This window comes from Natrix helvetica, assembly GCF_964273705.1.
Source record: "Natrix helvetica genome assembly, chromosome: 7".
NCBI lineage: Eukaryota > Metazoa > Chordata > Lepidosauria > Squamata > Natricidae > Natrix > Natrix helvetica.
Window position 1 is genome coordinate 78,118,213 of NC_138558.1, and position 138,618 is coordinate 78,256,830.

The 138,618-nt window shown below is 50.6% G+C and overlaps 5 protein-coding genes across 13 annotated transcripts; 2 read left to right on the forward strand and 3 right to left on the reverse strand.

Moving 5' to 3' along the window:
- Positions 1-6,673: 6,673 nt before the first annotated feature.
- On the reverse strand, positions 6,674-25,506 carry TRMT44 (tRNA methyltransferase 44 homolog). The gene is made up of 11 exons (XM_081959057.1): positions 25,046-25,506; positions 23,850-23,967; positions 17,543-17,759; positions 15,032-15,100; positions 13,412-13,519; positions 12,062-12,133; positions 11,385-11,485; positions 9,804-9,987; positions 9,281-9,641; positions 8,513-8,629; positions 6,674-6,946 (listed from the first exon to the last, which is right to left on the reverse strand). The coding sequence occupies exons 1-11, from the start codon at positions 25,371-25,373 to the stop codon at positions 6,693-6,695; spliced, it is 1,929 nt and encodes a 642-aa protein (XP_081815183.1). The 5' UTR covers positions 25,374-25,506; the 3' UTR covers positions 6,674-6,692.
- Positions 24,342-46,109, forward strand: ACOX3 (acyl-CoA oxidase 3, pristanoyl). 2 transcript variants are annotated; one of them, XM_081959055.1, is made up of 18 exons: positions 24,342-25,032; positions 26,709-26,899; positions 28,993-29,226; positions 32,088-32,162; positions 33,205-33,294; positions 34,558-34,701; positions 36,027-36,115; positions 37,516-37,612; positions 38,030-38,212; positions 38,630-38,752; positions 39,753-39,873; positions 40,874-40,996; positions 41,168-41,281; positions 42,197-42,312; positions 42,458-42,632; positions 43,255-43,322; positions 44,654-44,740; positions 44,913-46,109. In XM_081959055.1, the coding sequence occupies exons 1-18, from the start codon at positions 24,975-24,977 to the stop codon at positions 45,030-45,032; spliced, it is 2,208 nt and encodes a 735-aa protein (XP_081815181.1). In that variant the 5' UTR covers positions 24,342-24,974; the 3' UTR covers positions 45,033-46,109. The 2 variants fall into 2 exon arrangements, with proteins under 2 accessions (XP_081815181.1, XP_081815182.1); XM_081959056.1 differs by lacking the exon at positions 24,342-25,032 and adding an exon at positions 25,443-25,584.
- Positions 46,110-46,934: 825 nt separating this feature from the next.
- SH3TC1 (SH3 domain and tetratricopeptide repeats 1) lies at positions 46,935-72,024 on the reverse strand. Its single transcript, XM_081959054.1, has 17 exons — positions 71,682-72,024; positions 67,163-67,480; positions 65,309-65,436; positions 64,222-64,327; positions 62,901-63,041; positions 61,844-61,982; positions 61,630-61,703; positions 60,687-60,891; positions 60,184-60,326; positions 59,408-59,449; positions 56,733-58,415; positions 56,179-56,359; positions 54,270-54,420; positions 53,091-53,213; positions 52,816-52,966; positions 49,049-49,245; positions 46,935-47,455 (listed from the first exon to the last, which is right to left on the reverse strand). The coding sequence occupies exons 1-17, from the start codon at positions 71,917-71,919 to the stop codon at positions 47,219-47,221; spliced, it is 4,257 nt and encodes a 1,418-aa protein (XP_081815180.1). The 5' UTR covers positions 71,920-72,024; the 3' UTR covers positions 46,935-47,218.
- A 2,683-nt stretch (positions 72,025-74,707) lies between these two features.
- ABLIM2 (actin binding LIM protein family member 2) lies at positions 74,708-118,409 on the forward strand. Of its 7 annotated transcripts, none has more exons than XM_081959058.1 (21): positions 74,708-74,952; positions 80,712-80,855; positions 84,096-84,279; positions 86,289-86,392; positions 87,449-87,575; positions 88,232-88,325; positions 91,371-91,458; positions 92,720-92,778; positions 94,832-94,915; positions 100,147-100,293; positions 100,940-101,060; positions 105,017-105,115; positions 106,854-106,955; positions 107,894-107,974; positions 111,231-111,280; positions 112,749-112,893; positions 113,586-113,644; positions 114,375-114,423; positions 115,587-115,653; positions 115,769-115,849; positions 118,115-118,409. In XM_081959058.1, the coding sequence occupies exons 1-20, from the start codon at positions 74,934-74,936 to the stop codon at positions 115,812-115,814; spliced, it is 1,869 nt and encodes a 622-aa protein (XP_081815184.1). In that variant the 5' UTR covers positions 74,708-74,933; the 3' UTR covers positions 115,815-115,849; positions 118,115-118,409. The 7 variants fall into 7 exon arrangements, with proteins under 7 accessions (XP_081815184.1, XP_081815185.1, XP_081815186.1 ...); XM_081959059.1 differs by having other exon boundaries at positions 107,894-107,947; XM_081959060.1 differs by lacking the exon at positions 107,894-107,974.
- Positions 118,410-121,826: 3,417 nt separating this feature from the next.
- LOC309395432 (solute carrier family 2, facilitated glucose transporter member 3-like) lies at positions 121,827-137,775 on the reverse strand. 2 transcript variants are annotated; one of them, XM_081959676.1, is made up of 10 exons: positions 137,641-137,775; positions 133,331-133,429; positions 129,757-129,917; positions 128,541-128,781; positions 128,071-128,233; positions 126,591-126,778; positions 126,076-126,180; positions 125,497-125,598; positions 124,537-124,740; positions 121,827-123,999 (listed from the first exon to the last, which is right to left on the reverse strand). In XM_081959676.1, the coding sequence occupies exons 1-10, from the start codon at positions 137,671-137,673 to the stop codon at positions 123,784-123,786; spliced, it is 1,512 nt and encodes a 503-aa protein (XP_081815802.1). In that variant the 5' UTR covers positions 137,674-137,775; the 3' UTR covers positions 121,827-123,783. The 2 variants fall into 2 exon arrangements, with proteins under 2 accessions (XP_081815802.1, XP_081815803.1); XM_081959677.1 differs by having other exon boundaries at positions 133,331-133,426; positions 137,641-137,768.
- Between the last annotated feature and the right edge of the window lie 843 nt (positions 137,776-138,618).

Here is a 138,618-nt window from a genome sequence, read left to right on the forward strand (position 1 = left end):
AAATTAGTGCCACAAAATACAGCAGAAAAACAAAATGTTTCTCCAACAAGAATACATAAATCAGCCTTAACAGCTTGGGATGCTTAAAAGACAGCAAGGTTAGGGTTACTTGTCAGAGGCCTCTCCCCTTCACACTGTTCAACGTGAACTATGGCAACTGAAAAAGGTGTCTTATGGCCAGTCATCGCACTTATGACCATCACAGCATCCCCCACAGTCACGGGGTCAAAGTGCTTGGCAACTGAAAAAGATGTGTTTGCCATTGTTGCAGCACTTGTGAGCTTCCAACAAAGCCGAAGTGCAGGAAGGCGATTCACTTAACTGGAGGGATTCACCAACACTGCGAAGGAGGTCATAAAAACAGAAGTGTTTCACTTAGCAACTGCCTTGCTTAGCCATGGAAATTCTGGTCACAACTGTGGTCCCAAGTCAAGGATTATCTGTACTAAGACCTAAGCGTCTGGCACGAGGGACCCTGGCTTGCTTTCTTGCAGATGTTTCCTTGCCAAAACTGGGTAACACCCTCTCTGGCACTGATGACGTTACCTGTTGTTGGAAGAAACGTCCTTCCAGATGTTGGGTGAAGAAGAAGGAAAGAGAGGCAGAGATGCTGGAAGTCCCTGGTTTTATGCCCTCTCTGGCCTTTGATCTTGACCTTGCATTCTGATTGGCTGCCACACTCCCATGGGGGCCATGCAGGGGCAACTCTGTTGGCTGTGAGTCCAGGTTTGGTTGAGCATCGCTTCTTCACAGGTGCCCTGTGGTGAGATGGGTCAAGGGCTAATACTATCATGCCTTAATCCCATCACCCTGGAGCTGAAGGGGGAAGATCTTTGTTATGTTGAATAGACTGGTTCAGGCCTTTTAATGGCCCATTGACAAAGGAGGGGGCTGTTAAGAGTGAGTCTGTTTCCTGCCTAAAAACATGTTTCTCCATTTCTGATCCAGGGAAATATAATATTCTGCCTTTTTTCAATATTTCCCAGTAGATCCCATTCCTCCCAGGAGAGGGCCGGGTGCCGACTTCCTACACCAGTTTGGGTTATGAAGCGTCTACAAGAAACCACCGGGCTGAGAGAGGGCCAAGGACTCCACAGATCACCCCTGAGTTGGAAATATTTTCCTTTATCGATACCCCAGGCTCCCCCCCCCCATAGAAATATCCTCCGCAGAGCTACTCCTCTGGTCCCTTTAAGGGGGGCTCCTGTAATGCTCAAGGCTTTAAGAGGGAACGTCCCTCCTTTGGAGTAAACCTGGATGGGTTTCTCTGTAGATCAATGACCTGGTCCAACTGGAGATTTAAAGGGGCAAGGTTCCCATTCTGCCATCCTGATCCCCCCTCCTGCATGGCTGGAGAATTAGCTCCAGCTAAGCACCTTGAAACGCTACTCATCCCTTCCCCAACAGCCAAGTCCCCTCTGTTTCTGGATAAAAATGATTTAGGACATGTTTGTGCCTGCAGCGCTTGGGGGAGAAAGTCACCAGCTTCATTTTAAGAATTGCTGAGCCAGCCAGAATAGGTCCATAAATAAGGAGGCGTTTAGCACTTCTGGCATCCTGGCAAACTCCACGGAGCCCAGATGCCCAGCTCAAAGCCACGGCTCCATCCGTCTCAGCTCTGATCCTTTATCATCCACTCATTCATTTGTGCACGTAGCCTTTCATTTATTTATGATGTTCACATGGGCTCAGCAGCAGCTTCCAAAAGCTTAAAACAAACCCCATTTCATTAGCTTGGTTCCTTCCCATGAGAATGAAGGTGAATCTCACGAGGGATTCCTTCAAGCTCTTTGTTTTTTAATCTTTTGTGTGTATGAATAGTTTCACCTGCAGTTGTTGGGGTTTTTTTAACATGTCCATGGACAATTTCACTGCCCACTTTTTAATTGGAAAATTAAATTCTATGCCTAGAAGGCTAAGCGTAAAAAAGGAACCAGCATTGGAGGTGAATTGTTATTTTATGAGCCATTTTGTGAGGCTCCCACACCAAAATTAGTTGAGGTGGAAATTCAGTGAATGTAGAAAAAGCTAGTGAGAGTCTTTACAGGTCCTCGACTTACAACAGTTTGTTTAGTGACGTTTGAAGTTACAATGGCACTGAAAATAGTGACTTATGACCATTTTTCACACCGTTGCAGCATCCCCATGGTCATGTGATACTTGGCAACTGACCCATATTTATGACGGTCGCAGTGTCCCAGGGTCCTCCTTTGTGACCCTCTGACAAGCAAAGTCAATGGAGAAGCCAGATTCATTTAACAACCAGATTACTCGCTTAACAACTGCAGTGATCCACTTAAGAAATGTGGCAAGAAAAGTCGTAAAATGGGGCAAAACACAACAAACTTCTCACTTAGCAACATAAATTTTGGGCTCAGTTGTGGTCATATGTTGAGGACTACCTACCTAATCTAGTTTGATTGGTTGTGAGCAGCTGCCATCACCTAGAGAGAAGCTCAGTGAAGAGGGACTCTGCCACATTCCAACATCACCCAATAGAATCCTGGTTCTGGGGACAACGGCCAGGCTCCATGTTCAAAAATACAACTTCACCAGGCAAATACATGGAGGCAATAGCCCTTTACACACACAATATGCATATGAATGCATGTATGTATGTATGTATGTATGTATGTATGTATGTATGTATGTATATAATCGCCCACTGACATGGCCCCAAAACTGAGGAGATGTGGGATTTGTTGCATCCCTCTTAAGGTTTTGAAAAGCCTGAAAGCAATGAAGGCATATACGTATTGAAAATGTACAGGTGGTAGTCCTCATTTAATAATTGCAACTGGAACCACACAATTAATTTACAGGAAGCATCAGCTGACTTCTGCCGGTGGCTCTGCTGTAGTCATTAAGTGAATCACCATGGATCCTTAAGCAGGTGGCTTCCCCATTGACTCTGCTTCTGCGAAATCAGCTGAGGGGGGGGGAGCAAAGCCAGTGGGGATCAGATGGCCGTGGGGTGGACCGGCCGGTGCCACCGTGGGCTGGGCACCAAGTGCCAAGGGCGATCGGATGAGGGCAGGGATGCTGCCATAATCACAACTTTGCAGACCGGACAGAAGCCAACTTTTCCAGCACTGTTGTAGCTCTGAACGGTTGCTGAACGAGACAACCTGCTTTGTAGTAGGAATCCCTTCCCACAAAAAATATCTTCCAATTCATGGTTAGTTTACAATGCAGCAGCAATAGGCCACCAGCAACCCTCCATCCATCTCTTACCACCTTTGCTAAAAACTGACAACTCGGTTTCCTGACCCTTTGCGGCAGGAACCGCATCAAAATGTGGTTTTAAAAATGCATAATAAAATTTTAAAAAGAAAAACTAGCAGTTCATTACTGTGTGGGAAATGTTACAGGGGCAAAGAAAATAATGCCACTGTTAATATAGTTTGTATTTAATGTGTGAATTACCTTTTAAAACTCTGAACGTTGTAAATGTTGGTTTAGATTTGTTTATTATACCTTTTAGCTCAAAACAAGCATTTTAAGACACTTCAGTAAGAATAACTTGCAAATCCCTGATATGTAAGCCTCCAGGTACATATCTGGGTCAGAAGTTATTCGTTTCAAATTTTTATCATAATTATTCAATGCATTTTATATCAGTTAGCTTTGGCACAAAGGGGCTTAACAGAAGAATACATTAAAAAGTTGCACACAAAAGAAAAAAAGAAAAGACGCAAAGAAGCATTCCTTAAGCCAAGCGGAAAGCCAAGTTTCCTTCTGCTAGTATTAAAACTTTCAAAGAAACGCCGCGTAGACAGAATTTTTAAAAAACCTAAATACCTGCTCTCCAGTATCCAGTGCAGCCACGCTAGTTCCCGGCGGCTACCACTAGGGGTCAGGCGCGGACGCTCTGGGATGCAGCACGGAGATTCGACGGCGGCGCGCAGGAACCGGAAGCGAAGGGAAGGTTTTCCGGTTCCGATGCCGCTTCCCTTTGCAGGGACTCAGTTCTTGGTCGTCCAGGAAGTTAAAAAAAACAACAACTAAGCAACGAAGGCGCCCATATCCCCCCCCCCCCCCAAAAGCTGACTTTGCTAAAGAGAAGGCTATTGGGACCAGAAATAAAAAGCTATGTAAAAGGGGCCTTTCAAGGACTAACTCCTCTAAACTAATCAAATTCAAGATTTAGATTCATTGTTTGTGGAAAGAGATGCAGTCCTCCAAGAAAAAGATGGATCTTCTTCCGTTATATGGCAAAGTTCAAGAAACCAGCCATCTAACTTTGATTTTTAGGATTAATTCGTTATGCAGCGACCTTGTAACTTTCAACTGTGATAAGAAAAAAATTAAGGCATTCATGTATGAATCTCTCTTGAGACCCGTGAAAACTGCAACGGCAGTTAAAATATACATAAGCTGAATTACACCCCCCCCAAAAAAAAACCAAAAAACCTCAAAGCAAACCCACACCCCCTACCCGCACTGATGATGTTACCTAGTTTGGGTCATGAAATGTCTGCAAGAAACCTTCCAAGCTTAGAGAGCAACAGGGACACTTCATTTTAACCCTGAGCTACAAATATTCTCCTTTATTGGTGCTCTGCTTAACTGATTTCCCTGTCTGAAGAATTAGCATTCATCCAGCCACACAGTGGTTTGCACCAATCTACAAAGCAGATTTTAGATTTGTTTTTCCTCGCCTTTAACATGCCCTCTCAAGTGTAGCCGTAGTAGAGAAACCATACTGGCTTGTCAACGTTCCTAGGCAGGGAAAACCTGATCAGTCATCCATGCTGTAGTTCTGTCCTGATTCGGTTGCTTCAAACACTTATAAATCAACTGGTTTCATAAGTTGCTTGGCACTCAAGTTATGAGTGCAATGTATTTGTACCATACATATTTAGAACTCTACTGGTTACCTATTTGTTTCTGAGTACTTAAAAGTGCTAATCTTGATACTCCTATGTACTCCTATGCCAAAGTACCTTCTCTGAAATATGATCTACTGATACTCGATGCCTTCTCCCTTTGAGATGAGATAGAAATTGCTATAACCTAGTTATTAAATATCATGTTAACAAGGCTTATCAGTGTTATTGGACACATTGTCTGCAAACCAACATTCACAAGGATTCAAATCTATTAATGAAAAAGTAGGAATCTTTGTATCTTAGCCAAGCTTCGCTGGGGTGTCCGATATCTCACTGACATAATAGCAGTGTTCCAATATATGAGGAGCTGCCACAAAGAAGAGGGGTTCATCCTAAGGTTTTTTAAGAAGAGACTGGCCGGCCACTTGTCTGAAAGGGTCTTGTGCTTGAGCAGGGGGTTGACTAAATGACTGTTATTCTGTTTCTGTTTATTTCTGTTTCTTTTTAAACATATTTGCTCCCCACTCATTTATCAACCGTTTGAGAATCAAATAATAGAATAACAGAGTTGGAAGGGACCTTGGAAGTCTAGTCTAACCTCCTGCTCAGGCAGGAAACCCTTTACCATTTCAGACAAATAATTATCCAATCTCTTCTTAAAAACTTCCAGTGTTGGAGCATTCATAACTTCTGGAGGCAAGTTGTTCCACTGATTAATTGTGGAACAATTTTAATATGATAGCCTGTATTGTCACTTTTTTCTGTAAACACCCTGGCACACATAAAAAAAAAATTCCAATGCCTGGTCTCAAAAGAAAATATATACAAACACACATACGCACATGAATACGAGTGCATATATTAATAAAATCCATTTGGAATACATAATCTAGTAAAGTCATTAGCGTTCCACCTCTTGGGTTCAGATGGTCCCAAACTGGGCTCATTCACAAGCTCACCCCTTAATTTAATTATGTATGTGTATTTTTAAATTCTAAAGGCTTCCCTCCCACCTATGGGCTGGATGACCCAATCCTATTTTGGGCTGAGCCCCTTTTCCCCTCTCCAAATCAGAAAGAGCCAGGTGGGCATCTTTTTCCATATAACAGATTTGCCTGAGTTGAAAGCTGGTTCCCTTTAATAGAATTGGCTAGGTGGGAAAGTTGCTATCAAAAACTCTCCCAATTTTGGGCTTTCCATACACTAATATGTCTCCCATCTTTCTCCTAGGGATCACCCTTCCAAGGATGATCTGGGAATCTTCTGGTTAGATCTTGCTTTGAATTCTTAGTTGTAGCTCTGGCTTTATCTTCTTTTAACTTCTTCCATCCCACATTCTTTGTGCTACTTTATTTCCTAATTTTTTTCTACTGTTAAAAGTATTTTAGCAGTTCGACCTGTGGTTATAACAATAAATGTAACTAACCAATTTGCTATGTGGTCCAAACTGGGTTCAGAAAAGTCACGGTGCAGAGACAGTCTTGGTGTTCTCTGAGCTGGGTGGTTTTCTTGCAGACGTTTCACGACCCAACAAAGCAACATCATCAGTGCTAGTCACCTAGTTTGAGTCATAAAACGTCTGCAAGAGAACAAGGCCCTCCAGGACTTGCAATTTAGCTCCACGGACGGACTTGGTCCAAAAATGTTCTGAGGAATGAACTTTTTTAGTGAAAGGGGGCATCCATACACTCCCATTCCTCAGGCTGACATTTTAATGCACAAATGGATTATCCGTTATGAAGAAGATGGCTCGGCTAAGCAACCCCAAAGGCCGCTCAACGTTTAGCCTGTGCTGTTCCTTTTGCCCCAGGCCTAGGAACAAGGAAGCTGCCATGCGCAAGTGAAGAGGCAACTGTTTATTTAGCAAAGTTGAACTAGCAGCTCTTTGTTGCCTGCCGCGATTTGTCTTCTTTGGTTCAGCTCGGCGGTTCCGTGGGCGTAAGGGCAGGAGGCCGAGGGCAAAGGGCAGCCTTGAGGGTGATGCCGGTCAAACCAGCAGAGCCGAGTTTTGGTGGCTTCAGAAGGGAGCCGGGCTCTGGTCTTCCGGCCCCTGGACTGCTTCCTGGGCCTCTCCTCTTCCCTCCAGTCGCGGATGCGAACTTTCCCGTGTTGGACTGAGGGGAGGAATCACATCGACAGACCAATTAGTGCCAACAGGTAAAGCCCACACGCCCCCTCCCCCTCCAATCTCACTGAAGCATGCATGCAATGCACCCGTGCGCAAACTGAAGAGTGCGATCCTTTCTCCCACGGAAACAGTTTTTCCCACGGATATGAAACAGAACTCAAGTGCTGGGGGGGGGGGGGGACTAGCTTTGGGGGATAACGACATCAACAGGCAGTTCCAGGAGGGTGGGGGGCCAGATTAAGCAGGCCAGATTAAGCAGCTGGCATTTCGTCAGGCTGGACAGACGGTTCCTGTCCCTGAAGAATCGTCAGTACAGGAAGTCCTTGAGTTACGAGAGGTTTTTTAACGTCCATTCAAAGTTATGAGGGCCTTGCTCCCCTCCCCTCAAGTCACGTGATCACATTTTGGGCGCTTGGTATCTGGCTCAACTTTACAACTGGTCCCCAGGTGCCCTACAGCCACCCCAGTGCCACTTTCCATCTTCTTTGCCTGTTTCCACAGACGTTCAGCTGGGAAACCGGCAGGGAAGATGGCGAACGGAGGGGAGGGGAAAAATATTGGTGCGGGCTGCCAAAATCCCGAAGGATTCCTCCTCTGGGCACCGAAACCCTTCAGCAGGCGGCTCTTCGGCTCCTTCCACTTAGCAATCCGGAAAACCGCTTAACGACTGCGACAGGGAGGGCCGGGATTGCGGTAGTTGAGCAAAGGCAGCCATGTGGGCAGTCGTGCTTGACCAACGCTTCACTCAACGTCTTAATTCTGCTTGTAAGTCGAGGACTACCTGTAGAGCAAGATCATCTCCCCCAGGGCTCTCTCTCTAGGAGGCCGTCCTGCTGTCAGGGAGCCTCTCCCAGCCACTCTGCCCTCAGAGGACGCTTCACACGCGTCTATCCGGAAGTCTTGACCCAAATAAACCTTCAGTCAGGTTCTCCCTACATAATAAAATGGGTTGGGTTTCACAATCCTCTTCTTCCCGCGAACGTGAACGTAATAGCGGAGCTGGAAGGGACCTTGGAGGTCTTCTAGTCCAGCTCCCTAACGCTGCAGATAAAATTTGGTCTGAATTTCGAAACTTTTGTGGTGATGGTGGCAATTACCGTTGCTACTCCTAATAACAAACACGCTTTGAGAAGACAATGGAGTTACTTGCAACATTAAAAACAGAAAAAGTAATAGAGAGTAAACGGTACAACCAATAAATTAAATTGAAATACATTAGAAATCCCGAAGCAGACACTTGACATCCCAAACTATCTGTCAAACTGATGGGGATGATTAGCAAAGAAATCTTAACCTGAGGCTAAGACAGAAGCGTCAATGGACGTGCCGGGAGGAAATATCGCCTGGAGTGGAAATTCCACGAAGGAAGAGGGCCCTTTCTTCTAGACACCCCGCCCCCCAACTGCCCTTGACCTGGAGGAAACATCTGGAGATCCTCCCAGGATAACCACGCCCCCAAGCAGAGGCCTAAAGGAAGAGACACTCTTCTGCCCCGGACAGTCCACACCAAAAGTCTCTGAAGCTCAGCCCAGAAAGAGAACGGCCTTCTTACCTTTAAATACCTGGTAATTATTTCTAAGCAAGGTCTGTAGGCCTCCATATTCCTTCTTCAGAGTTTTCAAAGTCTCCTTCTCTAAATGCCCGGCAATTTCACTCAAGGGAAGACTCTCTGCAGAAAACAAGGTTTGTATAACACTGTTAATTCTTTGGGGGCTTCTGGGAATTCATGTCCTTTGGAACATTCCTCTTTCTCTCTTTCTCTCTCTTCTTCCCTCCTTCCTCTCTTCCTTCCCTCCTCCCCCCCCCCCCTCTCTCTCTGTACATGTTCAATTGGCATCCTTCAGTCTCAAAAGACTATGGTATAAGTGCTCTGGAAAAAGGTCCTAAAGCAGCATCTGGTGTGGCTAAAAAGGCCAATTCAAGAGGATCCATGTAAGTGTAAGTGAAATCACATCCCCTTCCTTTCCCGAAGGCCCTTTTTAAAAGAAAAGAAAAAAAGTCTGTACCAAAAAGGTTGCTTTTCCCCCCTTGTGTCACGTGCTCTGCTTTACAAGCCTTCAGACCGATATTATCATTATCTTTTTATGCTGTAAAGCACCAACACAGATATTATTTTTTTGTTACTTGTGAGACCTGAATTCTAGATAAAACTCTTGTGCCACTGTAGAATTGTTGAAAAAGGTAGGATGCCTGTCGCTAATTACAGCACGGCGGATTTGACCTGCTTATTCCACTTCTCCTCCGGCCTAATCCTCCCAGTGCCACCTAGAGATTTCGGGAGCTTAGTTGGCATGGTTAGGATAGGGAGCCCGACTCTCACCTCCGCTGTTCCAGGGGCTGGAAGGTCCGTGGAGGCTCCGTCCCGTCTCGCTTAACAACAGGTGGGCTACCTTCAGAGCCACCTGGTCTACAAAGGCATGCGGGAGGGTGGTGCAGTTTCTTACTTGTTCTTTGCCCCGAGGCAGAAACCCAGAGGGCCCATCTCTCCCCCGAGAGGCCTCCAGGCACAGCAGCTGACCGGCGCCCGAGGGGCTCTGCTCCCGATGCAAGGGACAGGCTTTCTCCGGGGGGCCCATTAGGTGGCAAGGCTGCCTTTCCCTGATGAAGGCCCTTCTCTCGGCCTCCAGGGCCGGATCGCCTCGTGCCGCCGGGGAAGTTCTAGACATTCCGATTAAACAGACCTAGAACAAAGAGGAATCCTGTGGTTGAGAACCTAAGCGGCTCTCCTGGGATCCCCGTGCAGGGCGCTCCGAATTGCCAAGGCCTGACGTGGGGCGGAGGCTTTGGGAAACTCCCTGTGTGCAGCTCGAGTGCAGGAAGAGCCGCGAGAGCAGGCGCTTTACCCTTTTGGTGGAAGGAATCCTGAGGCAATCTTCCTCTACGTGAAAGCCGCACACACTGCCGACTTCCGTGACGAAATCCAGATACTCTCTGTACTGGCTCTTCTGGCTCTGCCGCCGGTTGTATTTCCCATAGAAGTCGAAAAAGCAGCAGGGCAGCAGAAAATAGCGACAAGAATGGGAAGATCTGCAGCAGGGAGGCAAAAACGAAGCCAGGCGTTGCGGAAGGCTCCCGAAGGCTCCTGGGACTCGCATGACGTGTCCGTCTGTCTGTCAGAGGTCGAGTGTATATTCAGCGCAGATATTTGCTGGGAGGAGGGAGGAGCCAAATAGGCCTACTTTAGGGGGTCAACAACATCTTAACAGCTTGCTAAATACCTGATGGGATGTCTGGTCAAAATGCACCTCTGCAGTTGGATGAAGGCTTCCGAATGCTGACTGCTCAACACAACTGCTAGATATTGTGAGTCAGATTCCCAAAAGGAATGGATATTTTACCCCTTAACAGAGGAGTCCCCAAACCCTTGGGCTGTGGCCTAGTACCGGCCCGCGGCCTGTTTGGAACCGGGCCGCAGAAGTGTCGGCTGAGCTCCATCTGTATGAGTGGCAGGCATGGGGAGACTGCCACTTGAGCAAATGGAGATGCATGCATGCACACACGCTTTCCCTCCGCTCATGTGGAAGCATCACATTTCACACACACACACACACACACACAAACACGCAGATCCTCAAAGCCAGAAAGGTCGGGGTGCTCTGACTTAATAAGCGGGGCACTGCAACTGCATTGGCTGCCCTGCAAACTTTGGGAACTGCTACAGACCCTGTGAAAAAAATTAGAGACTAAGAGTGCTATGAATCAGGGGTGAAATCCTCCCGGTTCGGCCTGGTTCAGCCCAACTGGTAGGGATGATTGTCTCTGGTTCTGCGCACCGGTAGTTTAAAAAAAAAAAAGCTTCCAAGGATCGCTGGAAGGAGTTGCACCATCACAGGAAGCTTTCCTTCCCCTCCCCCTTGCTTTTTAAAGCATTTTCTTTCCTGCTGGTTTGGGCGAAAAAAAATGCTTTAAAAAGTGGGGAAAGTTGGCCACACCCACCCAGTCACATGACTCCCCCACCAAGCCACGGCCACAAAACCAGTGGGCAAAAAAAATTGAGGTTGCCACTGCTATGAATGCAAAAAATTGGGAAACTCTGCTTTAGAAGTAGTTTAGAATTCATGCTGACTTTACCAATTTCCACTTTCTGGAGGTTTGTCCCAACCAATGTAGAATTTTGTCCCGTCAATTGTGCCCCCACTCTTTGCAGGAGCTCAGATACTGGCTGGCCTCCAGTTCCAACGGCTTCCGAAGCAAAACTTCCCTTCACCCTCCTTCTTTCGTTCATTCGCTCACTTCCTCTTTCAATTTTTCTGAGATTCTTTGTATCCCTTTCACTAAATACAAAACGGATTAACTGAAAGACGTTTGTTCTCAATGTAAATGGGTTTTCAACCTGCCCCTATTTTGAGCTTCTCAGTGTTAACGCAGCAGCTGCCAAGAGAGTTAAGTGGAGGAGGGCTCAGACGGTTCCGCTTGGCGAGTACCTGGCTGCCATGACGGGGATCCAGGGTGTCAGCTCATCGGAATGATTTCCAATTAACCAGTCAACCTCCGGATAAAGGTCGTCTGGGTTAATGGCACTTTCCTAATAATAATAAAAAGAGAGAAGGCGGCAACTTAATAGAACATGCCAAGGGCTGGAAGTAATTTTCTACCATCATCTATCAGTACAGGCAATCCTCAACTTACGACCTCAAAAATTGAGCCCAAAACTTCTGTTGCTAAGCGAGATCATGATGAAGTGAATTTTGGCCTCTTTTACGATCTCTCTTGCCACAGTTAAGCAAATCGCAGCAGTTGTTAAATTATAGTAACATCGTTTTTAAGTGGCCCCCCGGCTTCCCCCTTGGCTTGGCTTGTCATAATGTTCACAAAACGGATCGAATGACCCAGGGGCACTGTGACCGCCATAAGTATGAATCACTTGCCAAGCGTCTGAATTTTGATCACATGGCCCTGGGGAGAGCATAGCAACTGTCGTAAGTGTGAAAAATGGTCACAAGTCACTTTTTTCACTGCCTTTCAAGCAGTCACTAATTGAACTGTTGTAAGAGGAGGACCGCCTGCATTCCAGCTTAAAAGTCGTTTTGCAGAGCGTGATGGCAGAAGAAGCCACCGGAGCAGAAGCCGTGGGTGAAACAGGCCCATATTTCAACCCTACCTCCAAGAAGGTCTGTGGGCCGTACATGTCCCATATCTTCCTCCTTCGGACATCCATTCCTTTTCCCGGGTGCTGGAAGAGCCCACAGAGGAAGCTTTGTTAGGGGAGCAGCCTTTCCCACGACCTACATTTAAGGCAAACATTCTTTTCTTCTCACAGGTGATTAAAAAAAAACCCCACCAAGCCATTCTGGAAAGAGGCGGCAACCTGTGGATCAGGGGCTCAACCCTTCTGCTCCCTTGCGGGCCGGACCGGTGCCCGAATCCCCCAAACCAGTTAGCCTCAGGGGTTCAGTTCAAAAGGAAGGAAAGAGGAGGATGAAAAGCAAAAGGTTTGGGCGTGAAATTTCAAGGTGTTACAGAGCTTGCAGGACCATCAGTTGGAGGCTGCAAGGGCTACAAGGCTGTTGGGAGTTTTGCTGTTTTTGTGTAAGTAGCTAAAATTCTTACTTCACAATTTTAAAAACAAAAATGCTACTTGGGAGACCCAATGCTGAATAGAGTTCAGCTGAGTAAGCAGATTAAATGCTTACTTACTTACTGGGGCTTATTTATTTATTTAGAAAATTCATATGGTTCTCAACTCTCTCCAACAGTACCTGAACAAACCTATTTTCCCTTCTGTACTAACAGGGTTAAATGTTAACAGCAATATAATAAAAGGAAGCAATAATGCAAAACAGCAACAACAACAACAACAAAATACTAAGGAAGAAACAAAATGGCTAAAGGATAAAACCTGAACATCGCAGGGCAGGGCAGAGGGTCTAAGTTGGCCTAGATCTCCTCGTAGGTTTTCATACCTTATTTCTGAAACATTAACAGGGTGGGTTCAGTCTGATCTTGTGTGTTTGTGTGTGTGTGTGTGGGGGGGGGGGGGTTATTGCACAAGAGGGCCGCAACAGAGGCTAGGAATCTTTTACCCTATGTGGTGGGAGTGCTCGAAAGCTAAGGCCTTTTGGCACCAGATAAGAATGTGATTGGAAGAGATGTTAAATCAAAGGATAGAGTTGGGGCCAGAAGTATTTCTATTAGGGATTACAAAAGAAAAAAAAATTAAGGGGTTTTAAGGGTGAGGATCAGCACCTTAAGCTGCAGCTGTTCAGCAGTGGCCCAGCAGCTGCCCATCAAAGTTATGACGTCAGTGTTTCTCAACCTCGGCTACCTTAAGAGGTGTGGACTTCAGCAGCCAGGATTTGTGGCAAAGGTTGAGAAGCGCCTCTGCCCTCAGCCGGGGAAACCCAAGTTAGCTGGAGAGGTCTGGCAGGGGCCGCAGCCACGGGGGACCAACTGACTGTGGGGAAGAGTCAGAGAAAAACGCGATTTGACCAATACTGTCCAAATGACTTACCCCCTCGTTACTTAAAATGTGAACCAGGAGTCCATTTCCACAGCCAAGGTCCACAAAGGACTGCTTCTGGGACAGGCCCCGCCGAGCTCTCTCGTCTTCCCAGAGGATCTAGCAAGGCAAGACGGCCCTTCAGAGACACCAAACAGCCACCCGCAAGGAGGACTCCTCCTTGGAAACTGGGAAAGGGCGAACGGATACAGAGGCAAAGCTAGGCTACCTTAGTCCCAATGGAGAGGGATTTACTCATGGCCGCTAACATGAAATTTCCTTTAAACCGTTGCCAACCCTTAGCCACACCCAAAAATTTATTTATTCCTTATTTTTATAAATAACAGGAGGCAGCAAACATAGCTAACCCTCCTCCTGTTTTCCCTACAAGAACAATTCTGTGAGGTGCGTTAGGCTGAGAAAGTGTGAGTGGTGCGAAGACACCCAAGCCAGCTTTCATGCCTAAGGAAGGACTAGAACTCACAGACTCCTGGTTTCTAGCCTCGTGCCTTGACCACTGGACCAAACCAATTGCCACCTTTAGTTTGCCTCTCTTTACTGGGGAAGTAAAGCCGTCCAGTTTCTGAACTAGGCAAAACTGTCCTACTCAGGCAGCCTCTAGAGGCCGCTGGAGAGCAAGAGACCATTTTCTGCTCTCTTGGCTCCCTCTAATGGTCTTCTGTGCTTTTGCAACCCAGATGTGGGAGCCATCCAAAGATTTATGATTTCATGACATACAATCAAAGTGGGGCTTTTGGATTCTGTGTCATTTTAAACTTTTGCAGCCTGTTCCACAGCCCTTTCATTCCGATAATTCTGCCTTGCTGCAGTTTAAAATCTTGTAGGAAGAGGTTGGTGTTAATCTTAGGTTGACAAAAAAAAAAACATGAATGTGGCAGCACTTTTTCCAGCCAACATAATTTATTAAAAGGCATAGAGCTGATCATTTATTTAATTTGCTGATTAGCATTGCCTTCAGATATGTGCAATCTGGTTCTCCAGCTGAGCTGGCGTTACTGTTTGGATGCAACATGCAAAATCACATTAACCAACCAAATGATTTTCTGGGAGAACTTATTGTAACCAACGTTTCATCTACCCATCTAATCATTCTGAAAGGGTCTGGAAAAAAAAGCCTTCAATTTGGCACTTAGTATTATTCGTTTGTGGCATCGATGTTCATGTTCAACTTTGGGCCACACCCAGTTGGGCCTTAAGCAGCTATAGCTTCCTGGTGCCATGAAAGAAAGATGGACCCATGATGGACAGAGGCCTTCCTGACAGCCACTTCTACAAAGGTGGACAAGATCAAGAAAATAACCCATCTTGGAACCTTCCTTTCCATGGCTCTCCACACTAGAGTTGGTACCCCACATCTTTTTCATGAAGAATAAACAAACAAAATTCTCAAACACAGCCCTCAGGCATTCCTTGCAAACAAACATATAATCTCCGAACTGAAATTATTAACGGAATTGTGCTCAAAATGTAACTTGCATATCCAATTTAAAGGGTTAAACTTTCACATTCAAAAAAATCTATCCTTTATCATCCCATTTGAGGAAGTTTATTATTTTGGAGTAATTTATACTTTCAGACTAAACTTTTAATTAGTTTTTAAACACCACCTACCAGCAGATAAGTAGCTATAGCAACATCCTCATATACAAATTTTTCAGGATCTGTTACTTCGGGCCAAACCTGGAGATAAATAAGATGCAGGTTCAAATGATCAACTATAAAGGTTATTCAACGTAAAAGGTTATTTCAAATACCCAGCAGATCCAGCAGATGCCTACCTAAGGCCTCTTCTTCAGGCCCCCCCAGACAGACACTGCAGCCGGTTGGGGAGCCTCTGTAAAGAGGCCGAGAGCCCTTCAGTCAGCTCTCCCTGCCGATGCAACCCCCCCACAGAACACATTCCTAGTACCAGGCCAGTCTCCCTCCGTGCCCTTTCCCTTGCAGGGCTGAGCGGATTCAGACGTTGCTTCGGAGGCATAAAAACCCAACCACGAGGATGTTGCTTTCTGCCCGCCGTCAAGGTAACGCATGGCCAATGTTACTTCAACAGGCGCCACTATCCTCCTTAACAGACATACAAGACACGGGAGGGGCCGGAGCTCTGCCAGCGGGGGGAGATGGGGCGACATCAAGAAAGCTCAGATCACAAAAATGAGTAAGAAAAGTCACCTGATATAAACTGATCGAAATTACCAATTGAATTTACCACACTGACCATATGTTACTACTTAATATTGAATTTTATGCAAATGTATACTATGAGTTTGGAGGGGGGGTGCACCTACCGCATTTCGCAACTGCCAAAATTTGTAACCTTTCCCTTACCTTTTCCCTTTGTAATACCAAAAAACCAATAAAACTTTGTTTTAAAAAAAAAAACAGGCGCCTGGTATTTATCCTGGTGATAAATACCACTAACTATCCATTTTCTCTGGGTATCGTTTTCTTCCTCGCCCTCCAAAACTGGGTGAAGTTGTCATGGGCCATCGTGGGGCTGCCGCTTCAGCTGGCACCAAGTGTACCAGCAGCACGGCCAGTTATGTGAACCCCTAGATCAGTGCACTTTTCACCTCTGCTCCGTGAGGTTACACTAGTTACCATCCGGCTTCCGGCTCCAATTCAAAGTGCTGGCAATGGCCTCTAAAGAACCAACGTGGCATGAGGCCCGGTTCCGAATCACATCGACCTGCCCATCAGGAAGAGTACGCTGTGGGTCCTCTACAGCCGATGGGTCCCAGGAAGAGAGGCCTTCCTGCTGTGGCAGCCGCTCTTTGGCACATCATTTGCCCAAGGTCAGACTGCTCCCAGCCCTGCTGGTCTTCAGGAAGGGCCTGAAAACGGGACACTGCCTTCAGGCCTGGGGGTAGAACTACCACATTATATTATGAGGGAATGACCGTTCTCCTGGAAATGTATGCTTTATGGTTTCACTGCTTTTCCATCCTTTCCTTCGTGATGTGTTTTACTCTTTGTGTCCAGAGTGACATATATTAGAGGGACAGCTATATAGGTTTACCAAATAAATAAACAAGGACACCACTCAACTTTTAAGCTGATTCTTACAAAAGCAGCAGAATGTTAAACGGGGAAACCAGAACCTGTGACAAACCCAAAGGCCTACTTTCCTCCCACGTTTGCACCAACAGCTCCACACGCTTCTTCGCCTACTTTTCTTCTAACGTGACTTATCTACCCGCAACACCCTCCAGATTTCACAGGTTGTGGTACAAATGGGGGCAAGCGTTGTACACAGGACACAGGTTTGGCATCAGGACTCAAATGTGGCAAAGTAAAGTAGCGGCCAAGCATTTCCGCCTTCCGGGACCCTTCTGTAACAGGGCTCAAACTGCTATCTTGGGGGGGGGGGGGGGGGGAATATCAAACTTCCCCAACTCAACCAAGTGAGACTGCTGAACTTACATAAAGATTCCAGGCAATCTATGTAGGTCTCAACAAACCCAACAGGTTTTTAACCTATTACAATTGTTAAGTGATAAAACATATTGGAATCTGACTGGTGTTTAATTCGCATCTGCATAACCAACCTGCAATTACACTCCTCCATCAATCTAGGCACGGCGTAGACCTGATGAAGTAAGATGCGGCTCATGAATGCTTAATAACATCTGCTAATCCGAAAAGTTGCAACCAGGTCCCCCGAGATTTCCCAAACTCAGGCGTGGCTCTGAGAATCACGGGAAGAGTTTTAGGCGTGATGCATTGCAAGCAGATTAAGGGCCAACACAGCTAAGCACTCTCTCCAGCTGGCAGTGATGAATTCTCACACATATAAGCCGACCTCAAGCTTTTCAATCGTAATTCATGCTTTCCTCAGAAAGAACCGGATTCCAGCTTCCCTCCCCCCCCCCCCTTCCCTCCCTCTGGAGTTTTAGGAGGCTGAATTCTCCACACATTTTCCCCTTGACCTCGGATGAAGACTGGAATCAGGCCGAGAAACCTCCTCTGCCCCAAGGCCCAAGCATCCTCCTTCCTTCGATTTCCTTGTTCAATTATGAACAAAACTTACGCTTTTCATTTAAGACAGAGACAAATAAACACTTTTCTGCATGAACGTTAAGTTCAAAAATGTCAAAGCAGAAAGCATCCAGAGGCTCCACTTACTTTGACCATCTCTTTGTACTTTTCCTTTAAATCTTGATAAACCTGGCTGTATCTAGCGACAGAAACGAGAGAGAGCGTACTCTTAAATTCATTTTTTGGGACCTCGGTAGACCATTTCACCAGTTTAGAAATCAATTCACTTCCAAGCCACTCTGCTTTAGGATACACAACTCCATCGGGAACATATTTTTCTGGATTCAGGAGCACTGACACAGTCCTACAAACAGACAAATGAAGTTAAAGATCAGAATCAATCAGTAGTGGAGCGCTTTGATTTCACTGTGCCTCTGGCCAATCAAGCAAGGTTTCAGTTTTAGTTTACACTGGCATGTAGCCTTAAAATTTCCACCTTGAGGGTCGGGGGATTTCTGGCGCCGAATATCCTGGCACCCTGCCCGGCTCCAAGCTGGCCCGTTGGGTCGGCCGGGCAGCCGGACAGGAGGAAGATAGCGCGCCAGTCGGCGCGGCATGGCGGCTGACGTTTTAAGCCAGCATGGCGGCTGGCGTTTTTTGAGTCGGGGCGGCAGAGCAACGGAGCGCCAGCGCCAGCGGAGCAGCGCAGCGGTAAAGACTTGAGCGGAGGGGGCGGAGAAGGCTGGAGGAGGTGGAGGACGGCGGCGGTGGTCTGTGTGACTGTGTGACTGGGTGGATTTTGGCCTGAGACATTTAGAAAGATGGTGGCAACCCAGGAGAGCCGTGCGGCCCAAATTACGATCTATGGATCGCTGAGCTCCAAACTGGCCGGCGATTGTGCTTTTAGACCGGCGAGAGGGCCATGGGAAGGAGTGCAAGGCCCGAGGGGGGCCCGAGAGATCCGAGGCGCCGAAGGGAAGAAGGGAAGGAGAGTGAGGCCTGAGGCGCCGGAGGAAGTAGAGAGCGGAAAGAACGGTGGAAGGGCTGCAGGGAGGCCGCAGGGAGGCCAATGCAGCCCTCCCGGGCCCAAGAACAACGACCATGGGTTGCCAAAGGGACGGAGGACTATTTACAACCATGGCAGGCCATGGAACGGAGGCTTGGAACATCAGAGGCCCATGCAGAAGGTCAGACCCAGTGCTTTGCTGTGCTCACCACTACCCCCCCCACTCATTTACCACCTACTTACTATGGGCTATCCGCCCTACCGCCTATTATGACCTACCATCTATTATGAACTACTTCTTAGCTGCAATCTTTTATCCACCAGCTGGCTATTTTTTCTTATTTCCATCAGCCACCATTTCCATCCAGATGTGGACTATTTTCATCAGCCTATCCCCTTGCCTGGACTATCCTCTTGCCAGGACCATCCCCTTAGTGGGAATTGCGGCTGCTGATACATATTAACATCTACAGCTCCCACTTGATTATCTGGCCTGGCTCAACCGTAAACTTTTCTTACTCCTCCTGACAGTTCTTTTAAATTTTAAAATCTTTAAATTTTAAATTGTGTTTTACAATTGGGGTATTTTTAATGGTGACTTTTAATTGTCCAATGTGATGTAATTTGTTACCTCCTCCGTGCATGTATGTCCTGTATATATGTATGTTTATGTGTTGTATATGTTTTATATGCTCCACTGTACGCCGCCCCGAGTCCTGTCTGGAAAGGGAGCGGCTAATAAATTTAAATTTTTTTTATTATTATTATTATTATTATTATTATTATTATTATTATTATTATTATTATTATTATTATTATTATTATTATTATTATTATTATTATTATTATTATTATTGATGAACTTGGCCCTGTCCAATTATGTTATACACGAGGCTAGACCTGCTACAGCTACGAGAGTCCCCCCTCTCGCAGTTATGGCCTCCTGCCCTTTCGAGGGCCCACCTTGAGGACGGGTTCATTAACCCAGAGAGGTGGAGGAAGCGCACGTTGAGGGGTTTTTTAATTAATTGCTTTTTAAAAATTGTAAGGGGTTACAGGGATGGGGGGGGGACAGGTCAGGAGGGATGGGAGAGCCAGGCACCCAGGTGTGGTCGAAGGAGGAGGGAGCGGAGTGGGGGAGGAGAGGGAAGATAGCATTCCTGTGCAGGGCTCTTTGATACCAACGGTCGTGGGGAGGGGCAGGTGCGAGGACAGATTAAGAGCGTGTAGTCGGTTGGGAGACCGGGGTTTTTGGTCATTCCCGGTCGCTTGTACCAACCCCTGCATACTAGGTGGTCAGGATCTACAGACCCAAGGCCTGAGACTGCTGTTATGCAACGCGAGGTCCGTTGTCAATAAGGCCCCCCTCATCCACGATCTAATTTTGGAGGGGGAGCCGGACCTCGCAGGAATAACCGAGACCTGGTTGGGCCACGAGATGGCTTACCCATCTCTTGTCGTGAGATGGGGCCCAGGGAGACAGTTGGGCCTGCTGATAGTATACCTGGCTCCTCGCTATACATCAGCGGCCCTGCCTGAACTCCTCGAGCTGATCTCATCGGTGGCGGTTGAGACCCCCAAACTTTTAGTGATGGGGGATTTTAATCTGCCGTCGATGGGAGAAGCGTCTGAGGGGGTTCGGGAGTTCATGGCTTCCATGACAGCCATGGACCTGACCCAGTTAATTCAGGGCCCTACTCACGAGGGAGGCCACACGCTGGACCTTGTCTTTGTCTCCGGCCAGTGGACGAGTGATCTGGGAATAGGGGATCCAGCTATTATTCCCCTGTCATGGTCAGATCACTCACTTCTCCGACTTGACTTCCCTGGTGCTACCCCCCGCTGCGGGGAGGCGGAACCGGAAGGTATTAGATGGTTCCGCCCCAAGCGCCTGATGGAACCAGATAGGTTCCAGACGGAGCTTGGGCCACCTCCTGTGGACCTGACCCGCCCCCGAGTAGAGGACCTGGTAGACGCATGGAGTAGTGCGACTACCGGGGCCCTAGACCGGGTGGCGCCTTTGCGGCCTCTCCTGCGGCAACGAACCACCCTGGCCCCTTGGTTCACCGAGGAGCTAAGGGTGATGAAACGCCACAAGAGACGCCCAGAGAGTTGTTGGAGATCCTCCCGTTCCGAATTTGACCGAACACAGGCACGAGCCTACTTGAGGACGTACCTTGTGACATTAAGAGCGGCCAAACGTCAATATTGCGCCGCTCTTATTGCGTCCGCAGATAACCGCCCTGCCGCCCTGTTTCGGGTGACTCGCTCCCTCTTGTTTGAGAGACCGCGGGAAGCCCCTTTACAGGGCAGAGCAGAGGAGTTTGGGAAATATCTACAGGACAAAGTCGCTCAAATCCGGATGGGATGGGCCCCTTTCAGTAGTCCAGTTGAGACGCCCGTGGCGAGTCTTGAGGGACCGCTTTGGGAGGAGTTTGACTTGGTTGCCATCGAGGATTTGGACAGGTTGCGTGGACGTCTGCGACCTACCACATGTTTATTGGACCCGTGTCCCTCCTGGCTTGTACTGGCATCCTGGGAGGTTACGCGCGACTGGCTCCTGGGCCTAGTGAACGCTTCGTTGGGTGAGGGGTTTCTACCGGCCGCCTTGAAAGAGGCGGTGGTGAGGCCCCTGCTCAAGAAGCCTTCCCTGGACCCAACGGATCTAGTCAATTATCGTCCAGTCTCCAACCTTCCTTTTTTAGCGAAGGTTGTAGAGAGTGTGGTGGCACAACAGTTCCCACGTCACCTGGAGGAAAATGATTATCTAGACCCGCGCCAGTCCGGCTTCCGACCCGGGCACAGCACGGAGACAGCCTTGGTCGCATTGGTTGATGATCTCTGGAGGGCCAGAGATAGGTATTGTTCCTCTATCCTGGTCCTATTAGATCTCTCGGCGGCGTTCGATACCATCGACCATGGTATCCTGTTGCACCGGCTAGAGGGGCTGGGAGTCAGGGGCACCGTTTTACGGTGGTTTGGCTTCTACCTCTCTGACCGGACGCAACGTGTGTTGGCAGGGGAGCAGAGATCGACCCGGAGGCCACTCACATGTGGAGTGCCACAGGGATCGGTGCTCTCGCCTCTCCTGTTCAACACATACATGAAACCGCTGGGCGAGATCATCCGTGGTTTTGGGGTGGGATATCATCTGTATGCTGATGATACTCAGCTATACATTTCCACCCCGAACCACCCCAATGAGGCCGTCGAAATGATGTCCCGGTGTTTGGAGGCCGTACGGGTCTGGATGGATGGCAACCGACTAAAACTCAACCCTTCCAAGACGGAGTGGCTGTGGCTTCCGGCCTCCCGGTTCAACCAGTTGCTTCCATCTCTGGCCATCGGGGGCGTGCAACTGGCCCCCATGGAACAGGTGCGCAATTTGGGCGTCCTCCTAGATGCCCGGCTGTCCATGGATGACCATGTAACAGCCGTGGCAAGGGGGGCGTTCCATCAGGTTCGCCTGATGCGCCAATTGCGCCCCTTATTGGACCGGGATGCCCTACGCACAGTCACCCATGCGCTAGTGACGTCTCGCCTGGACTACTGCAATGCTCTCTACATGGGGCTTCCCTTGAGATGCACTCGGAGACTACAGTTGGTCCAGAACGCGGACGCGCGGGTGATTATGGGGAGGACTAGATACTCCCCTGTAACACCTCTCCTGCGCGAGCTGCACTGGCTTCCTGTGGTCTACCGAGTGCGTTTCAAGGTTTTGATTATGATCTTTAAAGCGCTTCATGGCACAGGACCTAGTTACATGCAGGATCGCATCCTGCCCCATACATCCCTACGACCAATCCGCTCACACAGAGAGGGACTTCTTCGGGTGCCGTCCGCCAAACAGTGTCGGGGGGCGACACCCAGGAGCAGAGCCTTCTCTGTGATGGGCCCAGCCCTGTGGAATGACCTCCCCCGTGACATCAGGATTACTTCCGATCTCCGCTCCTTCCGTGTACAGCTGAAGACCCACCTCTTTCAATTATCTGGCCTGGCTCAACCGTAATTTTTCTTACTCCTCCTGACAGTCCTTTTAAATTTTTAAATTTTAAATTGTGTTTTTACAATTGGGGTATTTTAATGGTGATTTTTAACTGTCTAAATGTGATGTAATTTGTTACCTCCTCCGTGCATGTATGTCTTTGTATATATGTATGTTTATATGTTTGTACATATGTTTTATGTTTTATATGCGTTATTGTACGCCGCCCCGAGTCCTGTCTGGAAAGGGAGCGGCTAATAAATTCAAATTTATTATTATTATTATTAAAAGGACAATATTTTCTTTCTCAAATAGAAGAATCTGAGATAGAGGCAGGCAGCGCATGGTCTCCCTCACCTGCACCTTCTTAGAGAGCAGCAGTAACGATCGCAAGTGAAGATTTCTTGCTCTAGAAAAATCATTCATCACCATGGGGTAAGGGATCATCAGTGTGCTGACAACACCCAATTACATAACCCCACCCTGGCAAATTAAGCAATCAAGCCATGAACATCTTATCTGGGTGTCTGGATGGAAGCCATGAGGACCTGGGAGGGGAATAACTGGCTTCAGCTGAACCTGAGCATCTCAGGGTTTTGGGGCCCACCAGTTCAAGGGCAGTGCCATCCTTGGGGCTAGATGGGAGCTACACTCTCCCAGACAGACCTGGTGTGCAATCTAGGGGGCCTCCTAGAGCAGGGGTGTCCCCGCGTCGTCACAGCAGCATCACGTGACATATTGGGACTCCGCCCCCCCCTTCGCTAAACTGGGCAAGGGCATGGCCAGCGCGTGTCGCATCCAGCCCGTAGGCCAAGAGTTTGACAGCCCTGTCCTAGAGACTCATGACTGAATGGGCAATTGGTAGTCATGGCTAAGAGGACTTTGGCATAGCTGCTTGTGTGCCAGTTGAGCCCGTTCCTGGAGCAGCATCCTACCCACAGTCACCTCCAGACTGAACTACTGCAAGGAAGGGAGGGAGGGAGGGATGGAGGGAGGTAGATAAGAGCTAGATGATAGAGATAGATGATAGATAGATAGATAGATAGATAGATAGATAGATAGATAGATAGATAGATAGATAGATAGGATAGATAGACAGACAGACAGACAGACAGACATTCAGCAGGTACAGAATGCAGCGGTGCAGGCAGTTCCGTCTGCTCCTAGAACAGCACATGCTACAACTCTGCTCTACAAACTGCATTAGTTGCAGATTACTTCCAAGTCCAACTCACACGGACCATACCTGTCAAAATCCAAATCATATTGAACTGAGGCCAGCTACTCCCAAGCCAGATGCAATGTACTACTAAATTTACACCTTAATGTGGAAAGATGCCCTATATTTAAAAACTCTGACAAGACTGAACAGCGCAAAGAGAAAAAAAGTATCATCCCTCCCTTGAATGCATCTACAGTGTGACAAAACGATTCAACGACAGCAACGTCTCCTGAGCACCCACCATTCATCATCCTGTATATGCCGAAGTCGAATTTGATAAATATTGTCGCTCTTCACCTTGTATTGGCCTTCGCAGGTCTGCTCCAAAGGCAAAAAGGTTACCGACCCATTAAGGACATCTGTAAAAAGAATTGCAAATTGTTCATCTTTATTCTCTGTCAGCTAGAAAATGACAGAAAGGCTGCTACGTAGGACTCCGAATTGAATTGACTGAGCATATCACTCAGCAGGGTCAAACCATTGGGGGGGGGGGGAGGCAGACCAGACTGAGAAATGGAGAATGTAACTCAGAGACAAAGGCCGATGGGTTCTTTGTCTCTCTGGGCTGGTTTCCTTCCAGATGTTTCATGACCATCCTTAGTGCTGGGTTAGATCAAACCCGGCCACCTTCCGGCCCTTGGTGATCTTCCCCCATTTGGTAAGGAAAGCAGCATCAAACTCAGGCAGCACCCAGGACCCCCCCCCCCAGTCTTCCTCCTCCTCCCCTTCCCCAAACCCCACTCCCTCCAGGCGGTCCTCAACTTACGACAACTGAGCCCCATATTTATGCTGCTAAGTGAGAAATTCGTTACATGACCTTTGCCCCATTTTGCAACCTTGCTTGCCACATTTGTTAAGTGAATCCCCACAGCTATTAAGTCAAAAACACAGAATCTGGTTTCCCCACTGACTCTGCTTGTGGGAAGGTCCCAAAAGGTGGTCACATGAACCCCCGTGGGGAGGTGGGGGGCTGAATCAGCTTTTGAGTGCACCGAATACAAATCCCCGTCACCGGGAGGATGCTGCAACTATGACCGTCGTAAGTGTGAGGAGCCCCTTTTTTTCAGTGCCGCTGTTAATTTCGGTCACTGAATGAGGGGCTGCAACTGGAGGGCCGCCTGGAGTTGGGCCCTGAAGCTCCGGGCTCAGGGAGCAGCCAGCCCCGCCCCCGTTCCCCCCAGCGCCGAGGAGGAGGAGGAGGGGGGGCTCCTCGGGGGAGGGGGGAAGGAAGGGCCGCCCAACCCCTCCTGTCTCCTCCGGCGGGGCTCCCAGAGGGGGAAGGCCGCCTCCGGGGGAGGGGAGGGGAGGGGCGTCTCCCGGGGGACGAGGGCATAAGAGCTCCCCGCGCTCCCTCTTCCATGGGTGGATGGAGGGAGGGAGGGAGGCCTCCCGCAGCGCAGCCATGCCGGGCGAGGGGAGGGAAGGTAAGGCGCCCACCTCGCGCCACCAGTTCCGCTGTGAGGGCGGCGGGGCCCGCGGGGGAAGGCCTGCGGGGGAAGAGGCGTCGCAGCTGCAGCTCCAGCGGCCCCTTCAGTCCCAGCGCTTCCCCCGCCGCGCCTGCGCAGAAGGCCTCCCAGGCTCCCTCCGCCGGGCCCGCCGGACCCCTCACCGCCCTGGGGAGGCTGATGGGGGCCTCCGCGCACGCGCCGCTCAGCCGCTTGTTGGCCACCTGCGGCCGCTCCAGCCACACGGTCGCCGCCGCCCAGAAGCCTCCGGGCAGACGCCCCGCCGGGTCCCTCAGCGCAGCCGCTCCCGCCGCCTCCATTGGGCCGCCGCTTCCGGGGCTCCTCCCGCCCGGCGCCTGCGCAGTGGTGCTTCCCGGGCGGAAGGGACGGCAGCCGCGTAAGGACCCTCCCGGCCGCTTCTCAAAGGAAGCCTCCGCGCAGCCGGTGGAGTCGGGAGGGTGCCCTCGAGGTCGTCTGGACGAGCCCCGGAGGCTGTTGGCGAAGGGCCCGGCACACGGAGCCTTTCTGCAGGTGCAGCGGGAGTAGGGGGGGCTCCGTCTCAGGGAAGGGAGGGGCACCCTGGGGGGGAGAGAAGAAGCGGGGGGGAGTCCTTGGGCATGGGGGAGGGCAGATCAGGAGCGGGGGACCGCCGGAGCCCCTTCTAGCCCTGCAAGGGAGTGGAGGGGATGGGGGAGACCCCAGTGCATCGCTCAAATACGGCTAGTCCTCGACTTATGTCCGCAATCCAACCCAACGTTTCTGTCGTTAAGTGAGACACGGGTTCATCGAGTCTTCCTTGCAGACCCTGATTAGTGCCGGCGTCTCCCTCCTCCTGGCACTGGTGACGTCATTCCCCACTTTGCCCTTGGGACCTGTCATGCCAGCGTTGTTAAGCGAATCGCTGCCTGTGTATGGTTAGCAGCCCGGTCATTAAATGAACCTGGCAACTGACCTTTGCTTGTCAACAAAAAAATCGCAAAAAGGGATCAGGTGGCCCCTTGGGTAGGGGGGGAGGGGAGGACAGCAAAGGTCGTAAGTATGAATCAGTGGCCAAGCGGCTGAGTTTTGATCCCGTGGCCATGGAAGGGGCTGCAGTGGGTCATGAGTCCTGTTTTTTTCAGTGCCGTTGTAACTTTGAACGGCCACTGTTGTAAGTCGAGGACTACCTGTAGCCTCTTCCCTCGAAGGAGCTCAATGGGCTTGCATAGGGTCGGTTATAGTCTACTCCAGGGGTGTCCAAACTTGGGAACTTTAAGACATTCTGAGAGTTGAAGTCCCCAAGTCTTAAAGACACCCCTGGCCTAAGTCTTTATTGTCCTTGTAAAACAATAAATTCAAGGAAATTGGCTTTAGCCTCACTGGTGCAGAACCGTAGCGGAGGAGAAAAAGAAAGAACTAGCCGTACATTTCCTCCTCCCGTGCGTGGAGGGAATGTGGTTGCCTTTAAGAGCCTGGCAGCCCAAGGAGAGGAAAGGATTGCCAGAAACCTTTCAGAAACTCCGCCTGCTGGAGGAGGAGGAGGAGGAGGAGGAGGAGGAGGAGGAGATCGGTGTCCGAGCGGAGCGGCTGCTCCTGCACAAGGAGAGGTTTTCGGGGAGAGGGTAGTCTACGCGCTTCTGTCGTCCTCCTTGTGACGCCCCTCTCCTTCATCTCAGTTCGATTCCCAGTGTCGGGCGTCCGTATCAGAATGACTTCGAGTAGGGAAATGGCCCCGTCCAGCCCCTCGGGGCCCTTGCCGCTCCCGGACCCCCCCAAGGGGCCCCTGTGCGCCTACCGGAAGAAGGCGTCATTCGGCTGGAAGGAGATGGCCCTCTTCGTTGAGGACGAAGACCTGATCCGGTTCAAGGTGAGGCTCCGCAGAATTGGGAAGGAAGCCTGGCCCCTCCCTTGGGAGGCCCACCGTCCACCCCAAAGTCGCCCCAGAGAGGATCAGGAAGGGCCGCCTTTGACATGGTCCCATTGGTCTTGCTCTTTGGGTTCCTCCCTGGGGTCATTTCTTACACCCTATATTGTGTTCAAAGTGGCTGTGTCGTCTTCACCTTTGATTTACGGGGTCATTTTTGGACAGCTGCTTCGTTTGGCTGAAATGGTATATAGCAGCGATGGTGAACATTTTTTGGCTCGTGTGCCATAAGGGGGAGGAGCTCAGGGGGCTCGTGCATGGGCGTGCCGCACCCATAATGCAATGCACAAACCCCCCAGCGCGCATGCACGCATGACAGGTGCTCCCCTCCCATTTTTTTCATGCTTTTGTCGCCCTCCCCAGGCTCCAGAGGCTTTGTAGGAAGCTGGGGAGGGCAAAAACAGCCTCTCTCCTCCCTTCCCGAGGCTTCAGGAGCTTCCCTGAACCCTCCGGAGCGCAAAAAAACGGCCCTATGGGCAAACCAGAAGTTGGGAAACGGACTTCCGGTTTGCTCATAGGGCTGGTTTAAGCCCTCCGGAGCCTTCAGAGATCTTCAGGAGGTTTCCCTGAAGCCTCCGGAGGATGAAAACAACCGTACAAGCAAACTGGAAGTCCTTCAGGAGGTTTCCCTGAAGCCTCCGGAGGACTAAAAACAACCCTATGACCTCCGGAGCCTTCAGGGAAGCCTGCTGAAGGTCCCTGAAGGCTCCGGAGGGCTTAAACCAGCCCTACGGGCAAACCGGAAGCCCGTTCCCCAACTTCTGGTTTGCCCATAGGTCTGGTTTTTTTGTGCTCTGGAGGCTTCAGGGAAGCCTCCGGGGTGGTGGTGGGGGAGGCTGTTTTTGCCTTCCCCAGGCTCCTATAAAGCCTCGGGAGAGCCTTGGGAGGGCGAAAAATGGCTTTAGAAAAGGCTGAACTCAGCTGGCCAGCTGACAGGGCAACGCCTCGCGTGCCCTGACAAACGGCTCTGCTTGCCACCTGTGGCATGCGTGCCGTAGGTTCGCCATCCCGGGTATATAGGGTCCCCTGCTTGGACTAGAAGACCTCCAAGGTCCCTTCCAGCTCTGTTCTGCTTGTAGTTATATAACGGCCGGGTTTTTATCTAGAGTTTTAAAAAGGAAATTAAAAACTAATCTAAGAAAAAGAAAATCAGAAGGAAATCAAATAGAACGATAAAAGTGCAAGAAAGAAAAAGAAAGAGAGAAAGAAAGAAAGAAAAAGCCATTTTGATCAGCTAATGAAAGTTCTGAATTTAGTCAAGGATTTATATACAAAAAAGCTTGCTTTTGGGGTGCTTTTGTTTTTATTTTTGGTATTTATTTTGATGAAATAAGTTCCCCCCCCCCCCATTATAGGAGGAGCATATCCAGCAGCGTTCCTCATTGCAACAATTTCAGGCAAGCTCTCTGCCTCAGCTGTAGCATTTCCAGGAACAGGATATTTGTGACACATGGTTGAACCGTGGAGCTCTTAGCTGTTTGCCTGTCAACATTTCATTACTCAGATAATATCATTGGCCACAAGCAGTTGTGGCCTTCGTGCTGCCTCTTCCCTCGGGTTGGGTTATGAATTGCCTGCAAAGAAACAACTAAGCTCAGAGGGCCCCAAGAAGGCTGCCTTTCCAGAAATGTGGGGGTGATGAGAAGAGTGTGTACATGTAACACACACACACACACGCACACACACACACACAGGGAAATGCATGGAATATTTTGTTACCAAATGCAGGTTTTTAAGGAGGCGGAAGTTGCTGTGAGGTGAATTATTCCTTAGAGGAGCATTTGAAGTACTCCCAGCCTTCCTTTTTAGCATGAAGGGCTCCGAAACTCCCACCTGGAGAGCGACCCTGCACCTTGGCTTTGCAGTCCCAAAGACACGACTCGCGAGCAGGAAGGAGAAGGAGAAAAACACATTCTGTGCCTTTGGGGTCATATTCCCTGACCTTGTCTGCCAGAAATGACCTAAGAAAATCGCGACTGTGGACGGGCAGGACGTTCAGAACTGACCGAAGCCCTCTCCGTTTTCTGTTCCCCAAGCACACCGTGTTCTCGGCCCTAGAGAACGACCCCCTCTTTGCTCGTGTTCCCGGGGAAGAGCTGTCGCTGGAGAAGTACCGGGAGGTGACCTTCCTGCGCTGCCGGAAGCTTTTTGAATACGCTTTTCTCACCTTGGAGGAGATTATTGAAAAACCCTTGAAAGTGGTCGTTCTGATCAGCTGCCTGGGGATGTACGACTGGTCCCTGGGAACCAAATACTTGCTCAATTCCCAGGTAGGTGCAATTGTTCTCCCTGTGTCGACACACTGAAGCTGCGCGATCACTTCTTTTTTTAAAGAATTATTATTTAATCTGGTTGAGAAACCTCCCTGCGTGGCTCTTCAACTGAGTGCTGACCTTGGTAGTCCTTATTAACTTGGTTGCTTAAGCCTTTGCTTCTTCTCATTTAAAGATAAAAGGAGTAATTGAAATGCTAATTAGGAGCCATGTTCTGCTTTGAAAGCATTAGCAATGCTTTCTACTTTAGGCTTAAGCCCCGTACAGGTGGTCCTTGACTTACGACCAAAATTTCTATTGTTCACTGAGAAATCTGTTAAGTGACTTTTGTCCCATTTTATGACATTTCTGGCCACAGTTGTTAAGTAAATCACTGCAGTTGATAAGTTAGTAACCTGGTTGTTAAGTGAATCTGGCTTCCCCCCATTGACTTTATTTGTCAGACGGTCGCAAAAGGGGATCACGTGACCCTGGGGCACTGCAACGGTCATAAGTATGAATCAGTTGCCAAGCATCCTGAATTTTGATGATCAAGGAGATGCCGCAAAGGTTGCAATGGTGAAAAACGGTCATAAGTCACTTTTTGCAGTGCCGTTGCAACCTTGAACGGTCACTAAAGGAACTGCCGTGAGTCAAGGACTGCCCGTCATTACTTTTTAGTGAGATGGGTACATGCTGACCTGAAAGAGGAAGGGAAGCCGTGGAGCGGAATGGGACTGTTTGCCTCGCTCCCTTCGCCGCCCCTCGTTTGCCCCCAGCCATTGGCCTCTCCTACCCTTGGTCCTCCACTGAAAAGACCGGAGCTCTTCGCCCTGGGCAATGGGACCCAGCCTCTTCAGTCCCGGAACCCCTTCCTCCTGGCCCATTAGGTGAAATACTGCTCAGTCCGGGCCTTTAAACACAACCGGGTTGGGGAATGGAGGTTGCATTCCCCCCCCCCACCTCCACTTGCTCGAAAACCCTTTGTGTTCCTCTCCCCCCCTCCCCCCACCTGCAATGTGACAGGACAACGTTGAAAAGACAGAAGGTTTGTTGGCTCCATTACTTTGATTCAATCAATTATCATTATCTTCCCCAACAGCTCTGCAGCTCCAAAACCCAACCCAGTTGTGTTTAACTTTCCTCTGGCCCTTGTGTTGTCCTGTCACATTTCGGGGGGGGGGATGCAAACGGTTTTGCAGCTTGGACCGAGGCGACTGGGTGGAGAAACAAACCCCAGAGAGGAAACTCGAACACTCCCTCCCTCCCTCCCTCTCTTTCTCCCTCCCCTTCCTCCGATCGGATGGCGGCCAACTCTCCCCTGAGCCCAAAAGGCCCGGGCTGAGCAGCAATGTTCCCTCTAAGGTGCGCGGCTGCATGGCCGCGCATGTGGCAAGAAAACACCACGCAGCAGTTTTCAACTGCCGCGCAATGATTTGTATTGCCACAGGCTCCGGAAGCTGGGGAGGTCCTTTGCAGGCAGCTAGAACGGGCCGCCCGCAAAGGACTTCCCCGGACTTGCTTTGATGAGCACGGGGCGACTGAGGGTAGTTGTGAAGCCCCAAAGCCCCCACCGCCACCGGAATAACTGCTGCCACCTCCTCCTCCTCTAACAGCACTGCCGGATTTGCCGCCCGATGCTGCGGCTGAGGTGAAGCCGCCAAAGCTCCAGCTGGCATCCCCGCGTGTGGCAGCGGCGCCTCCCCTCCGCTCGGAGCACCTGAGCTCAGCGCTGCGTTACCCCTGCCCCCTCCTCCTCCTCCGCCGTGCTTTTGAGGAGCCATGAGGCTGCGGGAGCCAGTAGGAAGGCGTGGGAGGAGAGCAGGGGGAAAAAAGCCTCATGGCTCCTCAAAAGGACGGCAGAGGAGGAGGAGGGGGCAGGGGTAACACGGCGCTGAGCTCAGGTGCAAATGTGGTGGTGCTGTTGGAGGAGGAGGAGGAGGTAGCAGCAGTTATTCTGGTGGCAGCTCGTCAGCATCTTCAGCGGCAGCCCTGCCCACGATGAAGAAAGCAAAGATGGAGCAGATCCACGCAGATGACGTCGCTGCAACATGACTGGAGGAGGAATTCTGGGAGTTGAAGTCCACAAGTCTTAAAGCTGTCAGGTTTGAAGACCTCTGTGTTTTTTTCCCTAAAGGGTTAGGGGTGCAAGGGTCTTGTAACTTGACAGCTTTAAGACTTGCGTGCTTCAAATGCCAGAGTTTCTGAGCCAACATTTTGGTTGCTAAGCAGGAGCGTTGTTAAGTGATACTGATATTATATAACACTTTTAATTAAGCGGGTACCTTGAAGAAACGTAACTTTGAGTTTCAAATAATACTGATTTCGTTGTTGTCTTAGGTGACATCTGTGAAAAAAATTCAGGTGCTCAGGCATGAAAATGTGCCGCTCAAACACTATACTTTTCTGCTCACATTGAAAAAAAAATGAGAGGGAACATTGGTGAGCAGTATTTCGCCTAATGGGCCGCGAGGAAGGGGTTCCGGGACTGAAGAGGCTGGGTCCCATTGCCCAGGGCGAAGAGCTGGGGTCTTTTCAGTGGAGGACCAAGGGTAGGAGAGGTCAATGGCTGGGGGCAAACAAGGGGCGGCGAAGGGAGCGAGGCAGACAGTCCTAGACCTTCCCAGAATTCCCCAGCCATCTGGAAGACAAGTGGGGGTGGGGGGGGAGAGGAAGAGCACAGGGCAGGAGAGAGGATCTCCGGGGTGCCCAGCTTGTATCACCCACCTGGTTGGAAAAAAGCTACCTTGCCTGAAATAATAGTTTACGCATTTGCCCCTCGAGCAGCAAATAGTGGCAGCATCCTTTATGTTTAAACTTTTTATGATTCTTAATTGTCTTGGGTTGTTTTTGTTCTCTGGCTTCTGTTAATGTCGCAGGTGTTCAAGGATACCATTGAGAGTTCCGGATCTGAAAGGCATGGAAAATTCGTTAAAGACGTTGAAAGCATGGAGGTACTACTTTACTATTGTTTGAAACTTGAAGTTGATAACATCGCTTTTACAAAAAGATTAATTTCATAAGAAATGACAATAGGAATCTATTTCTATTATTAATTTATATAATATAGTATATTATTATATTGTATTAATTACATTTATATTACATATAAAAAGGCCGTATGTGCATTGTATGTATGTTCCAGCATAACTCTGGAGTAATCTCAACCAAACTTGGTACACAGATGACTTACCCTCTGGAAACAAATACCGTTGGGGGTGAGACACCTCTGGTGTGCCTGTGTGTTCCAGCATAACTCTGGAATGCCTGGCCCATTAAAGGGAAAGAGTGCAGCGTCCTAGAGTGGCAATTGTTTGTGATGTCATGGGAGGGGAAAGGGAGGGCCTGGGCCATTAAAGAGAGTGAGTGGGGCATCCTAGAACGGCAATTGTTTGTGATGTCAGTTCCTTCGCAGCTTCCTCTGGAAACCCAGCCGTGATGTTCACACTCCAGTGCGGAAGTGCCTGGTGGATTCGGGGCGAAGTCCCAGGATCATAGACGGGGTGGGAAAGTGGAGCGCATCGGGGGGGGGGGGAAGGGAGAGGGCAGGAACGATAGGCATTGGGAGTAAGGGGAAGAAAGGCTCCTCTCAATGGCTCCTTCACAGAGGAACACTTGGGCGCCTGTACCTAGCCGGGCAATGCCAGGTTACCAGCTAGTCGTCTATAAAATAGGCAGCCCTTCCCTTTTTCAAGTTTGGCCGTCTTCCTGCTGCAGCTTTTCTAGTCGCCTGGGAATTGCCCAAAGGCCAGAGAAGAAGCCCAGGCTCCCCCAGCAAGAGACGGAAGAAACCCTTGCTGTGCCCACCATTGTGACTTATCTGGCCACCCCCTGCAGGTGCCTGACCAAGGATGGATCTGCTGGACGTTGGGAACCCCCTCTTGGCCCCCCCCCCCCGCGGCAGGCTCAGCTCAGAGCTCCCCAGGGGGGGGCAGGGGGCAACGACGCTTCTGTGTGATTGTGTTAAGATCCCTTTTGTGCGTCTCTTGTTCCCAGATATTTGGATGCTTCGCACTGACCGAAGTCAGCCATGGCAGCAACACCAAGAACATCCGGACGGTGGCTAGATACGAGCCAGGCACGCAGGTCAGGCGGTCAACGGGCAGCCACGGCGGCTTCTAGTCCTCAGCCTTTAGTTTTATTGAAATGATAATAGCACTGGAGTGTGAAACTGCGTTTAAATGGACTCGTTGGCTAACAGAGCGTCAGTTTTTCACCAAAATCTGTTAAGTGACATAACGGCCGCCTTGCAAGCAACTCAAATGGCTCCATTTAAATAATTGACATGACATCACTGCGCTGGAAGAATTTAGATCTAGGCTCTGTTGGCTAACGAGGGTGCTAGTTGTGAGATTTCCTAAAGAAATGTTTCCTGTTTCTCTCTAAAAATCCTAATACCAAATGCGGATAGTCCTTGTCTTACCAGCACAACTGAGACCAACATTTATGTTGCTAAGTCAGGCAGTTGGCTTTTACCCCATTTTATGACTTTTCTGGCCACAGTTGCTAAATGAATCACTGGAGGGGTTAAGTTACTCACACGGTTGTTAAGTGAATCTGGCTTCCCCATTGGCGTTGCTGGTCATAAGGTCGCAAAAGGGGATCACGTGACCCCCTGGATACTGCCAACCGTCATAAATAGCTGGTTGCCAAGCGCCTGAATTTCCATCTGGTGACCGGCCATGTGGCTGCTGCAACGGCCTTAAGGGGGAACGACGGACATACCGTATTTTTCGGACCATAAGATGCCCCCCGGGGAGCACTTTGCAGGACTCCCAGACCCTCTGCACGTCCATTTTTGCAAAGGGGGCGGGGTTTCGGGAGGCCAAAAATGCTGTGTTTTCCTGTACGCCGCTTGGAGAGTCCAAGCATGGGTTGAATTTAAAGCAGACCGTTTTTTTCCTTGCAGAATAGGAATTATTTGGTTGGAAAGTCCAAGTTAAGGGCAAAATCTCTGTTGATAGTCTGGAGCCACTTAAAACGTGTCCATTGGGCCGGGACTGAATTGAAAACTCTGAGGAGGCGGAAGAGGAAGACCGTGGCTAAAGACCTTTCAATTCAGTCCAGGGCAGTCAGACAGGATTTAACCCTTGCTTGGACTCTCCTCGCAGCGTACAGAAAAGGACCCTTCAGGTAAGCCCATTCGGTCTATAAGATGCACCCAGATTTTCACCCTCTTTTTTGGGGGGGGGAGGTGCGTCTTATACTCCAATGAATAGGGTAAGTCACTCTTTTCAGTGACATCATCACAGTCACTAAATGAACGCTTGTGGGCCAAGGACTACATGTAGAGCAGACGATCCGTTTCTCTCCCTGTTTGATGTCAAATGTCTCTTTCCAACCATGCAGGAGTTTATTCTTCTTTCGCCTGACTTCGAAGCTGCCAAGTTTTGGGTTGGCAACATGGGGAAGAATGCCACGCACGCCGTGGTCTATGCCCAGCTCTACATGCCGGACGGCCAGTGCCAGGGGCTGCATTCCTTCGTGGTGCAGGTGAGGGGCGGCGGTTCTTGTTTCCCGGGGTTTGGCAGGGGCAGGTCTGCCTTTCCTTCCTGCTGGGATCGGTGGCACTGTCAGCACCGCATAATGTCCCGTTTGGAGGCCTCCTTCCAGGGAGATTCTAGCTCCGAGGGTTTCTTTGGTGCCTTCGTTCAGTGTTTTCAGTTGGCTTTCTTGGCCAGATGTTGGAGGTGGGTTTGCTGCCTTCTCCCAAGGTCTGAAGTAATTGGACCTAGGTCCATCTTGTAAAGAAGCGCTTTGCAAATCTTTAGAAGTCTTTAAAAAGAGACTTTCGGGTGTTTTTCACAGCCATGTGATCCAGGGCCGGTGGGTGAGTAGGGAAGGGGCTGCTTTCAAAGTAGCACTTTAAAGGTGAGTGGATGGGTGGGGGGGCATGTCTCAGTCTCCTAGCTTTTTCAAAACCATCTGAAGTTGGCTAACACTAATTCAAATGCAACTGCAGAATAAAGCCTGAAGGAAAATTCACCCGCTGCTTTAGATTCTCCCACCAAATTGGTTGCTGAACAATTTTGGTAGATATTCGTTGTGTACGTACACCTGCACAAGTGTGGCAAAAAAACAGCTCAGTTTGTGAATTCTCCTCCAGGCTTAAAAGACCTTTAGCCCTGTAATCCCAAATAAGCAGGCCCCACACTCCCCATCGAATTAGTAGTATGTTTACGTTGGGTAACATTCTTCTTCATTTTAAATATAGTAGTATTTCATGGTTTTTTGCACTACAAATGAAGATACGCGCATAGAAATTTGTTCCTGTTTTTTTCAAACTATAGTCTGCCCCCCGCTCCCCCAACAGTCTGAAGGGCCCTTTATCCCTCCTTGATTCACCATTGGAGGCTGTGTGTTGATTCTCGCCTGCTTCCAAGGTCTCTCAATGCCCGTCTTGGGGGTTTTAGTTGCAGTCTTAATTGGGGCAGTTCTCAGTCTGGTTTATTGTGTGGTCATCTGAAACATTATGATCAGGAGTTATTTTGAAGGAAATCCTGTTTTATTCTTTCTTTTAATGGCCTGTTTTACGGAGCCTGAAGCTGCTGTTGTCATGAGGTTTGGCAAGTGGCAAGAAAGTTTGCGCTCTTTTTCCCTTGGGGGGGGGGAGGTCCTTAAGTAAATAGATTGACTGCTAAATTGGCCACACCCGCCCAGTCACACGGCCACCTAGCCACGCCCACCCAGCCGGTCCAGCCCCCCAACAGTGTGAGGGACTGTGAATCTGGCGCCTGTTCAAAAGGTTTGAGGACCCCTGATCTAAACAAAGTGAATTGATGTGTTGCTTTAAATTTCCCACTCTTCTGTGCTTCCAGATTCGAGATCCCAAAACGCTGCTTCCAATGCCAGGCGTGATGGTTGGCGACATAGGCAGGAAGCTAGGGCAGAATGGCTTAGATAATGGGTAAGCATCTTTTGCAGGAAATCACTGTTTCCACCCAAGGGGGTGGTTAAGGCTAAGTCACCAGGTGAGAAGCTGGGAGAATTCTAGTCCCATGTTGGGCACACAGCCAGCTGGGTGATCTTGGGCCAGTCCCTCCTTTTCATGGCAAGCCACTTTCAAAACCTTGCCAAAAAAATTGGAGGGGTTTCTCCAAGTAGTCAAGACTGACCGGAAAGCACCCCAAAAACTAATAACTTCAGAGATGTCAACGTCCAAGGCTTTCTGGAGTGAACAGCATTACAAGATACTTCTAGACATCTAAATGAATACAAGAATCCTTTTTTTAAAGCTTTCCTATCCCATTGTCAGATCTGCCACGACAGAGGCCTTTAGGAAGGGAAGACCCTCGACTCCATGAGGTTGAAGGGAGGGGCTCTTTTACCAAAGTTAAAAGCGGTTGCAGAGAAAGCAAAACCACGTCTGAGTTTTTCTGCGCAAAGTTTGCACCCTTTTTCCTTTCCCTGCCCTCCCGCTTTGACCAGCCCATCAGTGTCCAATGGGAAGCCTTTCTGACATTTTGGGAACGTCTTGGATACTTGGCACCTCTCGGTGTAGTTTTGTCTTCTGATCCCAGGCCATTGTGTCCTTGGCGGCTGGTTCATTCCAGGTCTGGTTCTTGCCAATGTGTCTCCCCTGCCGCCAGTTGTCTTCTCATTCCCAGGCCCAAACTTTACCATTCCAGACTCCTTCCCCCTGGCTGCCCCTGAGCCTTATGTCAGGATGCCAGTGAAGTGAAGAAGCTGTCATTGAAAGACTTTAAACGTCATCAGGAGTCTTTTAAAAAGAGACTTTCAGGTGTTTTTCACAGCCATGTGATCCATTGAAAGTCTTTAAAAGTCACTAGGAGTCTTTTAAAAAGAGACTTTCAGGTGTTTTTCACAGCCATGTGATCCAGGGCCGGTGGGTGAGTAGGGAAGGGGCTGCTTTCAAAGTGGTGCTTTAAAAGTGAGCGGCTGGACGAGTGGACATGTCTCACATCTCCTAGCTTTTTCAAAATCAGCTAAGGGAAGAAGCAGTAGATGGCAGCCAAGGGTGTTTCCCGACCAGCGTTGTTTGGACTTGGAAGCTGCCCGGCCAGTCCCTGGGGAGGGGCGGAGACCTGCAGGGATTTTGGGGTGCTGAGCTAGGCTGCTGCTTAACATCCACCCCGCTGGAAAACTGCACCTGGGGGAGGGAGGGGGGGAGAGGCTGCAAGGTCTCCCTGCTTTGGCCAGGAGAAGGAAGGCAGCATCGTGTAGGGCACACTTGCTTTGTGAGGAGCGGGATGTGCCATTCTGGCTGAGGGTTGCCATGTCTGTGCTGAGCCCAGGAGCCCCCCCCCCCTCACCCCCTCCCATTCAACCGTCTCTTGAAACTGCCAGGTTCGCCATGTTCCACCACCTGAGGATCCCCAAAAATAACCTGCTGAGCCGAACGGGCGATGTGAGTGCTGAGGGGAAATACACCAGCGCCTTCAAGGTGAGAGCTCTGCTTCTTTTACGGTCTTTTTCTTTTAATCCCACCTTGGCTAGTTTTCACAAAAAAAATCAAGGCGGAGAACATACCTAGTATCGACTTCCTCCTCCTCCTCCTCCTCCTCCTCCTCCTCCTCCTCCTCCCGTTTTCCCCACAGCAACAACCCTGTGGGGTGGGTTGGACTGACCGGGGTGAGGGGTGGGGGTGGGGGGCTAGCATAGGGCTAGAACTTTCTGCCTCCTGGTTTCCAGCCACGCGACTAAATCAAGACTCTCCACCCATATGGAAATCCGATTCCGTTCTCCCTGCTTCTCCCTCGCGTGCTGGTGCTCAGCAGGGTGGCCGTAGCTGGGAGGACTTGATCTCGCAGCGTTAAGTAGGGGATCAGCTCTTCCTTACGAGACGGTTGTGTTTCCCCAGGATCATAAGCAGCGCTTGGGGGCTTCGCTGGGCACTTTGTCCAGCGGGAGAGTTATGATCATCGCCATGTCTGTGGCCAACCTGAAACTGGCCGTGTCGATAGCCATTCGCTTCTCTGCCACCCGGCGCCAGTTCGGACCAAGCGATGCCGAAGAGATTCCTGTCCTGGAATACCAAATGCAGGTAAAGGCCGCCTGGCCAGGAGCAGCCTCAAGGGAAAGCCTCGTTCTCACAAGGTGGACGGGCCTAAGGGTGCAGGTAGCCTCTGCTTCCTAGTCATGGATGTGATGGCCATGGAGTCCTTATTGCTGTGTTAACTCCCGCAACAAGCGTCTCCGCAGTGGGCCCAATCCAGGGGAAGGATACTGCAAAATCTCCATTCCTACCCCACTCCTGGGACCGGCCAGGGGTGGCATTTGCCGGTTCTCCAAACTACTCAAAATTTCTGCTACCGGTTCTCCAGAACCTGCCAGAACCGGCTGGGTTTCATCCCTGGTTGCAGTCCCTGGTGAGGATTTCCTGAGCAGCCCTTGAGGAGATGCGTTCTTGCAAGGAGGCGTGTCTCCCAACTCACCCAACCCAAATGTCCTTAAATTGCAGCAGTGGCGCTTGCTCCCGTACTTGGCGGCCACCTACGCCTTGGACTACTTCTCCAGAGCGCTCTTCCTGAAGTTCATTGAGTTCCACATCGGGCTGCTGATGAAGGACAAGACTTCCCAGCAGGTGGGGGAATCTTCCAAAACCAGATTCTGTGGCCCTAAGCGATCCTTTGGCGTCTCTGGTCCCTCGGCGGGACGGCTGCGCCACGCACCTGGTGGAACGGGCGCAAACTTCACTGCCTTGCGTTGAATGGGTGGGAATTGCTTTGGGCAAAGCTTCAAGGTCATCGCAAGGACACGAAGTGCCATTGTGTGTCAATGATAAAGTCCATAATTTTGAATGTATACAGGTGGTCCTCGACTTACAACCGATCATTTAGTGACCAGTCTTAAGTTACAAGGCACTAAAAAAAGGTGGACTTATGGCCACAGGTTTTTCACACTTGTGACCCTTGTGGCCTCCCCATGGTCACGCGAGCAAAACTCTGGACCCTTGGCAACTGACTCATACTTATGACGGTCGCAGTGTCCACATGATCCCCTTTTGAGACCTTCTCACAAGCCAAGTCTGTGGGAAATCCAGATTCACTTAACGGCCGTGTTATTAACAACTGCAGTGCTTCACTTAAACTCTGGCCAGAAAGGTCATAAAATGGGGGGGGGGGGAAATCTACCTAACAAATGTCTCACTTAGCAACAAACATTTTGGGCTCAGTTGTGGTGATAAGACGAGGACTGCCTGTACCTTTATAATTGAACTTCTCAGATTTACTAAGCGTGTGTGTGTGTGTGCGTGTTGCGACATTTTTTTTCATTGATAATTAATGGTGACTTTCCCATATCTAGCTATTTTATTATTATTTAGGAGGGGGTTTGGGCCATGGGATTCTTGTTAAATCAGCACGTGGAAAGAATCTGGATGAGTGTGCAATTTAGACAGACGGGAAACTGCCAGAATGTTTTTTCGCTTTCTCCAGTTCTCCCATTCCGTCTGCTTTCACCCAAGGGTGGGGTGGGGGCTGCTGGAGAGAGACCCTCCTCCAGCCGCGCTGGTGTGCCTGAAGTGGCCAGGAGCTGGGGGTGGTGGTGGGTGACCGGTCTCTTCTTCCTTCCTCTTCCCCAAGGCTGAGCTGGGCCGTGAGATCCACGCCTTGTCCACCTCGGGCAAACCCCTCGCCTCCTGGCTCACCCAGCAAGCCATCCAAGAATGCCGGGAAGCCTGCGGGGGACACGGCTACCTGGCCAGTAAGTGAGACGGCTCTCCCAGGCACCCTGCCAGCAGTCGGGGGAGGGAGGGGGCTTCTCAAAAGGCAGTCGTGCTCCTTTGGCACAAGTTAAAGCAGGGGTGTCCAAACTTGGGAACTTTTAAGACTTGTGGACTGCAACTCCCAGAATTCCCCAGCCAGGCCAATGGCTGGAAGTTGCAGTCCACAAGTCTTAAAAGTTCCCAAGTTTGGACATCCTTGAGTTAAAGGTTTAATTCCGACAAGATTAACAGGTAAAATACGGGTAGTCCTTCGACCACCATCGAGCCCAGAATTTCTGTTGTTATTAAGTGAGACATTTGTTAAGTGAGTTTTGCCCAACCTTATGGTCTTTCTTGTCACCGTCGTTAGGTGAATCGTTGCAATTGTTAAGTTAGTAACGCTAAAGGGGCTTCCGCATTGACGTTACTTCGCAGAAGATCTCCAAAGGGGACATTGCAACCGTCATAAATATGTGACACTAGCCAAGCGTCTTGAGCTTTTATCGCCTGACCATGGGGATTATTAAGTGCAAAAAAACGGCCATAAATCACTTTTTTTCAGTGACGTCGTAACTTTGAAGGGTCACTAAATGAACTGTTGTAAGTGGAGGGCTACCGTTCCACCGTTTCCTCTCTGCGGCCGTTTGCATTCGACCGCCCCCCTCCTTTGTCTTCTGTTACCAAGTTCCTTGGATGCTTGATAATTGACAGACAGACAGAAGTGAGCGAAATGATTGAGGTTCACTCCAGTTTTTCCACGGAAAGGGGAATCTGGGGCTTTCCGGGATACTCACAACTCACTGCCACAAAGTTTTGCAAGCCGTGTGTGTCTCACAGCTGGAGGTCAAAGTTTAAAAATCACTTGACCTTGACAGAGGTTGGGGTTTGTTTTTTTGTAGTTTTCAATAAGAAGGGTTTTTTTTGGGGGGGGGGGTTAAATAGGCCACGGCTCCTTCGTAATGCTTGGGCTTTTGTGTGCTCTGCATCCCTGACCTCCAGTGAATCGTCTGGGCGATATCCGTAACGACAACGACCCGAACTGCACTTACGAAGGAGACAACAATGTTTTGTTGCAGCAAACAAGCAACTACCTGCTGCGGTGGATGAACGAGAGATCCCAAGGTGAGTGGGGGGGGAGGAGGGGGAGGACTGGGGTTGGCCGTGCTCGGAGCTCAGCGAACGCGGAGAGGAGCATCCGACTTTCACCGGGTCTCAGAGTCATAGAGGCCGTATAGCCCTGGGTGCATTTTGGATGAGGACTTGGATTTGATGTCTCTGGCGTTTGCTCTACAGGCCTTCATCCTGTTTCATCGCCCATGGGATCGGTGGATTTTTTAAATGATTACGATGATATTCTCTGCCAGAACCTTGTGGTTCCGGAGTCCCAAGACCTCATGGACTCTTCAGGTAACTGCCTTTGCCCTTCTGGGATGGACTGCAGGGATCGCGGAACGTTCTGGGGGAGAACCGCCTGCTCTGTGATTCTTGGGCTGGTGGGCGCTCATCAGCTGTTTGGCGCAAAGTGGCCTAGGGTGTTTCCTGAGCAAGGGGACCAGTGGGAGGTGGCGCAGGGCTTTTTTGGGGGGGGGGGGTGTGGCAGAGGGGAATCATCAGAAGGGCAGCTTGAAGACATTCACAGTTTGGTTCCTGAAATGAAGAGCCTGTCAGGGTCCCAGATAGCATCCGAAAGTAAATCAGAGTCCGAGGCAAAGGATTCCTCAAAGTTCCAATTTGTTAAAAAGAGCCATATTGGCACATCTGGGGAAACCCGAATCTGAAAGCTTCCCAGTTTTCCCCACCCAGTTGAAAGTTCAAGATCTTGCCCCCACCCCACCCACAAGTCCATCCCATGGTCCAATCTCCCACTGCCACAAAGACAGAGTCCACCCATCCAGTTCCTGTCAGGTGCAGAGACAAAGGATGACCATCTAGTTCCGTACAACCCCCCCCCCTCCCGTTTACCCACCATAGGAAAGGCATAGTAGAATAATAGGAACTGTGGCAGGCCTAATGTCCGAAAGGAAAGATGGCTGCAGGCCTGACAGAGCCACGATCTTGGTGCATGAACTTCCTGGTGTTTGTGAAAAGGAGTTCCATCTCATCCCTGGGATCTGTTGGTCATGATCCCTACGGAGCCTTTTCCTCTTCATGAGCTGCGCGCAAGGAAAAAAAACATTCGCTCTGCAGATGGTCTCGACTTCCAGCAATGCTCGTAAGGCACCCGGTGGTGGCCCATTACGTGTACGGCTGCTCTCCCTCCCCGCCATCCACTCTGAATTGCCCGAATGGGGGTAATAAAACCACTGCCGTTCCTTCCTCCAGTGTGCCTGAGCGCCTACAAGTGGCTGGTTTGTTACTTGCTCCGAGAAAGCATCCAGAAACTCAGGAGGCAGGAAGAAAGTGGCTGTACTGATTTTGAGGCAAAGAACAACAGCCAGGTAACTCCCGCTTCTAATTTCAGAGGGTTCCGTGTTTTCCTCCACTCACTTTTTCATTCTTTGTGGGAGAAGACAAATTTGTTCTATTTGTAGCTCTGCTTTTAAATTGTCACCCTGAAGTGTGCTTTCCCGTTTTCCCCCACAGGTGTATTACTGTCGTTCTTTAGCTATAGCTTTTATTGAGCACACAGTTTTGGAAACCTACCACAAACACGTGCACAGTCCCAGCACACCAGTGAATCTTCAGCCGGTACTGAAGCGCATTTGTTCACTCTACGGACTCTGGTCTTTAAATAAGCACACGGCCATCCTCTACCAAGGTCAGGTTGGCTTTATGTCCTCTTGGTAGCTCTGTGAGACATAAATGTTTGTTGGAAAACACTTTACAATTCATCTTATCTGCTAACCCACTTGAAAAATTAAAGTGCCCAAATTGTACCAGAGTGAAATACATTACACGCTTACAATTCCAGCCTCTGTGCTTTTGCGTTTTAGTTTTTTAGCCATGCTACTACTTCTAGAGAGGGGTGACGTATTTCCCTTGAATAACTTAAACTTTAAATCTCCCATTTTGTTACTTAACCTATTCTTAGGTTGCCCTGAGTAGGGCATCTTCAGCCCAGGAAGAACAGCTCCCTCCTGAATCCCCTCCTACCCTTTTCCTCCTTCCCTCCCTCCCTCCTTCCCTCCCTCCCTCCCTCCCTTCCTTCCTTCCTTCCTAGTGAGATGTGGGAACCTTTCCCAGTCATGCCGTTTCCATATCTTGTAGTCAGGAAGGTCTCGAATGCAAAACACCAGAGCATTAATCCTCAGTACAGCTCCTTCGGTTTATTTTGGGAATTATTTCTGCGTATCATGTACCCCAACAGGAACTTAAGAGTGTGCTTCAGTATGAATGAACTGTTCCATTCTGAATGTTTTATTCCTCTAAATACATTTCAGGTGGCTACCTTTCAGGTGAAAATGCTGGTAAATTGATACAGGATTCAATTCTGGAACTTTGTTCCAAGGTACGTTTCAGTAGATCTCGAAAGTTTGTTGATCCCATCAGATTTCAGTGGATATTTAAGTGCAAGGTGTTAGGTTCACCATCTACAGCAAAGGTCTTCAAACTTGGCAACTTTAAGACTTATGGACTTCAACCGGCTGGCTGGAGAATTCTGGGAGTTGAAGTCCACAAGTCTTAAAAGTTGCCACGTTTGGGGACTCCTGAGCTACAGTGTAAAAGCTCTTCCCACCCTGAACCTCCCCGCGTTTAGCGTCAGTGCATGGCCCCAAGCGGTGTCTTCACTTTCCAGACCCTTTGGGACCTGCTTGCCCTTCCCAGCAAGTCACAGCCAGTTCAGGTCCCTGTAGCAAGGGGGAAATTTGGATTGAGAGTCACTTCCCATCTGCCTCCCCAGGGCTGCATTTTCCAATTCCAGCTTCCTTGGTCCCCTCTAAAGAGAGCCTTTGGAGCTGTTTGCAATCCCTGTTTGGTGTTATTACCCTTGCGTTATCCATGAAAGTGTTTTAACCAAGCTCTCTGAAACAAAGCAAATAGGGACACAGCTTAAAAACTGAGTCTAGATACCATGTTTCCCCCCCTAAAATATGGCATGTCCTGAAAATAAGGCCTTAGCAGGTTTTTGGGGTGGGCAAAAAATAAGTCCTCCCCCGAAAATAAGCCCCCTGGACGACAACCCCTCCCCCTCCAGCCAGGCAGAGCGCCACTCACTGACCTAGCTGTATCCTGAAGACACCAAGCCATGGGAGCTGAGGCGGGATTGGCGCTCGCACAGCTTGGCACCTTCAGGATACCGCTAGGTCGGTGAGTGGCGCTCTGCCTGGCTGGAGGGGGGGGGTTGCCCGGCAGCTGCTCTCTTGCAAGCGGCCTCCGGAAGAGCCTGGCATGGGGATGGGAGGACGCGGCACAGCCTCAGGGGCCCGGCTGAAGAGGGAGGTTGCCGGGCGGCTGCTGGTGAGCGTGGTCATCTCATGGCAGCTGGAACACAGCTGTTCGCCCCTGAGATTGTGCCCACGTCCCTCCGTCTCCGCACCAGGCTCTTCGGGGGGCCACTCGCAAGAGAGCGGCTGCCCGGCAATCCCAAAACAATAAGCAATAACACCCCACCCCCACCCCCGATTATTAGGCCAAGGCCATATTTTGGGGGTCAAAAGAAAATAAGAGCCTGTCTTATTTTCAGGGAAACACGGTAGGTCTTTGCCTGGTCAGTTATGCTGGTTTTCTACAGTTATTGCTGCCATGGACTCAACGCGATGGCCAGGTTCTCTCCTTCCTTTTCTCAACAACACCCCCCCCCCCCCAATCTCTCTCTCTCTCTCTCTCTCTCTCTCCTAGCTGAAGAATGAAGCAGTGACTCTGGTGGACGTCATTGCCCCCCCTGACTTTGTCCTCAATTCCCCAATTGCCAAGGCCGATGGAGAGGTAAGCGGGCTCGCTCCCCTTGGGGGTGGGGGGGTGGGGGGTTTCCCGTCTTCTAGCCCACCTTCTTGGTTCCTGAATTGAATCCCAACCTCTGATACCAGTTTCCTTTTCCTTCCTTCAAGGCTTCCCTGTTTTGACCGAAACCTTCCTTCCTTTTTTTTTGTTTCTCCAGCTGTATAAAAACCTGTGGGGCGCGGTCCTTCAGAGCCCAAAGAGCCTGGAAAGAGCCTCCTGGTGGTCAGAATTTTGTAACAACAAACCTGTCGTGGGCAAGTTGAGGTCCAGAATGTAAACAGGAAAAGCCCCCCCTCAAGAGCTGCTAGTGAACCTCCGTCACTGGGAGAGGGAAAGGATCATGTTAAAGGAAACGAGAAGAGGACCCAGAGCTTAGGAGAAAGAGCCAAGCCCCGCCAGGGCCTCCCCTCAACTGGCTCCTCCTCTGCTTTCAGAATGATGGAATATTCAGCCTTCCTGACATTTAAAGTCCACTTGCTTCTTGGACAATAATCAACAATTAAAATAGCTTTCTGTCCAATAAGTTAATGACCATGTGGAAAACCAGCAGCTTTTTGTGTAGATGTCCCTTTTAAGTGTTTGCGTTTGGCCCATGAGATTAATATCATCCTATTCTTCAGGAAAGGTTTTAAGTTTGAATTAAGTTGTTGTTATTTTGCATCCGACATCCGTGCTCCGTCTCATCCCAGAAAGCAAAACAAGCAGCAGCCCAATCCTGTAGCAAACAGGGAAGGCGAGTATGTCAGTTCCTCTGAGATGTCATTCTGGAAGGCTTTTTTTTCTTTTCATTCTCCCCGTGTTTTTATTTTTAAGGTTTTAGGACAACCAACGCTGGAGAGAAAGCTCTGAATGTCTCTCTGACCTTCCAGCTGCTGGGTGCCTGGAGGGCTCTGCTGGGGAAGGGCAGCCTGTCTCCAGAGAGGGAGAGGGAGAGGGAGAGGAAGGAGACCGTGAAACTCTGGCAATGGACTTTGCCTAGTCCTCCCCCTCCCTCTTCCGGTGAGATGAGGGAACCTGCCACTTCCCTTTTTTTTTAGCCAGTCTGCTTTTGAGGCCTGGTTCCTCCTAGCTGGGATCCAGATCTGGAAGGTGTCCTCAATCCAGACTCTCCTTTGAATCAGGAAAGGGGCAGCATTTCTGTTCTTAAGCATGATCGAATCTCAGGGTTGGAATCCAATCCTGAAAAGGTAAGTGGCTGAGGAAACCTCAGCTGGGCTCTGGTATGGGCTGGTGGCTGCATCCTTTCGATTCCTGCTCCCACTACCTGTCGGGTAAATCTTGCAATCTGGGTCTGGTGGGCTCAGTTTCCCGTAGCCATGTATGTCTGTACAGTAATAAAAATATATTAATGATGCTTGTTCCGTTTGTCTATTCCAATTCACCTCAGCTGAATTTGAAAACAGACCAAAAGAAAACAGTCTGATGCCACATAAACACACCCACAGTAAGACCCAAAAGGAAAAGGCATCGTGGAAATATCCATGGCAAGGTGGAGTTCTGGGAGAGCCCCCCCCCCCACCATCCCAACCACCGGTCACTCTGTGCTGTGTGTTGGTTTGAGGGAGAAAGAGAGGCCACCTTGCAGGGAAAGAACTGGACGTCCAGTGTTTCATTGACCTCCGGTTCCTCCAGGCTTTTGGGCTGAGGAAATTCCTGTGGGATTCATTCCACGATAAGAACGTCCATGTTCTGCTACAACAGAAGGGAATCTGTTGCAACTGGCTCAGTTACAGGGAAGAGCATCTAAGGATAATCCTGAAACAGACAGCGACAGTTGCTATAAAGGGAAGGCACTGGAAGGCACCCAACCTCCTCGTTCGCGCCTTGTCAAGTTCTCTTGAATGGCTCAGACATGTTTGAATTCTTCTTTCACACCCACCTTGAAGATTAGGCCAAGGCCCAACGGTCCTTGGTCCTTCAGAGCATCTCGTGGAGGCCACAACCACCCTACAGTCCTTCATGGACACAAGAGGCTGAAAAGGATGTTGAACAGATCCTGATGAGACCACTCTCTTTGGGGCGGTACTAGTAAAACCCTCAGATTGTAACTGCTCTTTCATGTGGAGATCCATCGGTTGCTGCCTCAGGGAACATATTCATACTCTAAACACCGTTTCCCAAACAAACCTGGAACTATGTTAAAATTGGGGCATGAGAAAATGTTAACTTTGAATATGTCTTATTTTAGCATGTTTATTTTCAGTTAAATGCTTTCATTTGAGCTCGATCACCGTTTGCTGACTTCAACTGTTCTGTGGTTTCATAGCCAGCTCCTTCCAGGATCATCTCTGATGCCCTTTCTCGACTTTGTCCTTATTTGGGGGGGGGAACGGGGGGGGGGAAAGGAGGAGGAGGCACCGAGTGCTTCAGAAACTGGAGCTCTTGTTCTCAGGTGCCAGAAAAAAAGGCGGGGGCTGCTCTCTGTCCTTTGCAAGCCCTCCAGCCGGTGTCCAGAGGAGAGGCTCATAGGAGCTTTCTCCCAGGAGGCTGGTCTGGAGAAAGGTTGATTCTGCAAATATTCAGCTCCGTGGCAAAGACTCTGGCTTTCTGGTAGAAGAAGAGAGACATCTCTCGGTCGATAAGGAAATTGTGGTAAATTATGGCAAGTCTGGTGTAAATCTTCAGTTGTGCTTTCTTGTTCCCCAAGTCCATGGCGGCAGCCAGGGCCAGGTTGTAGTATCCTGCAGCATCAAAAGGATCCTGAAACATTAAGCGATAGAGGGTCTGCGATTACTTTATTTTAAAAATAATGGAAATAGGCCAGTCGGTAAGTCTAGAAAAGCAACAAGGGTGTCAAGGAATTGCACAGCAGCTGTCGAAGTCAGAGATGCTGATGTGAACTTGTAGTTTTATATAAATAAATATATTTTACATCTCTCTATATATATAGCCAACAAGGTAGTCTGGCAGAGAGGAGAACATCATGAGGTAAATCCCAAAGCACACAGGGCACTCAGAAGAAAAAAGGCGGGAAAAAAGGGAAACTCCCCCTCACACACACACACACACACACACAGCAGCCAATCCCAGTGCAGATTGCCTCATGGAGGGGGAGACGGCACTCTCCAACCAATCAACAATAACTCTGTTCTGCCTCATTCTTTGCTATTCCTACTAGTGGCTCTGCTCACCCAACTATAAAACCCCAAAAGCAAGTAGAAGACACCATCATGGCAGAAAAGACTTTCTAATTCTTTATGGACGTCCTTGCCAAGGTTGACACCTACAAAAGTAATGCAGCAACGACCTACCCCACAGCCTCCACATTGCCATTTTTTGCTTGAACAAAAAGATACATCCTTCCGCGCACACAAACTCAACACATCTGCCATTGAGATTTAGCAATGGTGGCAAAGCTCATTATGGGCCAAGAAAAGCCAGAGTGTCTTGTGACCCCTCTACTCTCCCTGCCTCCCTACGCCGGGAAGGGGGCAGGCGATGGGCAGTTTCTGTGCCCCCTCCTCCAGCTGCTTCATTCCATGCTCTGAACCCCCCTCCCCCATAGTTCCCCTAGCCTTGCCCCTCATCTGGCTGACAGGGCGTCACTCCAGCCATCCCGGACCCTCAGGGCTGCCCCCCCCCCATTTTCTTCCTTTTCTCCCGTGGTTTCTTCCTCGGTCTAATCTCCGCAGTTCACTTCTGTTTGGGGTGTCGTGAGAGTGATAACAAACAGGGCTTCTCTCCTGAGCCTGCAAGGAAGGCAGGAAGGTGCCAGGGGAGGGGGGTTGTATAGGTGTGCAAGAACGAGCATCAGTTTAATGAGGACGGCACATTCCCTCATCTAAAATTAGGAGCCTTTTCTTTCTACTTGCACCTTTGAATGCAAGAGGCTGTGGCTTGAATGCTGCAACTTGATTGCCTCACTTTTTTTTCTTTTTTTACACAAATTCTTCAAAAAGCAGTCGCTGCACAGGGGAAGACAGAGGCAGCAGTCACGGGGGGGGGGGGGGGGGAACAATCACAGTCTCCAAGTCCTCTAAATCAGCACGGCTTCCTCAAAAAATTAAAGAGGAGAGGGACACAGGGAAACTGCCATTAAGAAGAAGTTATGGATCTTGGGAGGTGTAGGCAGGCTTCTGCTCAGCTGCTTCTTGTGCATCTCTGCCTTTCTGGTAAGATAATCCAATTTCTTTTGGGGGAAACATGATGAAAGCTACACTTAGCATAGATTATTTGAAACCATCCCAGCTTCTCCGCCTGTTCTGGTCTGTCCTCCTGTGTCTCCCGTAAAGATCCCGCAACCAGGGGAAGCAAGAGGGATTTCCCATCTTCAGGTGCTCCTTCCTGCCTTACCTTCAGGTCGTAGAAGGTGATGTCTCCCAGGAGAAGGTACACTTTGACGTAATAGAGGGCTTCCTCATCAAACTCCAGCGGGGAGGGGCAGAGGGAAACGGCTTTGAGGAAGAAGTGCTCAGCCAGCTCACACTGCCCCAAGTGATGGTAGATGACGGCCAGGCGGTGGTAGGCCACTCGCTCACTTAGCTGGTCTCCTAGGCAAGAAGCAACGAGAAAAGCAGCCATGAAAGAGAGGACGATGGCAGGCAGCAGACCAGGAATGGTCCTGATTCACCAGGTTCAATAGTGAACAGCAGACCCAAAAAATGCCACCAGGACAGAGGTGGGTTTCTGTCTGGTACGCACGTACCAGTTGAAAGAGTTTAGCGTGCCTTCCCGTACCGGGGCTTCCGGGGGCTTGGAACCGGAACGGTCCCTCCTCCGTTTGCCTGCCAGCAGAAGCCTTCCAGGAGGTTTTGGCTTGCAGGCACGTGGAAGGAGGGCGGGAATCCATGCAGAGGTAGGAAACCGCTTGGATTCCCCACACCCTTCATTGGAAACGAGGCGGCTGTCAGAGAAGAGAGCAGCGTGCGCCCATTGGCTTGTCCGTTGGCTTGTCCATCAAATCCTCCCCTCCTGTTAATTCTTCTGTTTGAACAAGCCACGCGGGGCGCGCTCCTTTGCTTTGACAGCCGCCTCATTTCCAATTGGGGGGGGGGGGAGTTTGCGACCAACTTTAAAGTGAATGGGGCTGTTTGTGACTAAATGGGACAGAGGACATTGAGGAATGCAAGGGAACATGGAGGTAATCTAGTCCAACCCCTTCCCAATGCAGGAGTCCTTTCTTCTCTTTGAGAGCTGTCAGTGGCAGACATGAGGGAAATGGTGTGTGTGTGAAAGAGAGAGAGAGAGATAGAGAAAGGATGAGAAAGAAAGAAAGAAAGAAAGAAAGAAAGAAAGAAAGAAAGAAAGAAAGAGAGATAGAGACAAGAAAGAAAGAACGAAGGAAGGGAAAGGAAGAAAATAAGTGGGGGAGAGAGACACAAGAAAGAAGGGAGGGAGGGAGAGCGGGGGGGAGAGAACATGATCACAATTGAGCCCAAAATTTTGGTTGCTAAGCAAGAGCGTTGTTAAGTGAGTTTCACCACATTTTACAAGTTGGCCACCCAGTCACATGACTGCCAAGGCACTCCTACAAACACAGCCACACCTACAGAATAGGTTCTAAAAAAAATTGAAGCCCACAACTGCACCAGGAGATCCTCAACGTCTCTTTAACGCAGGATGTGGCTCTGTGCTTGTGCTGAGATACCTGCTTTGATGGCTGCAATAAAATCCATCAAAGTTCTTGAAAAGGGTTGTGTCAGGCCTGCAACCATCTTTCCTTTTGGGTCTTTGGCCTGCCACACTTCCTATTATTCTTCTATGCCTTTTCTGTTGTGGGAAAATGGGAGGGGGGATTGTATGGAGTTAGATGATATGTAGCCATAACAAAATTCCTTTCTAGGAAGCCAAGGTCATCATCCTTTGTCTCTGGCACCTCTGCACATGACCAGAATTGGATGGGTGGAAGCTGCCAGCGTGGCAGTGGGAGATTGGACCATGGGATGGACTGTGGGTGGGGTGGGGGCAAGATCTTGAACTTTCAACTGGGTGGGGAAAACCAGGAAGCTTTCAGAAATTGGAACTTTGAGGAATGCTTTTACCTCCAACTCTGATTTAATGTTGGATCCTGCTAGGAACCCTGACACTGTCTTTGCTTCCACAGGGTACGACGGGAGACATAATTTCCCAGAATGTGACTCGTCTGCTTGGCAGAATTCTAGCTGCCAAGCAGTCTTGGAAACCTCCAAAACTGACGCTTGAGATCTTGCGTCAAGAGTTGTGCAGCCTGGGATACGAGGCTGGGCTGCTGAGGGTAGGGGTGGCAGGAAAAACAGTCTCAGGTGAACACCGAACGACTCTGATGAAGACAAAAATCTCAAGTTTGCGTTTTCTTATCTATTCATGAAGAATGACGGATCTGTGGAAGGCTTTGGCAGGCAGAGATTTAACTTCTGTTTTAGAAACTACCATCTGAATCCAGAGATTTCTTGTGTTAATTTCACTCATTCCCTTTTTAAATAGGCCAGGCTTCAGAAGGTCGTTCAGCAGGTGGGGGCTATAGATTTGTGGAGCTGGGTGACTGAATAATTGTGACAATTAGACAACTTCAGCACATTCTTCTTAATTGGTCTGAACGGCAGTGGCCTGGCTGCCAGTGAGGAAGGAGCAATGGGAGGCTGTTGCCACAGCTTCCAGGGTCAATTCCCAGGGGTGGCCATCACCTCCAAGGCTCCATGTGGCTCTACTGCCAGGAGCTTCCAGGCTGTCCCTCCCAGGTGCCCTCTGGCCCTTCTCTCTGGGAGGGAACGCCAAGGGCCGTCCGCCCCTCTGAAGTGGAGGGGAGGATGCTAACCCTAATGCCAGCCCTGCAGTCTGGAGCTCCCTGGGCCTTTGCAGTGGGTCATTTGGCAACAGTTGGAGGTGAACAGGGGCAGAGTTGCCTTAGCCAATCGGTTGGGAATAACTTGCTGTTCTTATAAGCCGCCTGGAGTCCTATGGAGCAGGTGGCACACAAATGTCTGCACACATCAACAAAATAACCCCAAAGACTGGTTGCACCCCAGTGTAGCAAGGAGCCTTGCACTCATTTTACTCCTCAAAGAGATTTCCTCTAGTAGAGCTTTTATGGCAGGATTGCTCCATAACAAAGCAGTTCCTTGTTAAGGGATTTCCTCCCTTTGCAACCTTGTTCTGCCCTTCCCCAATTTCTCCTGCCAGACCCCCATTGTCCACAGGCCGAAGACTTTGCTCCCAGCTTCTCCTACTGCAATTGGGGCAAGGGAAGATGTCTGGAGGGGTGGTCCCGTGAAAAGCAGGGGAAGCTTTGATGGGACCCCAGTGGCCATGAAATGGGCCTTTTGGACCACACCCTGCAGACCCCCTGGACAAGGCTGTCAATCCCTGGATTCAGCCCTCCTTTTTTTCTACCCTCTGCACCCAGGAAGCATTTGTGGGGTCTGCGATGACACAGTGCCAAGGATATGTCTCTTTCTCTGCAACTCTGACTCATCCCCCAAGGCTCTGGAGGCTGAATCGGGGCAAGCAGACTGCCTAATTTTCTTATTAGCTGGAGACGTTTCACTGCTCATCCCAAGCAGCTTCATCAGTCCAGAGGGAGGCAGGGATGGCAGAGAGGCATTGGAAGTCACGATTCAACCTTCGGACACCTTTGTCTGGATGACCTAACTGACATATTGCAATGCATTTTGGAGAGAAAACCCCTTAGAGGTTGGTGTGGCAGCAGTTGGCACCTTCCAACGACTCTCTGCCTACAGACCTGCTCTGACTGAGGAAGCTGCTTGGATGAGCAATAAAACACGCGAGGCTAACCCAAAAGATCGGTCTGGTTGCCACGGTTCATCCCTCAGACACCTTTGCCCCAGAGGTGGGTTCCTACCGGTTTGGTTCGGACCGGTTCGCCCGAGTAGGTAGTAACACTCAGCCTGACACGCCCCCGAACCCGTTCTCTCAGCGGCATCAGCGCCATCTTGATTTTCGGTTCTGCCCATGAACACAGAACAATTCTTTTCCCTCTTCTCTGACATTGTGCGCATGAGAAAGACCTTCTCAGTTGCCAATGCAGTAATGCCGGAAGCAATGCCCACCCCTGCTTTGCCCAGATGACCTTCTTTGTCTTCACTGACAAGTGGTTTTGGGAAATGCCTTGGACAGGTTTTTACCTAAATCAACACTGAGCGTGAGTGACGTCTGGGCGTATCCGAGGCATTCCTCATACTTCTGTAAGGTCAAGAACAGCCCAACCAGCTTGTTGAAGAGGCGAAGTTCAGCACTGCCGTTCTTGGCCTTCACAGCAAGCGGCAGGGCTTTGTCCTAAAGCAGGAGCAGGAGACAAAGGGCCGTCTTGCGGAGTGCGACATCGCAAAGGCACCACCCAGCCTCATCGGCCCAATTTCTTGAGGAGGACCCGGGCGAAGGGTGGGAAGAGGATACCCACCCTGTAGAAGGGCACTGCTTTTTCCTTTTCCCAGTCGCCGTTGAAAAAAATGTCTCCCGAGGCTTCGAGCATTTCCATTTCTAAATTGGGGTCCCGAGAGCTCAAAGCAACGTTGTGAGCAACCTAGGAGGAAAGGAGGGTTTAACCAGACGGAGCAACGCGGAAGAAGGAACAGAAGCCCTAGGCAACCCAAAGCTGCTTGTAATCCACGTTCTTCTTTTTCCAGCGTTCCATAAATAGGCCTTATGGGATTAGAACTGCCGCTAGCCGCCTCTTCTGATGTCACCTTTTACATTTGAATAAGAACTGGGTCATCCCCTCTTGGCTGGAAATGTAGAAGGTCTTGAATCACCCCAAATCGCAGCCACAAAACATTCCAAGGCTTGGTGGAAGATGCTAAAGGCACCAGGTAGAAGGTGGTCTGGGGGGGGGGGGGGGGTGTCAGCAACCTTAAAGAGCCACAAAGATCCTAACCGGAAGGAAACCCCCCCCCTTCAATTCTGGAGTGACCAAAAGTCCGACTCCTCATAGAGTCTCCTCCTCCTAGAGTGGCGTCCTTTTTCCTCTACCTGTCCTAACCGGAAGCCCTATCGATTGTGGAGCTGACTGGCGACAGGGAGCTGCAGCAGAAGGACGAAAGGGCCACATGCGGCTCCAGAGTTGCTTAGACCGGGTTGCTGACCCTGGAATAAGGGTCCCAGCGCATCTGGAAGAATCCGCGTGAGGGGTGACTCAGCACGTGTTTGAGGGACCTGATCTACAATGAGATTCCCACTCCTCCTCGGCTGTCTGGGGAAAAGCAAACTCACGGGCAATTTTTCAACTGAAAGGGATAGAATATAAAGGAGCAATAGACACTTCTGATGAGAGGAACACTATCTATTGCAAATTGTGAATAGCTAGAAAGTGTATATTTCTATTTATTAGAAAAGTATGTATAATGTTGAGATATATGGAAATAATTAGTTGTGAGCCAATTTGCTCTTCCTGAGAAAAGTAAACTTAGTAAATTTCAGAGGGCATCAAGGTACGGCTGAAAGACCCATCTCCTACTTGTTAGGCAGGTCATTTTAAAAACAACCAAATTAGCATCTGTTCTCTCTCTCTCTCTTTTTTTTTTAGTTAAAACAGCTGAGGAAATGGTCAGTTTCAGTGACCTCCCCGGGTCATTCCCCTTACCTGGATATAAACGTCAACTAATTCATTCTCCCGCAGTGCGTAATAGATCCTGCCTGCCTGGAGCCAGGCATGGGCTTCCTTATTTTTGGCTCGAAGGTCAATGAAGATCCCAAGGCTTCTCTTCAGGTAGTCCAGAGCAGACCGGCAGGCCCTGAAGGGAGAAGGAGAAACATGATCCGGCTGACCTTGTATTATTCCCAAAACCTCTGAGGACCAACCAAGAGATCATTTTGATCCACTCTGGATCCTTTCATCCAGCCTTCTGCCCCGTGCAGGGAACCCATGAAACCATGAATTAAAGTTTATTATTATTATTATTATTATGACTGGGAAGCTTCCCAATCAGTTCAGAACTGAAGACGCTGCTTAGGTGGGAAGGGAAACGTTGCCAAAGAAAACGCTAAGAAAGTCCAGCTGCCTTTTGGAAAAAGGGGAGAATTGTACATTTGGAATTGCACAATCCTGTTGATGCAGCTTTACAATAAAGCAGAATTAGCTCATCCAGCCGTGTTTCCTGTCTGGTCTTACCTGAAAGACAGACATCAAGCTTGCAAGCCTGAAAGTACAAATCTCCCACTATCACCATTACAGCCTGCTAACCTATGGAGGGTCCACCCTGAGCCAGTTGCTCTGTCTACTGTGGGATCTTCTCCCTCACGGCTGATATTTTCTTCAGATCAGAGGTGGGTTCCTACCGGTTGAGTTGAACCGGTAGTGGTTTGGCGGCCTGAGTCGCTGGAACCAGCAGCAACCCAGGCCTGCCACGCCCCCGAACCAGTTCTCCTACGGGGCCGCCCATCTTGATTTTCGGTTCTGCACATGCACAGAGCAATTGTAATTGCACAAATTTAATTTTTTAAAACGTTTTGCGCATGTGCCACCTATTTTTGTGCAAATGCGCACACACATTTTTGTAATGCCGGGAGCCAACCCACCCCTGGTCGAGATACACCATTGATATCTATTTATCAGCTGCAGAAACCATTCTGATTAGAATCTTTTTGGCGGTTGTGATCGAACTAACAACACTTGGACGGAAATATTACGAGATCTATAGGCCCATCATCCACACCAGCCATGGAGATCCTCAGGCAGAACTGCAGCCAACCAATCTCTCCCAGCTTGGTGGAGTTTTTTTCTAGCATGGTCCCTGCACCACACAGGGATAAAAATGGAGCTCTCAGTACAAGATAATTTAGGAAAGTCCCACCAGCTGAAATTCTGCTGGTCATGAAGGTCAGAATGTCAGAAAGAAGGTGGCAGGCCAAGACCCTCCAGGGCTCTCCCTGCAGTATCAAAGTCCGGGTCTTCTCAGCACCACTCTCAGTGGGTCACTTAACGTGAAAGTCAGAAATGCCTGACACCCCCCCCCCTTAGAGAGAATGCAAGCATATTGCACCCACGGTGGGGAAGGGCTGAACAACGCTGCTTGTCCAGCAGAGCTCAGGCTGGGCCAGGCCAGGGTAAACTGGCTGACGATGATGGAAACTTTGATCCCAGACATCAGAAGGGGGCCTGTTCTTGGGATAAAGAAACTTTTTGTTGAGGGGAAGGCAGCCTCTTCTGCCTGCAGAAGGACACTCTTGTGTCCAGCTCACTAACAAAGTGGCCAAGTGATAACACCCTCTTCGTTGGAAGCTCATGCATTACAGTGGTGGGATTCCAATTTTTATACTACAGGTTCTGTGGTGTGGCTTGGTGGGCGTGGCAGGGAAAGGATACTGAAAAATCCCCATTTTCTCCTGATCAGTTGGGACTCAGAGGCTCGGAGGCAGAGAATAGATGGGGCGGGGCCAGCCAGAGGTGGTATTTGCCGGTTCTCCCAACTACTCAAAATTTCTGCTACTGGTTCTCCCGAACTGGTCAGAATCAGCTGGATACCACCTCTGCTATGCGTTGCAGTTCCTACCTTTCTGTTCCCAGAGAAAGGTAGAGCTGGCTGATGGTCTCTAGCACCTGCCCTTCCATGACCTTGTCGGACATCTTCCTAACCAGGGTGAGCTGATATTCGTTGTAGAGGACACACTGCGCTGGATCTGGGACAACCGTGCTGTGGAAATGGCACAGGTGCTGGACCGCCTGGAGTTGCCCTAGAAAGGAGGAGCAGTTGGCCATTAATGCCACAAAGCCTTCCAACAGCAAGACACCCTCGGCCCCCACAGCTTCTCACCAGCCCGAAGAGCCGACCTTTCCATGTGCCCGTCCCTTTCCATGCACTGAACTGCCTGAACCACATCAACCACAAATGCTCTTTATTAGGGCATCACCAAAGGGCATTTGGGCTTCTAGGGGTCGTAGCAGAGGGAGAAGCGAAGGCAGCAAACTTCAAAATGTGTGCCTGAGCGGACAAAAGAAACTGAGCAAAATATCCAGTTTAGCTCCTCTGGGCCCTTCGCCTTGAGAGCTGGGGAAAAGCTTTACAGCATCATTTATCCTAATTGTGAAACTGGGAAATGAATTTACCTTCCACATCCTCGCATTCCATGGCCACCAGAAAGGCCCACTCATAGCAATTCCTCCCCTTCTCCTTCTGAGCCCCGCGGGTGTAGTGGTGCCCCAGCCGGAGGAGGATGGCCACGAAGTTCCCCCCACATTCTCCGCTGGAGAGTTCGGAGAAGAGCTGGATGGCTTTGATCAAGAAATGCTCCCCCAGGCTTTGGGCAGACGAGTGCAGGCACAAGACGCCCAGGTTGGCCAGAGCCACTGCCTCGTTAGCCACGCTGCCCGTCTCTCTGGAAATGCTCAGAGCTCTGAAGTAGCGCTCCGCGGCTTCCCTGGGCTGATTCCTCCGCCTCAGAATAATGGCTGCCATGTTATGGATGACGCCCAACTGCTGGCGGGTGCTCCAGGGGGACTCTGCGACTGCGTTTAAAATGCACAGCGCCGTGTCACTCTGCTGATGGAGGGCGTAGAGCCAGCTGAGGAAAATGAAGTGGTTAATGGTGTCTTCCACCACTTGTCCAGTCGTGTTCAGCTCTAGAGCCGCCTCCATGTAGCCGATGGCTTCTTCATACCGCTTGTAACGGCTGTGCAGCTGAGAAAGTTCGTAGTAAATGATGCCGCACAGCTTCTGGCTGCCCCTGCTCCGTTCCAGCGCGTGAAGCAGTTCTCGGAGGTAAAAGGCCACGAGGGAGGGGTGTGTTTGTCCACCAGGCGTGGGACTGTGGACTTTAGAGGCATTCCTTAACACCAAATCGAGGGTCCTGAACAGCTCCAGCAGAGAACAGGAGCTGCGGGAAGAGACCACCTTGGCGCAGCTGAGCGCAAGGCGGGGCAGGCACTTCTGGCTGTAGAGCTGGCCAAGCTTCAGGTAACAGTCCACAGACCCCCCACCACTGGGTGACCCCTCGCCCGTATTTAGCAGCTGCTGCAGCCTTTCCAGGAAGGGGGCCGGTTCCTGCCCCTGCTTGAAAGTCAGGCAGTGCTTTGCCAGCAGGAAGCAGGCCCTGGCCTCGGCGTTTCTGCTCTGGCTGAGCACGGCTCTTTTCAAGGCATAGTTCAAGATCTCCAGGATCATCTCTGCCCCGTCTGCGTGGCCGTCCAGGCCCATCAGCAAAGAGGCAGCTTTGTCGAGGAAGGAAGCGCTTTTCTCTGCGTTCTTCTGCTTCAGGTAAATGCCTGTGAGGTGGGTGTAAAGAGTGGCGACCAAGTGGAGGTCGTGGAAATCCCCCCGGAGGGTTGCCAGGGCTTCTTCCAAGTACACCCGGGCCTGAGACAGCTTGGACCTCCGGAGACTCATTCGTCCCAGCAGGTAGCAGAGCCGCGTCGTGGCCCAGGGCAGGTCGGCTTGTCTGGCCACTGCCCGAGCGCGAGCCAAGGAATCCATCAGCTCTTCCTCCGTGGCATCGCCCTGGATGGACGTCTCGAGAAAGGACAAAGGAGGGTCGTACAGGCCCCCCAGGCCCTCCACGTAGCCTCCCTGGTTCAAAAACGACAGTAACGACTCGGGAATTTCTGGCCCCCAAGTACCACCCTGGCTCAGGGGGAAATGTGGCTTCTGCAAAAGGGGGGGCTCCGGCCCATGGCAAGTGGGCAGCTGCTGCTTCTTATCTTCAGTTGGTTGAGAGTCCTTCACCTTCATGAGTGACCGCAGCGCTCTGCATGGCGTTGGGCTCTCCTTTTCATTGAAGAAGGAAGGGGCCCCTTCTGAAAGAGAAAGAAAGGGGAAGGCTGCAAGTAATTTCAGGGTTATTTCTCTCCTGGCAAAGCTTCCCTCTGTTACGTCTCTTGTCCTTCCTTCTTTGGAGAATGGTGCTTTGGAGAATGAGTCAGCCCCCTCTTCTCTGTGACAGACCCTCAAATATTGGAACACTGCTATCATGTCAGCCCAGTCCTTCTTTTCATTAGATTAGATATAAAAGATACCTGTCAGGTCTGCAGCCATCTTTTCTTTTGGATCTTTGGCCTGCCACACTCTCTATTATTCTACTATGCCTTTTCTATTGTGGGAAAACGGGAGGAGGGATTGTAAGGAGTTAGATGATATGTAGCCATAACAAAATTCCTTTCTGGGAAGCCAAGGTCATCCTTTGTCTCTGCACCTCTGCACCTGACCTGAACTGGATGGGTGGAACTACTGCCAGCGTGGCAGTGGGAGACTGGACCATGGGAGGGACCTGTGGGTGGGGTGGGGGCAAGATCTTGAACTTTCAACTGGGTGGGGAAAACCAGGAAGCTTTCATAAATTGGAACTTTGAGGAATGCTTTACCTCCAACTCTGATTTAATTTTGGATCCTATTTGGAACCCCGACAATACCTTTATATTAGATGCCTGCATTAAATATCTTCACTAGATATAGATATAAAAGGTACCAAGTAAAGCTTCCATCATGCATCATCTCAGCCAGGGGTAGAATCCAGCAGGTTCTAACAGGTTCTGGAGAACCAGTATGGAAGTTTTGAGCAGTTCGGAGAACTAGCAAATGCCACCTCCGGCTGGCTCCAGGAGTGGGGAGGGAATGGGGATTTTGCAGTATCCTTCCCCTCTGCCACGCCCACCAAGCCCACAGAACCAGTACTGAAAAAAATAGAATTTCACCACTGATCTCAGCCCAACGTTTCCTCCGCTGCCTTGTTTTACACTTAAAAAAAACCCTAAAATGTTCCCTCCGTCTTGCGTATTTACACCTTGTTTTACCTTCCTCGCGAGGTTTCTGGAGGCCCACGTCATTCTGTGCATCTGTGAGATAGATGAGATAAATGAGAACATCGTTCAGGCCACATTTGGCTTATTGACTGCCTACTTTGAGAGGCCTAATACTGTGTAGAGGGACTCGAAGTCCCATCCTGGGAACTCTGCAACAACCTGGTGGCTTCACCCGGGGATGCCAAATTTGCGCCTGGACACACACACACACAGGTTTATTGGGTTGGTGGACCAATTTCCAAGTATGGTTTCACCTGGAGAGCAGAACCTTACGAGGCTAAGTATCATGTAGGCCTATGGTTTGGATTGGTTCCCCCCCCCCCAACCTTCTCTCTCTCTCTCTCTCTCTCTCTCATCAATCCTAAATTGAGGCTCAGCTTCCTTTCAGATAAAGAGGGTAACACGCAACTCTACTACATACTGGAAGTAATTGCAGTGGCATTAAATGCAGGACTTCCCATTTTTCTTAAGCGCAGAAAAGTTGAGAAATGACCTATGGAATCCTTTGAAGAAATTGAAGAAATCCATATTCCAACTACTAAATTCATCCTCCTTTTGAGCTTCACCCTGTTGAAGCATTCAAACAAGCGAATGTTTACATTCATGCTCATTCAGTTCCTTGACTTCGGAGGCTAATGAAATGTAAATAATAGATAACTTGGCAGTTCGTGCGGCCACTTGTATTTTCCTTTTTAGCAAACTGCAAAGTCCAAGAGGCGCCCACCAGCCTTGCGCCTCTGTCCTGCCCAGGGAGGGAGCTGCAATACCTGGGAACGGCTCATCGATTTGATAGGCACTGCAAATGGTTCCCTGGGAAGTGAGTGCCAGGAGCCTGGCCAGATTATCCAAGAGGAATTCTTCTTTCGTGAAAGAGTCGCCATCCTCCCTGAAGAAATCCGTGCATGGAAGTCTGAGAAAGGGGGGGGGGGAAAGGTCAATTTTAGGACTTTCATGTCTTCCCAGGGCAAGTCCTCCTCACCAAAAGACGAGGAAGAGAAGGATCAAGGGAGCAATTGGAAGAGTAGGGTGGGGAAAAGGGAGATGAGGAGATCAAAGCCTCATTGTTTTTAAGGAAATTCTGCTGAGCCGTCATGAGGGGGTTGTCTTGTGGGATATCCTTGGGCCTCTCCATCCCCCTGGATGCAGGGAAGGGGACCCCAAGGGTGGCCAGGAGATCTGCTTCCTTGTCACCAGCACAGGTCAGGAAGAACCTCTCCTGCCTCGCCTGAGGTGACACTTGGCAAGCGCCACGGACTCGAACGCTACTTACTCTGTGACGATGGCCAGGAAGCTCTCGGGCTCCACACAGTTGCTCTGCACAAAGCCAACCTGACCCGAAGAGAGACGCCGTCCCACAAACCAAGGCATGCACCTCATGAAATAGCCAATGATCTCAATTTCATCTCCTTTTTGGAAACTGATCTCATCTGGCACAGAACTCTCGTGGCTGACGACGGCGATAGATAATCCTGTGGCTGGAAGACATACGGAAGACATCAAATAAGTCCATAACACGTCAGTGATGATAATGTCGATGTTACAAGTTTCACAGAGAGTAACATTAGAAATAAGGGGTCAGTAAACCCACCCAGCTCGCTCCCTCCCTCCCCCCCTCTCTCTTATTCACCCGTCAGAGCCACGTTTTTTAACAGAATTTCCCTGTAAACAGCTCCAGCAGGAGAGGGGATGAGAGGGTTTGAAGGAGGAGGAGGATGTCTAGTTTAGTGAAAAGAAGGACCAGGGGAGAAATGATAGCAGTGTTCCAATATCTCAGGGGCTGCCCCAAAGAAGAGGGAGTCAAACTATTCTCCAAAGCACCTGAGGGTAGAACAAGAAGCAATGGGTGGAAACTCATGAAGGAGAGAAGCAACTTAGAACCGAGGAGGAATCTCCTGACAGTAAGAACAATTAATCAGTGGAACAGAAGTTGCCTCCAGAAGTTGTGAATGCCCCAACACTGGAAGTCTTTAAGAAGATGTTGGATAGCCATTTGTCTGGAACGGTATAGGGTTTCCTGCCTAGGCAGGGGGTTGGACTAGAAGACCTCCAAGGTCCCTTCCAACTCTGCTATTGTATTGAGGAGGAAGCCAAGGGAATCCCACCACAGTGCCAGGAGGCTGAGTAAATGGGCAGCATTTACATGTTACGTTGAAGGGACTCTTTAAGTCACGGACGCAGAAATTAAAAACCCAATTTTAATCATTGCTCCTCACCTGCTTGGTCTGTGACTGGAAGTGCAGTTATGCCGGCCAACCCGTCAGACGCTGCATTTGCTTTCAGAAACCATCTACAGACCCCAGAAAGTAATATTCAACCAACCATAAATGGCATCCCTGCAATGCCCCAAAGGTAAGCTCAATGCCCCCCCCCCCCCCGGAGCCCTCGCTCAGGCAGAGGGAAGCCCCGCAAGGTAACTCGGGCACCTACTGATGGAAAGGCACCGGGGGCTCCAAGACATCGGGGAGTTGGCCGTCCCGGACTTGCTCTGGATCTGCCGATTCCACCTGGCAAATGGCTCTTGGATTCTTCGCATCAACGTTCTCGGGACAAAACCCCAAATAGGCACCTGAAGGGGGGAAAGCACCACATGAAGTAAGGGGCGCGTCCTGCAGCTGTGGATGGTGCGGTTGTGGTTCGTGAAAGAGTAACTCCAGATGCTTGGTGGGAGAATATGGAGGACCCCACGATTGAAGTCTTCGCTCTTTTTCCCCAGGTAGAGAGCAGAAACATATCCTACCCCAAGGGGGGTTTTATTTATTTATTTATTTATTATTCACATTTATAGACCGCCCCCTCTCCCGGAAAGGACTCTGCTGGTGTTACTGAAGGTTTGGTGGGTGCGCACCAGTGGTGGGCTGCAGGCAGCACACCCCAGTACGGGCCTACCAGTGCCTGCCGGAAACACTGGGGTGCTCCGGAGGGCCCACCCGCCCGCCTGAACTGTATTTCAGCTCTGTGGGGCTTCCGCGCACGGAGCATATGGTGCCTGCACGACGCTCCACCGAGCATCTGGAGCGTCGCAGAGGCGTCGCAGGAGGTGAGGACGCATGCGCACGCTGCATAGATGTGCGCGCCTGCTGCATGCATTTATGTGGTGGCCGCCGGTCCCTGTTGCACTGTATCGGTTGCAACGGGATCTGGAACCCACCACTGGTGCGCAGTTGCCTGTGAATAGATCTGCACAAGCGCAGAACATTAACAATGTCCCAAAAACAGGCTGCCTTGAGCAGGCAGACAGGCAGAGAGAGACAGGCGGAGAGAGAGAGAGACGTGTAAGTGTGATCCCAGCCGGAGCAGAGGCACCTCTGCCTCCAAACCCAATTCCCTTCCGACCAACGGAAGCTCTCATTTTGCCTTTGTTTGACGCCATGTTTTCCTCAGACCGTTTCTGAAGGGAGGCCGGGCCCGAAGCTTCTCCTCGCATCCCCTTCAGTTCAGCAGAGGCCAAATACTCTTTTGCAAGCGCAGTAAAACCCCAGGGTACCTTCTTGCATCAAGAGTCCTCTGTAGACCCGATGGAGGCAATTCTCATCTAAGAGGACCTCAATTCCAGCAGCTTCTTCTGGCGAGGAGAGCCACAAAGAGTCATCCAGCAAGAGCGTCTCCAGGCAGGGACTTAAAAAGCCTGTCAAAAGCAGTTTTCACATTATCCCACACGGCCTATTAATTTAAAAATTAACAGTGTTCATTTGAAGCATACATATTTCCTAGCTTTTGACGAGGTCCCCAAAACTCTCTGACCCCCAGAGTATTTCCACCCCGTCATCCATGCCAGGTCCAAGAAGAAAAGGAAAGGCAGGACTTCCTTACGGGGCGAAAAGGATCCTTCGGTCCCCAACGCAGATTGGAGAGTGAAACTTCCTTGCTTTGACAACGGTTGTGCAGTTTCTGATTTTGACGATTTCAACCTGAATTCAGTAAAACCTCAGTGAGTTCCAGAGGATCTCTGTCCCTAAACCAGGGGTGGGGAACCTTTTCAGCACCGGGTGACCAAAATGGAACATGTGTGCATGCGTGTGCCGGAGCACCAGAAACCCAAAGATCATCTGGCTGGCGTGCGTTTGCCTGGTTTTTTTTTCTTTTTTGCTGTTTTGGGGCCAAAAACAGTCCAGCAAACAGTGAGAGCCGTTTTCCGGCGCTCTGACACCCGCGAAGACCAGCTAGCCAGTGCACATGTGTGTGCCAAAAACCATAAGAGCAGCTGGTGATGGTGCGCATGCCCACAGAGAGGGCTCTGTGTGTGCCACCTCTGCCACGCTTGCCATAGGTTCGCCCTAATCCGAGGCCCTTCCCCGTCTCTGACGAGATGCTCCCGTCTCTGGTCCTTCAAGCAGCCAAAACTCCCCAAGGATGGAACTAGCAGATTGTGGCTATGGCCGTGTTGCATGTCCCCCCCCCCCCGGGTTATTTTATAGTGCAACAAAACAGGTGTTGTATCCCTGAATCTCTCCTTGGATGGGGAAGGGATAAGCGGGGAAGATGACTTTCACAACCCTGGGAATTCTATCCATGGTTTTTCTTGGCTCAAAGGTTAAGAAACTAGAAAAGGAAGAAAATCTGCAGCCAAACAGGCGTATCCTAAGCAACAGTTGGATCTTGGACTCAGGGAGGGAGGTGGATCCAGTCTGAATAGTTCTGGATTCCAAAACTCTGCTCATGGAAACCCTTCGCGTGAAATTAGCTGACGCACCATCGCGCACAACATTTAAAACGGGATATTTAAATTTGTATCTCTTAAACAATGTTTTAATTTTCAGAGCACCAACAGCCACCAAAATACCAAATCTTCTGATGCGTTGCTTTACCAAGAGAAAAGTAAGTTATAAACTTCCAGATTTCCTCCAAGGTCCAGAATGTGATGGCGATGAGATGGTCTTCACTGTGGATGGACAGCAATCTGGCCGATAACTCCTGAGAAGGACAAAGAGAGAGACGGCCATTTCTTACTCTGGGAACAAAACTAGTAAATCTTTTGAGTTTAAAAGACACAAGGAAGTCATAGTGTCAGCCTGATTCTGCATTACACCTTTGTCCCCTCTTGAAAAACAGTACAAATATGACTGACCAAAAATGGAAATAGATTTTTGCAGCTAATTTCTGCCTCTCCCTGACCCAGTTACATCTGCTCTTCAAAGTATTTGCTAATCATTATTCCATTATGTTACACGCTAAAAATATTCATATCCTGAATGGGTTAAGACAGATATGTAGAAACAGAGACTCTCCTCTACAGAGCCTTGAGAGACAAAACCACCTCTAAATCTCTTGATGAGAGAAGAGGACCAAGAAGAAAGGCAGGAGGGGTTTCACAATTCAGGAGGTCCAGGGCAGGGGTGAAATCCAGCAGGTCCTGACCAGTTCTGGAGAACCGGTAGTGGACATTTTGAGTAGTTCGGAGAACCGGTAAATCCCACCTCTGGCTGGCCCCGCCCCCACCTATTCTCTGCCTCCCGAGTCCCAGCTGATCGGGAGGGAATGGGGATTCTGCAGTATCCTTCCCCTGCCATGCCCACCAAGCCATGCCACGGCAAACCAAGCCACGGCCACAGTAGTAAAAAAAAATTGAATCCCACGGCCACTGATCTCACAGCCAAAGGTTCTAGGATCCCAAATTTGGGAAGAGCCTTTGGCTTCAGGGGTTTCCCCAACTCCTTCCCATGTAGCTCTTTCCAAGCACACAACGGGGAACCAGAGGACAACAACCGCCTCCCTGCCTGCAGCTGCCCCACATTCGGGAGAACTTTGGGCTGGTGGCAGAAAAGGCCTGTCGCAAGGAAGAAAGGGGTGGCAGGGCTGTCCCTTCTCCTCCCCACCTCACCCTTGGAATTGGAGGGAGGAGCCCCCGAGTCCATACGACAAAGGCCGACTTTCATCCCACCTTTACAAACTTACGTTAAAAACCGCCACGGCACGTTGGCCGTCGTTCTCCAGGAGACGGAGTCTTCCCTGCAGGTACTCTTGCAGCTGAGGATCAGGAAGGCCGGTCCTTCGGCGGACCAGGGTTATCTTCAGGAAGAGAGCTGAAAATAGCAGCTTTATGGTTAATGGCAGCGTCCCCAGGGACAGCCCTCCCGTTCCCCTGTTGAGGGCAGGGGTGCTTTCTGCTCTGTGGGGGCCAAAACTCCATCTCCACTTCTCTTCTTTGGGGCAGCTATGGGGTCGGGGTGAGCAAGGAAATTTCACTTTGTGTTGCAAAAAGTCAGAAAAGAGGCAAATGGAGTAATCCCTGCATTTTCTTTGGGATCTTTGACCTGCCACACTCTCTATTATTCTACTATGCCTTTTCTGTTGTGGGAACAATGGGAGGGGGGAATTGTACGGAGTGAGATGCTATGTAGCCATAACAAAATTCCTTTCTAGGAAGCCAAGGTCATCCTTGGTCTCTGCACCTGACCGGAACTGGATGGGTGGAAGCTGCCAGTGTGGCAGTGGGAGATTGGACCATGGGATGGACTGGTGGGTGGGTGTGGGGGCAAGATCTTGAACTTTCAATCGGGCGGGAAAAACCGGGAAGCTTTCAGATTCGGGTTTTCCCAGATGTGCCAACGTGGCTCTCTTAATCAATGGGAACTTTGAGGAAACTTTTGCCTCGGACTCTGATTTACTTTCGGATGCTATTTGGAATTCTGACACAAAACCAAGTAATGGAGTGAAATCTCGCCTGCAAGCCTGTCCAAGGAAGAAGAGCAGGAGGAGGGTCCCTTGGGGTAGAGGGCCACCAGCGGGGCAAAGGCCGGACAAGCGGGTCCTATGAAGCCCCAGCCAAGAAACCCACTTCAGGAAGCATCTCAGACGAGACCCTCCCCAGTTCCCACGAGGAGAAAGGGAGGGAGGGAGGGAGGGAGGGAGGGAGCTCTTTCAGACCTGACTCCGTCTGTCACCTGTGGCTGAAGCTGTTCCAATCAACCTCCACCATGGCCTGGCTTTCCTCATAGGAGGGTCCTTCCATGGCTGAGGCTTGGTCTGTGCTGCCCAGCGGAGCCCCAGGTTGCTAGCAAGAGGAATAAAGACCTTCCCCCACCTGGAGGGCTGCTAGACCCCCTTCTCCCAGCACTAAAACTGCAGGTTAGAGCTTCACTTTTCCATCCTTGGAGGAAACTTAATCTCCACTGCAGAATTTGGTCCCTTCTGAATATTTAATTAAATGTTCCTAAGAGGGGCCTGCATAAGCGCACCAGTGTGCCCACCGTCCCTATCCTACTGCCCTCACTTATTCGTATCCATTTCCTGTGTTCATAATCATGTTTATACTTATATCTGTTATCTTATACATGCTTGAGAAAATAAATAAAATTTAAAAAATTAAATATTCTCCTTTGATAGAAAAACAGGGAATCGACCCAAAAATAAAAGACAAACCTTAGTAAGCATTTAAATACCGGTTACGTAGGATAAAAGTATCTATCCATACTCATTGTTACCTGATGTTATGTGTTACTTTAGCTGACACCCACCTTTCTTGGCTGCAGGCCATGGAGACGGGAGGCATACGAATCCTGCCTTGCAGCAGATTTTAATTCAGCAGATTGTGATTTGCTGAATCACACAAAGCATCTCAAACTAGTAAGCAGCTGTTCAGTGTCAGAAAATGAGATTGCAAAATTTCACCCTGGCCAGCCAGAGATTATACGGGGAGGGGGAGGGGCGTGGGGGGAGCAACCCCAAAGTTTTGCAGTCCGGAGAAGAAACCCATTCAAAAGTCAAAGGAAAGCTGGAAAGATGCAGGGGTGGGGAGGGGGGTGTTACCTTTCTGCGGCGGCTGCAGTGAAGCTCCCTCCTTCCCCGCTGGAGATGGCAGGGCGTTTGAGTGGCTGGGGTCCCCCTGTCCCAGGAGCTCAGCTTCTTCTTCTTCTTCTTCTTCTCCCCAGCTCGGGGTCTGCCCTGCTCCGGGATCAAGGGGAGAGCTGAGGGGAGGCTTTTCCTGGGGGGCAACGTCAACCGTGGTGGCTTCGGGGGGCCCGTCGGCTTCTGCTGCTGCTGCTGCTGCTGCTGCTGCTGCTGCTTCAGCTCCCGAGGGCTCCATGGTTCCTAGGTGGGCAGCAGAAACATCCGGCCGCAGGAGGCCTACATCGTGGCAACAAACCCATCTTTGGTTAAAACGTCCCCTTGGTTAGGAGCCCCACGCGGGGTGGACTTTGGCCTTTCTTCCCAGCCCCACTTCAGCGGCCTAGTAAGACTGCCAGGCTGCCTACAGGATTAGAACCAGGTGGCGCATGGGGTGTTTCTGGAGCACCTGAATGCGTCAGTTGACTGGGAAAGGGAGTTCGCCTTCTTCATTCCCCTGTAGCCGTTCTGCACAAGCCGCCCCGTGGACGGGTCTCCGTTTCTGACAGAGCTGGGGAAGGAGGAATCTGGGCACCAGCTCCAGCGAAAGGGAGAAGGTCCTGGACCTCGGGAACTGTGTACACCCAGGCCGCCTCTTGATCTCTTTTGTAAAATGCTGGGAGATCCGAAGAAGACTTTCCCAGAGCAGCAGAACCTCTGCGGCTATCGGGATGGAGTTGGAAGGAAAAGGACCTTCTCAGCTGGGCCCAGCATGGACCAAGATTCCTCCCGGCCCATTGGTTGCCCTGGGAGGAAGGCTTGCTTGGGGTGGCTGCCGGATGGAGACGGGGCCATTTGGGGCTTCCCAGATGCCCGCATCTAACCCGGCTGCTGCTCCTCCTCAGCCCTTTTCCTTTTGGGCCTTCCAAAGGACATCTGAAGGGCCAGCTGGGAGAAAAGGGCAGGGAAGTTTGTGGAGCACAAGGCCCCGCCCCCTTCCTTACCAAAAGGGCCCCACCCACTTTTTCTCAGCCGCTCCGAGGATGCCCCTGCAGTGCCCCTTTCCCCCAATGGCCCTGGGCCCCAAGAGCGAGCAGCTGGCATGCCTGCAAAAGGCTCTCCCCCATCCCTTGCTCAGGATCGCCCCTAAAGTCTTGCTCACGGCCCATGGCGTGAAATAAAGCCAGAAAGAGCCAACTTAGCAGGCACCTACCTCCTCCTCCTGGTCTTGCTCTCTCCAATTTTCACTCTGCTACTCCAAAAGTGCTGATTTTTCCCTTCCTGTTCGGGCTCCCAGCTCGTCCCCCCCGCCCGATTCACACACACACACACACACACACACACACGGGCTTTCCTTTCCTGTTGACTGTGGGCTAATCGGCCCTTTTTGCAAACACAGCATGTTGACCTTTAACAGGCTCTGTTAATCTTCACAGCCTCTTCCTTAAGGTAGGACTGGCTCCACGGTAGGTCTCTCTCGCCACCCAAACTCCTGGCTCTGTGTGAATTCAGAACCACTTCCCACCCTCACCCCCCTAGAATTCCAGTCCCTGGAATCATCCTCCTTTCCTCCTCGCCCCACATTTCTGGCCCTCCCGGGAAGCCCTTCCAAGGCCAGGCAGGCGTTGGCTCTTGGACAAAAGGCTCGACCAAGAGGCCTTCAGGATCCTCACCAGTGCATGGAGATGCAACTTCTGAGCTGGCTGCAAACTTGGCAACTTTAAGACTTGTGGACTTCAACTCCCAGAGAATTCTGGGAGTTGATGTTCACAAGTCTTAAAGTTGCCAAGTTTGGGGACCCCTGCCTAAGAGTTTGAGAAGAACCCTTGCAATGCTTCACGCTTGCTTCAATAGAACCCACTGAGAGTGACCAGACACGGAGGTGGACATCAACACCAAGAGATCAATGCCAGCTATGAAGAAGCCCAACTTTTCAAAGTCCTATTTGGGGGGGAGGGGAATTCTTCACACACACCCCTCTCTGAATGTTCAGTTCAGAGTCTCCCACCACCTGCTTGTCCAATCTTCTTAAGGGCCTCCCCAAGCGACACACTCTCTTTCTCTTACTAGAACGTCTCCCGTTTGTTTTACACGTAGATGGCATTCTAGATCCCTTTCTGGGATGGAAAAGCGCCTCAGCAGCATTTGAAATAGGCTTTTTTGTCAGACCATTTTGATGGTGCACAAAGTTCTCTTTCCAGATGCTCAGATGTGGTTTCGCTGCACACAAAAACACAAAAACACAATCCCTCCTTTTTGGTGGATCCAATGTTTTGAATTTCTCTGAAAGGAAGCTGTGGATGCAGGACTGGTGGGAATTGGGGGACTATGGCGCTTCCTTCCATTGTTTCCTTTAGCACCGGCCCTTTTCCTGCTTCATTACGCTGCTCTCTTGGCTGCGGTTTCTACACCACCTTCTGGAGCCCATCAATGCTCAGGATTCACACCCTGGTCATTGTCTCTTCGCCCTTCTCCCACCGGGCAGAAGACATCAAAGCTTAGCCAGTCAAACAAATCGGCTTAAAAATAGTTTCTATCCTTGGCCTGTCAGACTCTTAAACGCAACCACAATCACTCCACGCACGTATGGAAACGTATGACTACTTTCCCCATTTCTTCTTCTTCCCCTAATTACTTGCATTGGGATTATTCCTTATAGTATTTGTGTTGTTTGCATTGGTTGGCATGAATTGCACCAGTGGGCTACAATGACAATGAAGGCTATACTATGAAACGGGGCAGCGGGTGGAGCAGAGAGCTGGACATGTCCAGCCAAAGGGATGGGGACTCTCCTCCTGTCCACATGCAGCGCCTTGCTCTGTATTTAGATTTAGGAAGAACAGCACTAGAAGTTGTGCCTCTCGTAGGCTCTGGAGGTGGAGTGGCTGGGAACAGTGTCCATCAGGGCTCTGAATTCCCGTTCAAAGATGGAGACTGTAAATTGCTTTGCTGAAAAGGAGGAGCCCCTCGATTCCCACTCACAAGCCAGGCAGATATCGGACAGAAAGCAGGTCTGTGTGAGGCACATCCCAGCCACTCCTAAAGTCTCCTCATTGACCCTCACCAAGCGGGGGGGGGGAGACCCAGTTGGCACAGCAATTTCCACGACACCTTGACGAATCCGAATATCTAGACCCACGCCAGTCCGGCTTCCGACCCGGGCACAGCACAGAGACAGCCTTGGTCGCGCTGGTTGATGATCTCTGGAGGGCCAGAGATAGAGGTTGTTCCTCTATCCTGGTCCTATTAGACCTCTCAGCAGCTTTTGATACCATCGACCATGGTATCCTATTGCGCCGGCTGGAGGGGATGGGAGTCGGAGTCACCGTTTTACGGTGGTTCGGCTCCTACCTCTCCGACCGGTCGCAATGTGTGTTGACAGGGGGGCAGAGGTCGACCCTGAGGTCACTCACTTGTGGGGTGCCACAGGGGTCGGTCCTCTCGCCCCTCCTGTTCAACACATATGTGAACCGGGCCAAACCGGGAGCAGCCCACCTCTGCTCAGCTCATCCTCCGGGGGGGGGGAGGCAAAATTTACCCTTCTTTTGAGTGCGTTAGAGAACAACAGATGGAAATGTACCAGAGACAGACGAATGCAAAGTCCTTGACTGAGTCCAGGCCAATTTAATTAGCAGACCCACTTTTGCCTTTGGTACAAAGCTACGAGTCTAAGTAGTCGTTCGGTATTAGCTTACATTTAACTGTATATCCTTAGACAGGCATTCAAAGCAGTATTTTTATTTTATTTTCTTTTTTTCTTTTTTTTTTAATTTTCCCCCTTTTTACCCCCCCCCGCCATATAATGTAAATTATATACAAATACTGTACCCCCTCCCCTCCCCCCATCTTAAAATAGATTTCTCATTCAAATATTGTACCCCCTAAAAGCAGTATTTTTAATCTCTCTCCTTTCGGTAGTAAGATGCTCCCTGTGTGTCATTTTATAAACTGTCTTTCTGACAGTTCCCCAACCTTTCCAGCGTAACAGAAGATAGCAAGCAAAATGAACTTTTTTCATCCGTCCACAAATGAGCAACACCCAAGGGTCAGAAGTTCACAACAGCAACACCCGCAGGGAAGCAGCTGCCTGGCTCTACTGGCATTGCCACAATTAACCCAGGATTAGAATGCAGGTCACCACGGAACTATGATGTATGCATACGATGGATGGCTGCATCTTTGTCCCCACTTCTTCACCAGTATACAACTATTCAAATTAGAAAAGCAGATGAATGAAGTTTAAGGCTTTTGTCTCCAGAATAATAAAGAGTGTAACTGAAATATTTCTTCAATTTCCTACTGTCAACCGATGCTGGCTTGTTTTAATTCCTTTGTATTCTTTTTTCTAGTAGAAAGATGCAGCAAAGTAAAAATAATTTCAAAATAGGGAAAACTTCTAGGCTGTAATAGCTACAATTTGAAAAACAAGTCCGCAATCAGGAAAAGGTTAAACTCCAGCCCATCTCAGAGACAGTCATGGAAAAATGCCAAAGCCTCTTACCTTGGAAGATGCTTCTTTCCGGGGTCTTTAGGGGGCCCTTTGCAGTTCTACCACTAGACCCCAGAAACAAACCAGAAACCTTTGAGAAGGAGGGATAAAGAGATACAGAGCTGAGGGGGGAGCAAAGCAATTTAACAGCAGAAACACCGTGTTGGCTGGTTTCATCCAATAAAGAGGGAAGGAAGTCTGCACTTAAAGGGCCAGGTGGGGGCCTCCAAAAGGCCAGTCCTGACTTCATCTGTATGTTCTTCTTCCTGGACTGGGCACCATTTATATAAGTTCACCCCATGCGTAGCTTCCAACGGCTGTTTTCCAGACATGAAGGTTGCCTTCTTGCCCACCATTCTGACCACTACTGTTTTAGCAGAAGTGGCTAAGGAAGCTGGCCGGAGGCTCCCCTGTCCAAGGAATCCCACTGGCTGATCAGGCCCTCGGCTCTTTGGGTGCTTTTGGGGTCACCTCAGCAAGGGAGCCTTAAACCAGAGTTTCGGGTACGAGGTCCCCGAAGGAAGTCAGGTAATTTGCTTAAAACGACTAGATAATTTCTGAGACCAGCAATTGGGATTGGAGGTGTGTGTGGCTTCTCCTTACATCGGGAGGAAGTCAGATGGATCCATCTTCCATCTGCTCCTCCCTTACAAGCAGTGAGGACAGTGCAAATTGGGCAGTTTAATTGTGGCTTCACTTTATGCTTCTGGCCCCGACCCAAGATGGGGAAACCGCCAAAGGATTCACTCTTAAGGAGAGTGAATGAAAGCCCAGCTCAATTGCCACAACAAAAGCTATATCAATAAAGGCAAGGTGAGAAGACAAACGTTGTTTTTTTAATTGTTCCCTCTCTTCTTCTTTTTTGAATTTTTAGCTTTCTCTTTGATTTCTTCTGCCTTTTTTCTCACTTTATATTAATTGGAACTGGTTTCTTTAATAAAGTGTATAAAAAAGGTGTATAAAATTATGCACCTTCCCTTCCCCCTCCACACCCCCCCCCCCAAAAAAAAGAGAGACCAGGTTTCAGTTGTATGGTTGTGGCTGCCATTCTGACTTTTTTCTCCATCTGGAACTGGAAGGAAAGGCCCAGGAACTGAGTAAGAAAATCCAGCTGACGACAAAGACAAAGCCGAAATATGGATTTGGGGCTTTTTTTTCCCCAGCAAGAATTCAGCTGCTTCAGCTGCTTTTCTACCTTCTTTTATCCTTTCTTGTTTAATTAGGTGAACAAATTCATTTAAAGAACATAATGACATTGCCTCTAGGAACCTGTCAGGGTGGGTGCGGGGACACAGGCTCCCCATGAATCTCACAAGGCTGAAATTTTTATGGGGTATGTAAAAATGGGAGGGGGGAGGCTTTGAGGGGCCCTTGTGACTCTGGACTTCAAAGGCCAGAAAATGAAGCCCGTGAATCATTCCCCAAGGAGGGACTTGCTGCCCTTTAGACCTGCAAGTGCTCCACGAAGAAGAGTCAAAGGAAGAGGAGCAGCGTTTGTTTAACAAACGGGGAAACAGTTCTCTCTTTTTTTCTCCTCCAATAAGTGCTTCTAAGGAATCTCTCTCGTCTGTTGAAATGGTTGGGTATGTTTCAATTTGATTTTTATCTGGCCTTTGAATTGGGACGGATTCCACTTTCATTAGACTGGTTTTTTGCATTTATATAGGAAAGTTTCTCAACCTCGGTGACTTTCAGACTCTGGACTTCAGTTCCTAGAATTTGGGAAGTTGAAATCCTGGGTGAAGCACAGCAGGACTGCATAGAATTCCATTCTGCAACTTTGAGCAGTCCTTGGATTGTGAACGTAATGGAGTATAAGTACATTGGTCGTATTGATGCGTGACGGTCATAAATTGAATCAGCCATCAATCCCGTTTTACCACCTTTTTTGAGGCGGTTGTAAAGAAACCGCCATAGTCGTTAAGCAAAATGCCTCAGTCATTAAGCGAACCAAGGGTTCGTTATAGGCCGCTTTTGCTGAAAAAATCCCAGCCCAGGTGCCACACTCTCAAAATGTGGTAACGTATCTGGGGGACGTAACATAGTAACGTCACTACTTCAAATGGTCGCTGAGTGAGCAGCTGCAAGTCAAGGACTATTATATAAATTATTGAAAAAAGAATAAAAACATCTTTTATTGTTGTGATAGTTATCACTGTTATTAAAACCTGCAGTTCTCTTCCATTTTGATTAGTTTCTGTATTATTTGCATAAAAGAAAATACTAATCGTCAACCAGGACTAAGCCAAATAAAAGGGCCCAGGCGCCGGAGCCACAGACGCCAGGAGGGGGGAAGCCCCACGACGCTGGGGCGGCCGTTGTCCTGGGAGCCCTCCGGGTTCGGGCCCTGAAGAGGCCATTAAAGCCCAGCTGGGGAGAGCCCTCTGCCCAGGCGGCGGGGGCCTTTTCTCCTCCACAGAGGGATCCGCGCCTCTTCCCAGCCTCCTTTTGTGGATGGGGAGACGCGACCCTTCCCGCGGGAGGGGGTCTCCCACGAGGGCCGGAGCTGCCTGGAGACCCTGGGCGGCTGAGGGAAGGGCGGGGGCGGTTGGCGGGGCCGCTCTCGGGTGCTGCCCGTCCGCGATCTTCAGCTGAGCCCGGGAAGAGCCTCCCGGAAGCCGCCTCCGCTCCCAGCCCGGATCGTGGCGCCCTCCTGGCCGCCCCTCAAGAGAGGCGCAGCAGCCCCTCCAAGTCCGCGCAATGGGACTCCCCCCCATCCCTGCAGAGCCCCCGCGCCCCCCACCCGCCCCGTCCAGCTACCCCCTTTTTGTGCGGGGGCGGGGCTGGGGGCATCGCAGTGTGCCCCCCTCCCAGACCGAGGCAGCGCCCCCGCCGGCCCCGGACCTTCCCCGCCAGGCAGGCGCTGCGGGAGGAGGGGGGGGCATTGAGCGGGGAGGGGGACGGCCGGGTCCCTGCGCCGCGTCTCTCGGCTGCGGCGGGTCCAGCTGGCGCCCAGCCCAGAGGCTCCGCAGAGGCGCCGGTGCCCGGCGGAGCGTGACGGCGGCTGGCTGCTGACGCCGACTCCCCTGCCCGCCGCTCGCTCGCCCCACCTTCTGCGCCGGAGATCGACAGCGCGGAGGAGCAGCAGCCGCAGCCGCGCACAAGCGCCGCGGCGCGCCCGGCTGGCCAGCCGCAGGGAGGAGGCGGGAGCCCGCAGGAGCTCCGCAGAGGAGCCGCCGCCGCCGCCGCGCAACAGGTGCCGGGGGATGTGCGCCCCGCCGGCCGGCGCAAGGGGCAGCCCCGCCGCGGCCCAAGACGCCCAGGATGAGCTCGGCCACGGCAGGTAGGCGCGGGCGGCCACGTCCGACTGCGGCTCCTGCGCCGGCCCTCCGGGAAGGCGGGCTGGGCGGCCCCCGCGCCCCTCCTGGGTCCGGGGGAAAGCAGGGCAGGGCGGCCTGGGCAGCGGCGGGGTCCGGGAGGGCGGGCGCCGGAGTCCGCGGCCCCTCAGGCAGAGCAGGCGGCTGGGGCGCTGCGAGGCGGCGGCCGGAGGGGTCTCCCCCGGCGTCCTGCCCGCCCCGCCTTCCCCTGGGCAGCCCCAGGTGCGCCCCGCTCGCCGCACGCCTCCAGGGCTGGGCTCGGGAGGATCCGCGAGGAGCCGAGTCTGTCCGGCCGCCTCGGCCGCAGCTCCCCGGCGGGGCGTTGCGGGGAGCAGGTGCCGCAGCGATGAGGAGCCCGGCTGTCCACCCCCCCCCACCCCGCCGCAATTGGCGGCTCCCTTTGCGGTTCCCTTGGGCGCAGCGGCGCAGCGCATCTCTCCGGCCGGGAGGTCAGCCTGGCAGTCGGGCGCTCTGGCCACGGGGGTCCCTCTGCGGTGGCGGGGAGAGGAGGGCTGTGGCCCTCGAGCGGCCCTCGGACTACAACTCCCGGCATCCCTCAGGATGGAGCGGTCCTCGGCCTGGGCAGCCGTGTTTGTGCGGAGCCTCACCTGGAGCCCCGATGCCTCTGCGGGTGGCTCGGCTGCAGCGAATTCAGACCCGTGAATGCCGGTGAATCTGCTGATGGCAGCCCGAAGGCAGGCGGGGCCGCAGCTCTCCCTGGCCGGGAATGAGGGACAACATGAAGGGAGCTGGGAGGATGGAAATGGAGGCCTCCTTCATCCCCTGGAAGGCTCCCCCCCCCCTCTCCAAGGCCCGGCTCTGCCTTCTAGGTTTGGGGGCCCCGAGAGGGCAGAGCGGCTCCCTCCGTCCCTCCCTCCTCCCTGGGGCCCCTCTTGGGACCGGCTGCCATGGGCCGGGCTGGGCTGCAGCTGAGGGGGGCCCCCAGGAGCAGGAGGGGCTCAGCAGAGAGAGATTTCAATTATAGTGGACAGGAAGCTGAAGAAGATTCATTTGTCTGACAGGGCCGTGAAAAACGGCCGCAGATTCAGGGTGCCTAGGAAATGATGCCAAATGGGGAAAGGTCCCCTCTGTTTGGATTGGGTTGGGATCCGTCCTGAGCACCGGAATCTCAAAGGATTCAGAGAAGCAGGAACACTTGGGGGTGGGGGTGGGGGTAGGGGCATCAGGGAGACCTGGAAGAGGGGAATCCCTGAAGGGAGGGTCTTCTTTAGTCTGGAGAAGACCGGCGGAGGGGGGGCTATGACAGCCCTCTTCAAACACCTGAAAAGGTGTCAGGCAAGAGTAAATTAAGGAGGGGGGGGAATAGGTCAGAATCTTTTAGGGTGAGCTCATAATGTATTTGAGCAACAGAGAAGCCATTTGTCCTCCGAGGCAGGGCAAGTGAGTGGGGGGATTTGTACACAGCCGCCTGGACTCTTGCGTGGACCAGAGCAGGTCACTCTGGACAGGGGAAGAGGGCCGGAGACTTTTGCTCCTAGGAATCCTGGAAGCATCTTCACATGCTCTGCCTCGTGTCCCTTGAATGGGAGAAGGTGCCATGACTGGATCTGCAACTGGCGCAGGGGCACACGGGGGGCCTCCACTCCAAGGATGAAACAGCGAGTGAGGAGAGCAGAGCCAGCGGAGAGGAAAGCCCCAGGATCTCATCCCAGCAGTTCGATGCTCCCTCTGCAGTTCCCCGCCACCCTGCTCCAGATCAGTTTTGCAGTGCAGACAATGGCAGAAACCGCAAGCACTGGGCCGGGTTAATGGAGGTAAGATCCAGGGAGATGGGTGAAGGTGAAAGAAGCAACCAAAGACCAGAGCTTGGCCAATCGAGGATCTCCCTGCCGGAAGAAAGGCAAAGGCTGGTCTTCCAGAGGAGGATGCCCAGGGCAGATGTCCAACATTATGAGGCCTGAGAACTGGCCGATGGATAGAAATGGCGAGGACTCTGATGAAACCGTCCCTGCTGCTCTTTGTGGAAATGCCAGTGGGAGCCAGAGGCATGGAAGTTGAAGATCTGGACACAAAAACCTTGGAGGAATTACAGGAAGATATTGTCATGGTTTGTTTTATTGATTCATTCATTTATTTAACAGAATAACAGTATAAAGAGTTGGAAGGGGCCTTGGAGGTCTTCTAGTCCAACCCCCTGCTCAGGCAGGAAACCCTGTAGCATTTCAGACAAATGGTTCAAACTTTTCTTAAAAACCTCCATTGTTGGAGCATTCACAACTTCTGGAGGCCAGTTGTTCCACTGATTAATTGTTCTCACTGTCAGGAAATTCCTCCTCAGTTCTAGGCTAGTTCTACTCCTTGATTAGTTTCCACCCGTTGCTTCTTCTCCTGCCCTCAGGTGCTTTGGAGAATAGCTTGACTCCCTCTTCTTTGGGGCAGCCCCCTGAGATATTGGAGCACTGCTATCATGTCTTCCCTGTTCCTTCTTTTCATTAAACTTGACATACCCAGTTCCAGCAACCGTTCTTCATATGTTTCAGCCTCCTGTCCCCTCATCATCTTTGTTGCTCTTCTCTGCACTCTTTCCAGAGTCTCAACATCTTTTAATCCCTTCATTTAGCTGCTCATCCTAATGACAACTCTGGGCAGGAGACCAATTATTTAATTATACAAATAAAAACAGATTCATATGAAAAAAATTAAAGGCAGCTAAGAAAATCCATAGTCACCCACCTTGCAAGGAGGCAATTCCCTTCACCCAACCCACTTGGGCCTCGAGGCTGAGCACATAACTGACATGCTGTCCTTACTGTGACGATGACCAAAGCAGCGAAGGGATTGGAGGGCTTCTGGACAAAGGCGTCCAGGTGAAAAGCCTTTGGGGATTTTGGAGGCCCAGAGAGGTCAGGAAAGAAGTTACCTCCTCAATCGAAACAGGTTGGAGTGCCTGGTGGCTGACCCAGTCCCCATCCTTGTCAAGGCCAGATTTCCAAAACTGAACAGGGAAGCTTGGAGCAGGAACTAGAGGACCACAGAGTTGGGGAGCTCCTGGAGGTAGGTGTCACCACAGACTAGGCCAGAGATGGTCACAACCAGGAGAACCAAACGAGAAAAACAAGGGCCGGCCCAACAAAGATTGGACTGCAGCCAAGAGACCGGGCAGAGGCCTTAACCCCTGGAGGATGAATTGGAGTTGAAGTTGAATCTGCCAGGCCAGCGGCTACCCGAACCATCCCGGCCACCTGGACTCGGACTGAGCTGAGGATTTTCTACAGGTGGACGTCAGTGTCTGCAATCAGCAGGCAACCGTGGCTGAAAAGGTTTTGTCCGGGAAGTTACGAAGAGGGATTTATAAACCACTACAAGGCCAGGCAAAATAAAACGCTTCCGCCTTTTTAAAATAAAAGTTGGGAAAGAAGCTGCCAGCCTATTCCTGATTTGTGGCTTTGGAGTGACTGAACTCAAGCCTGTGCTCCTTTTAGGGGAGACAAAGGTGGCATTCAGTCCTCACGGAGAGGATGGATTGATGACTCTGAAGGGAGGAGCGCACTGGCGCCAAGCAGACCCAGTTCTGGATCTACAAAAGCTAGCAGGACTGGCTCCTAAAAGCCTTTGGCAGCCGATGCTCTGAGCCCGAGATCAGCTCCAGGTGATGGTCAAGAGGACGAGAACACGTGTGTGCGGGGGGGGGGGGGGAATGGCATCTCCTCCTCCGCTTCAGCCACTGAGGTCACTGCTGGGAGATAAATCAAGGGAAGCACCTGCCTCCATCCATCCATCCATCCATCCGTGTGTCTTTCAGCTGGCCTATTGTTGCGTATCTGAAGGTCTCCGTTTGTGTGAGAGCCAAGGGCTCCTCCACTCATCTGTCTCCTGCATGGTCCCCTCTCCCTGGCCTGCCTCCCTTCCTCTAGTAGCCTAGTTAGAAGTTAATTTTTCCTGGTCTGCATATTTCTTGAAGAGTGGAACTTTTCCTCAAGTCCAGCATAAGGAACGTCTGCTAGCCTTCACTGAAATGCAGGCTAGGTCTCCAAGACATTTTTACTCTCTTTAAAGTGACTTTCTGCTGCATAATTACCGGCATTATTTCAGCCTGGGAGGACATCCTCTCTCCGGACTCCTGCTGGGTCCAAATCCACAACATTTGCAGCCAGGGAGGAGAGAAATCCGATTAAGGCCTGGATGGGTAAGAGAGACGCAGCTGAAGCATCAACCAGGCTGCCCTTCCGGATCCGGCTTGGATAAGAAGGCAACTTAGCAGGTGTGTGTGAGCAGGTTCTCGAGCAAACAACCCAATACCTGAACCATCATAAAAATAGGGGACAGGTAGACCCTGTCCCTCTTCCCCAAAAGAGAAGGACTCCTGGCCCCATCATCTCACAAGAGCAGACGAGAAAGGAGCACAAAGCTTGAAATCTTAATTTTATTAAGTTTGCTTCGATACGTAGCCACTGCTAGAATTCCTTCCTAGTCACTTCAGTCATGTTGGTTTTTCTAATGGAAAGAGAATACATTGGGCTGGAAATGGAAACAGAACTGTGATGAAAAAACTCTTCATTTGGCAAATTGGTATCATGGATGTGTAATGAAATATTTGAGATGTTTAAAAATGTGTGTGGAACTTTGGAGGGCAAGGATAAGCTAGAAATTTGGATGGAGCACTTGGACCAGGAAATGGAAGAGAAGAGAGTAAAAAAAGAGGGCTCAATTGAAGAACAAGAATAGAAGAAAAAGGAACTAAAGATGAAAATGGCTAGATGGTTTCATTAGGGTAAAGTAGATGAAAAGAGGAATCATGAAATTATGATTTGGTATAACTTTGAAGGGGCAATTAATGATATTGTTTATATAATGAAGAAAATAAGTTTAAGAAGGAAAATATGAGAAGAGAATAATAAAGTTGGAATTGGAAATAGAATTATGATGTAAAATGGATTGTGTATAAAAGAGGATGTAAAAGGAGAAATCCTGGACAACGCTTTGTTCATAAATGTTATTTGTATTTAAAAAAACAATAAAAACTTTATTTTTTAAAAAAAGTAGTGTTGGTTTTTCTTATTCCGTATAAAATGCCTTATTTTACACACCCTGTAGGAACTGAAAACTATTGTTGATCTTAATTTCATTAAGGTAATTATCTGATGATAATTAGAGTGATGTGGCGGCCTAGAGGGGAAGATGCTCGCCTCCGGCTCGGGAGGTTGAGAGTTCAATCCCAGGCAGCAACAGATGTTTCTCTTATCAGGGCGCAAAGAAAAAATATCTGTCGAGAGCTCCACGTAGGCGTCAAGGAGGGCATCCGGCCAGTAAACGTTCAGCTCCATTCAGTTCCCCCCGACCCCACCCCAACAAAAAGGGGTTACAGGGACACAAAAAAATAGGATTGAGTTAAAGAAAAAAGTACTGTGGGAAATGAACTCTGTTCACATTCCTCTCAATCCCATCTCTGAAAATTTCAGACAAGAGTATCTCTCCTTTGTTTTCATGGATCTTTTTATGATTTACCTGAGGAGCCTCCCAGGTGTTTAGTGGTCAGCGAGTGGTCTATACTTCCTGAATTCTCCTCAACCATTATTCTCCTTCCCTTGCTGGTCCTTCCCTTGCTGGGGAATCCTGGGAGTTGACGTCCACAGGTTGGAGACCCCCGTCCTAACCTGAGCAGAGTCGGAGTCGGTCGGGTCCTTTCTGCAGAAGGGTGAAAGCAGGGATGGGGAAGCCACCTTCTCTTCGACCCTTTGGTAAAGGCTGTTTCCCTTTCCGGCAGCTTCCCAGCGACAGGCTGTGCACAGCCACCTGGAGGCATCCTCTGGAGCCGCCATCCTTTGCCACAACTGTGGGAGCCCGTGCAAAGGAGAAGTGCTAAGAGTGCAGAAGAAGTATTTTCACATTAAGTGTTTCATTTGCAAAGGTACGTGCCGTAACCTGTCTATGTAGCAGGGAAATGAACGCTGGGCTTTTTTTTTTTTTTTGCCATTTTGCCACGGTTTATGGCCAGATGTTGCTCCCAAAAATTGGCCCTTCTGCAAGCTTTGCAGAGATTTGCACCTAGGAAAAGAGGACAGTTAAATTAGGGTGGGTCATCAAAATTAATTGGCACAGTCACATCCCATTTAATTTAAGTGTCCTATTTTCCCATGTGCGAATTATATTTCCCCCAATTAAGTTTCAGCTCTGGGTGTAATACAAATCCAAACCTCTGTTCAGAAATAAAAACCAGTATAGTACCTGGAGGCCCATTGCTGGCCAGTGGCATGGGTGGCAAAAGTCCAGAGGCTGGCTGTGACACTGATTCCTGCATGCATCACCTGTAAAAAGGGGGGTCAGGGCTCCAGGCAAGGGGGTTGAGCTGTTATCTTGACTTTGGGGTGGGGGGCATCCTTTTCCCTAGAAACAGCATCTCCCCATTTCCTCTCTTGGGCCCTCCCAAAAGCCTGGGACACCCAAGGGTGATGTCCGGGAACAGATCTCGGGTTTTCTTCTTCACCTGGGTGGGGCCTATTGGCCCGTGAGGGGAAGAGCAACCCTCTCTGGGCGACCTCTGTAAGGAGGTGGGCCCTTAGATGGGAAGCCGAGGTGGGCCTGGGGGGGAAGGAGGGCCTAGGGCCCTTCCAGGGAGGGAAGAATCGGACCAGAAAGGAAAGCGAATTCTGTGGGCCGGTCAGAAGATGCGTGGCGTCTTCAGGGGTTGTGGCCAAGGGAGGACATTGCAGGGTTAAGGGTTAACTTCACCGTAAGGACAAGGCCATCGCTTGGGGGGTGGGGGTGGGGGGGCTGAGTTTATAGGCAGGCCTATAAATAGGGTCCTTCCAGAGAACTGAATGTCATCCTGGAGAGCTGGCAGGGGAATCCGCCGCAGGGCGAGAGAGGGAGGCTCCCGGGGTTGGCTGGGAACAGTTGCTGGAGGATGAAAGCTGGCAGGAGTGTGACCGGCTTCTCTCGGCTGTCCCAATGCCAGCCCGGAGGGGCGTTGCAGAGACGCCGCCTCCAAAGTGGCAGCTGTGCCTTGGCAGAGGCTGGGCTGCAAAGCCCTGGTGCCCCTTACAGGCTCCAGCTCGGTATGGATGCCTGGGGTGGGGGCCCTTTAGAACAGAAGAGCTTATCAGCCCCCCTCCCCCACCCGGTTGAAATGCAGTGCAGGCCGTTGGCTTCAGCTGGGACGCAGGCGCCTTCAGGAGAGGAGCTGCGGCCCTTTTGCAGGGGGAGGCCAGGCCTCCATTCATAAAAACGGATGCAGCTCTTCAAACAGCCCAAATTTGTGTCTCGGGACTCAGGACGGGTTGGTCCCTGAGACCTCTGGCCCTTCAGTGGGGAGAAGGAGCGCTTGTGAGTGAGTGACCCCATGACCACCAGCCTCAGCTCAGCACCTAGGGGGCCACAGGCGAGATCTGTTCTGAATGAGGCTTCCTCAGCAGCACGAAGCCAAGTCCTGGTCCCGATAAACCCCTTTTATTTCATTGACAGGGAATTCCTCTCCAGCAAAGTCTTTCAAGATAGCTCACAATTACCAACCTTTATCGGGCTTGGAGAGTGGCCAGGCTGATATCTTTCAGGAATGAACTAATTGTCTCCTGCAAACTCCACTCTCCTTTCACTCTTCTTTTATTCCCAATGGGAGGGGCCATTCATCCTCCACCTGTGGCCTTACTCCCAAGTCGACCCCAGTTCTTTAGCTGTTCCCTTCGTCTGGCCACTCTGCTCATGCGCTCACTGGGAACAGGCTCCAGCTGTTCCTCTGCCTCAATGATGTCTGACTCTGAAGGCAGCTGATAACTGGCAGACGGCTCTGCCAGTTATCTGCCTCCGACACAGCCCTCATCAGAGCCTTCCCCAGACTCCAGGACTGGCCCAAGTTCCTCCCCAACCTCCTCACTCTGTCCTCACTCTGCTGTCAGCTCTGTAGGCCGCTGGCGGGCCACAACAAGATCTCTTCCACCTGAGGTAGCTGAAGTCCTTGGGGTTCCTGGGTCAGTTGGAGCATCTCATCCATGCGTTCCCTGGAGGTTGGTCTGACCCTGGTGGTCCTCAAAGCCTAGTTAAGGCAAGAGGCTGCCTTGAGGCTCGCTCAGCCTGAGGACCCCAGCAGGGCTGGGCAAAGGAGTCTCTTGGGTGTGGCACCCATGAGGAAAGCAGCACTGTGCTGTCCCAATGCAAACCCCACCCCTTTTGCGTACACATCGTGGTGTCGTACGTGTAGAGTTTCTGTTGCAAGAGCCCAAGGCTGCATCTGTTGCTTGGAGGAATGCATGAGGTCCTGAGAAGGTCCCTGGTGCTCAGCTGTGGGGATTGAAACTTACTTGTTTATGTGGTGTGTGGCATAACATACATTGACTTACAATGTGTATTAACATTTCGCCTAAATTAAAATCAGAGTGAAATATGAATATTTTAAAAGATCCCCGTTCAGATACCAAGGTCTAGGCCAGGGGTGTCAAACTCCAGGACCACGATGTGGTTGGATCCAGCCTGCGGGGCCATCCTGGAAAATGTAGAGGGACATCCCACATCGCTTCGCCCACTCTACCCAATGCAAAGAGGAAACATGCCAGACGTTTGGGGAGTGGCGCCAAGCTGGCCACACACATCCAGTCGGCCACGCACACCCGGCCCCAGAGGTGGGTACCTACTGGTTTGGCCAGGTTTGGCCGAATAGGTAGTAACTTGGCCTGCCTCGCCCCCCAACTAGCGCCGCCATCTTGTTTTCTGCTTCTGCGCATGCGCAAAAGCATTTTTTTAGTATTGTGCATGCGTGCGCGCAGCACATCCCTGAGTGAACCGGCAGTAGCAGCAGCCGGAACCCACCCCTGCCTGGCCCCCCCGAGGTCAACCACAGCCCTGATGCGGCCCTCAATGAAATTGAGTTTGACACCCCTGGCCTAGTCCGTCTAATTTGCAACATAGCAGAATGCGGAGTCGGATGGGACCTTGGAGGCCTTCTAGTCCCAACCTCTTCCAACAAGGTCAGAGGTCCTTGTGCCCTCGGTGGAGCCTCCCGTGCTTTGGTTCCCAGATCATCCTGCAGGAGGCGCAGGAGGAAACGGTCAGAGATGCAGCCCGTCCCTCCGTGGCTCACATACCCTAGCATGGCGCTGGGCCCAAGAGACGGAGGCCGCCTGCTTAACCCACCCCCCTCACTCTGTTTTGTTTGCAGCGTGCGGCTGTGACTTGGCCCAGGGGGGCTTCTTTGTCCGACAAGGGGATTACGTCTGCACGTCGGACTACCAGCGGCTCTACGGCACTCGCTGCTTCAGCTGTGATGAGTTCATTGAGGGCGAGGTGGTCTCTGCCCTGGGGAAGACCTACCACCCAAACTGCTTCGTGTGTGTCCTCTGCAGGTGAGTCCTTGGGTGGCATCTTCCTCCCGAAGACGAGGGTTGATGGGGAGCCGTGGGCAGTTCCCAACAAAAGAGACCCTGGGGCTGCTTCCAAACAGTGTCCAGGGCATCTGAGAAGAACCTGGGCCTCCATCCAAGAACTGGCTTTCCTTCAGTTGGGACTCTCTGCTGATGGAAAACCTGGCGGCCAGAAACCCTCGTCCAGGGGCTCAACTCAGCTCCCAAGTGCTGTGAGCCTCCACACACACACACACCCCGCAGCCCCCACCCACCCAAAAGTGTTTGTCCCTGTAATCCCAGAGGGACCCCTCCCTCTAGAAGGAGAAGAGGCAGTCCGGCCTCTCTGACAAATTTTCAAGAACCAAGGTATTAATTATGACCTTTAAAGCGCTCCATGGCTTAGGCCCAGGGTACCTGCGAGACCACCTACTGCCACCAGTAGCCTCCCACCGTCCAGTGCGATCCCACAGAGTTGGCCTCCTCAGGGTGCCCTCGGCCAGGCAGTGTCGGCTGGTGACCCCCAGGGGGAGAGCCTTCTCTGTGGGAGCGCCTTCCCTCTGGAATGAGCTGCCCCCGGAGCTTCGCATAATCCCTGACCTCCGGTCCTTCCGACGCGCCCTAAAAAGTTGGCTTTTCCAGCAAGCCGGCCTGGCCTGTTAAATTTATCTCATTTTTTAAATGTTAGTGTTACATTAATTGGGTTTGTTTCTTGGATTGTTTCTAATTTTCTTTTAAGTTTTGTAATATGTGTTTTTTAATGCTGTACGCCACCCTGAGTCCTTTGGGAGAAGGGCGGCATATAATAAATAATAAATTTAAATTTATTAGCCTCTCCCTTTCCAGACAGGACTCGGGGCGGCGTACAGTGGAACATATAAAACATAAAACATGTACAGACACATAAACATACTCATATACAGAGACATACATGCACGGAGGAGGTAACAAATTACATCACATTTAGACAATTAAAAATCACCATTAAAATACCCCATTTACAATAACACAATTTAAAAATTTAAAATTTAAAACAACTGTCAGGAGGAATAAGGAAAAAATTTACGGTTGAGCCAGGCCAGATAATTGAAAGAGGTGGGTCTTCAGCTGTACACGGAAGGATCGGAGATCGGAAATAATCCTGATGTCACGGGGGAGGTCATTCCACAGGGCTGGGCCCATCACAGAGAAGGCTCTGCTCCTGGGTGTCGCCCCCCGACACTGTTTAGCGGACGGCACCCGAAGAAGTCCCTCTCTGTGTGAGCGGATTGGTCGTAGGGATGTATGGGGCAGGATGCGATCCTGCATGTAACTAGGTCCTGTGCATATAAATCCAATAAAGCAAAACAAAACAAACAAACATAGAGGGCTCAATCCCATCCAGTGGCCAGGAGAAAAAGAGGGTGAGGATGCAAGAGAGGGAGGGGAGAATGCTGGCCCTCGTCTATTAGTGAAATCATGAAGCCTCTCAAGCCTTGCTTGACCCAGATTGCAAAACCGAAAGTCTCGCAGATCTTTGGCCGAAAGCCTTTTTTCTGCTCTGCTTTGTCAGCTTTTGAGATGCTACCCCCCTTTCCCCCCCCCCTTTTCTCCTCTGAAAATTTGCCCTCTTGGTTGCAGCCTTTCAGGACAGATCAGAACCCCCCCGAATCTCAAAGGGGGAGGAGGAGAAGCTCTGCTCCCCCATCTGTGACCGATGGTGCCCGTCCTCCCTCCAGGCTATTTATTGAGGGGGGGGGGGGAGAGAGATTTCTTGTGCCATTTCTCTTCCGGGGAAGGAAGAGTCCTGGAGAAAGCGTTCAGACTCTTAAGAAGGACCGTTTATAGCTTTCTCAGTCCAGCTGATGTGGTTGTGCAAAACCTTCAGCCCTTCAGTTTGGGGAGGAAAACGATCCTTCCTGCAGAGGATTTCCATGGGTGGGAGGGGGGGAAAGGTTGGAGGGAGAAGCTCCTGAAGAGGATTGGGGGGGCGGGGGGGCATATAGTGATGCTGCTTCTGCCTCCTCCTGCAGGCAGCCGTTTCCTCCTGGGGACCGTGTGACTTTCAATGGCAAGGAGTGCGTCTGCCAGAAATGTTTTCTGCCCCCGGCTGGGGCCAGTTTTCCCGTCCTCCGAAGTAAGTCGCGGCTTTCGAGATCTATGGCCAAGCGGCTATTTTTAGCAGCCGAAGGAAAATATCCTCCCTGAACGTTTTCCTCATCTGCAGCCTTTGCTTGGACGTCAAGGAAGCGATGTGCAGGCTTAATTTTTCAGCGTTGGGGTGGCCGCCTGCAATGCGCGGGGCGTGGGGCTGCCGATGGAGGCCGCCCAGGGCGTCCAGGTCCTTCACCAGATAACTGGGTTCAGGTTGAAATAGGCTGGGATCCTGGTTGTTTACCAGAGGCTCCTGTGCCCCGTTCAGAGCGAGGGTGGGGCTGCTCACGGCTGCAGCCCCGGGACTCCCAAACTGCCCAGGGAGGCTACCCCCCTCGAGAGAGAGGTCCACGAGGCACGGGCCACAGGCCTCCTCCTTAGCAGCCCCCTCCCCCACCCCCTTGTGGTTCAGTCAGCCCCTGCGCTCTTGTCTGCTGCCTCAGCAGCTACACGGCCAGGAGGGCAGGTTCAGCAACGGGGATTTTAGACAACGCGCACTTCCCCTCCCACCCCCCGACCCTTTTTCTTATGAAATGGCTTAGCCAATCCTTGAGCAGAGCCCTGGTTGACCAGAGCGGTGATCAGCTTTATGACCTCTCGTTTAATGAGGAATCAAAGTTACAATGGCCCCCGGAAAAGTGATTTACGGCCAGTCTCCAAGGCTACAGACGAGTTGCAGCTTCCATGCAGTCGCCTGATCATGATTGGCAACCTTCCCGGCAAGTTTCCAACAAGCAATGTCAATTGGGAAAGCTGGATTTGCTTAATGACCATATGATTCACTCAACGGCCACGTGATTAGTGTAACGGCCGTGATGATTCACTTCACAGCCATGGTTGAAGGTTGGAGAACTGGATTCATTTCACGACTGCATTACTAGGTGACTGGAATTCCAGTCCCAGCTGTGCTCGTAAGCCGAAGGCCACCTGTTGTCCAGCTGTGTGGGGCTGTCCTGGCCGGTCTTGGCCGACCCCCAAAGGCCGGACCGGGGGGGGGGGCGCAGGTGCAGCTTCCGAGGGTTTCTCTTCTTCTTTGCAGATTGCGGGAACTGTGGCTCCGAAATCAAGAACGGCCAGTCCTTGGTGGCCTTGGGCAAGCACTGGCACCTGGCCTGCTTTAAGTGCAAGATTTGTGGGAAGCTTCTCACTGGGGAGTATATCAGCAAGTAAGTCGGAGGCCCCCTTCGGCCGCCCTGTGGGGAGCCCAGAGTGGTAGGCGGGAGTTTGTGGAACCGGTCTCCCGAAGTGCTGCGTGACCGTGAGTTGGCTTGGGTACAGACACGGCACCCCGTAGGACGGCTTCACCGCCTGGCCTCCCAGGACGCTCCCTGTTCTGGGAAGTGGGTGGAAGACAGAGGCTGGGCGACCTGTAGCCTCTGGGCCAAAGAGCAGGGAGGGGGGTCTCTCACCCTTTGGTGGAAGATGGGAACTGGAGTAGGGAAAGGAGGGGCCGGGGCAATCAGTCTGTCCTGCGGGTGGAATCAGAGGGCAGAAAGTTTAGGACTCATTTGGAAAATTAAATTGCCCCCATCAGAAAGTCCTTGTGCGAAGGGGAAGCCCAGCCTACTTGGGAATCGCCTGCCTCCACCGTGATGGCGGATCAAAGGCAAAATGGAATTGCGGTGTGAAAGGAGGTGGATATGTAAAAGCCAGGAATTGTTTGGTTTTCCAAGTTACCAGTTAAGTTTGGAATCGTCTTGTGTTGCCATTGGACGGATTCGCTCCCGAAGGACCGTGTTTGGTTCTTCTTCTAACTTTCCCCCCAGCGGTCAGCCTGCCCTGAGAGCTGGCTCTGAGGCAGGGTGTCTTTTCTTCCCTGCAGGGATGGCGTTCCATATTGCGAAAGAGACTATCATACTACGTTTGGGATCCAGTGTGACCGTTGTGGGAAGTTTATCACTGGGAGAGTTTTGGAGGTAAGGCAAGGCTGGAAGGAAGGCACAACAGGGGAAAAGCAGCAGAGTTTGGCTCGTGAGGTACCTGGCAGGTGGCAAGAACAACACAGGGAGTTAACTTTGGAGTCGTTTCCCTTCTTCTTCTTCTTCTTCACCTATAGACAGAGTCTTGCCAGAGTGAAGCAACTGTCTGCAGAACTACAGATATGAGGTCTGAGGGAGGAGCTGGGGAGGAGCCTCCTTAATGCTCTTTCTGCCACCCAAACTTTCCAAGCTTCACGGCCTCTGGAAAGCAGCCCCTCCCTCCTGAAAACCCAGGCCACGTTCCATTATAGTATCTGAGGTTTTGCTCAATATAATTTAAAAATAAGAGTTTCTCAAGGAAGACCTCTTCATTTGGGAAGTTCTTTTGCTCTTCCTTCTCCAGTCAGATCTGCTTCTTGGACACTGCGGGATTTCTGTTTTTTTTTAAAAAAATTACAGTTTTTATTAGACATTTTCAAGTTTAAAAAGCACAAGAAAAAGCAAATACAAACACAAATAGAAAACAGATAAAAACACAAACAACATAACAATATGATATACTTTTACAGCTTTTCATGTCACCATATATATTCTGCTTTTGAGGTTTACTATTCAATTATTGCCTTCTTTTAGTTTTTAATAATTCTAATGATAATGTGATACCGTGTTTCCCCTAAAATACGACAGGGTCTTATTTTCTTTTTACCTACAAAATATGGCTTGGGCTTTATTATGGGGGGAGAGGGTTTATTGTTTTGGGGTTGCCGGGCGGCTGCTCTCTTGCGAGGGGGCTCCCAAAGAGCTGGGCAAAGAGCCTCAGGGGAGAACGGCTGGATTGTTGTGCTGTCGCAGCAGCTCAACACAACAGCCATGAAGCCACCACGCTCACGAGCAGCCACCCGGCAAACCCCCTTTGCAGCCGGGAACAGCGCCATTCACTGACCTAGGGGTATCGCCAAGTCGCGTGAGCGCCTGTTTGCCGCTACCTGGCTCCCGCGGCTTGGCGCCTTCCAAATGCCAGTGAATGGCGCTCTGCATGGCTGGAGAGGGGGGTTGCATGAGCGGCTGTTCTGCTCTTGCTCACCCGCCTCCCAGCCTCAGGATGCCCTGGCCCAGCTCTCATTACGGAGCCAGGGCACCTCCGCTGCCGCCGCCGCCGCCATCCCAGCCTGGCTTTTTCCGTGGCTTCCAAACCGAGTTTTTTGGCAGTGGCCACTCTGTGCACATGCTCTATGGTTGTGGGCCAGCTGCTAGGTTGGTGAGCGGCGCTCTGCCTGGCTGGAGGTGGGGGGTTGTCCAGGGGGCTTATATGCGGGGGGTGGGCTTATATTTTTGCCCTCCAGAAAAATGTGGAATGGCTGTATTATGAGGACATGTCATGTATTTTCGGGGAAACATGGTAATTATGTTATAGTATAGTAGTTTGGAACATATAAGCAGAATTACATATATACATTTTTCTTCATAGTATATTTGATAGTTTTCAAAACTGTTATTTCTCGTTTCGGCTTCTATTCTCTAGCCACTTGTAGAGGCTACTCCAAATGTTATAATAGACCGACTCTTCTCTTTCTTTTAACTCCATGGTCATCCTGTCCATCTCAGCACATTCGACTATCTTCCTGTTTACCATATCGTCTGGGTGGTGGTGAGGGTAGCTTTTTGTTTCCCAAATTTTTCCAGGATCCCCAAAAAGGCGAGCCAAAGAAGATGGGCCCAGGGGATGGGACTTCCCTGGCCTGAGACTCCGTCCATTGTCTTCCACCCCCACCCCATTTTTCTCACTTTTTAAAGTCCAGGGTAGAACTTTAACAACAACAACCCCCCCCCCTCTGTTTTGGATGAGAGAATTGGGGGCGAGTCGGATCCTGAAACGTCCAACCCAGTGGCGTCCACTCATGGCAGGGGGCTCTCTGCCCCACCCCCTTCCTCTCCCTTGGAAAGAAAAATGCCCCAACCGTGATGGTGTGATTTCATTTGCTACTCGCTGCTCCTATGGGAGGAAGTGACTTTGAGGCTTCGGGTGGGTTTTTCTCCCCTGGTAGGGCAGCGGTGGGGGGGGTGTGTTTCAGCCACAGCAAACCCCTGCAGGCTAAATCCAGCCTGCTATTTAAAGCCAAAAGATGATTCACTGGCAGAAGAGTTATATAGCAACCGATGGAAGGAACTGGGTATGTTGAAGAAAAAGGGATTGGCCAGAAGCACCTGCTCCAGGAGATCATAGATAATTTATTAAGTCCTCCCAGGGAACTGAAAGCAGGGAGGAACATGGGGTGGGGGGCCTGTTACAGCCTTTTTATTTTCTTTGGTAAAGCAAGGTGGTGACTGTATCTCTGCTGTGAAGTTATCCGGGATAATTTTAAATCTTTTAACGTATTTTAAGCTGCCTCTTTCCTGAAGCCATGTTGGAGCAGTTTTACGTATTCCTTGTGAGTTACCGTATTTTTCGGAGTATAAGCCGCACCTTTTTCTCCCAAAAAAGAGGGTGAAAATCTGGGTGCATCTTAGACACTGAATACAGCATTTTTGGCTTACCAAAACCCTGTCTCCCCCTTTGCAAAAATGGACGTGCAGAGGGTTTGGGGGGCTTGCAAAATGTTCCTGGGAGCTGGGGGAAGCAAAAGCAAGTGAAAAGGGGGCCATTTTTGCCTGTTTTTGCCCTCCCCCCCCCAGCTCCAAGAAGCACTCTATAAGCCTCCCAAAGCACATGCATGCCCTTTTTTATTTTGGGAAAAAACGGGCAAAAAAGGGCCACTTTTTGCTCATTTTTACCCCCACCACCAGCCCCAGGAGCACTCTGCAGGCCTCTCATACTCTCTGCATGCCCCGTTTTTCACAAAAAATGAGGCATGCAGAGTGCAAAAACTTTTTTTTAAAAATATAACTCTTCAAAATCCTGGTGCGTCTTATACTCCTGTGCGTCTTAGAGTCTGAAAAATACGATAGTTCTTTAATGCAACTGGCCTGGCATTTCAGGGGAGGGGAAGTGATTGTGCCCTCCCTGATAATGTTCTCGTTCACTACTCCCCATCCCCACCCCAGGCTGGAGAAAAGCATTACCACCCAACCTGTGCCTCCTGTGATAAGTGCAATCAGATGTTTGCTGAAGGAGAAGAGATGTATCTTCAAGGTAAACCAGACAGCCTGTGAATTACTGGCATTTGTGGTGGGCCTGTGTCTCCAATCCAAATATTCCAACCTTGAGATATCCTGTTAAGAATTAAGAGTTATTTCTTTTTGAAATGGGAGGCTTAATGTCTATGGAGGATATTCTCAATTATCCAGGCCACAGTTGTCTCAAAGGTGCTTTTTTCGAAAGGCAATTATGATTTTTCCTTGAGGAAGAAGAGATTTCAGTCCTCATCCAAGAAGCTTCACCAGTTCTGACTGATGAAGCTTCAGAACTGATGAAGCTTCTTGCTTAAGAAGTGAAACGTCTTCTTCCTCAAGGAAAAAAAAAAAAGTCCAGTTGCCCTTTGAAAAAAGCACCCTTGAGAAATCAGCAGCTGTTTTTCAACAATTCCAGTAGCAAAAAGAAGGTGTACATTTCTGGGGTGGCCTGAACAGCTGCCTTCTATACTGCAACAGCTGGCTCTGAGAGCATCTTAAGTATGAGGAGCGGCCAGGTTGCAAGTTTTCTGTTTAATATGCAATGCCAGCCAGAATGTCCGCTTGGATAATTCACCCGGAGTAAGGGAAATAGAGTAAAAATATAATTGGATAAACAACTATCATTCCCCCCCCCCAAAAAAATGTATGTATATTCTGCATTTCTCTTAAGGGTCTAGGACAGGGGCTCCCCAAACTTGGCAACTACTCATTGCCTCCCAACTTTTCATTGCCAGCTCACCACCGTAAGTTAGCCGTGGCAAGATGAGATGCCCACAACGAGTTGACCCATGTCCATGTCTATAAAGCTGCTGCTGCTTGCTTGCTAACGCCCGAATAGCTTTTGTGTTTTCAGTTGCAGAGACGTCCAAAGGGCCAAAACACTGTCCCACATTCTTAGAATCGTGCCAATAATTAACTCGCCCATGGAGACACACGTCACACCCGTCCCTCTGACCGTGGTTTAGCCCCTTCGCCCTGACTCCAGATAAATGGAGCAATCCTCACTTAATTCCTGGCTGCCCAGCTAGAGGGCGGCATCTGTGTGAGAGCCGAAAGGTTAAGGCCCAGCCAGGAGTGGGAGGGGAGCCCCCACCCCGCCAGAGAAAAGCTGTGGGGAGCTTTGCAAAGATGGCACCCCGGGGTTCCCTCTGGGAAGAAGCTGGGGACCGAAGGGGGCTCCCCCCTTTCATAGGTGGCTGGGCGCAACCTTCCAATAAGTCATCTGCATGCAGAACATTGAAGGGGGAAAACGAGGACTGAAATTCTCGTTCCCTTTTCAGGGTCGTCTATTTGGCACCCAGCTTGTCGACAGGCAGCCAGAGTTGAAGAGAAGGCCAAGGTAAAAATGTCCACGAAAGCCTTGACTTTGTTTTCCATCCTGCTGGGCGTCTTTTCAGAGCGCTTAGCAGCCTCCAGCCCAGGGGTGAAATTAAACATTTTTCTACTACCGGTTCTGTGGGTGTGGGTGGTGGGCGTGGCAGGGGAAGGATACTGCAGAATCCTCGTTCCCTCCGCACTCCAGGGGAAGGACTCTGCAACCCTTACGCTCAGAGAACACCGGAGGAGTTGGGGAGGAATAAAGGAAAGGGGAGGAATAAGGGACACGGTGGCTAAGACCCTCAGCTTGTCGATCAGAAAGGTCGGCACTTTGGCGGTTTGAGTCCCTAGTGCCGCGTATCGGAGTGAGCTCCTGTGACTTGTCCCAGCTTCTGCCAACCTAGCAGTTCGAAAGCACGTTAAAAAATGCAAGTAGAAAAATAGGAGCCACCTTTGGTGAGGAGGAAACAGTGCTCCATGCGCCTTCGGCGTTGAGTCATGCTGGCCACATGACCATGGGGACGTCTTTAGATAGCATTGGCTCTTGGGCTTTGAAACGGAGATGAGCACCGCCCCCTAGAGTCGGGAACGACTAGCACAGATGTACGAGGGGAACCTTTGCCTAAAGGAAACGGGTCGGATGGGGGGTGTTTTCTTTCTTAGTGCCAGAATAGATGGGCTGAGTGCTGGTCCAGTAAGAGAAAGGCTAAATGTAGATTTAGAGAAGAAAATGAAGGATGAGGACATTTTGTAAGGGTGATGAGCTTGGAGGACAAGAGAAAGATTGGCTGCCTAGGAAACAATCAAACATGAGGAGGGGGGGAGGCTTACATTAAAAGTCGAAGGAAGAAATTTAGGAAGGACCTGCCTTAATGCATCAGAGAGTTGAAAATGGTGATAGGAAGCCTGTTCTTCCAGACTTCCAAGATTCTGTCACTCTGCCCTTAACCATGAAGTAGAATTAGCTCATCTCCTCCTTTCCTGTCTGGTCTCTCCCCCCGGGGAGGGGGGGGGGATGTCTGATTTCCAAAACCGCATCCAACTAATAAAAGGAAGTTGTGCAACTATGCAAGTGAGATAATTATGAGAAAATTGCTCCTTGGATGGGTTTGGAGACAGTCACTGAGAGGGGAGCCCTGGTAGCTCTCGTGCCTAGCCAAAAACTTATGAGTAGCCGGCTAGCATCTTTTCCGATTAACCCAGTTTATTTATAGGCAGAAGTTTTGATGGTCTCCAGTTTCTCCCTTTGAATAAAATGGATGAGTTGGAAAGGAGAAGAGGAGACTCCCACAGGGGAAGAGTTCCAGGGACTCTTGTCTGGGCAGAGTCACGGTTGACCCACAGAAGCTTTTTTCCAAAAGGCTCCTGGACTTCCTTGTCTTTTCTTTCTCTTTGAAAGCGTTTCTCTTCTCATCACTTCTGAATTGGAGAAGCTTCATGGATGAGAAGGGAAACGCTTTCAAAGGAAACAAAACAAAAAAAGAGGTCCAGTTTGGAAAAGCACCTTTGGGTCAATTCGAGGGGCTCTTAGAGCTGAGAATCAGCAAATGTCCGCAAATAGGAAGTGACACGTGGGGACTTTGCCAGGAGGGCAGGTGGTGAACAGGCGAAAATGTTTGCGCCTGGAAAGGTGGTCGATGAAAAGGGTCAGGGGAAGGGAGAGAATCCAAAGAGACCCCTGAATGTCCTTGGGATGTTGCTACAAGATGGGGAGCATTTGGCCTGGAAGGCTCCCATCAGGAGGTAGAACATTTTCAAATGTCTTTTGATTTCTGGCTTCCGTAGGTCCAGCCATCCAGCCCTCCTCCTCCTCTGCTTTCTGTATGGTCCCGTGCTTGAGAAATAGAAACAAAATTGAAATGGGGAAGTGAAGGAGTGAAATTCTTATTGTCCTCATGTGGCTATAGCTAAAAATAGTTGATTATAAAACCAGTTGGTTACAAAAATTCCAGTTTTGAAGTAATTAAGCCTTTACCTGCTTATTTTAGGGCAAATTTTATCCGTACGCAAGAGGCTTTTAAAATGTTCTTCTAGAATAAATGTGTAAGAAAATTTATATCTCTCTTTGTTTTCAGTTGCAGGAAACCCGAACATCGTCTGAAAGCATAATTTCCATACCCCCTTCAAGTACATCATGTTCCCCAAGCCGAATAATTTACGTACGTGTCCATGGTAAAATGCTAAAATAAATAAATGGGAAAGGAGGAACCGTTCGGAATGCAATCCTTTTGATATCTGGTTATTTGTAAGAGATCATTAGTGGGAGTTTTTTTGGAAGGAGCACCTGGGTTTTGTGGGTTGGAAGATTTGTATTTATTTAAGAGACTCGGGTTGCTGACCAACTGTGACTCTGGCTGGAACACAGTAAGCAAACAAGAAAATAAGAAGAGCACAAACAATGACAGTTAAAATCAGGGCAAGAAGAAGCAGGAGGGCCTTCAAACGGGCCCTGGCAAGGATGCCCATCCTCCTCCTCCTCCTCCTCCTCCTCCCTCAAGGCTCTTCCTCCTCCTCCTCCTGAAGGCCAACAATCTTGGGGCCAGCTGTGTGTTGGCAGCAGACCGTTCCAGAGGCAGGCCAGGAGGACCTTGCCGCTCCCAGCGGAGACGGCCCCATTTCAGAGAAGGACCGCAGCCGTGAGAGTTGGTGAGGGAGCCCTTGGAGGAAGGGAGAAGGGGCAGAGCAGCATCCTTAGCCTTAACCTGACTCCGTTCTTCAAGAGCTGGGAAGCCAGGTAACCATTGGAAGCAGCTCAGGCAAATGCCTCCCTCGTTCACTCGGCCCCAAGGAGGAGGAAGGAACAGCAGAATAACACTTGGAAGGCAGTGTTCTTATAGCCCAGGGGTCCCCAAACGTGACAACTTTTAAGACTTGTGGACTTCAACTCCCAGAACTCTCCAACCAGTTCTGCTGGAGTCCAAAAGTCTTAAAGTTGCCAAGTTTGAAGACTTTTGTTATAGCCCATCTCAATGAAGCATCATTCCGGCCTTCCTTGAAGTTGAGTTTCTGATCTGGTCTGCTTGGGATGTGGCTGATACCACCACCACCACCACCACCACCACTACGAAGCCCTTCTCCTCTTCGCTTTCTTCGGTCATATTTTCCACCGTTTTTCCTGGGACGGATCTTAAGCAAGCTGGTGATCATTTCCAGTAACCTCCTTCAATTCCTTTTTGAAAAGGCAGCTCCACTAGCCATTTCCCTGTTCCCAGGAATAGATGCTATTTTAAGAGAATGTTTCATTTTCCTTTCTCTGGTTAATTCCACAATTTCACTTTGTAAGTGCTCTAAAATCTCTGGGGGATCCACTGTATGGAGTCAGGATTTTTTAAATTATTATTATTATTTATTTATTTATTTATTTTATTATACGATTGTATCACAGCGGCCTGTTGTTTCGCCAGATTTGGCATTGATTACTAGTCGGGCCCCACCCAGGGGCCTAGGACGTCATAACGTATTTTCGTAATATACGTGCAGATCCAAGCAGTGCAGCTTTTTGCATTTGACTGATGGTGATTTTGTCAAGTTTTAACTGTTTTGAATGTAATTCCAGTGCTTTTGGAATAGCACCCAGTGTGCCGATTACCACTGGAATTACCTCTGCTGGTTTGTGCCATAATCGTTGAATTTCAATTTTTAGATCCTGGAATTTCACGTTTTTTTCATGTTCCTTCTCGTCAACCCTGCTCACCTGGTATTGCGGTGTCTATGATTGTAACCTTATTTTTCTCAACCAGTGTGATGTCTGGTGTGTTATGTGCCAGTATTTTGTCCATTTGTATACGAAAATCCCACAGGATCTTGACCATCTGATTTCCGGTTACCTTTTCAGGCTTATGTTCCCACCAGTTTGTTGTTGTTTTAATATTATAATTTTTGCACAAATTCCAGTGGATCATTTGTGCTACTGAATTGTGCCGCAATTTATAATCAGTCTGCGTGATTTTTTTACAGCAGCTGAGTATGTGGTCAACAGTTTCATCAACTTCTTTGCAGAGTCTGCATTTGGCATCATCAGAGGATTTTTCGATTTTGGCCTTAATGGCATTTGTTCGGATAGCTTGTTCTTGCGCAGCCAGGATTAGTGACTCTGTTTCTTTCTTTAATGTACCTGTTGTTAACCATAACCAAGTTTTTTTACTGTCCACTTTATCTTTTATTTTTTCCAGAAATTGACCATGTAAGGCTTTGTTCTGCCAACTCTCCATTCTTGATTTTATCACATCTTTTCTGTATTCTTGTTTCGTCTGTTGGGCCTTCAGTAGATTTTTGTTCTTTACTTCGATTAATAGATGTTCTTGACTTTCTTTTAAATAATCAGCTAGTTCATGTTTTTCTTCTTCAACTATTTGCTTCACTTGTAATAATCCTCTGCCACCTGATTTTCGGGGCAGGTATAGTCTATCAGTGTCACCACGTGGATGTAAACTGTAGTGCATTGTCATTAGTTTCCTGGTTTTTCGGTCCAAAATGTCCAAATCAGCTTGTGTCCAGTTAACTATACCAGCTGTGTATCTTATAACTTGCCCAGGTATTTATGGCCTTGATTGTATTTCCACCATTTAATTTAGATTTCAAAATTTTCCTAACTCTGTTGGTGTACTCTCTCCTGACAATATTTTTTACTTGTCCATGTTTGATGTTATCCAACTGCAAAATGCCTAAGTATTTGTAGGCTTCATTTTCGTTGCATTTAATTAGTTGGCCATTGGGCATTTCAATTCCCTCACATGTAGTGGCACATTTTTCCATGCCAAACTGCATTGAAATATCGGTGCTGAATACTCGGACTGTGTTTGTCAGTGATTGGATTTCTATTTCTGACTTTCCATAGAGTTTCAAATCATCCATATATAATAAATGTGAAATTTTTTCAGCTTCTTTGGCTGTTTGGTAGCCTAATTTCATTTTTTTTAAGATTACTGATAGTGGAATCATCGCGATGATGAAGAGAAGAGGTGAAAGTGAATCACCCTGGAAAATTCCTTATATTGTGTGGAGGGGGGGGTGAAAAGGGGGAAAATTTGTTTGTACAAAACTCTTTTAATTAAAAAAAAAAAATTCCTCGCTTGATATTAACCATTCCATAGTTCTCATTCCCTACTGCCAACTCAGTTCTCCATTGTTTCATCACCTTTTCAGTGAAGGATGTAATATTTTTACTAATGCCAGTTGTTTCTAAGCATTTTATGATCCAACTATGTGGCAATGAGTCGAATGCTTTTTTATAATCAATCCAGACCATATTCAAGTTTGTTTTTCTTTTCTTACAATTTTCTAATATCATTTTATCAATTAGGAGCTGATCTTTTGTGCCCCTACTCCTTCTTTTGTTGCCTTTTTGCTCTACTGGCAAGATGTTGTTTGTTTCCAAATAATCCATAATGTTATCTGCAATAATGCCTGTGAGTAATTTAAAGGTTGTTGGCAAGCATGTTATTGGTCTGTAGTTTTCAGGTATTGTTCCTTTAGTTGCATCTTTCTGAATCAAGTATGTTTTTCCAGTTGTCAACCATTCATCAATTTGACCATTTTGTAAAATTTCATTCAGTTGCCTGGCCAACATTGCATGTAAACTGGTCAGATATTTGAGCCAGAAACTATGTAATTGGTCATTTCCAGGTGATGTCCAATTCTTTACTTTTTTTACTCGATTTTTGACCATCTCAGTTGTTATTTCTAATACTTGCATTTGTTTGTTACCAGTGCTTTCCTCAAAGTCATGTATCCACTTTGCTTCTTTATTGTAGTCCTTTGCATTTCCCCACAATTCTTTCCAGAATTCAGCTGTGGCCTGCTTTTCTGGTTTTTGACTTTTGGTGCCGCCATTCAGATTAAGACTTTGATAAAAACGCCGTTGGTCTGATCAAAATTGTTGATTTTGTTTATACTGGATGATTCGTGCCTCATATCTTTCAATTTTTCTAGCTGTTGCTGTTATCTGCTGTTTTACAATCTCTACAGCTTCATTGATGTTTCTTGTATCCAATCTATATCTTCTGATTAGCTGATCTATGATTTTTCTGTTTTTAAGCCGTTGCTCATGCATGTTCTTTAAGTTGCTAGCATCTGCCCTTAATTTTTTGACTTTTTGTTCTAATCGGATTTTCCACTTTGGCTTTGATGCTTTTTCCATTGTGTGATTAGGTACTTTGATTTTAATGCCTAGTTCATTAGTGACTATTACAGCTGCACTGTACATTAACTGATTTGTTTCCAAGATGGATCCTGATTCAATTGTTGAAAGCACTGCATTAACCATTTTCATGATAGGACCCAAAATTTTCTTAGGGACAGTTTTGAATGATGGTAAACGTTGCCTTTCCTCCCTAGCCAGAAAATGCTCCATGATCTTGTCCTTTTGTTCATTTTGTTTTTGAGTTGGTTCATCAGTTGGTTCAATGGTAACTAGTTCTGGTGGTAGTGTTTTTATTTCCTCTCCGGCAGCTTCCTCTGGGAGTTCTCCTATGATTTCTTTAGTTGTGTCATGAGTATCACTTATTTCCTCTTGTGATGTTGTTGTTGTTTTTTTGCAATTTGCCTGAATTTCCTCAAGTTCAACTTCGCTAAACACTTTATTCCGTATAATAAATCGCCTTTGATCTGCTAGTCGTTGTCCACTAACATTTGAATCTGGATATTGTTGTTTCCATAAATCATACATTCGCTTTAAATAGCCTCTTTTTTTTGGCTCGGAGTTGTAATAGGCCATTATGGCATGATTTTCATCTGCACTATATTTCTGTCGTTTCGTTGGCTGGTCCACTTGTAGCCCACTTGTCGACGGATGCCCATGGACCTCAACATCCGCCGCGGCCCTTGTTAACCCGCGCGGTATAGAATTTTTATTCGTTTCTTTCACCATGTTGTATGGGTTGGCGAGTTTTTTTATGGGCCCAGGTTGCCAACCTGACCCCAACCCTCCTCCTTTCTCATCCGGGCTTGGGACCGGCAATGGCGGAGTTGTTGTTGTTGTTGTTGTTGTTGTTGTTATTATTATTATTATTATTATTACTTGCTTTGATCAAGGAAGCTGCTACCTTCTGTTTTTTTTAATGAAACAAAGTTTTTGGTTTTTTTGGGGTTACATATTTTGACTTCTTTTTTAAACCAAGCGTTGTCCGGGTGTTTCCCCCTTTACATCTACTATTATGCGTAGTTCATTTTACATCGTGTTTTCATTTTACATTTCTGTCATCTTATTTTCATTCCATATTTTCCTGCTTAATTTAATTTCTTCTTAATATATTAGCAATATCCTTATTTGCCTCTCCAAATTAATCAAATTTTACGTATCATTTCCATCTGTTGTTCTGTTTTGCTATTAATAACATATATCCTCAATTTAATTTTATATATTCTGTTTTTTTCTTCCGTCCCTCTTTAGGCCAAACTGGGGGAGGAAATTCTTGACTACCGAGACTTGGCTGCTCTCCCTAAGAACAAGGCCATCTACAACATTGACCGTCCGGACATGATCTCCTACTCCCCTTACATCAGCCACTCGACCAACGACCGGCCCAGCTATGCCGAGGTACCTCCTGTCTCTGCGGGTCTCTGCAGAAGTAGCCATTGAGGCTATTGAGGGGATTCCAGTTTTGGTTTCCTTCCTTGCTGCTCAGGTGTTCCTGCTCTTTTCATGGGGCAGGTGAACCCTCGTGTTCCAGGCAAAGTACTCTGTCCAGTACTCCTCAGTCAGGCCTAACTGCCACACTGGTTTCGTACCTTTTGCTTCCTCCACGGGCAAGGAGGTTCGCTGGCTGACATAGACGCAGCAAATGCCTGGGGAAAGTCCCCAAAAAAGCAGCGTCAGTGTTAAGTCCTCGAGACTACGACGCCATTGACTATCATTGCCAGCCCCTGATTGGTTGAGACGCGAGCAGCCAGCTGGCGGGAGAATGCAGCCATTCTATTGGTTCAGCGTCTGACAGCTCTGGTATAAAAGGGGCTGTCAGCCGTCAAATGCTGCTGTTTCCCGGGTCGAGGTTTACCTTACATTTTGCTGTGTTAAACTGTTAATAAAGGTTGCGTTAGCTTCGACCTGCCTTGCCTCAGTTCCTGCCTGCCTCGTTCTCCCTACAGAACAGTTAGGGATCTCGGAGCGGCTGCTCACTGCAGGAGTGTCCCTTTGTCTCTCCTGACGGCATAAAAGCGGCCCACCTTCCCTGTCTTCCTCACAGGGTGACCAAGAGGAGCAGCCCCTCAAGCCCTGCCGGATTTCGAGCCCCAGTTCTACCAGCTCGCTGGGCTACGGGCGCACCACGCCTCTTTGCACTTCGCCTCCGAATTTCAGCCGGGCAGGTAAGGGGCCTGATAGGCTCAAGACCGCCTTCCTTCGTCCTCCAGAAGAGGCTCCTCCCTCTCTCTCTCTCTCTCCCTCTCTCTCTCTCTCTCTCTCTTGTGGCTGGGGGGGGAGGGAAAGGGAGGCCCCTTAGCCACAGGGAGCCCTTCCTCTGCCCTGGCCCCTGCTTTTCCGGAGGGAGGGGAGGGGGACTCCCTTGGCGGCTCTCTTCTTCTGAATCATCAATGCGGTTCCAACAGGTGCCAGGTGTCGGATAAACTCACCTGAGCAGAGTGCGCCACGTCACGCTTTGGATACGACAGGGACCGATTTTATTAGCCATCTTTTAGGGGAAGGGCAGGAGATGGATGTTCCTACCAAATGCATGTACTTTTTTCTTTCCCTGGTGCGTGCGTGTGCGCAATGGGTGCTTGTATGCCTAGAAACTCTCGAAGGGAAACCCACTTTCTAAATTTTTCAGCACCTGTGAGCAAGCCGAGAGAGGGTGAGACAGGAGTCGGGTCCCTGGGGCCAGTCCCCTTGAAATGCTTTTCTAGAGAGGAGGAAGTTATGAATGGCTTGAATCAGATGGAAGGTGTTCCAGGAGGCCTCCTCCTGCCTTGCAGTTGTTTGGTTGTTTGGTTGGTTGGTGCTCTTTTGTGGAAGGAGTCTTGCTCTGGGCGAGGGCAAGGGATGGATCACCTTCCTTCCCCTGGCTTATAACTTTTGGGGAAGCTCTGGGCAATTGCAAAGGCTGGGAAAATGGGGGCAGAGGAGCTGCTTGAAATGCAGCCTCCTTGTCTGGGGATGCAGGCCAGGGCCCTCCGTGGGAGACGTCGCTTCAGGTGCCCCAGAGATGCAGGGAAGCCACACAGCGGGGATGAGACCCCGGGAGCATGTAGGGATCTGGCCAGGTGGAGCAGGAGGAGGAGGAGGAGGGTGACTTTCAGTTCTCCCAGCCGAGTTGAGGGCCTTGGAAGGGACGGGGGGGGGGGGCAGAGAGCGCCCTGCCCATCAGAAATGAAGGAAACCGAAAGGAGCTTGGGGGGGAGGCGTTTCCCAGCTACCCAAGTTGGCCAGGAGGCATTTGCTGTAGAGGCAGGGAGGGTCCCGCGGCCACACCCACCCTCCTGCACCAGAACAGGAAGCCAGCTTCCCAGCCGGGTGTTTACCCCCCCCCCTCCCCCAGTGGCTGAGCGGCTCTCCTCATCGTCTGCAGGGGAGGGGCTCGGCTCAGCAACAAGGATGAGCTGTGAAGCTGAAGCACCGATTGGCCCAGCCGGCTTCTAGGGGGTTTCCCCATGCCAGCCACCATTTCTCCAAGGCGGGGATGCAGGACGCGGTCCTCTCCTTCACCAGCCCACGGGGGGGGGGGGGGGAGGCAGCTGTCACTCATTCTTTTTTCTGCCATGCACCCCCATTTACCTTCTGTGAGTTGGGTCCCTCTCGGGTCCAGCTGCTGCCTGGATTGGTCAGGTGCGTGAGATTTCTAAAGCCACCAACACACAATCTACAAACTTCCTTGTGGGTCAACGTCTTCCTTTTTAGCAAATCCGCCCACAGAGTGGTGAGAAAGTGGGCTTTTAAAATAAAAAAACCCCCACACAATCTCACTGCTGGCGGAGTCAAAGGAAGGAACCGGTCTTTGGAGTCGTGCTTTTTTTTGTTGGTTTGCACGTTTGCATGTTTTCGGGTTTAACCTGCTGAGATTGGCCAGAGAGCCCTGCCTCTTTCGCTCTCGTCTTGTGGTGTTGTGATGCGAACTCCCCCTGTGCCCAGTTCACAGAGGAAAGGCCCCAAAGGAGAGCTGGCATCAGGCCAAAGCCACGCTCTGCGTCTCCCCCACCCCCACCCCTCCACGCACAGCTCTGCCTAAGCTCTCTAGAGCCGTGATGGGGAACCTGTGGCCTGTGTGCCAGAGGTGGGACGCAGAGCCCTCCCTGTGGGCATATGCTCACCATCGGCAGTTGCTCTTCATGCCCGTCAGCCAGCTCATCTTCGCGACCTGAAAATGCCCCCCCAAAATGGCCATCTCCCAGGCTGCTTGGCGGGCGGGGGAGGGGGTGTTTCGGGCTGTTTTTTCCGGCCATTTTCCAGGCCCAAAAAACGGCCTGAAAAACAGCCAAAAACCCCGAAGCCCGCGTGCCCTGGAGCAGCTGGTGTTTGGGTTTCCGGCACTCTGGTGCGCACATCAGCAGGCACACGTCCCGGTTTGGGCGCCGGGTGCCGAAAAGGTTGGCCATCCCTGCTCCCGGGGGGCCACCGGCCATTTGCTCCTGGCTTTTCCTTTGGGGAGGGGAGACCTTGCGGTAGCTCTTCCCTTGGGCGAATCACGCTGCCCCCGAGAGCCTCCGGATTGGAGATGCCACCCATGGCTTCCACCGCAGTGTCTCCTTGCTCGCTCCTTGTATGACCTGCACGGCCTCGGCCTCAGCATCTCCCCTTCTCCTTCCTCCCCACTTGGAAAGAGGAGACCCATTCCCGGCTCTTAGTCTGGGCTTTTGCGTCATTGTCTGTCGGTCATTCGTGGACGGTTGTGTCAACTCCATCGCTCCTGGGTGGTGGAGCTGATGCTTCCAAAAATAAGCCATGGCTTCCCTGCGTTGAGGGACTTGATAGCTGGCAGTGCTGCCGAGTGACTCCAGTCCTGCCTTGGGGACGAGCCCTTTGCCCTCCAACTCCTAAAGGAGGACTTTGGATTGGTCACTGCTTTCTTGTGGTTAGCCAAGAGCCTTTAATGGAAGTCTCCCTTTCCAATTGGAATCAGGGTATTAGGAAGAGCCTGCTGCCCTGACACATGAGTCCCAAGGTTTTTACCTCTGGATTTTTCCTTTCATCCATCACGTGAAGCATTAATGCATTTGGGTGTTTGTTTCCCTTTCATACGGTTTGTTGGTTAGGGGGAATGTATCAACACAGGGAGTGTAACGGGGGCGAAATCCAGCAGGTTCTGGAGAACCAGTAGTGGAAATCTTGAGTAGTTGGGAGAACCGGCCAATGCCACCTCCGGCTGGCCCCAGGAGGGGGGAGGGAATGCGGATTTTGCAGTATCCTTCCCCTGCCATGCCCACCAAGCCACGCCCACAGAACCGGTGGTTTAAAAAAAATGCCTTTCACCCCTGGAGTGTGATGATAAGACTTCGTTTAGGTCTAATTGGGCATTTCTGTGGCAGGCTAACAGCTGTGAGCAGCAGCTGCCCCTTGTCAAAGCAGCCCCCCTCTTTCCAGGCTTCTGGGGTCTCTGGGACTCGCTTTACGTTAAGGAGATTCCCCCTTAAAGCAGCCGCATCTTTTTTTTCCGCAGGCTCATGGGAGCATGGGGGGAAATATGGCTGTTTTATTGATTAGCAAAGAGGGGCTGTGTGTGCAGGTGAGACCCATAGGGTGATTCCCAAAGGCCTTTCAGGGTGCAAAGCCTCACGGTGGCTAGGTCTGAACCTTGCCTCTGACTGTGGCTTGTTCAAATGACCGTCTCTTACTGACTTGGCTTGAACCATCGCTAAATAATGTAGATCAATTACGGCGCAGTGGTCCGGATGACGGGAAGTCCTGCACTGGGCGGGAGAAGGTTCCAGCTCAGGAAATCATTTCTTCAGGGGGCCGGGCTGAGAATCGGGTGGGCTCCGGTCAGACTGGGAAACGAAGGGGGCACAACGCAGCTCACCCCCTTTTTCCCTGGGGCAGGCATCCTACTGAAACAGAGGAAGGGGCTTTTGTCTTTGATTTAGAGCAGAGGGGCTCCCTCTGAGCAAAAAGGCTCCTTGGGCTGAGAAGCCAAGCCCCCTGGGACGCTGCCTGCGGCCAGAGTGGCCAGTGCCTCCCTCTGACTGGGGTGCTGGGAACAGAGCAACACGGCCAACCATTTCTGCATTTGCACTGGGGCTTTTTTCATGCATTGAAAGCTGCTGTTGTTGTCGTTGTGGGAACTTTCTGGCAAGTGAGTTGAGTTTTCACTGAACTTTCTGTTGTCCCCCAGCTGGTACCCAGACTCCTGGTACCAGTAGCTGCATCTCCCTGCCCATCTACCCAAGCCTTCCCTCTGCACTCAGGCATCATTACATCCCCTTCTTCAAAGGTAAGGCTCGGGAATGCCTCCCACCCCCACCCCCCCTCCGTGACGTGGTCCCTGTAGAGAGAGCTCCCAGTGCGTGCTCCGTGCTCTGTCTCTCTGTCTGTCTGTCTGTCTGCATGTGTCCGTGTGGGGTGTTTTTCCTTCTTAGCGCCTGTGAGCCCTTTCTCACTTGGATGTCCAGCCCAGGCCCCCCACCAGAACGGGAGGGCTTACGGAGGCAGGCAGAGCGTTTAAAACTTTATAAATGAAATGACGCTCTTTCAAACGTGGCTTCTCAGGGTTTGGGTCAAGAAGAAACCTCTTTGGTGGTTGGGCAGCTGGGCGTCTCCTGCGGTTGCTGAGGTCTTGCCTCGCTTTGCTTAGAGAGCAAATGACCTGAGAGACGGGTGTCCGTGATCCCAGCACAAGGGAAGGGACTCGGGGGCCTGTGTGAGACCCTGGGTGACCTCGGGGCCCTGGGGAGGAGCTGGGCTAAGGCTGCCTGAGGGCTGGGGGAGCAACCATCCTCCTGACGTGCTCTACCTTGAAAAGACCCAAGCCACGTGAGGATCTGGGATGCCAGAACCAGAGCGGGTCCCAGAGCTGTTCCGGTCATCAACTAGAATCGGCATTGGGTCAGGCAGGGACCTTCTTCTCCCCAGGAGGATCGCTGCCCCGTGGCCCTTTTTGTTGTGGTGCCTTCTCCCACCAGGCACCCCTCTTTCCTGCCTCCGGGGCACCCCCTTACCACTCATGTGCACCTGGAGCTGGGAACAGGAGGGCAGACAGGAGGGCACCTTCCCACTTGGCATCTTTCCATCCAGGTCAGCAGCGTTTCCACGGTGTAGGGACGGAGTGAGCAAAATAGGTTCTGGGTCAGAGAAAGAAAACTTTACTGAAAGCCGTTCCAACCGTCACGTCCACTCCCACACGCACGTGCACGCACACACACGCACACACACATCCTGACCTGCATTCAGGAGGACAGACGCAAACAGAAAGTCCGCTGCAGGTCGCTCTTTTCTTATCCAAAATGACCAAGTTATTTTGCACGCAGAGAAAGTGACTGTGACGGAGCTGCCCGTTGTGCTTCCGCTGCCCGGCCTACAGAGTCTTTCAGCTCCTTCCAGTTGTGTTCAGGAGAGGCCCCCGCAGGCCCCGGGGCCCCCTTAGCCCTCCCCAATTGAAAAGAGCCAGGAGATGAACTGTAGGCCTGTCGGACAGGTGGCATTGAGCTGTGCAGCCGAGCGGCCAGCAGTGCAGCCGGGGGCTCAGTGCGGCTGGGGAGGGGGCTGTTTTGGGAGAGGGGGAGGGGGAGACCTCTGGCCATTCTCCAGAGGGCACAAGTGCATGGGGGCCTCCAGCTCCAGATTTTTCCTGGTGAAACAGAGGATTCCCCCTCCGATGAGCCCCTCACGTCCCAGAACGGTGGCTTCCCTCCATAGGTTGCATCTAAAGAAGTAGAAATCTCCCATTCCAAAGAAGGCACGTTGGCCCTGGGGTTCCACCCCTTGGTCATCCGAGGTCTCCGTTCACGGGGGGATACAATTCCCAGCCCCATTCCAGCTTTTTGACCTCGTTGCTCCAGAATCAGAGCCAGGGCTGGAACAGGAGTCCCAAACTATTTTAAATATGTGACGGATTAGCCAGTTATCCCAAAGGAGCTTTTCTTCCATTGAATTTTACCTATTTTGCTGCCATTTTTTTTGGTTTTATATGCTTTTTTCTTTTCTTTTCCATTTTTGTGCTCTTCCCTTTGGAGGCAGTGAAAGTGGCCGGAGCACCCCAAGCTTATCCCTCTGCTCAGACAGCAAATCTGCGTCCTCTCTCTATCAGCAGGCTCCCAAACATTTTCATATTCCAGGTACGGTTCATGACTCCGCTTTTCCCCTGCAACGTTTTCCACACCGACCGGTGGGCTTGTTCCGTAGGGCGAGGCAGAACGAACAAAATATGCGCATGGGAAGAACTGAAATAGGGGTGTTTTTTAGAACGAAGAGCATGTTTCTGAGGAACCGTCTGCTCTGGTAGGAAGCCCTTCGAGCAGCATCTGCAGAAAAAGAAACCCTCCCAGCCTCTGTCCCTTTGCAAAGAAGGAGTGAAGGACAGAGAAGGCCTGGAGTGTGTACATCCCCCAGTGGATGAATTCCCCAGTGTCCCAAGCTGCTTTTGGACGGGAGAACTTCACCTCCCATCTCTCCCCCTCTTGCCTTGGTCTCCCTGGTCACTTGGAGGGAGGGGCTGATGTTGGGGGAAAGATGGAGGGAAGGAAGGAAGGAAGGAACAGAAGAGAAAAGAAGGGAAGGAAGGTAGGTAGGTAGGTCAGGGGGTTGCAAGGAAATCATCAGATATTTTTTCGCTCATCAGTTTTGGTTTGACTCATAGCTGAGATTTTGGAAACTTGGCTATGTTTGAAGAAAGAAATAGACAAAAGAGTTTATCACAAATTTCAGACAAATTTCAGCTTAGACGATTTGAATGTAATTCTAGGAATGAGGGAAACGTCTGGAGTTGAGTTTTAAAAATTGTCTTTCATGGTAAAAGACATTAATGCTTAATCAGAGAAATCCAGGCTTTGATATGAATGTTTGGGAAGAATTGTGAGCTTCGCCTTCGCTTGGACCCCAACATTTTGCTCGATGAATGGAAGGCGAAGGGCTCCTTCGTTAGGGAGAACAAACAGCAAAATGGGGAGTCCGATGGAATGCCCTTGGCTGAGATTTACGGGAAACGGGGCGGGGGAGAAATCCTGTTTCCATTGCTTGTTTTCTTTCTTTTCTTCTTTTCTTTCCTTTTCCTCAGAGACTGGAATAAAAGATAACATCTATAGGAAACCCCCCATCTATCGACAGCATGGTACAGTCTGCTTTGCTCACCTCCCCGGTACATCTCTCCCCCTGCCCCTCCCCCCGGCACGTGGGTTGCTGCTTTGTTCTCCTGGGATGCCACTGGGGCATTTTGTCTACCTTTAGGCCCAGGAGCCTCCGTGCCAGTCCTCTGTCTGGGGCAGCTGGGCAAGGGGCTTTTGTAGCTGAGCTGCAGCACAAGCTCTCCTTTCAGCCCAGAAAAACAGGCTGCCCTCGCTTCGCAAGGGAACGCGTCCCCTAAGAAGATGCCTCACGGCAGCAGCGGACTGGCACTCTGGATGCTGTGGGTGCGCTGGCACCCCCTTATCATTCCTCCCCCCTGAGGGGTGAGAGCCAGGGAGCTACCGGGTGCTGCCTCTTGCCCTCTGCAGACTGGAGGAGGCATGGGGCGTTCTCTGACTTCGCGGTTGTCTGGGGAGGGGGGGGGGAAAACACCGGCAGATGCTCTTGCCGGGTTTCTGAGATTTGGGGGGGGGGCGGAGACTCGTGGGGGTACAGGAGCATCCTTAGTGCTGAATGAAGAAGAGGCCTACTCTTGCCACAAAACCTGAGTTGACTCGCCTGTTCTCTACCACACGGCCCAAGGCCCCTTTTGGCTCGAGTCCTCCACAGATGGAATTGGGGTGAGGGACCCCCCCCTTGCAGAGGAACAGGTTTATCCTCCAGACGGTGAAACCGCCTAAGGTGAAAAATGAAAGTGCCAGACCAGCCAGGTGGCCTTTTTCAGATCATAGGAGCCAAAGACGTCCAAATGCAGGTCACCGGGACTAAATCCAGACCAAAACGGCGCAGGAAACCTGGCGACAAGGCGGTTAGGGGAGAGGAGGCCGAGGGTGCCGCCTGATGCCAAAGGAGCTCCCTCCACCACCCTCTAATGGAGCCTTTTCCTCTCCATTAACTCCTGGGAGAGGCTCCCGCGGCCTCATGGCAGGGCGTGGAGCCTTGGTTGGGACCAGGCGCTGGGCCTTCTAGTGGCCACGGGGGGAGGGGGGAGGCCCCTTCCCCCCCTTTTTTTTTAACCAGGCCCCGCAGGCGCCCCAGATCCCATCCCTACCCAGGAACCTTTGCAAGTGGGACAGCTGCTTCTTCATCCTTTCTAGTCAACGGGGAGTCATTACAGAAGCCGCCCGTCTTCATCCTCCTGAGGGGTACCAGGGCAGGATCAAAAGGTCTTCTTCCAGAAAACGTAGCATAAGAAAATGTCAGCATAAAGATGTCTTCTGAAGACGTGGAGATATATCTATATATCTATATCTATCTATCTAGCTCATTTCTTCAAAGAGTTTGTAATTGCTCTGCAGCCTTTCCAGTGTGTCTGGGTAGAATTGTGTAGTAGCCAAAATTGTGGAAACCTTTTGGGAAAAGTGTATTTGTGAGGTTTGATGGCTAATAACACCACTTCTTTTTGCAGTAGTACCATAAAAGTTATATATCAATGGAAAGATAGTTTAATCAAGAATGTAATGCAACAAAGCCTGTTCACGTATCTGCATACTATCAAAAGGTATAGCCAAATATATAGCCAGCAATAAAACCCAGTTAATAGAAGCCATCATTCAATCTTGGTTTCACATGATAACAGCCGCAGAACTAAAAGACTTGGTTCACTCCATGGGGAGACGTTGTAAGGCCGTAATTCATGCTAAAGGTTACTCAAGTAAGTATTGACTGACATGGTGATAATTTTTGTCTATCTCATTTTTTCTACGTGTTTTACTTTTCTTCTTCATATCTGTTATTCTCATAGCAAATCCTTCATAAAAGTTATTGCATTACATTCTTGATTAAACTCTATCTTTCCATTGATATATAATGTTATGCTACCACTCTCCCTAAAATAGTGGTGTTATTGGCCATCAAACCTCACTGTACACTTTTTCCCAAAAGGTTTCCACAATTTTGGCCACTGCTGTAGGTTGCTTGTGTAGGCGAGAAAGCCTCTCATCCGAGGCCCGTGGCTTCTGCCGGGTGGGGCATCGGCTTTTTAAATGGGGGGGAGGAAAGGGGGGGGGCATTAGATGACACGTTCAAAACCAAGAAGCTTTGTCTGCAGAGTCGAAAGGCTCTGGGTGGTGGTTTTGGGTGACCTGGCTGGCTTGGGCCCATCCTCCTGTTTCTTTTTTCCTTGATCAAAATAGCTTTGAGCTCCCAGGAGAGATGGGGCCTCTCCAGCTGGAATAGGCCGCTTGAGAGGAAGGTTTCTTTTTCTTCTATCTAAGCTAGAGAACAAATAAGCCACGGCTGTTTTGTAGTTCTTAAAAACTGACCCTAGGGCCGAGGCACCCTTCTCCTACAGGCGGCACAGGCGTTTGCTCTGGGGGGGGGGGGCTGTCTTGGCCAAAGGTCCAGCTCGGCCTCCGGCCCCTCGACCGACCCCATGGGCCTTCAGGCGTTGCCCCAGAGAACAGGCAGTTCAATCTAGACCAGGGATATGGCGCCCAATGCCCAAACTGGAGCACGTGCGCATGGGCCGGTCTTTGGGGCCATTTTCAAGCAGTTTTTCGTCTGTTTTCTGGTCTAAAACAACGTTCCCAAAGGGCCCCAAAGCGGCCTGGAAAACTGCTGTGAAGACCAGTGCCGGAAACCGGAAGAGCAGCTGGCGAAGGCGCCTATGTCCACGGAGAGGGCTCTGGGTGCCATAGGTTTGGCGTCACGGGCGTAGACTTTATAGAGCAATGAAGGGGCGTGTCGTCCCCATGGCAAGGCTTCAGCCCCACAGCCCTGGTGACAAAGGAGTCCCCTCTGCAGAGGGTCACAAACAGCCCCTGATAGCAAGAGCCGATTGGAAATTCGGGCCCCGACATGCTACCACGGCTGGTGCAGCAGAGCGAGGCTGAGCAATGGGGCCAAACGGCAGAGTTGGGCTCCGTGGTGGCAGCGGACGGCTGCCCCAAAGTGGGCCTGATCCATGGGGAGGAACAGCCTCCCACCTGCGGTTGCGAGGGCTTCTCTGGCTGGAGAAGGAAGGGTCGAGGGCTGCTTCTGTCGCTTTGATTTGAAGAGGAAAGGGGGGCTCTGGGGCTGGGAGAAGGGCAAGGAGTGGAGCTGCAGGGAAAGGAGACCCCTCCTCGTCTGGGGGCTCAGGAAGGGGCTCCCCCCCACCCCCCGCAGGGAACCGATCCTGTTGGTCCCAGCAGGGATGCCACCGGCAGCCCACCTCTTGCCTGAATCCCTTCCCACCTTCTTGCCACCTCCTACATATTTGGGGCAGAGAGAGAGACTTAAGTTCTTTTTTTTTTCCCAACCTTGGACATTTTATTTTTATTGTCTAGGCTCAAGAAAATCAGATGGAGATGGGAGCTCTGACCAAGACAGCAAGAAGGTAGATTTCAGCAACATCCATATGGCGTCAGCCTCTGTTTGTTTGTTTTTTGCAATCCAGTGCTGTGGTAAAACCATAGAGCAGAGACCTTCACACTTGGCAACTTGGAAGACGGCTGTACTTCAACTCCCATCTGGCTGGAGAATGCTGGGAGTTGAAGTCCACACGCCTTAAAGTTGCCAAGCTTGGGGACCCCTGCCATAGAGCATATATTTAATGGCGGTTGTGTTCAAAACCTGAATGAAAATTAGCCATTTTCCAAGCAGCCCCCCCTCCTCCCCCACTTCTTCGCTGTCGTTGATAAATCTCGTTCCTTAAAAAGTCCTTGGGGCAAAAGCATCCCAAACATGTTGAGGTAGGTAAGGAGGCATGAAACCTTACGGGGCGATAGGTTTGTTAAGTCCCCAAAGGGCTGACAGTTGAAATGTGGAGTCTGCTCCTTCTAATGATCGGTCTCGTAATGAATCAAGCACCGATGAGACGCAGGAGGATTGTTGTCATTGTTTTTAATGCCTTCAAGTCAAGGTTGGTTCTTAGCAATTCCTGGGACATTTTTCTGCAGTTTTCTGTCTCAGAGTCTGTCCGTCGTCCGTCCTTCTGTCCCCCGAGGCTTCAGGCCTTCACACCAAACTAGCTCTCACTGACCTATTTAGTTGACCAATATACATCGTCAAGGCAGAGGAGGGCTTAGCTGTCCAGCGGGCAGTTCCCGGCTGCAGGCCTCTTTAGGAGCCTGAGGTTGAAAGCCAGCCAGGGAACGCTTCCCGCAGGCCAAGTGAGCAGACCAAGAGAGGGGTCACTCCCGCCCGGAGGTCCTGCCATAGTTCCCAGTCCACCGAGTCAGCAAAGAGGGATGGCGCTAAAGCGAAAGCAGAGCCCAGGCAGATCCTTCGGCACAAGTGTGGTCTTTCTCCTGCAGTGCTCAGCCCTTTGTCAGCCTCCCTCGGACACCCTTTGCAACCCCCATGGACGTCCTTTGCAACCCACAAGGGGGTCAAAGTGAGGACACGCATGCCATGACAGCCTCATGCAAACGACGCCATCCGTATTTGTGTGCCAACGTCACGGGTGGGATGATGGTGCGACAGGCCCTCTGCCCTGGGGGGGGGGGGGTTTCCTTCCTTCCTGTCTCCATCCCTGCTCCCCTCCCACCAGCCCCCCCGGGGGGGGAGGGGCGCTTTCCCTGCAAACTGTCAACTGGATCCTTCAGCAGGCCCCCATGCCCCCCCTCTTGAAGGAACTTGCAGGGTTGGTGGGGGGGCATCTGAAATTGAGAGCAGCCACCCCTCCTCAGCCCTCTGAATCAATAGGAATTGATTGTCCCCTTGGGAAAAAATCACTTCAAAACTGGAAGAGAAATGCAGTTTTCTTGATTCACGTAAAGACACGCACGCACACGCACGCACACACACACCGTTGACCTGTTGAAAAGTGCAAGAGATTTAATGTTGGAAATTGTTTCTCGTAGCTGAAGTCTAGCTGGCTGACTTTGAAAGGGGAGGTGGACTTTCGGACTAACTCTCCTGATTTGGATACTCAGTCGCTGCCTCAAAGTCCTGGGACGGACCGACAGCTTCAGCGGCTGCAAAGCAACACAAACTGCACCTACCTACGTGAGTCCCCTGCCAGGCCTTATGGGGAGTCCAGACCAGGAAACGGAATTGCGCTTATACTCCCACCGCCTGACCTGCGGGGTTACAGGAGTAGACCCTTGCACGTCCGGAAGTGCTTCCCACCCCCTCGGCCTTTAGTAGTCCTCGGAATTTCAGTTGCTAAGCAGTGCGGTCATAAAGCAGGGCATCACATAGCCTGCATTGCTTAGCAACTGTAACCCGGCCAGTCCAGGGTTGAAATCCAGCAGGTTCTGACAGGTTCTGGAGAACCGATAGCGGAACTTTTGAGTAGTTCGGAGAACCGGCAAATGCCACCTCTGGCTGGCCCCAGGGCGGGGAGGGAATGGGGATTTTGCAGTATCCTTCCCCCGCCACGCCCACCAAGCCATGCACACAGAACCCGTAGTAAAGAAAATTTGAATTTCACCCCTGGGCCTGTCCCTCTTCTCTGCTCTACTTGTGGCGGGATTTGCAGTCGCCACAGAGCAGCCACGACGCCAACCCAAGCCCTGTGGTGAAGCTAGGGTGCCCGTGGCGGGTCCTGCCTTCCTGGGGGCATATGTCTCTCTGTGGCCTCTTCATATTCTGTAGCTTCCCTAGTTAAGCAGGAGCTCCTCCACTACTGAAGCCGCTTCATGAAGCTCTCTCTCTCTCTCTCTCTCTCTCCCCCCACCCTTCTGTGTCTCGCGCAGGATTCCCGTATTCCAAATCGGCTTCTCTTCCCGACTACGGAAAGCAAGGCCTGCAGCACGTAGGTAGACGCAACAGTGCAGTGCCAGATCTGGACGGACGAGCGAGCGAGTCCCGGCCCTTTTCTCGCAAGGCCCATCCGGGGGGCTCTCAACTGCCATCGTCAGGGGCAGGGGGGCGGTCTCTGGCTCTTCCCCCCCTGCCTCCAATGCTCTCCCCCTCGCAAGCTTTCAGCAGCATCCGGAGGCTTTGCAAGGGCCACTTTGCTTAGTCCCTCCTGCAGCTCCCCCCCTTGGGAGACAGAGAGGGAGGGTCCCCTGGGAAGGTCTCTTGGGAGGGGCTGGCCCTCCAGAAAGGGAGGGAGTCATTTGGATTCTTGTTGTTGTTGATTTAACTCTCTGTCACAAAGGATTTTATTTTATGAGTCAACCTGGAGTTAACAGTTAGGCACAATTTCATTCATGGATGGTCCTTGAATGGCCACCTGTGGGACCAGAGTGTATCCAAAGTGGTTTTTACTTTTAAAAAGGCAATCAGGCTGATTTTTTTTTGAGGGAAAAAGAAGACGGTTCGCATCCCAGCACTCCCTACTCCCTAAAGCTAAAGCGAATTCTACTGGTAGTTTGCCAAGGATCTGCCCCAATGGAAGTCATTGCAGGCTCAGCCCATAATGGTCTCAAAATGGGCTTGACTAAAGACCCCTTGCAATGCCTGCAGTGTGTGGGTCTGCCCAGGAATCGACTTCTACACAATCCTCCCCCCCACCCACCAAACCTTTCTTTCTCTCCTAGGCTGCAGGTGTGGGGCCAGAGGACCCGGAGGCCGCCTGGGGAAAGAGAGGTAGGCACTCCCTCTGCCCAACCTTCCCTGGGGGAGGGGGGGAGGGGGGCTTTCCCCCACTGAATTTATACCACAAACCGCCAGGTACACGGGGGGGGGGGGGGGGTTGGGAACTGTAATGCTTTGGGGGTCAGTTCAGGCCGGTCTCTGGCTCCGGATTAGCCCCACTCTCTTGCCAGATAGGCTGCCCCTCTTCCCCATCCCTCTGGCTCTGGAAGCACACACTTCTTCTGCCCCCACCTCCCCTGGCGACACTGTTGCGGTGCCCCCGTTAAGCCCCCGTTCCCTTTCAGGCGGGGTCCCTGCCTGCACTCTCTCCGTGTCCCCCGTAAAGCTCTCTTTAGTGCTGGAACCTGGCACCAGAAGGGAGCTGGGGTCTCCTGGTCTTTGCTAATCTGGTTGATCCCCGGAGGTCCACGTGCACCTCTGTCCGGTCTGCGCCCCCCCTCACCCCCCCTGTGGTGGGGCAAGAGCCTCACTGCCCAATGCAAGACCAGCCTTTGTCCTGCTCTAAACGGAGCCCCCGCCAGCGGAGCTGCAGCAGCTGCTCTGCCCCCAGGCAAGCAAAGAGTGGCCCCTCCCTCCCTGGCGTAGTGCCCCTTCTCAGTGGGCTCCCTCTGTGCAATGGCAGTAAAGCTGGAAATCCATGCATGGTTCCCCCCTCCCCTCCCCCCCGGGTGAGAAAACGAAGGAGAATCCAGAAAGACAGGCTGCATTCTTTCTTTTCAAAAATTGAATAAACATTAAAAACATGGGACACCGAGCGACCTTTCCGGCTTTGGCATTTCCATACATACTTTAACATAACAACAAACACAGTTTCTACTTATGGTACATAGCTACATTGATCTTATTACCACATCCCTTGTCGATACATTTTGTTCCAAATTTTCATAATATTCCGTCTCTATTTTTGATTTCTAGTGTAAGTCTGTCCATTTCTACACAGGTCAAAATTTTCTTTACTACCTCTTCTTTGGGGGGAGCATCTTCTGTTTTTCCAATTTTGCGCATAGACCAATCTTTTGCTGCTGTTATCACATGCAGCATTGAATGTGTTCCTCCTTTACTATGTTTTTCTTTTATTATTCCTAATAGGGATAAAGACAGGCTGCATTGTAATTGAATCTGCCTGATTTATTTTCTTTCTTTTTCTTTTGCAGAATACAAGGTAAGGAAAGCTATTAAGGACATCAAAGCATGTGGAAATTCGGCCTTCCCGTGCAAAAGGTTCACTCCTTTACTCCGTGTAAAAACTGAGCCAAGTATGCTCCTCTCTCCAAGAACGGCCACAGGAGCCCCCCCCCCCTTTCCTCAGCCGTCAGCCTTTCTCCTTTCCTCCCAGGTCTACCCGTATGAAACCCTTCTTGTCACCAACAGAGTTCGGGTAAAACTACCAAAGGATGTGGACAGAACCAGGCTGGAGGTAAGAGGGGATGATATACGGTTACCCCTGCCGATTAATCGCAAATACGAAGGAGCCCGTCTCATAGAAGTTCCAAAATGGGTTTTAGATTGATAGATTTCGTTTTGTGTTTTCTCACGCTGGCTAAGAAGACGTAAAGATACAACTGTGTGTAGCTGAGGAAGAGGGTCAGATTAGAAAAAGAGTCTTTTGTGTGATCTAAATCCTGGAAAGGCTAATTACTACATTTTGATGGTCTCTCCTATTTCACCATTTTAAGAGAGTGGTCACCAACCAGTGGCCCATGGGAAAATTTTGATGGTCCATTGAAAAATTATTTGCATTTTTATATTGCACTAAATACTATTTATCTTTTTTAAAAAATCATATTAGTGGTCCTCAAGATTTAAAATTATGAATTTAGCGGTCCATGAGGTCGAAAGGTTGGTGACCCCTGTCTTAAGATATAAACTTGCTAAAAAAGAAACTACCACTAGAGGACTTTTTACTAGGACTTCAAGAATCAATTCTTGTAAATGTTAATAATGTTGAGCTTTCGTCTGCTGTGCAATATTACGGATGAGAACAGCCCTGGGTTCAGCACAGGTTGAGGTTCAATATTATTTGCCCAACTATTTGTTAATTTGCCCAAAAACTATGCTCGAAAACTGACTAAATGATTAAAATTCCAATGAACCTTAAACTCTATGCTTTATAAATGTAAGTCTCCCCCACCCCCTCTCTCTCTCTCTCTCTCACACACACACACACACACACACACACCACTGTAATAGATGAATGAAATTTACCTGCAAGCTTAACCAAATATAAAAGATTTATGGACTGTAGCGATATTAAATTCTGTAAAGGACATAGCCATGTCTAGTCTGCTGTTTTTTAATGTATTTATTTGCTGCAAAATGAAAAAAAGAGAAAAAGAAAGCGTCCATAGTCCATTTAATAAGCATTTAGTTTAATTTTTGAAACCACCCAACTTTGACCGTAGGAAAATATTGTTGATCGACCTGTCTTCTCCATCAGGAAAGGCAGCTCATAAAGAGGGGAAGGAAGGAAAAGGTAGAGCCCAGCTGGAAGAGCCTTCCATTTAGCTCTGTAAATCCATCGTTTGTGACCCATCCCCAATTTCTGGTATCCTCAGCCTAGTGGGCTCAGTCCCGTGGCATCCATGCAGGGGCCACGGTGGGGGCCTCTGCTGCTGTCTGTCTGTCTGTCTGTCTGCCCTGGGAGCTTAGGAGAAAGAAGGTGAACGGAGCAGAGCATTTCCAGAGGTTTCTCCCCTCGCAGCACCAGCACCAGGCACCCTTCCCTCGGCTCTTCTGCTTTGTGGGTACTCACCCGAAGGCACGTTATTTGTTCAGCTCCTGGCTAGAACCTTCTGGAACAACATTCCAGACTAGGAGGCTGAGATTGGTGGTCCACGTGACTGAAATCTCCGGAATGCACTCAACGTCTTGAAGTTCTGCCATGCAGCACCAGTGAGAAACACACACAGAGAGATTCAACCAAGTGGAGGAGAGCCCACATGGGATGGGAAAATCTCCCCCTCGCCCTTTTAGGCTTCAGGGTGGTGAGGCTGGCAGGAGAAACCTTCCCTGGTGCTTTGCTTCGGCTTGTGTTTTTCTCTTAATTCTACAATTCTGGTAAAATAGGGGGAGGTGCCACTGTGCACCAAGCTATATAATTAGATGGCAATCTCCCCCAGAGAAAACTGTTCGCTTGGCTCTCGGAAAATTCCCTTTGATGGTGTGGTGCTTCTACAGGTGAAATGGGGGGGGGGGGCAGGGAGAGAGATGACATCACAGTCAGTGACTAAAATGTCTGTGTTTTTTCATATGGATGTGACATAAATGGATGTTCCAGAGGCAGATTCAGATGAGTCTTCCTGTTTGTGAGCCAAAAGGTTTTCCTCTTCCCTCTCCTTCCTTCCTTCCTTCCTTCCTTCCTTCCTTCCTTCCTTCCTTCCTTCCTTCCTTCCTTCCTACCTACCTACCTACCTACCTACCTACCTACCACAGAGTGGGCCGTTTGTACAGACAGTTTCCTCCGGAGCTCGGCTGGGGTGTGTGTGTGGGGGGGGGGGAACCTTTCGGATGCCATCTGGCATAAGCAAAGGCTCCTTAACTGAATAAGCTGTTCTTGCTCTGTAAACAAAAGTTGTGGATTCATCCACAACGTCTCAAATCTCTTTGGTTTCTGGTCTGCTGTATAAAGTGCGGATCCCGCCTCTCTTTAAAGTGCTCACTAAGTGTGTTCTCTGTTTTCAAGCACCACCTGTCCTCCCAGGAGTTTCAGGAGGTCTTCAAAATGAGCCTTGAACAGTTTGAGCGGCTTGCACTTTGGAAACGCAACGAGCTAAAGAAAAAAGCTTTGCTTTTTTAGCCTTCCTGAAACGAAGAGAAACGTGCTTGACGTAAGCCAGCTGCCTCCTTCCTTCCACCGCCACCTGTGTCCACCTGCAACTGACCTCATATCGCTTCACTGTATTCGGGCAGAAAAAGAGACCCAACGGGAGGCCCGGCTCACTCTTGCACCCGGCCAGGTCATTAAAGGGTGTAACCAATCTCGCTTCCAGTTATTGCTTTATTTGTTGCTTGTTGCAAAGACGGAACCAAACCCGGTAATCTCGGATAGGAAAGAAAAAACTTTCCTTTTGACCAAAGCAAAATTCTCGGCTCCTGTTTGGTCTCTACGTTTTTGGGCTTGTATACACAATGAGAGTTGATAAAAGAGGGAGGGAGGGGGGATTTCCTCCAGGAACAAAATAAAATAAAATAAAGCCAAAGTGAAAAAGGTCAAAGAAAAGCATGTTAGAAGCTCCCTCTTGCCAAGGATCGTGTGTGACACCTTTTAAAAATAAAATAAGAGCAAACCTACACTGTCACGTTTTGAAATCTAATTTTCTCACGTGCAACTGGAATTTCAGACGCAAAGGAAGAATAGTTATCAAACCTTTTTATTTTTTATTACAAGTAGAGTGTAACGTAAGTGTGTCCAGATTGGCAAAATACAATTCATTTTAGCTGTACTTTGTTTAAAACGTGTGAAATGTTTACATTTGTGGAACAAAATTCTCCTAAATTTAAATTCTAGGGATTATATAGAAATTTTGTATTTACAAAAAAAAAAAAAAAAACCAGTGCATTGTAGTCTGGAAAAAGCCATCTGGCTGTGCAGTCCTTGCTTTGCCCTCCTATTCTTCTCCACCATTTCACATTGACACACAAAACGTGTAATTGTCTGATGCACAACATGTCCGCATCCTCATTAAACGCCTTGTTTTGCAACTGACCCCTCTCTGGGTCGTCTTCCCCCTCCCCCCCCCAGGAAAAGGAGCTGCGTGTTCAGTCCAAAGATTTCCTCCCCCACCACCCCCCACTCGGCAGCCCCCTGAAAGGGCTGGCTCCTAAGCCCCCCGTCCTCCCACACAAGGTGGGAACTTGCACCTGGCGGGATCGGGCGGGTGGAGGAGGGGGGAGGCATTCGCGGGTTTGGAGGCTGCAGCCCTGCGTCTGCCTTCCCACCCATTTCCAGGCTCTTCCAGCCAGGGGACCTTGGTGCATATCCCCCTCTCTCTCTCCCTCTCTCTCCCTCTCTCTCTCCCTCTCTCTCTCTCTCTCTCTCTCTCTCTCTCTCTCTCTCTCACACACACACACACACACACACACACACACACAGGGCTGTTGCTCTGGGGGAAATAGCAAGAGGGAGGAGCATTGGATCGTTTGCTGCCTTAAGTTATCAAAATAATAAAGGTATCAAAATAAATGTAATAGAAGGGGTGCGAATGCATCTTCCACCGGTCTGGTTGAGGCTGATCTGTGTGGACGCCAGATGGTGCATATATCCCCAAGGCCCCCCGGGGGTCTCCTCTCAACTCTCCACTCCATGAGCCCCCACCCACCCACCAGCTCCAACTCCTCAGCTCCTTTTCTGGGCTCTGCTGCTTGTAGGCAGCCCCTAACCTAGGGGTGTCCAAACTTGGGAACTTTTAAGACTTGTGGATTTGAACTCCCAGAATTCCCCAGCCAGCCATGGTTGCAGTTGAAGTCCATAAGTCTTAAAGTTCCCAAGTTTGGACACCCCTGCCCTAACCCTTCCCGGTTCTGGGGGCTCCTCCTGCTGGGGTCTTCAGTGGCACCCCCCCAGCCCTCCCACCAGCTCCGCTGCCTCCTCGCCCGTCTGACCCCCTCCAAGGCCTGGTCAAAGGCTCCCAACCGAACCCCCTGGATGCTGCAGGAGGAGGAGGAGGCTCCACGAGGAACCATCCCAAGTGAAACCTCTGCCTTTGCCTGTTTAGGTGGTGTTGGGGCTCTCGTGGAAAACTTGGTGGCAAAGCTGAAGAAGCGTCGCCCGAAGGCTCAGAATTCTCTTGATTGAACACAAGGAGATTGAAATCTAGGAGGCGGATACCCTTCAATGCACAGAATGGAGGCTCCATTCACATGACTGGAAAATGACAGTTAAAAGACGGAGATAACATTGGTTGAAAAGGCACAAGCCCTATTGGTGAACTTAGTTGTGGAGCAGTGGCTCTCGTCTGGGGACGGAAGGGGGGGGGCCTTTAAGACTTGTGGACTTAATTCTGGGAGTTGAATTCCACAAGTCTTAAAAGTCCCCAGGTTTGGACACCCCTGCTCTAAAGGAAGAATGAAAACCCAATTCCAGAGACCAAGATGACTGTGTGAAGGGAAGGCTCCGTGAGGCAGCTGCCCAAATGCAAGTAACTCCCATATAACTAACTCTCAGAAGTTGAGGGGGACGAATAAAGGATGAAGAAGAGAAAGAGTCCAATTTAGGAATAATAAAAAGACCACTAGAGCACAAGCAGAGAGAAGCAGTTGAAAACGAGGCAGTCCTGTACGGAAGACCAATCCTGGGTTGGATCATGAGACCAACAACGGCCTTTTTGCTAAGGGCCGTCCTCACTGGATCTCAGGACTTGGAGCACCAAAAGCCACCAAATCCCTCCTCAGTGCGCATTTTGCCATCATCGGCCATGTTCCTTTTCCACCCCGCTTTCTTCAAAGCTCCAGAGAAGCTAAAGGTCTTGGTGGAGAACCAGAATCCAAACCAAATGGTTCCCAATCCTCCGAGGACAACAACCCCCTCGCGATGCTCTCTCGCATGGATTTGCATGGCTCCGTAGCTATTGACTGACATGCGTTAGGACATATTCTGCTGCGGCCCTGTGTTGTGTTGTTGTGTTGTGTTGGCTAAGTCCGGCAGTTAGGAAGCCACGAATCTCCGGGTCCCATTTTCCTTTCTAAAGCATGCAAAGCCTCTTTGCTGACCTTCATCCTGCCCGCTGCGGCTGTTCGGACAACCGGAAAAGACAAGCGGAAGAGAAAGTGGGGATGGATAGTATAGTATACTATCTTTAGCCTTTATTGTCATTGTACATCACGTATACAACAACATTGGTTAGATCTGTTACAGGGGTGGGTTGCTGCATGCACGTGTGCACTTGCAAATAAAAAGGTCTGCGCATGGGCAAAACCTTTAGAAAAATGTACAATGAAAATTGTTCTGTGCATTCGCAGAACCAAAAAAACAGGATGGCAGCCGGTCACAGGAGAACCGATTCGGGGGCGTGGCAGGCCTGGGTCGTTGCCTGTTCCAGAGACCCAGGATGCCAAGCAAACTGCCCGTTTGGCTGAACCGGTCCGAACCGGCAGGGACCTACCTCTGATCTGGTGCCCTTTGGTGGCACTAATGGAAGGGAAGGCAGAGAGAGAGAGAGAGCGTTGCAGGGAGTGGGGGGGGGGGGGGCTCTGGCGAAGGCTCCCCTTCCCTGAGTGGGGCCAAATTAACCTGGACAGATTTTAACCGGCAGCATAAAATCCTTGGCAAAATGTGTTTGTTACAAATGTAGGAGAGAGGGAGAAAAGTTAAGATTTAGATCAATAGAGACAGGCAGAGAGGCCCCATATCCAACCAAAAGTTTCATTTCATTTCATTTTTATTCTTTGTAAAAAAAAAAAACAACGAGACATTCACAATAACATTTATGAAAACTCTGTGGAACTATCTTCACCACACCAGAAGACAAAACTTACAAACATACTTCAAATGTGGAATACTTTGCACTCCCACGGTCTCTCTGCTGAAAGACAGAGCCTTCGGTGGGATAAATAATAAGGAATTAAAAAAAAAAAGGCAAATCAGAAGAACCAGGCAGGGCGGAGGGGAGGTTCAGACCTCCGAAGGGACGGAGGATAGTGGAGAATGCAAACTATGCCAAGTTTAGACGGGTAGCCAAGCCACACTTCAGAAACCATGGTCCCCTGCCCATCTCTCCCTTTTGCCAGCTTCCAATTAAACCACACGCACAGACACATCCAAGCAGGTCACAACTTTTGCGCAGTATCCCTCTAGCCTCACTCTCCCAGCCAGGCAGCTGCCGAACATCCCTCCAAGCAGAGGGAGATTTCGCCGGAGGCGACTGATCTTTCTCTGGCCAGGACTTCCGTGAGTCTCCTGGAGAAGGAGCACCCCCTCGGCAGGGTCTGCACCCCTCGGGGAACTCCTAAGTCCAGCCTTCGTCCCCTGGGCACAGAAAGAGCAACCAGCAAAGCCTCTTTGCATTATATAAATATATACCGTAAAGCTAGGCCGTAACTATTTACATTCTTTTCAATAAATAAATAGATGAGGGGGGGAAAAAAACTATAGTTTTCTTCTTTTACTTGGTAGCTTTGGTCTCTGAAATTCCTTCATCATCTGAAGTCTTAGCTGCCTATTCTTCACCCTCAAATTTTCACTTCTGGTTCATGTAACAACAAAAAATTGCAAAAATACACTCAAGCAAACAACATCTGATTTTTTTTTTCATGTAATCATATCATATAGAGGAGGAAATTAAATCAGTCACCAGAATCGGTGGGTCAAAAGTGTGTGAGGAATTAAAAATTACTCTGTGTTGCCTTCTTTATAAGACAAATGACTGCTCCAGGGATGTCTCGGGGGGGGGGGGGGAATTCAAGATGGCAGCTGCAGCTGCACCATTAAAGCTTTGCCCCTTTAAGATGCCCTCTGAGGTCCCGGAAGGCAGCCCAGCCACGGCCTCTGCCACCCTTCAGGCCACGTCCAGGAGCCCCCCAGATGCCCCAGGCAAGTCCGCCTGGGCAGAGGGCCAGAACCCTATCCCTGGGTCCTCTCCAAGGAGCAGAGCAGGTCTCAAGCAGACTGGCTCCGCTTGTGTTCCCCACGCGATGCTTTTCACTTCCCCCCCCCCCACTTCAAGCAACCACAAGGGGCTGCTTCTCAGCATTATCAGTTGGGGGGGGGTTCCCCTGGCACTCTCCAGGCCCATCACCCAACCTCGGTTTCTTTGGGATCCCATCCCTCCCCCCCCCCCCCAAATCACTGGGGATTTGTTTGTTTTTTAAAGAAAAAAGTTATGCTTCTTTCTGGTCCTTATACTCAGAGGAGTGTTGCCTAAAAATAAATATTTCCCAGCAAAGTGATACAAGGAATAAATTAAGTCTAGTAAATAGAAAAAGTAGTTCTGATCTTAATTTCCCAAACATAGAAGGAAACCCCCATTGGACAAAGTGGAGCAAAACGTCTCTCTCCCTTGTTTAAGTCAGCTCCAGTGTGTTGCACTTCACCCTGTAGAAAACACTGCAGAAACACGGGGAGGAAGGGGACAGTCAACTCACGGGCAGACAAGGAACTGGCCTCAAAGACATGAACGACCAACCACAAAAACAGTTCAGCCTCCACACAGCGTAACAAGCATTCCAGGAGGAGCTCGGAGCCATTCCTCAGTCCTCCAGAGGTACGTGGCAGGAAGAAGCACGGCGGGAGAAACGGCCACCTTCCTCTTGTCCTAGTGGAGCACTGAAGCCGTGACGAGGACCAGAAGTCACAGGGACATATGGAGAAACAGCAACGGGTACAAAGGGACGAGCAAGGATGGGGGGGGGGGAGCACTAGGCATCTTCCTTAGGCTGAATGCCAGTTAATTCCACCATGGAGGCCTTGTTGCCAGTTGCTGGAGCCAGACCATTCACGGTTTGCCTCTCAAACACACTGGAGATGTCTTCAAAAGTCCTGCCTTTTGTCTCAGGGACTTTGAAGTAGGTGAAGAAGAAGAAGAAAATGAGGAAGCCAACGAAGATCAGGAAAACGTAAGGCCCACATGCTTTCTGCAAGGAAGAGAAGGAAAATGTCATCTTTGCTCTAAGACAAAGGAGGTAGCTCTGGCCCGCAAGGAACATGAGTCGGGGCCCAGTCAAGTCCTTTATTCGACAGCCCATTTCCCCACCGCCACCACACTGAAACCTATCGTTCTCTACGACACAGCCAGACTAGATGGATGGCATGCCAGAAGAAGAAGAAACACCTCATTCTCAGGGTCACCAAAGCTCATTCCAGGAGCAGGAGCTCCTATGGCCTGGTTCTTCATGAGGAGCAGAAGCAAGAACTTTACTCAAGCTAATATTTATGCAACCCCCTCTTCTACTGGGCTTCAACCAAGCAATGAACCGCAGTGAGGCCCACCCTTCAACGCCTTCTCCCTCACCACAGCAACCTGCAGTCCTTGCCCTCTTTTAGTGCTTGCCCTTTCCTTCTTCTCTTCCCCAACCGTGGAGACCTTTTTGATGGACAACTTCAGGGGAAAGGAGCCGACTTCATTGTGTTCACACTAGGCCCACCAAGAAGGTCCAGCGTGGAGTCCTTACCTCTGCGTAGGGGAAGAGCATGCCCACCAGGAAGTTGGAGGCCCAGTTGCAGAAACCAGCCACCGCCACGGCTGCAGGACGAGGGCCCTGGCTGAAGAGTTCGGACACAATGAACCACGGGATCGGTCCGGGTCCAATTTCAAAGAGAGCCACAAAGGCAAAAGTGCCAAAAATACTGATGTAGCTGATCCAAGTCTTGATTTTCTGCAAAAACAAGAGAGTGTAGAGTGAACCTCTTGTAATCCCAGGGAGACCCTGGTTGATCCCAACTTTTAGCATCTGCTCGCCTGGGAATCAATCAACCAGGGACCTTTCTTGGGTCAGAAGGTCCAAGCAGAGACTGCGCAACTCTGTTGAGCAGAGCTGAGCAGCACTCACGGTTCATTCTTATTTCTGGCCTTATTTGGCCAGGAAAATATTTTAGTCAAAGAAATGGCTAAAAGTGGAGAAGCACCTGGAGAAATATCACGCACACCTTCTACACTTTCTATCTTCCCAACACACTTATACCAATTTGCTGGCACTTTGTGTTTCATCAGTTTTGGTTTCAATCTAGTTGGCTACTTAAACATTGGGATATATGGGAGTGTGAGCGTGTGTGTGTGTGTGTGTGTGTCATGACCTTGATTTTGATTTCTGCACTCCTAGCCACTTGGGAGGAAGGTATCTCAAGGACTTTCTCTTCTTCTACAAACCCTGTAGAAGGGAAACTCTTATCTCTAAAAGGCAGCTGTGCAAAGTGGCCTTGATTATCTTATTTCTAGGCTTGATTGCACAACCTGTCACTGGGAGGAAACTTGATTAGTGGTTTCATGCATGGCGGGGGTGGGGGTGGGTGGGAGGTAGGACTCCTAAGTGATGCAGCTCCAGACATGAAACTGCCATTCTGTTTCTCCAGGCGTGCAACTTCAGTCCAAATTGGGAGGGGGGCTGCCACCAACCAGAAATGCTGCCGCCTACCTTCAGCGCCAGGGCCACAGTCATGATGATTGCGCAGACAGCCATGCCTCCTAAGCCAACCAGGTGGAGGGTCCGACGCCCCGCCCGCTCCACAAGGAAAAGCTGAAGAATGGGGAGAGGAGGAGAAACAGGATTGTGGTGGGCAGCAGATCTCCCAACTGCCACGGTAGGGTCAGATACCAGGGAACGTTCCAAAAACTCTCCATGAAATGGTCAATTGGATCCTGTTGTGGTGACCGCCGTCCTTGACTTAATTTACTGCACCCTCTGGAATCCCCTCTGAGCAGGGAGGTCCAGCGCGGGACCACATTTTAAAGGCAACCCACACCTGCGCCTTCAGTGGTCATCTGAGAGGCATCAGGATGTGGACATCCTTGAGCCCATCCCAGGTCAACTTGTCGGCCACACTCCAGCGATTTAAGGCCCATTTTCCTTTCAACGTCATGGCTCCCCACCAGCCCCCAAAGCTGCCCCTGATGTTTTCTCCCACAAGATCCTCCAGATTTCCAGGAGGGTCTTTCACCTCAAACACCCCCCCCCTCCAAATTCAGGGTGATCCCATCCTCTGCCACCACATACCGACACCACAGTAAAGACGGTATTGACCACGCCGGCCCCGATGGTGGCGTAAACTGGTTGCTCCACTCCGGCATCTTTGAAGATCCCCGTGGAATAGTAGAAGACCTAGAAGCAGGAGGAGAGCGGACGGCGGCACTTAGAAGAGGGAGAACAATTTGAGCTCTGCAAGGAGGACAGAAGAGGGAGGGAGGGAGGGAGGACTCTCTTGCGCCTCAGTGAGCGCAATTTCTTTGAAACCAGGAACACAAAGCCAAACCAAAGCGCCAGGCCACCACAGGAAGATCCCAAAACCCACAATGGTCACTGCGCATTGACCCCCCCCCTGCCCCTTTTGAACCACGCAGCAGAGGGGGAGCCTTCAAATGAGCGGCTGCAGCGGGCATGCTGGCCTTTTGGGTGCCCCTCTTATGGCTGCTCTCCTGCCTTCACACGGACCCAGCTCTTCCGGTGTCCCGCCAGAGACCCGGCTTCCCTCTGTCCCCACAGAGAGATGACAGGCCCTCGGGGGGACCCACCGCGTTAATGCCCGAGAGCTGCTGCGAGAGTTGCAAGGCAATGGCGATGAGGATGGCCTGGCGGTAGTTGGGGGAGCGGAAGAGTTCTGGGATGGTAACTTTCTTCTCCTGGGACATCTTGGTGCTTTCCTCCTTCATCTCCTGGATGTCGCTGGACACGTCCTGGACGCCTCGCAGGCTCTGGAGCACTGAGGGGAAAAGGACACGGGCTGAGTCAGACATTTGGCCATCTCACTCTGGAGAGCTCCAGTCGGTTCTGTGCCCAGTGTCAAGGCCTGCAGCCATCGTATCTTTTGGATCTTTGGCCTGACACACTTTCTATTATTCCACTATGCATTTTGTATTGTGGGAAAATGGGAAGGGGCATTGTATGGAGTGAGATGATATGTAGCCAAAATAAAATTACTTTCTAGAAAGCCAAGGTCATCCTCTCTCTCTGCACCTGACCGGAACTGGATGAGTGGAACTACTGCCAGCGTGGCAGTGGGAGATTGGACCATGGGATGGGCTTGTGGGTGGGGTGGGGGCAAGATCTTGAACTTTCAACTGGGTGGGGAAAGTTGGGAAGCTTTCAGATTCGGATTTCCCCAGATGTTCCAACATGGCTCTCTTAATACGTTTAAACTTTGAGCAATACTTTGCCTCAGACTCTGGTTTAATTTTAGATGCTATTTGGAACCCTGACATCAATGGTTTAGGTCTAGAAAAGATTCTTCTTGACGGAGAAACTCGTCCTGACCTGGTAAGGCAGCAAAGAGAGAAACAGAAACCCCTTCACTAGCACTGGAGTTGACGGACGGCTAATAGTCCATCTTTCTTGGCCGGGAAGGAGAGGCTTCTGCGCACACCTGGACTTTTGTGCTGTGCAGCGTTCCAGCATGCCAGAACCTGATCCGCAAAGGACAAAGGAAGAATTGTTCCTGCTGGTTCAGCAGAGGGGAGCAAGAAAGGCAGAGATCCAACTTCGGAAACCCCAGAGGGACCTCCTGTCCGGAGCCATCCAAGATCTGGAGGGAGGAGCTGTGAAGACTCTGTTGCCCTTTTCTCAGCAAGGAGGAAGAAGGACAGCTGGGGTTTGAATCCAGCTGTGCCCTCCCCAGGAACCTTCTTCTTAGCGGGCAGAAGTGAAATCCAGCAGGTTCTGACAGGTTGTGGAGAACCGGTAGCGGAAATCTTGAGTAGTTCGGAGAACCGGCAAATTCCACCTCCGGCTGGCCCCAGAGTGTGTGTGGGGGGGGGGAATGGAGATTTTGCAGTATCCTTCCCCGGCCATGCCCGCCAAGCCACGCCCACAGAACCGGTAGTAAAAAAATTGAATTTCACCACTGTTAGTGGGTATCAGTTTCCCAAATTCTTCCTCTTGACCGACCCTTTCGCTTACTGCTAGAATGCTTTTGGGGTTAGCACCTGCCTGGCAAAATGTTTTGCTAAAAGAGGCATGCCTCTGCGTCGCTCTGCAGGGCGGTCACAGAATGAATACCTTTGATGGCCTTCTCTTCCTCCATCTTGTTGATCAGCAGGAAGCGGGGGCTCTCAGGACAGAAGGGGAGGGCCACCAGCTGCAGGAGGGCCGGGACGACGGTGAACCCCAGCAAGAGCGGCCAGAGTTTTTCTGTCCCCAGGATGACATCCAGGCCAAAGATCTGGGGGCAAGAAAAGAGAGGCCCCGGGGTCAGCCCCCGAAAGGCCAGGAGGGAGCAAGACAGCTTGGTCAGGATTCCCTCCAAGCCTCTGGAGAAGCTGTTCCTTGGGGCTGCTGATGCTCAAGGGGTCCCTGGCCTTCCTACGCCCAGAGCAGACCCAGACGGTCCGTGGTGAAGTCCTCTCCCCCACGCCCCAGGTCCCATGGGGCTGATTCCGCTGAGGACTCCTCTGCTCTGGAGCATCCATCTCTTCCCCAGAGAGGCAAAGGCCGCCATCTGCCTGCCTGCTTGCCGAGGGCTGGCTCACCTGGGCCACCAGGATGCCCACCACGATGCCCAGCTGGTTCAGGGTGCCAAAAGCCCCCCGCAGGGCAGTCGGAGAGACTTCGCTGATGTACATGGGCACCAAGCCGGTGCAGAGGCCGCAAAAGACCCCGATGATGAAGCGGCCGATGATCAGCATCTCCATGGCTGAGGCCAACTTGGAGCAGCCCATCAAGATGCCAGCCACGATGGCCAGGACGTTCACCAGCAGCATCGAATTCCGCCTGAACGGGGCGAGGGGGAGGGGGAGGGGGAGAGAAAGAATTGAAGGAAGCATCAGGAAAGGGCAGAGAAGAGAGAGAGAGGAACGTCTGGGGCTCCAGCACAGCATTTTCCCCATTCAGGCAGCGGCTGCTTCTCAGGGCTTCATCCCATCTCTGGGACAGCCATGCTCGGCCCTTCATGGCAAGGAGGCGCCCACGGGGGAACTCTTGGCATTGGCACCAGGGGCTTGGAAGTCCTGGCCTTGTGGGGGGGCCACCCCAGACACCTCCCTTGAGGCGGGGGCTCAACTCCCACCCACCCACCCACCCACCCCGGCCATAGCTTAATCTCAAGGCCCCCTTTGGACTGGGGCCCCTTCGCCGGCTTCCTCTCTCATGCCCCTCGTCTGCCATTCTTTTTTTTTTTTTAAACAAAGTTTCTATTTTTCGTTACAAATTTTAAATTCTTTTATAAACCAAGTGTTGCCCAGGTTTTCCCCTTTAACATCCTCTCATGGGCATAATTCATTTTGCACCATATTCCCATTTCTAATTTCAGCCATATTGTTTTCTTTCCATATTTTTTATCTTAAACTTAATTTCTTCTTAATACATAAACAATATTATTTGCCCCTTCAAAGTTAAACCAGATTTATCGTTTCATTTTCCATCTGTTATTTCTATTTTACTATAGGTACCATACAGATTCCATTTTTATACAATCAACATTTAACTTAATTAGTTATCCACAATTAATAATGTTAATATAATTCCCTCACGTCTTAGTTAGCTACATACCATTAACAATGTTAAAACACATTTCATTTTGTTCTACTAATGCATCCCCTTCTTTCCCTTCTTTCCTTTTCTAACCGTTTCCTCTTGGTCTCTCAAAAATTCCACTTCTTTTACGGTTCTCTTCTTCTTTCCCCCCATTCACCCGGCTTCTTTCTTCCTTTTCTTGTTTTGATATCTCCTCTGCCGTTCTTCACCTACCTGCCAAATCGGTTGACAAAAAAACCCACAGAGAAAGAGCCAATCATCCCTCCGACTGAGAAAATGGACACCGAAAGGGACCACAGGGCGGTCAGGAGCTTCTCTGAGATGTAGTGTCCTGTCCGCTCCAGCGATGTGTCGTTGAAAAAGCCCTTGATGATCTGCAAGGACAGAGTGCATGGATGTACTGTGTATATACGTACAATGACAATAAAGCATTCTTCTAAAAAGGGAGCTCAGAGTTTCCGAACCGGAAGAAGGGAGCGAAATGTGGGGAAGTGGAGGAGCACGGTCAAATCACAAGGATGGCCAGGAGAGGAGAGGAGGACAACAACCAATCCAGAAGGTCTCACAAGTTCCCCTCATCAGGGCAGATGTCAAAAACACCCCTGAAGACATCCTGCAGAGGAGGAGCTCCTGCCCAGGCCAAGCGCCCCTCCCTCCGCCCCCCCCCCCCCCGGTTTCCTGAAGGCCTTCCAGAAAAACAAGCAAATGGGGAGACTGCCCACTATGCGGCTGGTGGTTGTATTTACCCAACTTGACCCAGAGGGTGTTTGGCTGCTGGCCACCCGAAGTTCACACTCCTCCTCCTCCTCCTCCTCCTCCTCCTCCTCCTCCTCCTCCTCCAAAGAGCAATGAGACATCAGGGGCCAGCGGTGGTGGGACAGAGAAGCACGCAAGTCCTTCATAGTATCTACTTGAATAGCAGCATTCCTTGCCAATATCATGTCCTCAGATACTTGGACTGAAACAGCATGCTCAGGCTATGTTTTGGCTAAGTTGGGACCCAGTTATCTCTCTCGAAATATCTAGCAGAATCACATTTTCAAGAAGCTCTTTGTTCTCTTCATCCCATTCTATGAATGGCTTCTCATAATGGTTAAACTGCACAACAAAATCAGAGTTGTGCTTTCTGCAGTTCTGAGAAAAACCTCCAAGATGATCTTTTTTGGAGAAGAACAGGTGCCAAAGAAAAGATAATCAGACCGTAAATGTTCCCAGGATGAAATGAATATGTGCAAGCAGAAGACAACAATGAAGGCATCCAAGATCCAAAAAATCGGGATGTTACTTCGGTAGATCCTGGCTGGGTTACTTTCAATGTTCAGACAAGTCAGTTTTTTCTCAATCCTCACGCAAAACTGCTCTCTCTCTCTCTCATGCTACAAGGGTGCTGGTATTTTCATCCGACAACACGGGAGTCTCAAATGTTTCTCTGATACCCACCAGGTTTATTCCATGAAACACGGGCTGGTAGATCTAAAAAGCTACGTTGTATTATGGGTAACTCTTTAAATGTACAGTGTTAAATTGTTGGCAGGGCTGTGAAAGTCTTCCTTCCTTAAAAGGGAATTGGGGCTTTGTTAAAATGGGGGGAAAGCCCCTCTGCGGCCGCAAGCCGCTCCCTGCCCACCCTGGACGGCTCCTTTCAGGGAGGTGCATGTACACACACATGCGGGATCCTCTGCGCAGACACCAGGGGGCAGCAGGAGACCAGCCCAGAGACCTGCGGGTGAGCCAGGAGAGGAGAGGAGCCCGTCTAGCCGTTATCCTGTCTCCTCTCTTCCCCCCACCCATCCCCGCCATGAGCGTAGAGGGCAGGATGCGGCAGATGAGTCATCCTTAGGAGGAGGATGGAGGCCCACGCATTTCCTCCTCCATTCTTGCTGTTTTCATGAAGTGGCCTAATTCAGAGACAAATTACTCTGGAATCCCCTGAGTCACTTTCCTTCCCCTGTTGCGGCCACAGAGGGGCAAAGAGGATAGCTGGGAAGGCTGGCAGGATGAAGGAGCCGGAGAGATTAAGACTGCCGGCCGGCCTCTGCCACCCCCATGCCTGGCAGTCGTCCTGGGCGCTTCCAGCCCTCCGTGACTCAGCAGATTCCCCCCCACTCCTCCCCCTCCGCCTCCTCCCCCCCAGAGCCTGCCAAGGATGCTTCACGGCTGGTCCCTGCCTGACCTCGCTGGGCAAAGATGCCCGGCCCACCTGGGTGGCACGTGGCTGGGGAGGTGTCCTCCTTCCCGGGAGTGTCCTTGGGAGACTGGCTTGACTTGCCAAGATGCCTCAGCCCACAGAGCCCCCCCAGCTGGCCAGGGGTCTGAAGGAGAGCAAGGGAGGGATATTCATCTTCAGCCTTGCAAGGCTCCGTTAATGCAGCCTTACAATTGAAATGAGAACTGCCCTGGGACTCCCTGGCTGGGTTCCTTCTCTGGGCTCCCTGGCAGGGTCTCTCCAAAGGGCTAGGATCCCAGAGATCCATTTAATCTCAGCTGAAGATGATCCCAAGATCTTCTCCACTGCCCACTGCGGCTTTGGGGGTGGGGGGTGTTATCCTTCTCCAATGGTTCCTTCATTTTAGATCCTGAATAAAGGGGGTTATTTCCCCCCCAAAAAATGAATGTAGAGTGATTCTCATCCAAAATGCTCAACCATGCGAGTTGTCCAAAAATGGGGTGACTTGGCAAAGTTCTCCCGAGGGGAAGGTGACTCTCACCCCCCAAGGAAGGAGGACACCCAGAAGGTGTCTGATGAGACCTCCGGGGGACTCCTGGCCTCGGTTCTTCCCATTAGGCAGGGGAGGCCTCACCACTCCGTCCCTCCCCAAATGCCCGCACATTCTCCCTCCTCAAGGGAGGCTCAGCTGAGGCAGCCCCACTGGCCCAGGATCTCCCCAGGAGCCCTCCAGCCACACAGGCACTCTGCAGAAACAACTCCCAGCATCACCAGGAGAGGTGGGGGGCCGTGTTCCCGTGGAAAGAGGAAGGGCTGCAGCAGCCTCTGTGGCAGGAGGCGCAGATGGCAGCAGAAGGGGAGCATTTCGAGGTCCGGAACCAGAAGGTGGAGATGGGGGGCTGCCTCACCCCATTTCCCCGTCTGAAGGCCTCCTCGGCTGCTTGGGGACAAGCCACTCTCTGGCCGGCCCTTCCCGAGCTGAGCTGAGCTGAGCGGAGGGAGGGAGGGAGGGGAGCCCAGTGGTCAGGCAGCCTCATCCAGGCCATTGGCCACAGCAGGGCCTGCACTGGTGCCGGGGGAAGGCCGACCCTTCTGCAGAAAGGGCCCCTGGGGAGAGGATTCTCCCCCTCTGAGCTCAGCCGTGCAGGAGCCCCCCCACCCCCGCCCGCCCGCCCGCCTGTTACTCAGCCCAGACATTGAGTCAGTTTGGCTTTCAGGGCCGGGAAGGGAAATGCCTCCTTCCTGCCCCCATCCCCACCTCTGAGCCGGCCCCGATGGACAGAGGGCTGCCAACTTCTGGCCTCGACCCTCTTTCCCCAGGAGATGCTCCTTCCGCTCCTTCTACAAAAGCACCAGAGGCTTCGTGTCCTCACCTTTTCCCCAAAAACAACACGGCAATTAAGGAGCTCTTCACTCTCCTGCACAACTGGAGGTTCTCTTCCTTCTCCTTCATCTCAGACACCGAGTCCTCATAAACGGGAGCCTGAGCGATTCTAGGAGGTCCCCTCCTCCCCCTGGCTCTGCCCTGGTTCCTCCCCATCTTTGCTGCTACAGCAAATTCTCCAGGAACAGAAACACCCCAGAAAGCCCCACACACACACGCCTCGCCTGCCCTCTTACCAGTTCAGGAGCATTGATGACTCCCGTGTTGTACCCGAACTGGAGGGATCCGATCGCTGCCATGGACACAGCAGTGAGAAGTGACAAGGTGATCTTCTTCTGAAAAGACATCAGGGTTACAGTCAGTGTTTCCCCCAAAGGCCAACCACGTCGCAGCTCCTCTTAAGAAGGCAAAGCTGATTGCGCAACATTGGAAAAAAGATTTTTTACCGACAATTGATCAATGGATTCAGAAGGTGGCGGGGTTCGCCGAAATGGCAAAAATCTCAGCTTTCTTAAAAGCTCAGAAACAGGAGGAATATACACAGGAGTGGGCAAAATGGATTGATTATATACAGAATAAATATCAGACTAGGAGTTATTATCTAGTCTTTAGGTAAGAATGTTTAGACCGATAGATGATCAGAGTAAATAGTATATGGGATGTTTGGAATTGCTAGAGTGGTATACAGCGGAAGTCAGGGGGGTGGGTTTGTGTGGGAGGTGGGGGAGGGTTAGGGTGGAGGGTGGGGCAATATATATATATGAATAAATTAGAAGATGGGATTAATGAAACATTGTTAGGCTAGGAGAAATTTATATTAAGAGTTATAGATGTTAAATTAGCTTAGAAAATGATCAATGTGTTATTATTAATTTAAGAGAAATTTATATAGTGTTTGTTGGGAGGAGAGGGGTTATGAGTAATCTATTTTAAGATGGGGGGAGGGGAGGGGGTAAAGTGTTTGGTATAATATTTGAATGTGAATTTTTGCGGGGGGGTTGGGGGGGTATAGCATTTGTATGAGATTTATATTGTGTGGAGGGGGGGTGAAAACGGGGAAAATTTGTTTGTACAAAACTCTTTTAATTAAAAAAAAAGAAAGAAGGCAAAGCCCATCGGTTCACCCTTCATGGGAGGAGGGGGGGCTCCAAGACAGCCGGGACCCCTGGAAACAGCCTGGACCAATGATGGCGAACCTTTTTGGCACTGTGCCAAAAAGAGAGCCCGTGTGCGCACACGTCGAGGACGGGCGCCCAGGAGAGGAGCTGCCCAGAGTGCATGCCGGCATTCACACATGCACCAGGCAGCTCCTTGTCCGGTTTTTGGCATGCATGTGTGCCTGATGATCAGCTGGCTGGCGCGCATTCACATGTGGAAACCAGCAGATCATCTCTTCCAGTTCCCAGCAGTGCTCCACGTGCAAAAGGCAGCTGATCATCACGCATGCATGCGCACCAGAAACCCTTAAGAGCAACGGGCAAGGCCCTGTGTGCCAGTTTGGGCAGGCGTGCCATAGGTTTGCCATCAGGAGCCTGGACAGTCCCTGCACTTCCCCTGGCAAGACCTCAGAGGCTCTGCCTCGCCTGCTCCTTCCCAGGCCTTTGGTGGGGGGAGCAACTGAGGGGGGGGGGCAGCTGGCTTCCTGCCTCAGGCAGGGCTCAAAGTCAGGGTCCCCTCGGCTGCTGGCCTGAACCCTCATGCTCCACTGAGGGCACCTCTGGGGCAACATCCCGTTCTGAGGGTAGTCAAAGGGCTTTGCACTTCCAAAATTAGGGAGTTCTTTTTGTATGTAATAATTTTATCAACGATTGCAATTAAAAATATAAAAATGAATAGAAACTGAAAGAATACAAATGTTTAAAAGTGCAATAATTAAAAATAGAATAGAATTAGTAAAAATAGATTATATAGATGATAGATAAAAATAAATTGTTTCTTTCTTCACCACAAAAAAGTTTGAAGAATTTATAAGTAACTCTTCACCTTCTTTAAAATACCGCAGACAATGCCTTCTTCCCCTCATCCTTTATTAAGAGTTACCAGAGTTAACAAATGTATCTGCTTTAACCTTGATCAAATAAACCAACTTTAAATTCCTTCTTTTTAACAAACGTGTTCTTAAATCGCTTCAGATAATGTTCTAGAGCTTGATTTCATTTTTTTCTTTGGTCCTTCTCTCAAAAGTCTTCAAAATTTTAACTTCTGTTTTGTAAGTCCAGTGTAAAATAAGTATCCTGGTTACTCTTTCAGTTTATATATGCCTTGTAATTATTGAAACATCAACTGGTTTAATGTATACATATCCAGTGTAGGATTTTTCCATCTCATTCTTATGGCGTGTCATTTTAAAGGTCAGTCTTGTTTGGTAAAACCTGGGCCTCTTGCATGACATCTTTTAAAGATAGCTTATAATGGAGGATTCTTTTGAAATTAGCTTCAGGGTCCACTGTTCAAAAGCATCTTTCAGTACGTCCAATGTTAAAGTTTTCTGCTTCGTTCCATTTTAAGTCAGAGTTAAGTATTGTTCTCCTTTGATTATACTCTTTAGTTCTTTCTGGTTTCCTCTAGTGTCCAGCCTTCAAAGTCCCATCCTATCTTTTTTTAAAATATATATATATATAACAGCATTTTTCCACATAGTCATATAATTAATTTCAAATCTTAATTTCAAATATATCAGGACTATTAATCAGTTTGCAACTTTGTAAAATCAACATTTTAATGAACCTTTTGCTCTTCATTGCACAAAAACATCCTCAAACTTGCATTTAAAACTTATTCCACTAAAGATTGAAAGAAATTCAACTAGTATTGTGAAAACATGTTTCTCAACAGTCCTAAAATCTAAAAACAAAAAACAAAAATAATAAGCAATTTCCAAAAAGTGATTAGAAAAGGAAGTTACAAATCCAGTGTCCTTTTGATGGCTGCAAATTGAGCAAGTTGCCTCTTTCCTCATCTCCCAGAGTTTCAAATTGACTGCTGATTGCCGTCTCCCCTTTAGGAGCAACTGTCTGGAGCACTTGTGGGTGATCCCAAGTCTTCTCTTGGTCCAGGGAGGAATCTTTGCTCCCAGTGGTGTTCACTTTGCTATTTCTTTCCCATTATTGTTTGTGTTTTAACTGCTTTACTGGCCTGGTTTGCTTTTAAATTTTTGTGATGCTAAAAGATATCAGAAAGAGGTAGAGATCCTGTATTTCCATGGTTGCACAATTAGATAAAAAGGGACATTGAGGAGGGATTTAGTGCCCACTTTCACGATTGAGGCTGTGTCTTAAGCCTCCAACAAACATTCAGCTAAGGCTTCCTAGCACCCTTCCCAGCTATCACTCTTAAATACTCTTCAATACAGTGAAAAATCACAGGCCAAGGAAGGTATGTAAGTTACCTAAGACTGGGGGTGAAGGGCTAAGGACCAACCCTAAGCCTAACCCAACAGCAGCCCTGGCTACAGAGCTACAAACCACGTGGCCCTTCCAAGGTCTGAAGGACTCCAGGCAACTGCAATGAGACGGGCCGGTGCCATGTGACCGACTCCTGTGCAGGTGCTGAGCATCAAAGGTTAGAGGCGTTAAAGGCTTGGTGACCACGAAGGGAGCTGGATGGCTTTGTAGAGCAGCCTTTCAGCCAGGGGGCTACCCAGGCTTCCAGCTGTGGTGCTGTGACCCCTCTGGGCTTCCAGCTTTCCACAAACAACGTGAAGTTCTGTCTCCGAGACGGTCTGAAGGGCAGGTGCTTGATGCTCCCTCCTTCGCTTCTGGTTTTCTTGCCCTGGAAGCCATTTGCAGGCAAAACCTCCCCCGTTGCAACCCTTCTGCCTGCTACCCCCAACGGAGAGGGGGTCCTGTTTCAAGCCACCATCCTTTGCAGCCACAAAAGTAGAAGGGGGGGAGGGGGAGGCAACTAAATGGCAGGAAATCTGCAAGAGAGCTGTTCACTTCCTCCTTTCCCCTTCGCAGGTGCGGGCATTTGCAAGGACCCTCCTGTCCTTGCCCCCCTTTGCGGGGCGCTTGTTCCCTCCCACCTCCAGATGACCTTGACGCCTGCTGAGGGTCTTCGGTAAGACTTCGGACGGGGGGCAGCCCTAGACGAGCCCGCCCCTCTCCCGGTGCCCTTCCGGAGCTCCAAACCTCCCGGCTTTCGATCTCCCGCTGCCCCCTTCGCTCCACCCCCCCCCCCTCTCAAACACCCGTTGGTTCTCCTCCAAAGGGAGCCCTGCAAAGCAGCCGGCCGAAATAGCCGGAGGAGTCCGCCAGAGTCCTCGCTGCTACGGCCGTGGCGACTTTACAGCCAATGCATCTGGGGAAGCGACGCCCCGTCCCTCCGCCCGGCTTCCCACGCGGGATTTCGAAGCCCCCCACCCTGCCCGGTCCAGAAGCCGATCCTGCCTTCGAGCCAACGGCCCCCTTCCCTGCCGGGTCTCCCCAAGCACTCTTGGCCGGAGCCCGCGCTGCGCCCGCCGAGCCAGGCAGCCCAAAGCCCGCGCCTCTTTGGCCGCCCAAGCCCTCGGGGGCCCCAACCGCCCCGCGACGCCCCCAGCGCTGACCCTGCCCTGCTCGGGGGGCCCGTCCGCCTCCATCCCTCGTCCGACCGTCGCTCCGTCCGTCAGAAGGGCTGCTGCAGATGCGCCGACTCCACGCTCGCCCAGATACTCCCGCCGCCGCCTTTATAGCTGCTGGGTCCGGCAGGGCGGGGGCCCCGTCAGGAGAGAGGCGCGGCTGCCTCGCCCCCAGATGACGAGAGCGGAGCGGGCGGTTGGGCCACCAGACGGGCGGGGGCGGCGGAGGGGCTTCCAGCCTCCCCTCCCTACCTCGCGCCGGGGGGTGGCAAGGCGGCCAGAAGAGGCACTCAGGCCAGCGCCCCCCTCAGCCCCTCCTGAGCCGGCGGGGAAGACCCGGCAGAGCCCCCAGGCTCTGGTCCAGCGCCGCAGCCGCTGCGAAGCGGGAGAAGCGGCCCCGGCTCCTTCTCCAGCTACCCGCGCTCAGAAGCTGCGAGGAGAAGCGGCCCGGGCGGGTTGCGGAGGCCGGCGACTCTCCGCCGCCCTCGCCCCCGGGCTTAGCCCGTGCTGAAAGCCGCTCGGCCGGAGGGAGCCCGGAGGAGGGAGCGGAACGGGGCAGCAGCCGGCAGGGGCTGCTTGCTGCCTGACACGGCCGAGGCTTCCTCGGGGCTTCCCCGCTTTGCTTCGGTCTCTGCCGGTTTCTGCTTGGGGGGGAGGGGGGCTTCTTCCTCCCAGGAAGCAGAGCCACTTAGCATCGGCTGCTGCTGAGAAACCTCCCGGCGCTTGTGGGCTTCCTGGGTTCCGGGCCGGCCGCTTACGAGTGCGACGTGCCGTCTTGCGAGGTGCCCCCCCTCCCCGCCGCCACTCTTGGCCTCCGAGTGGAAAGATTCGCTTCAGCATCACCACCAGACGCCGCACTGCCTTGCTCAGTTGCCATGGCAACCAGCCTGGCATCCAAAGAAAACAGCCCTGCCAGGGACAGCAGCGGTTCCAGGCTCAGACCTTGGGTGGGAGGAGGAAGTGCCT

Excerpts from the sequence above, each read along its gene's own strand:
- ACOX3 (XM_081959055.1), top strand. The coding sequence starts at position 24,975 with ATGGAGGGAGGGAGGGAGGCCTCCCGCAGCGCAGCCATGCCGGGCGAG. Across the intron at positions 25,033-26,708 it reads GCCGGGCGAGGGGAGGGAAG|TTCGATTCCCAGTGTCGGGC; the intron begins GTAAGGCGCCCA and ends CCTTCATCTCAG. Across the intron at positions 38,753-39,752 it reads AGGACAAGACTTCCCAGCAG|GCTGAGCTGGGCCGTGAGAT; the intron begins GTGGGGGAATCT and ends CTCTTCCCCAAG.
- TRMT44 (XM_081959057.1), bottom strand. The coding sequence starts at position 25,373 with ATGGAGGCGGCGGGAGCGGCTGCGCTGAGGGACCCGGCGGGGCGTCTG. Across the intron at positions 8,630-9,280 it reads CAGCCCCTGGAACAGCGGAG|AGAGTCTTCCCTTGAGTGAA; the intron begins GTGAGAGTCGGG and ends TGTTTTCTGCAG. Across the intron at positions 6,947-8,512 it reads TAATTACCAGGTATTTAAAG|TCCAACACGGGAAAGTTCGC; the intron begins GTAAGAAGGCCG and ends TCCTCCCCTCAG.
- SH3TC1 (XM_081959054.1), bottom strand. The coding sequence starts at position 71,919 with ATGAAGTCAGGACTGGCCTTTTGGAGGCCCCCACCTGGCCCTTTAAGT. Across the intron at positions 65,437-67,162 it reads ACTGCAGCCGCCGCAGAAAG|CTCTCTTCCTGAAGATAACC; the intron begins GTAACACCCCCC and ends TGCTATTTTCAG. Across the intron at positions 60,892-61,629 it reads TCCAGTCACAGACCAAGCAG|CCACAGGATTATCTATCGCC; the intron begins GTGAGGAGCAAT and ends TATGTCTTCCAG.
- ABLIM2 (XM_081959058.1), top strand. Across the intron at positions 86,393-87,448 it reads CAGTTTTCCCGTCCTCCGAA|ATTGCGGGAACTGTGGCTCC; the intron begins GTAAGTCGCGGC and ends TCTTCTTTGCAG. Across the intron at positions 112,894-113,585 it reads CACAAACTGCACCTACCTAC|GATTCCCGTATTCCAAATCG; the intron begins GTGAGTCCCCTG and ends TGTCTCGCGCAG.
- LOC309395432 (XM_081959676.1), bottom strand. The coding sequence starts at position 137,673 with ATGGAGGCGGACGGGCCCCCCGAGCAGGGCAGG. Across the intron at positions 129,918-133,330 it reads TCATCAATGCTCCTGAACTG|ATCATCAAGGGCTTTTTCAA; the intron begins GTAAGAGGGCAG and ends CTGTCCTTGCAG. Across the intron at positions 128,782-129,756 it reads TTTGTCAACCGATTTGGCAG|GCGGAATTCGATGCTGCTGG; the intron begins GTAGGTGAAGAA and ends CGCCCCGTTCAG.